Consider the following 117,830-nt stretch of genomic DNA (forward strand, 5'->3'; position numbering starts at 1 on the left):
CACCATCTCCACCATGAAGCATGGTGGTGGCAGCATCAGGTTTTGTGAATGCATATCAGCAGCAGGCCCTGGAAGGCTTGTAAAGGTAGAGGGGAACATGAAGGAAGAAAAATATTGCCAAATCTGATTCAGTCAGCAAGAGAACTACAACTTGGGAGAAGATTTTTTGCAAGGAAGAATTGAGAAAAATTGCATTGTCAAGAGGTGCCAGTCTGATTGAGACATATCCACACAGACTCCAGGCTGTGATTGCAGCCAAAGGTGGATCTACCAAATACTGACCTGAAGGGGGTGAATATTTATGCAGTCATTTACTTTACCTTATATATTTTTAATTAATTGACATTATTTTGTAAATATCTGTTTTCACTTTGATATTAGAGAGGTTTCGTTTGCAAATTCTTGTCAAAAAAGCTAAATTATATTGACCTTGATTTCATATATAGAAGCAACAAAAATGAGAAACATCCAAGGGGAGTGGATACGTTTCATAGGCATTGTACTTCTGGTGACATATCGCTCTCAAGAAGTTGCTGCAAACTGACTGACAAAAAGAAAAACAACCTGAATGCTGGACTTCTGGAATCTCATCTAAAGTGTTTCTGACAAATGATTGCACTTTAATGAGGCAGCCCTACTTTAATATTTGATCACCATGTAATCACTGCTATGAAGTCAACTATGTTTGTAACCAATAAAAATCTTGAAAAACCAAACAAAAGTCTGAACGGCTCATGACTGGCCAGCAACATCACCTGATTTCAACACATGCTACAGCACATTTTTGGACCACCCCTTCTGCAGACACTGTCGTCTTTCTCACTTCTGACTAAACTGCTGCAGCGAACACTCCAGAGTCCCTCAGCTGTTCTTTGCATTTCTCATCATTCTCCTGCACACCTACAAAAGCTCCTGCGGTGAGTTCAGTCAGACTTCAGAACAGTGACTTCAAATGTCAAATTTTTTTGTTTATATTAATTTGTATTTGACACCATGTGCTGATTTTTGAGACGTACATGTGCAATTTATTGTTTGTATTGCGTGTTGTGAATTTCAGAGATCCAACACTACATATGACAATTCTTTTTCAAACTGCATACTCTTTTGCCCTAATGGAAAGGAATATTAAAGAAACAGCTACACTTTAAAAAACATTGTTCATTATAAATAACTATAAAGCATAAAATACACAAATTATGAGCAATTTAATGTTGAATGGAGAAGCTACGAGACAGTCTTATACTGTATAAGCAAATTGTGTCATGTCCAAAAATAAGTTTTCTGATATTCCATTCAGAATAAATAGATTTTCTGCAGCTGTGGATAATATCAGTGTATACACATTTGCAGTGTTGACGTTTATTTATTGAACTTAATTAGAAATTGAACACACTCATGTCAGTCTACACACAAACCCTAATGAACAGATACAGTGAGAGAAAATCTTTGGAAGACAATGAAGGGGAAGAGTTTAGAGAATATGAAGATCATGTTTCTGTCAATTCAGAGTCTGACAGTTAGAAGAGGATTAGATTGACCATTAGCCAGCTAAGTAAACATTTTCATTAAGAAAATCCTTCTGTATTGCACTAATTTGGAGGGACAGCATGTTTTCATAGAAAGCTAGAATGAAATGGACCAAACCCATTTATTTGCATACTTTGGGGTTATTATCCGTGCTGGAGTTTTCAAATCCAAAGGGGAATCAACAGAATCCATGTGGGATGCAGTAACTGGCAGAGAACTTTTACTTAAATGTGCAGGAATGTGGAAGCAGAGGTGATTGAAATATACAATTTAACACTTTATGTAGTCCCGGACATCACATATGTAATATAAATGTGTAGGAGGGGTGTAAAGTGAAAAGTCACTGAATATTGTTCCTTTATATGTTCATCACAGCAAATGAGCCAAGGCCAATGAGTCTCAGGTTGAAAAAAATATTTATCGCATCATTTGTCTTTTAGCAAACATTGAAAACGGGTCCCACAGACCCGAACACCATACAAGGGTTAAAGGGCATCGTCAAAAGAAAATCATCAACTAACTACGCATTTTAATTTTACTATTTAAAAAATTTTGTTTGAAAAGATGGAGTTTCAACATTAAAGTCACATTGATAATACAAACCCACAGTTAAAAACATGATAAATACTTATGATGATGCAAAGTCGTGGGACAGGAAACAAGCCTCTGCGCTGCTTTTATGAACTTCACTGTGAGAAATGACTTAGAATGAATCTGTACAAAAGCAGATTAAATATAAGATCAGGTTTGGCAAAAAAAATTACAGAAAAAGACTGGGACAAGAATAAATCCAACACATAAAATGTTAGCAGAAGGTTAGCATGTTTCAGTGTCAATCTATGTCTTGTTTTTGTGAGAAATAACAGCTTTATAGACAATTTGGGAAACTATAAAAACTTGAGCAACTGCTACAAGCTCCCACAAACTCACTGGAAGATGTTTTACTCTCTGGAGGTGGCTTTAGTGATGGTAGGGGTGATAGAGCAGAATGGCTATTAATTGCAGGCGTTATGGTTTAATATTCCCAAATTACTACTCCCCACAAAGGATCCCCTTTCATTGCGGAGATAAAAAGTATAAAACTCAAGTCACAGTACCTGACAGTGAATCATTTCTGGGAAACAACAAGAAATGAGTCATGTGTTGCACACTAGTTGAGAGAGACTTTTTCAGCTGCGCCAAGCACTTTCTGTTCTCTGTTTTGAGTGGCAAAAAATAGGAACCTAAGTTGATGGAACCCACAAGAATCAGTCACTTAATTATTGACACTTCTTTGTATTTTATTTTGTACTCTCAATTGTTTTTTGCCGTTTTGTAGCTCAGTTGTTGTGATCAGGACCAGTTGTTTAATGCTCTTTAACATCTCTATGCTACAGGATAGACTCCAGCCATGAACGACGAAGACCAATATGAGCTCTTCCTGGAACTGTTCAATGACAGTAACACGACCGACCTGAGCTATGTGGGCTCCAAAACAGTTAAGATCTGCTCGAAGGAGAGTGTCAACTACTTTGGGGCAAGATTCATCCCGGTTTTCTACTATGTCATCTTCATCCTGAGTTACTTTGGCAACGGGCTTGTACTCTTCATCATCTACCAGTATGAAAAACTTAACACAGTGACAAATGTCTTCCTCCTAAATTTGGTCCTTTCCAACATTCTCTTTGCCACCAGTCTCCCCTTCTGGGCGACATACCATCAGTCAGAGTGGATTTTTGGCTCGTTTCTGTGTAAGATGGTCAGCAGTGCCTACTTTATTGGCTTCTACAGCTCCATTCTCTTCCTCACACTCATGACATTTGACCGATACCTTGCAGTGGTGCATGCAGTGGCAGCTGCCAAGAGCAGGAAAAAGGCATATGCCATTGTTGGGTCAGTAGCAGTTTGGTGTATTAGTGTTGTAGCAAGCATAAAAGAGCTGGTTCTCCAGAATGTGTCGAAAAATCCGTTCAGTGGACTCATGTGTGAGGAGTCGGGATTTCCTGATAGCACAATGGAGCGCTGGCGTCTGGTCAGTTATTACCAACAATTCCTCCTGTTTTTCCTTCTCCCTCTGTTCATGGTGATGTACTGTTACATCAGCATCACTGTCCGTATCCTGTCTATCCGCATGAAGGAGAAGTGCCGCGCCATCAAGCTCATATTTGTTATCATTCTCACTTTCTTCGCCTGCTGGACACCCTACAACATCGTCATTCTCCTTCAAGCTATACAGATTTCCAGCACCAAAGAGGATGATGACCTGTGTAGTGAATCTGATGGTTTGGACTATGCCTTGTATGTCACCCGGAACATAGCATTTCTGTATTGTTGTATCAGTCCTGTGTTTTATACGTTTGTTGGAAAGAAGTTCCAGAGACACTTCAGAAGGCTAGTGGCAAAGAAGATCCCCTGTCTGAAGAGACATATCAGCCTCAGCAGCCAGAGCACCAAAACCACATCACATCGGACACCACACTCTGCTTATGATTACCACCCCGCCCCCCGGCCCCACACATACTCACACACACACACCAAATGAATGTCAGTGTAATGATATTTGTTTCCTGGGGACTAAGTGCTTAAGGTAACCTTTTTATTGTAACCCTAACAGCTACTGATCGAACCCTAAGCATTATCCAATGTTAGCCAATGCCAAACATTACTCTAAACTTAAAACATGTGTTCACCTTTAAATTGAAATATTAACCTTATGGGTACTTGTTCATTTTCCTCATTAGGAAGACAAGTCCCCATTTGATGGTCTATAAAAATGTAGGTCTTCACAACATAAGTCATCATTGGTTCGATTCCTAGCTCCTCTAATCCACATGACAAAGTGTCCTTGGGCAGGATACTGAACCCTAAATTGCCCCTGATGAATGTTCCAGCTGATGGTGATAGAAAACTCGGAACTTATAGTAGCTGCATGAATTTGAGTGTGAATGCGTGACTGTGGCTTGTACTGTAAAGTGAGTAAATCTCATACTTAATTAGAAAGAATCAAATTGTCTTTATCATTAACTGTTTTAGATCATTTTGTCAGTGTTTAGATATTGTTTATTCTATATAAAGTTAACTCTGTTTGAAAGGATTACATGATTTTGACTTTTTTGGTCTTTTTTTCACTGTCTTCAATTGTACAAACCATAGCTACTGTATGCAACTACGAAATGCTTCTGCCTTTGATCACATTTTATGTAGATACACTATGACTTTTGATTATGTCATTATTGCCACATGTGCAAAGCTGGTAATTCATTGAGAATGAAAAGGCAAACATATTTTGTTTATGTCAACATATCCAACGAAAAGATCACAACCAATATATTGGTCCTCCCCTCAATACTTTCAAGTCCCATTTCCCAACAGTGGCTCTCAGCCAATACATGTTTCCAAACGGTTCAGAAATAGATGGTTTTACACTTTAGAAAGGCTTGGGCCAACAGTGCATAATTGTTATCGGATAGAGATAATACTGCACATAAACATGTGAGTGAATGGATGAATTCAACTTGTGCTGTAAATACAGTCCATTTGTCATAAACCATTATTTTAACTCCTGCACTCTGGCATGTTCAGCATCACATTGAAGGACAGACAGGACTTTGTGGAACTGTATTGTTTTAGTTCTTTGAATTGTCTGCTGAAGATTTCATGCATGTGCTCCGAACGTGGGCCGGAATTCCAGTCTTTTTGATTTTGTGTATACTTGTAGAAATTTGATGTATTGGACTCATCTTGTACCGTTGCTTTGAAATTATTTGTGTATTACCTTTCCAATAAATATGAAATACACACTGTTCCCCTGTGACACCTGTCCTTTTAATGGGAACTGTTCTCTCCTAAACAAAAAATTGTTGTTCAACCATTTCCCCTTTTCTGACAGAACATCTGGAGCCGTTTCCTGTCAGCTAAGTAGATTTCTCTGGTGATTCATTTCTGGGGAAACAACATTAAATACGCATGTGGCCAGTAATATGTTGAAACAACGTGAAGAATAAAGGGGTATTTTATGTTGCAAAACTCTTGTTTCTTCTTGTAAAACTAAATATTTTGCGATTCATTGTTATCACGGGATTATTCGATTTATTCCATCAAATAGCATTGCTATTAACCCCAAAACTGTAAGCTCTGCATTAGCAATCATGTACCTGTGCTTTTAAGGACTGTAGCAAGAGTCTCCCTTTCTTTTTTTTATGACATCACCAATGCTAACATCATCCCTTCCTCTACCCTATTTTCTGCTTAACGAAATCAGCCAACAATGTTGGATAATTTCTCCCCTTATTTCCTGGTGCCCTTATCAGGTACCATTTCTTTGAAAATTGCCAAATAATAGTGGTAATGAATACTTCCCCCAGCCCTAATATGACTAAATTATTGATCACTTTGTCTGCGAATTTATATTTAAAATCACCCCTTTTAACGTGGGAATTTTGTCACATCTTTACTATAGCCGTGATTTAGAAATAAAGTTTGTTTCTAGTTTTATTAATTACATTATTACTGCCCATATATGCACTGTATGCATGTGTATGTGAATGAGTGACTGTACTGTAAAGTGCTTTGTGTGGTTATCACGCAAAACTGGGATTTTTTCAGCAACTCAAAACTACTGTCTAGGGGTCAGGAGGAAACATACAAAGAAATGTTGAAAAAAAATTGCTCTATTCCTGTAACTTTGATGAAATATTAGATCATTTTGTATTACACTAATTAAAATGAAAACATTGTAGTATTTTTAGAGTGACAAAACTCTGTATTTGTTGGAGTCTTTACCAGCTCTTAAAAGTCTAAAGTGACCCCTGACCTCACAATACTGTTTGTAAGAGCATGTTACATTATTAATTCTGTCTTCATCTGACAAGCAGTGAAAATATAGAGATAAAAGATAAAAAAATAATTAAAACACTCAAAGAAAGTATAGGTGACTCAAAATTACCAAAGAAAATGTATCGACTGCAGTCAACACAAGTCTGTTCATAATACCAGTAATAATAAATGTCATAACTGAATTCAGTAATGGTTTGAACATCTGTAAGAATGTAAAGGTTATGAATAAACTGAAGTTTATTTCAGCAAAGTGTTTCAAATTCAGTTACGTTTTGGAATTAAATATACACATAAAGAGAGTCAGGGAATTTAACCAATGCAATGGTTTAATCTGAATTTAAGTCAGTTTCATGTTTTCTAACGTACAGTGAAATATTATTCTTACATATTTGTTTTTTGCGTCAATCACCAAAGCAATACAAATGAACATAAATGCAATACAAGCAACCGATTTAACTCTGTAGACCCTGCCCTGGAGGCTAATTATGCACTATTATAATTCTGCAGTAAATTAATAAATAAATAGCTTAAAAAACATTGCAAATATAAGGATTATTATTTCCATGTTATTTTCAAGCTTTCCAAATAGGAAATTGACCATTGAAAGTTATAATTAGCTGGTCATGTTTATAGACTATGAGGAAACAAGGGGGACTTCTTCTGGTAACTTTCAGCCATACTGTCACTATTTGGGAAGTAGGGCACAGACTATGTATTTCAACTTATTTATAAAAGTAGGCTACTCGTGTTTTTTAACATACATGCCATTTATCAATGTTGGAATTGTGTAGATTTATTCACACATTACTTAATTTACTTATTTTTTGTCAATATATGTAACACTACCTTTCTATTCTATTTTGTGATTCTATGACATACAAATAATGAAATTATCAAAATGATCAGCGATTCTGACCCACGGTTTGACCCACTAACTGACCAATGCTGTGGTTTTTGTGAGCACATAGAAGAAGACATTTTAAACTCGGTTCCTGCCCCAACCCCAGCTCTTGGATTGGAATAGGGTCCAATAGTATATCAGGTGTATCATATTGCCAATATGTGAAGAATGGAAAAGAAAGAATGCGCTGTATCAAAGTAAAATTTGGTATCAAATGCAAAGTGAGCAATATTGCGATTTAAATTGTCAACTAATTTTCATTCTTTTTTCGTGGTGATGTAAAATGACTGCAGCAATCAGTTTGATAGTCAGCACTTGCTGGTATAGCAGCAGGTTCCTGGAATCTTCACACTAGCTCTTCAGCTACAAAACATTTTTTTGTGACCAAGTTTTTCCAAAGAAACATTGAATAGTTTTCCCATGCTGTGTCTGTGAAAATAGTGATTTTCTCGAGTACATGTATACAGCACAATTTTTTTCTATTTTTGATGTATTGTATGCTAGCAAATGTGGGAGAGTACAATATTATTCTAGTGTGTGACTCGTTGATATACAGATAATCATCATTTTGACAAAATATTGACAAGGGACATTCCAAAGCAATAGACCTCAAACAGACTTTTACTATGCAGCTAAAACCCAAAGTTTCGGGAAATATTTGATTTTAAGACGCAAGATGTAATAACTGTACAATTTGAACTATTACGTTGCAGTAGACCTGCCCACCTGTGTTAATGTAACAGCAAAGTGCTGGGAGTGTAGTGACTCTTTATACTATAAAACGGACTACCTGGTTGGTTAGGAACAGTGAATTCAGTAGTCCTTGCATGTGAAAAAGGACAGAATGCAGCAATGACTAGTACAATGCAATTCAACAAAATATTCATAGAAACTACACATCCTAATGGCAGATCATTGACACGAACTGGGATTGAGGCATTTAACTTGGGGGCACTTATCTATGCATGCTGCTGGATGATTACCAATCCATCTTGCATGTAGGTTCCTCGTTGACTGCCTGCTGTCTTTGCTGGAGCTTGGAAAATATTACTGGTAAACAAAACTGGGTAGCATTTTTGTTTTCATTTGGTGGAGACTAAAATATGTGAACAAAAATGTTGTCACTTGCTCACAGTGTTTGTGCCAGAGGATTTCTTCTGTATTCTCACATGAACTCCGGAGAGTCCGGAGCGTCTCACTCGGACATTAGCATTGTTACATATCTGTTTATGAAAACCGATCTGCTGAATTGGTCGGATCTACAGTCATATTTGTACAATTATATTAGCAGTTCATGTGTAGCCTCTGTAAACCGAAATCCCTGTCTGAATCCACCCAGGTCTATTCACTCATAGAGACATCTGCTGCCCGTGTAGCGGAGAACACTGATCTTTGTCGTCATATTGTCCTCACACCTTCCTCTGGCGTTCCCCTTCTGCCCAACCCCCCTCAACCCCCTCCGAATTTCAAGGAGCCCTGCATTGTTGTGCGTATCGGACCGTACCAACTCCAGCAGAGATCGGGGGTGTATTGATGAGTCCGGCAGTTCAGCGCAGTAGCATCCGCTGTCTGTCTGTCTGACCATGCACCTGAGGTCCGGCCCGCAGCACACCCGCGTTCTGTCCACAAGCTTCTTCTGGAGGTTGTTGGTTGAACCCCGTTAGAGTGCCGCTGGGCAGGTTGAAAATAGATAGGAGAGAGGAGACAATACGAGCAGGTCAGACATTGCTCTTTGCTTCAGCTGCTGATAAAGAAAGCAGCGTCTCGCCTGCGTGTGCCTAGAACAACAGACCGTCTCTGTCCGCCCCGTCGACCCTGAGCTTAATCTCTGAAGATGTCTCATGTGACCGCGCTGTGGCTGCTGCCTGTGGTGTGGAGCATCATCAGTACCGCCAGTGCTACATCTTCAGTGTCCCGTAAGTAGGCTTACACACACACACACATACAGACAAGACACACACACACACACACACACACACACACACACAGACACACACACACACACACACACAAACAAACAAACAAACAAACAAACAAACAAACAAACAAACAAACAAACAAACAAACACACAAACACACAGACAAGACACACACACACAATCAAACACTCACTCACACACAGGAACACAGAAGGATGGAGTCAGTTTATAGTCAGTGTTGACAGGTCGGTTTACACCTTTATCGAATAAAATACATAATATCTGTACAACAGCCGTTATAGCGTCTCCTTCATCATTGCTATGAGGTCTTTTAGGGGAGAGCGGGGTAATGTGAGACATGTTTTACATTTGCTCCCCTCTAGGGGAGCTAAGATGATATATCAGTAAAATGTACATTAATTCAGGATGTTTCCTAGCAATGGAAATGGGTAGTGATTGTTTTAATAAAAGTGGTGTTGTGTCTCACTTTACCCCAGCTACGGGGTAAAGTGAGACAGACCAGAGAAATCAAGGGGGTAAAGTGATCCACTTACTTTTTCCACTTTAAAACTACCATAACAACACTTGTTTTAATAGTTAAAATCCTGACAGCTAGATTGACAACCACACATTCCAAAACTAATATCAGACTATTAACAGAATCATGGGGATTGGTCAATTAAGCACATTTATGATTATTATGATTCATGTGATCTCTTGCACACCCTAGCTTACCTGCAAATTGTTTCTCTGTCCAATTGGCAGGGACAGGGATATTGTTTTCTCTGCGTATTCAAATGCCAGTTTACGGCACTTAACTGGAGCAAGGCCATGGAACTGGTCAGCTAGTTGTTTCAAGTGTTTGGTAAGCTCCTCCTCCATCTCATCTGTAAATATTCTCTTTACCTCAGCTACTGCAACCCAGGCTACTGATTTTACTTTCCCTTTCTCTTTTTTCTTTCTGAATCTTTTGAGGGTTGTCTTATCAATATTTCTATCCCTTCCAGCTTTTCTTAAGGACTTCTTTCCTTGCATGACCTCAGCGGCTGCACTCTCCATCTCTGCGAGGGGTGTTTTGCCCCAGGTTGTCTTCCTGGTGTGTAGTTTCTTGGCATGATGGCTTTTCTACAATGTTTATGACATTTAAAATAAAACATACATAATGTAATATAACACTAAAATATGTTTAAGACTAAACTTAACTTTTTCTTCATGGTGAAGCATTTCTCTCACTTTACCCCACAGCCACTGTTTAGATAGAACAACATCTCTTAGCAATTCAGGCTAATCTTCAGCTAGCATCAATCACATGGTTTTATATGTTGGAAGTTCAACAACATCCATGATATAAGTTTTTCTACCTGAATCAATTTCTTTTGACACAGCAGTTGATTAAGTTCAAAGCAAGAAAATTTACTTTTACATGCAAAAAACATATTTTTGTGAAAAAACATACTTTCCAAAGAACCAGCACTAACTTCTCCTTCATGGCAATGGTGGATTGGGAGGGTCTTGAAAACATAATAGTCAAATTACCACAAATGTGTTCCGTTGCCTAGATACAGGGGGTGTCTCACATTACCCGATGTCCCACATTACCCCGCTGTCACCTACTTTGTAAATGGTTGATACCCAGTGTTGGGAGTAACGGCGTTTAAGTATAACGGCGTTACTAACGGAGTTCTTTTTCAGTAACGGAGTAATCTAATTAATTACTTTTGTCATCGTTACAATGCCGTTATCGTTATTGATAATGTAAAGTGGCACGTTACTACAATTTGGTTGAATGAAGCGTGCGGTTGTAACAAATCACCCTGTTCAAACCCTAGGGGAAATGCTCTACGCTTTTAATTTTAAGGACACGGGCGGACTCGACCCGCTGTGTACCTTGCATGCTGCCCTACCAAGTTATTATAAACGAAAGATCCCTGGTTGGACCGATGACCTTGTTATCGGTCTAACCCCTAATTAAATAAATATAAATATAAACGAATTCGACACAAAAAGGTTGCGTATTATAAGTGTATTTAAACAAAACCCACATCAATCCCACATATCCCCGTGCTCGAGCCCTCAAACCATGGCGGCCCCGTAAACATAAACACGCTATTTACACACATTCAACACATCAATATTTGTTTTTATATGTTTTAATTCTATGCATCATATGGCAGGCTGCAATCTATTGAGTTCAAATAAATACCAAATGTTCTAAAATACTGTATATAGTGTTTTTATTCTTCAATCAGTTAATATAAACATCTTTGACGTTAAAGATGTTACAGAATGTAACAGCGTTATAAAACATGAAAAATAACGCCACAGTTACTTTGCTGAGTAACTAATTACTCTAACAATGTGGTAACTGAGTTACTAACTCATTAACTTTTTGGGAGAAGTAATTTGTAACTGTAACTAATTACTTTTTAGAAGTAACTTGACCAACACTGTTGGCACCACTGCAGTTCAATTGTAGATATATGTGTTACCCTAACCCTGATTAGACAATCATTGCAGCAGGGCATGTGAGAAGTGGTGTGTTGAAGTACCTTGGGTCCTACTATAGACGATCAATGGTGAGGCTTGTCATCTTTGTACCATGCAACTGCCTTATAACAAATCTGTGGGCTCACTTATAAGCAGCGACTGAGGAGGCACCACACATAGATATATATATTTATAAAGGCTAGATGTCTCATCCGTGTTTCCGGTCAACGGAGTCGAACGTCCGCATATGGCGGCCATCTTGCCACAGGCAGCTCGTCCACCCATAACATTGTGTTGGTAGTGCTACATGTACTTTTTAAATAAAAAATCTTGATGTATATTTGTAAAGGGAAATCATGTACCTGTAACTTGTAACATTATTCTATTTTTTAGAAAATAACATTATTATTCATAAGTATGCAGTGTCATAACTACATCTCAGACGTTTGTAACAAACCGAACCGTTTAAAAATCGGCTGAGAATTTAGCAAGTTATGGTTATTTAAAAAGTACGTACCACTACAACACAATGTTATGGGTGGACGAGCTGCCTTTGGCAAGATGGCCGCCATGTGCGGACATGCGACTCCATTGGCCGAGACATCTAGACTTTATATATATATCTATGGCACCACAGACAAGCAGAGCAATGTCACGTGGTCCAGCTCGTCTAATTGAAACAATTTTAACAAATTTTAAACATTTGAATACAATAAAATACAATACAATAGAATAAAATAAAAAATATTGAGGTAGAAAGAATAAAAAAACAGAAACAGAAGATAAATAGGTAGATAAGGTGCAGTGGCAGATGATGGTAATAGTACTGATGATATGATGGTAATGTTATTGTTAGACAGTATATAAAAAATAGTACAGTATATATTGTATATAATATAACATAATATATATTTATATATGATCATAATTATACCAATATAATATCAGTATATAGTAATAATGGCAGCAACAGTATATATAATAATAATAGTAATAATAATAATAACATGCACACATGTATAAATATGTGTATATAGACGTATATAAACATATTTATACATGTGTGCATGTTATTATTATTAGTATGATATCATATATAGTATGGGTATAAACATAGGTATTTGACGATACAATAGATAGTTTAATATACTATGAGTGTAAAAATAAGTAGACAGAGTGTGCAAAAGACAGTATTATTGTACAAAATGATATATAGTATCAATATGGTTTATATTAACGCATATCACATATGATGTGAAGTAAGTGTTCCAGTATATGGAGCGGAGTGTTGTACAGGGCACACAGTGCGAGGAGATAGGTATATTTAGTGCAGTTCTTTGATGGTGGCTCTGACAGAGGTAGATGAGTTGTACAGTCTTATTGCGGTTGGGAAGAACGATTTCCTGTATCGTTCCTTAGAGCAGCGGGGTTGAATGAGTCTGTGGCTGAAGCTGCTCCTTAGCTTGTCCAGTGTTTTGTGGAGGGGGTGAGAGGGATTGTCCATGATTGCCAACAGTTTTGCCAGCATCCGATCCTCCACCACCTCCTCCAGGGTGACAAGCTTAGAGCCAACCACAGACTCTGCCTTCCTAATGAGTTTTTTCAGTTTGTTGGCGTCCTTAGCCTTGATGCTCGCACCCCAGGACACCACAGCAAAGAAGATGGTGCTCACCACAACAGACTTATAGAACATCTGCAGCATCTTTTTGCAGACATTGAATGACCTGAGCCTCCTCAGAAATAAAGCCGGCTCAGGCCCTTCTTGTAGACGGCCTCTGTGTTGGTGGACCAGTCCAGTTTATTGTCCAGTGTGACACCCAGGTACTTGTATGCAGGGACCACCTCCACAGCCGTCCCACCGATGCAGACAGGAGAGGGCAGGGGCTTGTTCCTCCTGAAATCCACCACCATCTCCTTCGTCTTCGCCACGTTGAGCTGCATGCGGTTCTCCCCACACCTCTGTAATCTCACAAACTGCGGTCTGCCCATCAGATAGTCATCGACCCAAGCGATGAGGGGAACACTCACCTGTGTGCGCTCCAGTTTGGCTTTCAGCAGTCCGGGCTGGATGGTGTTGAAGGCACTGGAGAAGTCGAAAAACATGATCCGGACTGAGGTGTTCGGACTGTCCAGGGAGGAGTGAAGCCTGAAACATGCTTCTGCGACTGCGTCTGCGTCTTTTCACGCCGCTGTGGCGCAAGACTCATTTTCATTCATGCTTCCCCAACCGTTGCGCGTCTTACAAAGCAATTCCGCGCCAGAACACTAGGCGGAGTAATGCTTTTTGTCGAAGACGACCTTAGGGACGCCTTCTTTCTTCTTCGTCGATTGTTTATTTACATAGCCACTGCGGCTCCTCGTACTTTTTCTGGCGGACAAATCCGCCAGTCAGTGACAGGTTATACAAGTGATCATACTATCGGATCTCTTCTGCCAAGTGCTCTTCTATTCTGTCCATATTCGTTCTTCTAAATCTTCCGTGATTTCTGCCGGTATTATGGGGCATGAAACCGGAAATGCAGCACCAGAAGGGATGTAGAGCAGACCAATCACAGCCTTGCGGGCTGTGTGACCTTGCAGAGCTTTGCCGTAAATTTTAGAAAAGGGGGTCGACACCCGTCAGCACGTAAGGAGGGATACAGAAGCACGTAAAGGACCCGGAAGGGCTCTTGCGCTTACGGGCCCGTGAAAACGCAGAAGCATGTTTCAGGCTTAAGCCTTCTGCAGCAGGTAGATGATTGCATCATCAACCCCTACATGGGGCTGATATGCAAACTGCAGGGGGTCTTGTGATGGGCACACCAGCGGTCTGAGGTGGGCCAGGACCAGTCTTTCCATGACCTTCATGATTTGAGAGGTCAGTGCCACTGGCCTGTAGTCCTCCAGTGCAGCACGACGTCCTTTTTTGGGCCCTGGGACCAGGCAGGATGTTTTCCAGAGCACTGGCACTCTCTGAAGGTGTAGGCTCAGGTTGAAAAGGTGCTGGAGAACTCCACAGAGCTGGCTGGAACATGCCTTCAGCACACAAGGGCTGATGCGGTCCGGCCCCCCAGCTTTCCTTGGTTTGAGCCTCTCCAGCTCTCTCCTCACCTGGCTGGCTGTGATGTGGAGTCCAGACTGGGGGATGGGGGATGTCAGTGGTGGGTTTGAGGGTGGTACAGAGATGTGTGTGTTGCAGGAGATGGTGGGGGGCTGTGGGTGATGTGAGGATGTCCTGGGTGTGGGAGGTGTGAAAAGGGCTGTGGTAAAAGCCAGCGGGGGGGTGGGGGGAGATGGTGACAGGGTAGTAGGGGTCAGGGGGTGATGGGGGGAGGTGGGGGGCTGTTGTTCGGAGAAGCAGTAGAGGCAGTCGTAGAGGTAGTGGAGGGTCCGCTGGGGGTGGGGGGGTTGGAGTTGAACCTATTGAAGAACGTGTTCAGCTTGTTCGCACGTCGTTCATTCCCAGCTGCACCCCCACCTCTCCTCTGGAAGACAGTGATCTCCTTCATCCCACTCCAGACGTCCCTGGTGTTGTTTTCCTCCAGTTTGTGCTCCAGTTTTTTTCTGACGTTGTCCTTGCTCTCCCTGATGCTGCGCTTGAGCTCCCTTTGTACCCGTTTGAGTTCTGCTCTGTCCCGTGATCTAAAGGCCCTCTTCTTCTTGTTGAGAAGGGCCTTCAGGTTGCTTATAACCCACAGCTTGTTATTTGGGTAACAGCGGACCTCTTTAGTGGGGATGGTGTTATCTATGCAGAACCCAATGTTCTCAGAGACACAGTCAGTCAGACCATCAATGTCCTTACCATGTGGCTCATACAGAGCATCCCAGTTGGTGGCGTCCAGCGCTCCACGCAGTGTTTCCATGGCCTCATGAGACCATTTCCTCACTGTCCTCACTGTGACTGGGTGCTGCTGAACCACAGGCTTGTATGATGGTGAGAGCAGGACTAGGTTGTGGTCTGACCTGCCCAGTGGTGGCAGGGCAGTGGAGCCGTATGCATACAGCAGGTCCAAAGTCTTATTTTCACGGGTGGCACATTTTGATGATGATGAAGGCCCCGGGGTGTTGTGTCTGTAATCCTGCAGTCACAGTGTGGATGACGTCACACGCTGCTTCTGCGTTCCCAGATGGAGGAATGTAAACATTGATGGCGAAAACACTGGTAAACTCCCTCGGCAAATAATATGGACGAAGTCCGACGGCGACGAGCTCGATGCCCGGGCTGCAGACACGCTGTTTAACGGTGACGTGCCCGGGGTGACACCACCTGTTGTTCTCGAGCACAAGCCCTTCCTTTGGGCTGTTTGTTTTGTATTAGTTAACCATAAGTAGCACAACTATTGAAATGATCAACAGCATTGTCAGATTGATCAAGGCGCCATGTCATAAAGTCTTTCTGGTATTGTTAGGAATTTAAATTCTAGATGGTATTTGGGTCTGACTGAAACTATTTGCAACTAAAGGGGGGGGAAGCATGATCAGTTTGAACCAAATATAAGGCCGTTATTCAAATGATTTATAAATAACCCTTGCTGCATATTGTTTATAATGAATCTTATAATTGTTCTGAATTCTAACTTTTGGTATTAAACCATTATTCCCTTAGAGTCATTCACAAATATATTTCAAGCAGCTGTCTGATAAGTTCTGGAGGTCGGACATGGTGACTTTGTTGACATTGTTTTGTCTCGTTGTTTTGGTTTCGAGGATCCTAATGTTTACATCAACAGGACATTGTTTGAATATAGCAGGAACATCATATTCCTTTCTCCAATGGCCCACATGGCATCAGCTGTGTCAAGGCCTTTTATGAAGAGAACATTTTGCTTAGCAACTATCAGAGTAGTCGAAGCATCACAGAGAGCGGCTTCTTGTCACTTCGTAAATTTCTGTGCCAAGAGGCATGGACATGCCTGTGCACCAACAAGGGAGAACCAAATTGATTTGCGGTGACTCCCCTTCAATCTTTCATATCCAATCATATTAAATCTACTGTTATAACTATATCAAACCCCTTTTGTTCGGGGCCATTATTAAGTACCTATTGCTAACTTAATTAGCCTAGGCTGTGATAATTGTCCATAGCTATGTTGTTCAACTTTCATTGCATCTCAATAAATATTTAAATTGGACCAGTCCGGCTCTTCTCATATTTAGGATAAATAACCATTGAACTGATCCCGTTTAACTGCCACAAGCGTTGTTCATCTTGTAATAAATACTTCAATGAGGATACACACAGTTTTTTCTAATTTCATTGCATTTTAATATAGCCTATAAATAGTGAATTTTAATATAAAAATATTTATGATTAATCACGATCGTTAATTCTCCAGACGATTGATTAAGACAATTTAATCGAATGCCCATCCATGTTCATTTACGCTGAGTTTTAAATAAATCATATGCTTTTAAAGAAATATGCTCAAAATATAAGCAGGCATACTTGGGTTTGTCATTTAAGGTATAATGTATGCCTTGGATTTCTCGTCGGTACTTTGAATGCTACATTTTGTCACTTTTCGCGTATGCACCGAAATTTCACAAAAATAAATTCATGGAAAAGTGGAAAGAAAAATGGAAATCCATTGGTCAAAATGTGTGTGAACCCTGAATTTCTCTCATAACAGCGGCAGACTTTAATTCAGGCAGGAATTTTACTCCTTTCCAGGTCCCCCTTTTCTCTCAAAGCACCAGACCTCTAATTTTGCAGGCTAACCCATTTGTTGTAAACAAGTAAGTAGCAGAGTAACTAATTGCCATCTGCCATCCTTTTAATAACATCATTATTGTCAAGTGCCATGAGGATCTCCTTGTCTATTGCCATAATTGGTCAGCAATCGGTCCGATTGCACTAAATAGATAAATACTGTAGTGATACTCGTGCTTAATGCTGCTTGGTTGATGCACTGATAGAGGAGTACGTGGATAGAAGGATGAGCAGAAATGTAGAGTTCAGCAACTATGAAGATTCCCTGTCCCATGATGATGACTGACTCATCAGCTGATATAGATTCTTTAGATCTGTGATCTTGGATCTTTGTGCTGAACCAAGTCCAGTATTACACAGATTGATTCAACGGAAAAAAACATCACAGTACAAACAAAAGTACCCACCTCTCTGGGTTCATTAGCCGACGATATGATTAACACTGTAGATATTTCGACATTCTGCTTAAAGCCCCCTTTGGGAATAAAATATTTCTGTTATTTAATAGATTTAGAACATTGCATTTGTCTGTGAATTTAATAATCCTGCAGTTATGGTTGTTTTATAATATGCACAAGAGATTCTGACGACGAGAAGCATTTGTTTTTTTGCCTCCACCTTTAAATTGGACAACTTTTTTTATTTCAGGTGCCGTCCTCTCTGTCGTACTCATGCACTGTATTAACAGCAGCAGCAATGTGTTGCCATTCAGTCTATTTTCTTTATTAATGATATCATTGCTTTTGCCACTAAAGAATCTTTCTTTCTTCCCCTCCACCTCACTAACAACCTTGATGTCGGTAATAGTAACTAGTCTGTGCTCATGGTTGTGGCCCCCAAGGCTCTGCTCTGGACGGTTGGAGATCTCGTCCGCAACATTTAGGTTGAAGCGGCTCCATCTTCCCATCCCCCGATATCCGCAACCTGGGTGTTATTCTTGACTCCACCCTCTCCTTCCAATCGCACATCAAATCTGTCACCAAATCTGCCTCATTCACCTCAAAAACATCTTAAGACTCCGGCCTTCACTCTCCCACCCTCGGCTTCAAAAAACTCCTCAAACACAACCTGTTCATTCAGGCATTTTGCCTCAGTTAAAGGAAAAGCAGCCGAATCCAATACAACTGAAGATATTAGTCGTTTATCTTCACACGTAAAAAATCTACAGAAAAAAACATTACATGCCTCCATACTGCTCCTGTTGTGTCATTCAAGTCTCCTCAAGCCCTGATATTCATAATCAACTCGAAACTAGATCATTTTTAGTCTAATATAAATGTCGGGGCTTGCAGATACTTGGATGACACCAGAGAAGCCTTGTCTGAATGAGGCTGATACAAGTATGCATGTTTCCAGATGGGCTTTATAAAGGGAAAATTGCCCTCATTTGTGCGAGTGCATGGTTTTATAAATATAAATCTTTTTTGCATGTGAGCAATAGTTATGGATCCTCTGTACTGTTTTATAAATGAGGACCAGTATTTGGGGCAAGAGCTTTTCTCTTCTTAATTCACTCCCTCTCTGCTTTACCTTTCCTTTTCTTCTGACCAGGACCTTCTATTTCACCAGCGACTTGTTATAACACTATCTGAAGCAGGTGCACAGGTGTTGCATTGATTTCTGATGGCGGAGCTTTAAAGGGGACATATTATGCCCATTTTACCAAAGTTGATATGGTTCCTTGGGGTCTTAATGAAATGTCTATAACATTGTTTGGTCAAAATACCACAAGGATCATTTAAAACAGCACCCTTTTTACCCTGTCTAAAGCAGCCCTCCTCAGATTGACCTGTTTTGAGGGCCCTCTCGCCCCGCCCCCATCTTACCCCTTCTCACCCCTCCCCCCTCTCATGGAGGTGTTGCACATAACGTTTTTACCTCCATTAATTAGCCTGTGTGTTTGAACGTGATCTCACAACAGAATGCATTCAACATCTATAGGGCAGATTATGGGCCTTTACGTCTAAGAGGAGTAGACTAGTAAGTAAATACCTATAAGTATAATCAAAACTATACTTTGTGTAAACAAAGGAACACTTTATATTTGTGTGTCACCTTTTATTCTCTAAATAGGTATTTGGCGTACAGAAGCTTTGTTAGCTTGTCTTGGGGCTATCTGGGCCGGAGAATCAGGGTGGTCCTGCCCTCCTCCGTGGTGCTCCAGATACGCGGTGTTCCCTGATGCTCACATAGCTGGCTATAACTTCCTGCTTGTCAGGTTTCTCATACTTGGCAGAGAGATCCTCGGGTATTGAGATCTTCAGCACCTCATTCACATATGGGGCCGGGTCCTGAAAAACCTGGTGAAAGATGAGGTCCAACAAGTTATCCGCTTAATCTGTAATACAAATCGGGAAAAAGTTGGACATTTTGCACTATTTTGTATTTATTATTTTCTTTTTATAATTATTTTGTAATTATATTATTCTATTTATCGTGAAGACGATAAATAAATGGTCTTTAAATGGTGAAGACCATTTAAAAACAGCAATTAATTGATATGTTATTTATGTTACAATATGATGCTCCTGCCACCATACTTCACTGTTGGGATGATGTTTTCATGTCCACAAAATGTTTTCCAAGTAACATTGCTGAGTCAAGTCATGGTGCTCTTGGGAAAACGTCAGGCTGAAAGCAATGTTTTTTTTTGATAGCAAAAGCTTTCTCCTTGGTGTTCTGCCATGGTCACCCTGCTTGTTCAATGTTTTGCATATTGTTGACTTATGAACAGAGATGCTAGCCTCTTCCAATGATTTCTTTAAACCTTTAGTTGTAACTTTAGGGTCCTTCTGTACCTCATTGAGGATTCTGTGTTCATTCTGTGTTCTGTGGAGTCATCTTGCCTGGGTGCCCACCTCTAGGTGGACTTGCCAAAGTAGCAAATAGTCTCTATTTATTGACAAATAAATGTATCTTAATTATGCAAATCGGGCTGCTCTTGATCGTATCAGCAGATACTTCCTCAGCATACTCAAAATGTTTGAGTGTTTTTTAAAAGTCAAAGTTGCTCATACCCACACCTCCAAATTGGTTTTATTTATGAGACTCCAGGTTTGCTAACTTCTGAAAACAATAAGCTTTTGCTCAAGTTAATCTATGGTTTCACATACTTTTTCATAAGCTATGCTGTAAATGTTTGAATAATGTTTTCAAAAAGAACAATACAATTATTTGTTTAATTAGTTAAAACTAATAGACAATTATCAGACCATGACCAGATAGTTTTATTCCCAAAAAATATACATAAATGCATGTTATTCCAAAGGGTAAACATAATGTTTCTTTTCACTATAGATCACTTTATATCCAGATAACGTATCATCACGAAAAACACATATCTTATATAAATTACATGCTTGTGTTGCATTGATGCAAATTTCCTGCCTACATATGTGCTGTGCGGAAGAGGGCAAGCGCTGTTCAAGTAACACAAATTAGTGACACAATGAAATAAACGATAGAGACTGTTTTGCATGTTCACACAATATATGTCATCAAATATCATGCAGCCCTAGCTAATAATAGCAAAAGGAGGCACAGGAGGGAAAATAGAGTTTATATTAATATCATATAAATGAAGAACTTGTATTCTTCTCAAAGAGTTGAGCTGTTGTTGAGGTTGTTTTCCAGGTTCTTTGTTGGGATGATTATCACTTTCCTGTTTTTTTTTTAACTGTTTAATACATGCTTGGCTTGTTGTTTTGTGATGCATATGAGGAAGCTCATTACCATGCCCTGCACCTGTCATACACACACACACACACACACACACACACACACACACACACACACACACACAGAGCTTTGATCCCTCCCCCATCAAAGACTCAATGCAAGAACAAAGAATCAAGGACCAGCATACACACACAAGCTGTCTGCCTTCTGGACCTGAGTCAGGACATGAGCATCAATATTGTAGCAGTGTGTGTTAAGGTTCTTTTAAAGAATATTTTGAAAGTATCAGCCTTTTACTGCTAGCAGAAATTAACTATTCATAATTGCTCAGCAGCAGTGACCTAATCATAGACACCAACAACATAAAAAAGTTAAAATTACATTTAACATGATACAGACATTTAATGGCTGTAGATTTTCTCTGCCTGGATCCCTCGTATAAAGTCTGAGGAAATCAGGATAATCTGTTGTGAGTGCACAGCTGTATAGTGTTATTGTAAAAGCAAACATGAATTGGAATTATAAGGACTATCAATTCCGACACAAAGACACTCTTCCTGGGCACATTATAGATGTTTTGATATTTATAGATGAAGACAAAAGTCTCTTGAAACATAGTTTCACTCATTTGAAACTATGTTTCTATGTCATTTGTTACTATGTCATTTTGTTTCAATATCATATTCAATAAACACAGACAGAAGATACAATGTGATGTATATATAATACTACGGATACTAATAACTGATAATGTGTCTAATGGAAAATAAAGATTGATCAGAATATGTTGGCTTGCTTAATCAAACACTCTTAAGACAATTTATCAATAATCAAAGATGGGAGCGAACCAAGTTCACCTTCAACCGTTGCAAACTGATCCGTTTAGTTTACCATTCACCAAAAATATGAGCATGTTCAATGAATGGGGCTCTTTTAGCTCTTTCATACACAGCACTGAGCATTTTCATAAATCCCCCTATATCATTGCTTACATGGTGATGTTTATAAGGGTGCTGTGTGTTCACAATGTTGACCATCCCGAGATTTGTAACTTCATACATTTGCTAACAATTGCTTATCAGCACTTCAAAAGATACAACCGTTGATTTGTCTTTAGTTGATATTACGAAAACCTTCTTTACTTATCGGAAAACTAATCACTTTGTCTGTTTTTCATCTCTCTGGTACAGGGAAGTGTGAGGACAGTTTGGCCACTCCTCTTCCCTACAGCTCCCTCAGCAGTTCGTCTGTATATGCCAGAGGATATGGAGCTGGTTATGCCAAACTCAATCGAAAACAAGGTATTCCTTTGCAAGAAGTATTGTGTTGTCCCTACTATTGTGTATGTACATTCTAAAAGTTATTGGTTGATATTCAGATAAAGCACAGTCAAATGTTTTAGAACACTCCTATTTTTCCAGTTTATTATTTATTTACATTTTTGCAGTTCAAGCCCAGTGAATATATATGTAGATGAGCTGAAAATGTCTAAGGTAAAGAAAAAAGTTTAGCTCACCAATAACTGACAAATCAAGTAAATGAAGCCAGGAATTTGAATGAAAACTATTCACACAGCATGATTTACCCATTTATTGCCCGAATACGAATACAGTTATGCTTGCCGTGGATGGCTCCAGTGTTTGTACGTCCCCTGGATCAGCCAAGCAGAATGCTAAGATAAAACAGGGAACATGTTCAGAACCCCCCCCAGGGGGCATAGCAGGCAGGGTACATTTGTTCATGATCCTTTAAACCACTCTGATGCCAGAGTTAGCCAGTAACAGTGATATGATCTCATTACATTTGGCCTGACCATTGTGGACAAATATTGTTTGTGCACCTTCTGGGTGCAGGATTCCTGGAGTGTCAGTAGGTGACGCTTCAGGTTATGGGTAAGTAAAAGTGCTGAGCTACGGTAATATAGTCCAGGAACCAGATGCTCTAGGGCACAGGGTCACTGTTCATTATTTGGCCAGTGTGGTGACTGTCTGCATCGTGGCAGCAGCACCCAGGCCCAGCATGCTGCTACTTCTTAAAGAGTGACCGTTGTGATAATCAGCTAACCTGGTGATACTTACATCTCTCCTGCAGCTGGATGCCACCATGCCCACCCTCACAAATGGGATGTCATTATACAACATGTTTGGTTTGACAAATGTGCTTTCTGATCTTTGTAAAGCTATTCTTCTCTCTGACAGGTTTAGTAACCAAAAATGACTATCATCTGGAATTTCCTTATGGTCTTAAAATAATTTGCATAAAATGCTAACTGAAAACTTCTAGGCCTGTGTTAGGATGTCTACAGTTTATGTAGTTAGGAAGTAGAGTTGACTATTGTAATCCCCTTGACACCTGGACTAGAGAATCGCGGGGCTGCAAAACACTTTTCGAGTTTCATGGGTAATCGGCGCCACAGCCAAACCACTTCAATCATAAAAAACTACAGAAAAACATAAACCTTTCGATGAAAAACGACTCCTGTTGTATCATCCAAGTGTCCGTTAACCCTGACATTCAAATCTGACTCGAAACAGCGTCATTTACACCATGTTTTAATTCTCCTCTCGAAAAGGATTACAGCAGGGATTTAGTCTAAAAACATGGTGTATATGTACTTGTTTCAGGTCGAATTTGAATTTTAGGGCTTGCAGACACTTGGATGACACCAAACGAACATTACTCCAATTGTATTGGATTCCGCTCTAACACTGTTCACCCCTGAGACTCCAAAAGTGTTTTGCAGACTCAAACAACTCACCCACCCATCCATCGACATAGTGGTGAGTAGACAATTTCTGGGTGAACTATCCCTTTAAGGAGGTTTTAGCTTACAACTAGCCTAAAACAGCATACATATCATTGCATAGTAAAAACATTAAGTGTTGTTATTATTTGTTATTTAATCATATTGAGATCGAGATCTCTTTTCCAAAAGATTCCTGAGAACCAGAAACATTCACAATCAGCAGCAAACAACAAAACATGAGCAAAAACATAACAACACAATTCAAATAAAGAAATTATATAGTCACAAGTTTCATAAAACACTTCATATCATAAACAACACAAGACTGTAGTTGGAGGGAAGTTTGTAAATCATTCCATTTAAAGCGTACATAGTAACTGAAACTGTACTGGTTTTAGATGAGAGAAGCCAAACTAAAAAAAAATCATTTCGCAAAGATTGCAGATTTCTAATAAAGTCACTGACAATGCACAAAGGCAAACAAACTCACAAGCTATACTGCATAGATGGACTCTTAAATCAATTACAGAAATAGTTTTGGACTCTTAAAGAAACAGTACATACACAGCTCTGTTCCAAGCTTAAGACCTGACACCCCAGTTTCAAATGACACCCTTTTCTGCTCTTCTTCCTTGTCATGTTCTCTCATCTTTCACCTAGGTGCTGGAGGCTGGTCACCTCTGGATACAGACCATTACCAGTGGTTACAAGTGGACCTGGGATCTAGGAAGCAGGTGGTTGCCATAGCGACTCAGGGTCGCTACGGTAGCTCGGATTGGACCAGCAAGTATCGGCTGCTTTACAGTGACACTCAGAAAAACTGGAGGCCTTATTTACAATATGGTAACATGTGGGTAAGGAAGAACCTTATTGATGTTGTGTAGTGTCAGATCAACTCATCTGATCTTAACTTTACTAGAACCCTTTGAAAACCATTATTTACAATTTCTTTCAAATTAAATCAGTGCAGCAACGTTTTACTAGGGACACTGGTAGGTTCTGAGAGGTCTTTATTTATGGCAATCTTATTTATTGCCATAAATAAGATTGGAAACTTTTCCAACAGTTGCCAAATTGTTGCAGCTACTGCATTTGCAAAGCATGGTATACTAGTAATAACGTAGAGTATAATATAAAACAACTCTTTCTGCAAATACTAACCAGTTTATTGTTGGATCATCTGGATAAATCCAAGGGTGCATTTCCCTCAAGTTATTTTCACAACTCTCCCATTGTACATATATCCCTTTTCACTTCTTAGGGTCAGTTCAGTAGCAGTTTCAGTAGCTTAGAAAACAATGTTGAATATGAAACTCCTGGAAATAAAAAAATAGGATAGTTAATTGTTCATGGTCATGTAGTTGCTTGTCTTGGGACTGTAGAACAGACAATTTATTTAAAATGTAATGCTAGATTGACCTGGATCAAATTAGGGATGAACTGAAACTGAAGTGCATAGAAACTCACAAATGTTTTGGTAAAGTGCACTATTTATGCTTTTATTCTAAATGATTTACAAATTCTTAATCTTTCCAAACTCAAAAAGCAAGACATTCGAAGAAAATGGTTTCATCCCAGTGGAGGCCACCTCATTCTCTTAACATTAAAACTTTGTCCTTCTACTTCTTAGATGTTATTTATATGGAGCTCGCTCCGGCTTGTATCAATGTCATCTAGACTAAGTGCCTGATGCAATATTGCAGAGGCTCAGTGCGTTGATCCTAACGTTCTGTCATCTCAGATAGTTAGGTCCCTGTGTGTGTGTGTGTAGCTGTCCTAGTGTGTTTTGTTTTGTTTGTTTGTCTGTTTATTTTAATTTTAGGGTCTTGAGCTTAATGTCAAAAGCTTTCTATAATGTATAACTGGTTTTGAGTTCCCCGTGACACGTTCTTTTGTCTTGGGCCTGCTGGAAATATGCTCCCTGACTGGAAATACCAATAGATTTTTTATCCTCTCTAATCTGATATTTTACAGAGTTACAGCATGTTTCTGCTTTGTCTGAACATGTTGAAAGATACTTTTTTCGTATTTTATCGTATCAATAATTTAATGAAGGAATTTGAACATTTTAATAAAAAATTTAAATTCATATCAATTATCTTTTCAATAGAAAATGTAAGTATTACATGAACATGCCGGTAAAGCGTTTGTTTTCTTTGTGTTTCAGATATTTGAGGGAAATATGAACAGTGAGAGCGTGGTTCACCATGAACTGCAGCACACCATTTTGGCTCGCTACATTCGCTTCATCCCAGTTGACTGGAGCAAGGAGGGACGCATTGGCGTACGTCTGGAGCTCTACGGCTGCTCATACTGTGAGTAAAAATACAATAAATGTCAGTCTATAATTGTGAACTAGATTAGATTTTACCAGCATTTTTTTTTTTCAGTACATGTAGATGAAGATACAGATGAGATGTTACAGTAGTAATTACATTTTATTTAAACAAACTATATGATAAATCATTTTACATTTAACTCTTCCTAGCTCTAAATATACTAATTTAAAAGCTCCTATACTGCACTTCTGTCGGATGGTTGGCATTGCATACATATTAATTTTAATTATTAATAAAAGACTATTTAACTTCCAACAAGGACTTTCATAAAAGTAAACCTGTTAACAAATGTTGGCCACCTAATAAAAATGTATGAAATCTGTGAACGATAAGTATAAGACGGCAGTGGCTGTTAGATACCAGTGCCATGCTATGAGTTTTGAATAACACATTTTTTGTCTTTGTTTTTGTCTGTGAAATGTTTTATGTTTGTTAGTCTAACTGTTAACAGCCTTTTTTTGTAAAGTCTTTTAATATTGTCAGATCCACTACAAATTGAAAATAAGATGATGCATGCCATATGTTATCATGACTTGAATAGCAATGTTGGTTTGCAGAATATAAAATGGATGAAGGAATGTTAAAGGCCGACAAACAGTCCATAGTTTCTTGCACAACTGTGACACACATGAAAACAGTGTAACATGGACATTATGGATCCAAGGTCTGTTATATTGGCAGAATACAGAATTTCCTTTTTTCCCTGTCTTCCAGGGTCAGATGTGATCAGTTTTGATGGCCAGGGTGTCATCTCATACCGCTTCAGGAATAAGAAAATGAAGATTGTGAAGGATGTCATCTCACTGAAGTTTCGAACCACAGCTAGAGATGGGGTCTTGCTCCATGGAGAAGGACAGCAGGGAGACTACCTTTCCCTCGAGCTCCGCAGGGCTCGACTGCAGCTTAGCATCAATTTAGGTAAACTCAACAACCCCTAACAACCTTACTGTTTAAATAACTACTCCCAGCAGTTAGTTAGAACTAAAGAAGCCTCTGAAATGGTGAAACATCTTCAAGAAACTCAACCAAGTCCAGTTGACCTGTTTTCTAGCACTTGGATATACCATGATCTGGATGACTGAGAATCTTCGTAGACAACTTAAGTGGCATTGCTGTAAATAATGTGTGGTTTCATTGACAGCAAAAGCATGACATATGTCTGGTGTTTGCCACAGACAGCCTGTTATGTTCTATCCAACTCTTTTACCATCTAGTGTTTTCAAACATGATAAACCAAACCTGTTCATGTTTGTGTGATTTGCAGGCAGTAACCAGTACGGTTCCATCCAGGGTCACACCTCTGTGATCAGTGGGAGCTTACTGGATGATGACCACTGGCATTCAGTTGTCGTAGAGCGTTATCGGAGGAATGTCAACTTCACTCTGGACCATCACACTCAGCAGTTCAGGACCAATGGAGACTTTGACCACCTTGATCTGGACTATGAGGTAAAGGCTCACTAAATATCTAAATATCAAAAAATACAGAGACAATGATGTGTTTTGAAATTGTTGCGTCCTCGACTTTATTGTGTTTACTTATCCAAACTTAACTTATCTTCTTCTTCATGGACAAACTCTCACTGTTAGGCCTGGATTTGTAATAGAAGAGTTTGGTTTAGTTGGGGTCACATTATTTTATTGAATATTTTTTTGACAATAAACTCTTGAAACTTGAAACCATTTTGGTACTTTCATGATAGCTTTTTAATACTGCTGATAATGTGTGTGAGGAAGATGATGGAGATGCTCTGTCGCTGTGTTCTTTGCTACTGCTTGTCATTACCAATTCACTCCCATCAGCCCAGAAAGAAAACTCTCATGATTTTAGGGAAATCAAATTAATAAAAAACAATTACATCTTTATGTAACATAATTTTCACGTTAGAGTCACATGAGTCCCCCTTATCACCAACCAGTGAACCTTTGCTTAATGTTGAATTTCTATGTATGACAATGTCCCAGCAGATATATTTATTTGTCAGGCTTTATTCTTATATTACAAACAGCCGACCAGCTGGACTTTGTATATGACTTAAAAACGTATATACGAATAAAATCAACATAAAAGACAGAAATGCAATGCTTTTAAGTAAGTAAAAGCATTTTTTCTGTCAACTAAAAACAAATTAATTGATTATATATGGAGAGGTTATAGGGGTCACAGTTTTACAGTGAATATCACAGATGGATCTTTATCACTTAGTCCATGTTGTCCATGTCATTGTGCCCTCAGATCAGTTTTGGAGGTGTGGCTGTGTCAGCAAAGCCAAGCTCAGGAGGCAGACATAACTTTGTGGGCTGCATGGAGGGAATCACCTACAATGGAGACAACATCACAAACCTTGTTCGCAGGAAGAAGGTGGACACGTCCAGCTTCGTAAGACAACTCCCTATGACTCAGTGTGTGTGTTAGCCTGCATGTGTGGGTGTGAGTAGAATGACACTTTTAACAACTTTGAAATGAAATTTCTGAGAATCTCATATTTCTTTGAAAGAGAGGGGTTTTATTGCACTAAGAATGATCTGTTCAGGGAAAGTCCTCATCTTGATTGTAACTTTTTCTTAAAGGAGAATATTTCACAACACATGTCATAACTCTGTAACAAACAGGCTGGAACGCAAAGCCAGTTCTTGGAGACCAGGGCGATGAAATAGAAGGTTCAACCTCACTCTTGTTTAAAAACATTTAATGGTAAGAAAAATGCAGTTAGAGAGAAACACACTTCTTCAAAAGCAGATCAGGAGTCCAAGGAGAAATGTAAAATGTCGAAACGCACATTTTGCCAGGAGGGGAGTATGGCTGGAAGGGAAGGAAGGTAAGATAAGTTCAAACATTGGGAACATTAGAGATACCGCTGGGCAGGTAGGGGTGGGTTGATCTGATATAAGAGGACAGTTGCAAAGTGCATCGCAGAAGAAAAGAAAGAAAATACTAATGTAGCGTAGATCCTTGAGTTTCACAGTTGCTCAAACCTGCTCCTCAGCATGTCCAGGTTTTTTAATGAAATGGTACAGTTGTGTGGATCGACAGCAGCTGTGGTTCCAGCACCGACTCAGCAACTAGTGCAGTAGTCTGTGTCTGCTGATCTAGAAATTGTAAAAGAATGTCTAATGTCCTTCCCTGCTCTAACATTTCTTATCATCCATATCAATGTAATCTATGTTTGGTGAGGTCACTACTATTTTTAGAATACATCGAAATTGAAAACTGAACAGTCAAAAATTAAGTCAATCTACGACTACATTCCACAATTCCTCTCTCCTTCTCTCCCACTATAGCGAAACCTGACTTTTTCCTGCATCGAGTCTAATTCCTTCCCCGTCTTCTTCAACTCAACTTCATTCCTGCGGCTGCCAGGTCAGAGTGACAGTGACACTCTGTCAGTAAGTCTGTCTTTCAGGACATGGAACCCAAATGGGCTGCTAATGTTTACGGCATTGGCTGACGGCTGGGTGGAGGTGGGGCTGACGGAGGGCAAGGTCTCCGTCTACATGAATGTGACACAGAGGAAGAACACACGCATTGACATTTCATCGGGTGAGCTCAGCTCATTGTTCATCAGATTGGAAGTTCAGGAACCTTCAGTTAGTTGAATCAGTTGTCACCTTGTTGCCTGCTTCAATTTGGCTGTTCTCCCAACTGAAGTGTGTTTTTGTTTTCAGGCTCAGGTCTGAATGATGGCCAGTGGCACAGTGTCCATCTGAATGCCCTGGAGAACTATGCAATGCTGACCGTGGATGGAGATGAAGCATCTACAGTCAGAACAGCCATCCCCATACAAATCCAGACTGCAGGAACTTACTACTTTGGAGGTGACTAATCATAGATTTAAATTTTCTGGAAGTGGCAGTGCAAACTGTATTGTCAAGTAGTGAACCACACAGTTACTTAAGTTTCTTTTAGCCAAATGAGAGTTGTTTAAATTAAGTACCACAACACAGTGCCACTTTTCATTTCAATTCAATTTCGTTTGTGTGGCATCGAATCATAACAGACGTTATCTCAAGGCACTTTACACAGTAATGTCGAGACCATACACTATTATAGAAGGAACCCAACATCTCCCACAACTAGCATCACTGCTGACTTTGGAGGGGAAATAATCTTTTAACGGGAACAAACCTCTATAATCAGACTCAATGTGGGTGGCCATCATCAACCGGTTGTGGTGACCATCTGCCTCGACCCTTAGTGGGTGGGAGAAAAAGCGGTAGCTCGAAAAGAGAGGGGAGAGAGAGACAAGTTATGTGAAAATTATTATTATTATTATTATTATTACAAATAAAGCTGGGCATTCAACTCAAACTAACACATTTTAGTTTGGAAAATTAATCACTTTTGTCTGGCCTCCACACTATTCCAGAGTTAACCAGGCCCTCAGACATTTTTAAATGCTGCTGGTCCCATTTTTGTTTGAAAACTCTGGGGTTGCATTTTAGATCGGATGGACAGAAACTAGAGTCATTTGGAAATTACGAAGCAGGTGCCCATGTTCTATTCCTGGCTTTTCATATTATTTTGTTTCCAATGTTTGAAAATGAGAAAAATTTAAATACGGATTGGTCATTACCCCACCTGAATTTCTGATGTGTCTGTTGAGAAAGCTTTAAAGGGGACATATTATGCCCATTTCAACACAGTTGATATGGTTCCTTGGGATCTTAATGAAATGTCTGTAACATTTTTTGGTAAAAATACCACATGGATCATTTAAAACACCACCCTTTCTATCTAAAACAGACCTCCTCAGATCGACCTGTTTTGAGGGCCCCGCCCCCCTCTCACCCCGCCCCCATCTTACCCCACCCCCTTTCACCCCTCTCATCCCTCCCCCTTCTCACCCCTCCCCCCTCTCATGGAGGTGTAGGACATAACGTTTTTACCTCCATTAATTAGCCTGTGTGTTTGAATGTGTTCGCACAACAGAATGCATTCAACATCTATAGGGCAGATTATGGGCATTTATGTCTAAGAAGAATAGAGCAGTAAGTTTTTTTTTTTGCATGAGATATCAGTCATTTCTGCAATACAAATATGACTGAGGAATAAAATACATAAATCACTCTTCCCTCTGTTTTACTTTGCTAACTGCTCATCTTACACGTGTCAATTGTTGACATGTTACATATCAAACACTAAAAGCACACAACTGTTTCTATAAACTTTCATTGTCAGAAAGATTGCTAGAAAGAAGGCCACAGAGCTTTTTAAACATAGTTATTAAATGTACTGGCTTTGTTAGCTGGTGTTGAGGCCACCTGGGCCGGAGAATCAGGGTGGTCCACATATGGGGCCGGGTCCTGAAAAACCTTGTGAAAGATGAGGTCCAACAGGTTATCCACGTAATCTGTAATACAAATTGGGAAAAAAAGTTGGACATTGTGCACTTTTTGTATTTATTTTTTTCTTTTTATAATTATTTTGTAATTATTTTATTCTATTTATCGTGAAGGCGATAAATAAATGGTCTTTAAATCATGAAGACCATTTAGAGACAGCAGTTAATTTATTTTATTTATCTTTCACATACTGTATGTACATTGTTTGGATTTTAAATAGAGCCTGTGAGAATCACGGAAGGTTGCATCTGCTTTCACCGGTTTTGCTGTGCACTCGCCCTTCTTATATATTGCATCTGTCCCCCGCCGACACACAGGACACACCTCAAACAGCTCCAGGGGGCAGTTTTCATAGGCAATATATGTGGGTGTCTTATGAACCGGGTTGGAAGATTCCATTCTATTAGAACGACAAAGATTTCACCAAAAGGCTGCAAAGGCTAAAAAAGTGTAGGATGGTAATCCATCTGATTATTGAAATGTTTAGATTAAATATTAAGTCACTCACGTCACATCTGCTGACTCAGTCAAGACTGTGATCGAGTCATCAGGATCATAGGTAGCATCCTGTGGCTCTCCGAAGTCCATACTTGAACAAATTGAACTATTTGGTGGGTCCGTCTGGCATGCTACGTGATGTAGCCTAGCACCATGAACAGATGTGCTTGCCTGAACACCAAAAGCAGCAATGATATTCATGTTTGTACTACTGTCATGCATACAAGGATATAAGGAAACATTTCCCCCAACTAGGGCCGGTAATGAATAATTGTTCTAGTCCCGCACATTATGACAACAACACAGAGCTGCCAACTCTCACGCTTCCACCGTGAGACACACGCTTTTACATGTTTTCACACGTACTCACGCCACACATCCAATTTCTCACGCCAAAAAAAACCCGGATCTTTGAAAATAAAAACTATGACTATTTTAACTTGTTGACAAGATAGATCAGAGCAGAAGCTGCAGTCAGGGGCGGTTCTGGCTAATTGGAGGACCTGGGCAAAGAATAATTTTGAGGCCCCCCCCCTCAAAAAAAAAAAACAGTCCCACCAACCATAACACCAATCCACTCCAACCACACACACTTAATGAGCCATGTTATGTGAAACTGACATTTATTGTGAATAGAAACAACTAAACAATAATTTACTTCATAATGATTAACTTTACAGCAAAACGGCTGGTTCTTAACATCTATTTTGACTATGTGTATGTGTGAGAGAAAGAGAGAAAGAGAGAGAGAAAGTGAGTAAATGAGTGTGTGTGAAATGGAGACGTGTGTGTGAGAGAGAAGAAAGAGAGAGAGAGAGAATGAGTGAGTGTTTCAGTGAGTGTGTGAGTGAGTGAGAGAAAGGGAGACATGTGAGTGAGTGAGTTAGTGTTTGCGTCACACTAACCCAGTCAAGCTTTACTATCGATAGAGCCATTTTCCCCCCTCTTCCCCAAAATTCTGTAAGTCTGGAGCCGCAAACATATTTGATAACACAGGTTATAAAGTTATATATATAGTTATACAATATATATAAAAACTATAATTTGTTGCATTTATCAAATTATAGAACGACAATAAAAAAAGATACCGGAGAATGTTGTCAACATCCTCCGGTATCTTGAACGAGCGCCCGTAGCAGCAGCTGTGGCTGGAAGCTAGGTGCGTGAGTGTTGTGCTCTCCACGCTCTTACCCCCCCCTCCGCTCGCGTGTCCTCCCTTGAGTACTGTGCCGCAGATTTTTTCCCACGGCAGCACTGGGCTGGAAGTTAGCTATAGGCGCCCGTAGCAGCTGCTACGATCGCCGGCCGTAGCTGCAACGAGCGCAGGCTGTAGCTAACTTCCAGCCCAGTACTGCCGTGGGAAAAAATCAGCGGCTGCCAGCGCTCGTAGCAGCTGCTACCGGGGCTCGTAGTAGCTGCTACGGGCCACGGTAGTTGCAGCTACGGGCGCTGTAGCTAACTTCAAGCTACAGCAGCTACTGCCAGCGCTCGTAGCAGCTGCTACCGGGCGCGTAATAGCTGCTACGGGCCTCGGTAGTAGCTACGGGCGCTGTAGCCAACTTCCAGCCCAGTGCTGCGGTGGAAAAAAATCAGCGGCACAGTACTCAAGGGAGGACACGCGCGTGGAGGGGGGGAAAAGAGCGTGGAGAGCACAACACTCACAAACCTGCCGTGCGAACACCGTTCACCGTGGACTCCGTCTTCTCGCTAAGACTCGCCAGCCGTCCTCGATTAATTGTTCAATAACATTATTAATAATCGAACATGAAAACTCCTGTAAAGTCTCTCCCTATCCCCCACCACTACATACTAGCCCCCCACCCCACGGCACAACATACTAATGGCACTAGCCTCCACACAAAATGTCTAAAAGAAGAAAATACCAGAATTATTTTTAACAAAATTACATTTACCTCGTCTTCAGTGTTGCAACGGAAAGATGGCACTGACCCCTCTTTCAATAACAACCTTTTTGAGAATCCGGTGTTATATTGGCCCAGGTTAATAAAACAATCCGATTCATAGTGGTGGCATGAACGTTGCCATCATATATGAACTCAATTAATCTCAATCTTGTGTCTTCTGAAGCTGGAGTCACATGAAGACAATTGTGCAGCCGACCACTGAGCATCTTGGTTGTAGCATTTGATTCATGCTGCTAGTTAGCTTATCCAAGTGTTTCCAAGGCTTACAAGAATGAAATGGCGGCCGGACACTGATGGACCGACCATCTATAAAGTGGGAGGGTCCATCTAGGGGTGGGTCGAGTGGTAGTGGGGGAGTGCATAGAGCTATGGGGGAATGTACTAAATGGGCATGTTGCGACTATGACGTCTATTTCGGTCGTAATTCCATTGGACGCACTCTAGCACCTAGTTTCTGAAATAGAGGAACCACAACAAATCGCGGGAGTTGTTTTTTTCAAGAGTTTTTGGGACGGTAGACATGCCAGATACCCAAAATAATGTGTGGAAGCACTACAAATGTGGAATTTTCATAGTATGTCCCCTTTGAACAGTTTAAACAATTGAGAACTTTTTGTGATGTGTAGTGACTAAGACAGACATATTTTTTCAACAATTCCACTGGTTTTAACAATGACTTTTCACCTCCTCTGTCTGTGTCCAGGCTACTTCATGCACACTAACACCAGATCAGCACAGCGCTCCTTCCAGGGCTGTATGCAGATGATCCATATAGACGACCATCTAGCTGACCTCAGGGCTGTGGAGCAGGGCCACATGGGAACTTTTGAAAATGTCAGCCTGGATATGTGTGCCATCATTGACAGGTACAAAGCTGTAGAATTATAAACTGGTTGATATAAAATAAGAAGAAGCACAAGGAAGTTACAAAGTGGGTAGTTCTGCTGATCCACTAGCAAGGGTGGGTTGGAAACTGATTCCTGTTGCTACTTTGAGAACATGAACCTTTTTCCCAATGGGGAAAAGGTCAAAACAGCTCCACCCACACACACACACACACCATTTGGGTGTTTGTATACACATTGATTAAAGCAGTTGACGGTAACTGATTCGTTTTACATGAATTAGTTTGATTACAAAATATAAAAGTGTGACTGAACAGATCAAAGAAATAATTTGTAATCCTGAAGGCTTCAAATATCTAAATACAAATTTATTTTTTGAGTCCATATTCACAGATCAAAATTAGCCTAATAGGGCTTAACAAGTCTAACATCCTCTGCCCCTAACCCTCGACCAAAAAAAGCACAGGTGTGAACGTAACCAAATGTGTCCTCAATGCGTCCAGAGATCTGATCACTAAAATCCGATTGGAGGTGGCCCATGTGGCAACATTATTTGTGCCATGTGAACGCAAATGCATCCTGGGCCTCATATTAAGGACTGCCCTAATTAGCTCACATTTTCTAACCTGCCACAGTTTCACAATGAATATAACCTATTTTTATGCTTCTCACTGACAGTACGTTGATATTTTGTGACCACTGCCACAATACCAAAACAAACCAACCAACTTAAAATTAATGATACTTTATACAAATGGGCAAAATCTTTCTTCACAGCAAAGTTGCATGAGAGCCATTTGGCCCTTGACCTGACCTCTTTCACTCACTCGTGACATTGAACACACTGATTTGAACTCAGACTGGGTAACGAGAACATAATGTGGTCTTTGTGAAGACAAATTACATTTTTGTTATTTGTCTCTTCATCTCAACACACTGAGTGAGTAAGGGAGTATATGTCACAAGTGGTCACAGGAGATGCATTTTAATGCCAGGTTGTGAACATCTATACTTAAAGCTGTCCACTTAAAGCTGTGTTTCTCAAACTGTGATAAATCCCATTCAATCTGTATTTTAATTATCATATGTAGGTGTTTGACGTAGTCTTCTAGAAATCCTTATCATTAATTTACACCTCGTTTAGCATATGATTCCTCTAACATGTAGCACAATCAGTATGTGATAGTGTCTAGAGGGGATCTGGTGGTGTATTCTCAGTCAAAAGTTTGAATGATTTTTTACCCTTCCCCTATTTATCTGTGTCATAAAAGGTGTGTTCCCAACCACTGTGAGCATGGCAGTCGCTGTTCTCAGACGTGGGACACGTTCAGCTGCAATTGTAGTGGCACTGGATACACTGGAGCCACCTGCCATACCTGTAGGTTCTCTCTCTCATACAAACACAAAGAAAAACACACTGTATATTGTATGCAAACCATCTAAAGTTGTGTGTTGTGTCTCCTCCAATAGCGATGTATCAGCAGTCCTGCGAGGAGTATAGGCACCTGGGGAAGAGTTCAGGGAGCTACTTGATCGACCCAGACGGCAGTGGCTCTATTGCCCCCTTCAGAGTCAGCTGTGACATGACAGGTGAGATGTTCAAGTAGCACCATCTTTGGATATGACAGAAAAAGGGCTTTTTCCTGGAGTATCTCTTGTTTCTGCTTGTGACACAAACATGAGTTCATCTTTCAACACTTTTCTTCAACAGCAGAACATCATCAATATACTGCATAGTGCAAGTTGATCTTTCCTGAAGAAGGTGTGAAGGCATTGATGGCTTTTTTTGTTTTGTTTTTTAGAGGAAAAAGTCTGGACCACAGTAAAGAACAACCTGTCTCCTCAGACTTCAGTCACCAATCCAGACCAGGAAGGGAAAGCAGGGCTGCAAATTACTTACAATGTGACCGATGAACAGGTACACAATGACCATACACTTACTTTGACCTACTTCAACTAATGCATATGTGTCTGTGGTGGTACAGACCATTAATATACATAATAATCTATAGATTGCTTTTTAAAATCCTCTCAAAATATAGATATTGAGGCTATTAAAAAAACTATTTAAAAATCGACAGTGCAAGCTGGGGGAATAAAGGGGGGGTTCTGCCATGGTTCTCACATGGCTGAATGCCCGCCGTTGTTCGCCTCTAAGTCTCTCTCTGGTTCCCTGCTGTATTTGCATGCCTGCCATCGGTCCCTCTCTGTCTCGCTCTGGTTCCCTTGTCAGGGATGTTCAGGGGCAGTAGCATTTCATGCAATAAAAAAATCTGTAAAGCTCAACAGTTGGCTTCTTAACTTAAAAATAAGTTAAGACGCCTATAACACAGATACTTTGGTTTGTTGTGGTTGAGCAGTTGCAGTTCGTATCACAGATGGTTACCATGGAGTCTTACCTCAGCATTAAGCACACAGGAGACGGAGCATTGATTCCAGCTATTTTATGGCTGCTCACAGTATAAAACACAAAAAGTCCACGCCACCGTTACTTCTAGTGATAGGATACAACCACACAACAGAATATGTAAATACGAGTCAGTCATCCATCCATCCACTTATTCATTTATTTTCCAGTGCTCTAATGGTGTCGGGTCGAGGTGGCAGCAATGCTTTCCAGCTCCTGCGTGAGGGCTTGAAATGTTATCTGCCCAGATGAGAATTATATTGTCTCCAGTGGATTCTGGGTGTACCGTGGGGTCTTCTCCCAGTTGAATGACAGGAAACTTCCAATAGAACACACCCAAGATTTATCCTGCTTAGATGCTCTCTTGATACGTCTGTCTGTCTGTAAGGATAAGGTCATCCAACGTAAAGGCAGAGTTGGGCAGTATTTCTATTACTTGTATTTGAAATACGTATTTCAATTACTTTGAGTATTTTGTAATTTGTATTTGATAGGGCCGATAAAAAATCAAGCGTAATTTGTAACAAAATACTTTAGAGTGGAGTCATTTTTTATTTAAAATACTCAAAATACTTTCTGTACAAATCAAAAAACAGTTCACGAGTATCCATTAATTAACAAAATGAAGTGAATGAACAGAAGTGAAATCTAAAATATCTAAATGGTGTGACCCCCCTTTGCCTTAAAAACAGCATCAATTCATCTAGGTAGACTTGCACACAGTTTTTGAAGGAACTCGGTTGGTAGGTTGTTCCAAACATCTTGGAGAACTAACCAAAGATGTTCAGTGGATGTAGGCTTCCTCAAATCCTTCTGTCTCTTCATGTAATCCCAGGCAAACTCGATGATGATGAGATCAGGGCTCTGTGGGGGCCATACCATCACTTCTAGGACTTCTTGTTCTTCTTTACGCTGAAGATAGTTATTAATGACATTGGCTTTATGTTTGGGGTCGTTGTCCTGCTGCAGAATAAATTTGGTGCCAATCATACGCCTCCCTGCATGATGGATAAGTATCTGCCTATATTTCACAGCTTTGAGGATACCATTAGTCCTGACCAAATCTCCAACTCCATTTGCAGAAATGCAGCCCCAAACTTGCAAGGAACCTCCACCATGCTTCACTGTTGCCTGAAGACACTCATTATTGTACCGCTCTCCAGCCCTTTGGCGAACAAACTGCCTTCTGGTACAGCCAAATATTTCACTTTTGACTCATCAGTCCAGAGCACCTGCTGCCATTTGTCTGAACCCCAGTGTCTATGTTTTTGCGCATAGTTGAGTCGCTGGGCCTTATTTCCATGTCGGAGGTATGGAGTTTTGGCTGCAATTCTTCCATGAAGACCACTTCTAATCAGACTTCTCTGGAGAGTAGATGGGTGAACATGGGTCCCGCTGGTCTATGCCAGTTCTGAGCTGATGGCACTGCTGGACATCTTCAGATTTCGAAGGGAAATAAGCTTGATGTATTTTTCATCTGCTGCACTAAGTTTCCTTGGCCGACCACTGCGTCTATGATCCTAAATGTTGCCCGTTTCTTTGTGCTTCTTCAAAAGAGCTTGAACAGCACATCTGGAAACCCCAGTCTGCTTTCAAAGTCTTTGTCTGGTAGAGACCTTGCTGATGCAGTAGAACTACCTTGTGTCTTGTTGCTGTGCTCAGTCTTGCCATTTTGTATGACCTGTGACATCAAACTGTCTTTCACAACCTCACATTGGTAGCAGAGTTTGGCTGTTCCTCACCCAGTTTGAAGCCCCCTACACAGCTGTTTCTGTTTCAGTTAATGACAATGTTTCAACCTACATGTGAAATTGATGACCATTAGCACCTGTTAGGTATAATTGGATGATCATACACCTGACTATAATCCTACAAAATCTCTGACTTTGTGCAAGTCTACCTATAAAAATTGATGCTGGTTTGAAGGCAAAGGGTAGTAACACCAAATTTTGTAAATTGATAAAAATAAACAATAATTATTTATATTTTTCAAAGCATTCTTAGTTTACAGCATTTTTTCACACCTGCCTAAAACTTTTGCACAATACTGTATATATACATAATCAATCAAATTGTTGTTACACTGAATTTCTGTGACTGTTCTTCCTTTTTGTGGGGTTCACCAGAGCTTTGTGTACATTATACAGCCCAAACCTGAATGCTCTGCTATACCAAACTGTGAGAAAACGGAAAAATCCAGAAAAAGTATTTTCTATATTTTAAATACAAAATACATTTTCTGGCACCAGTATTTTGTATTTTATTTTGATACATTTATTTGAGGGGTATTTTCTATTTTGTATCACAATACATTTTGATGTATTTTTGCCCATCCCTGCGTTAAGGAGGAAACCCATTTTGTCTGACTCTGATTCCAGGTGCTTTACATAATCACAGATATTATCTTAATCGTGGGCCATATCGTGTATTGCATCATTAAACTGCGATTGCAAACCCTACTTAACACTCAAACTTCACACTGCTGAGGGAGACGGACTGAGGCCAATATAATCTGTTTGTCTGCAAAAAGCAGTGAGTCGAATCTCCCATCCTTGAAGAGGTTTGGCTCCCTCCCAGGAATATCAACACAACTCTCACTGTGGTTGCTGAGTTAATGGTTCATCTTAGCCATCACTCCCACTGTTGCCCAACAAGACCCCCCACTGACACAGTTAAAAGCCTGTAACACGGAGCATGAAGATTGAACTCCCATGATATAGTATCTATAGTATAAAACATATTTAGTATTACTGGGTATCGTCTGAATTACGGTGGAAATGTACAGTGTTTCTTGATAATGTTGCTTAGTGAATGCATATATATATATATATATATATCGTACATTTTATTGGGCTAGGTATTGTATAATTAATGTTGCCTAAACTAGAAATGTTATCACCACAGCGCAATTTAATATTTATTTAAAGAACACATGTAAAGATTCTATGTCTGCTGTTCTGTGTGTGTCCAGATGTTGTCAGTCACTGGCAATTCAAAGTACTGTGAACAGTATGTAGCGTACGCCTGCCGGATGTCCCGTCTGCTCAACTCTCCAGGTAAGATGATTTATCAACCGCAGACAAGTCCCAGCTTCATCTGTTTTTCTGTGTATCAGTGTACTATTAATAATACAGTATAACAGGTTAAAAGCCTTTCATAGGAGCAGGACATTTTCAAGTTAAGCGTGTAGTATGAAAAATCAGTACAGTAAAAGCTAAAGTAAAGGGACATTATGTTACTTGTTTGACTCACAGATGGCACCCCGTTAACCTGGTGGGTAGGAAGAGCCAATGAGAGGCATTCCTACTGGGGGGGTTCTGGACCAGGGATACAGAAGTGTTCCTGTGGTATCGAACACAATTGTACTGACCCCAAATACTATTGCAACTGTGACGCTGACCTTCGCTCCTGGTAAGTGGACCAGTGCTCTGCAGCTCAGCTGACTTAGTGAAGGTCACAGAGTTTGTATGCTACTGTACCTTCATTAAAGTAGCTGTACAGTTGCTAAGAGCCAGCAACAATCATCTTATTAGTGCGTTATTATGGATTCTGTCCCCCTTTTTATCTATATTGATTGTTTTTTAGTTCACTATATTTCATGGTGTACAAGGGGTTATTTGAAAGTAAAAGCTAGACAAAAATCTAAATTATGTCTTGGTAAGATTGGACATGTTAATACTTATATGATTTATTTTAATTTAATATACATATTGTCCCACACACTGGAAATGGATGTATCTTTGCACTGTGAATCTATGTAGGAGGGAGGATGCAGGCCTGTTGGTGTATAAAGACCATTTGCCAGTCAGTCAGGTTGTGGTTGGTGATAGGAGCCGAGCTGGATCTGAGGCCAAACTCACAATCGGGCCACTCAAATGTCATGGGGACCGTAAGTGTCTGTCACTCACACACACACACAGACACAGACACACACACAGACACACACACACACACACACACACACACACACACACACACACACACACACACACACACACACACACACACACACACACACACACACACACACACACACACACACACACACACACACACACACACACACACACACAAAATATAATAGTGATCTATAATTATTATGACCATTATTGTCTGATTGATGCAGTCCATAGCCATGTGAGGTCAATCTAACATATACAATTGGTACTCGTTGCTATAGAAGGAAATGTACACACAGAGACCATGAGCTATTTTCTTTGATCAGTATTTGAGCAATATTGTGTCCTGCTGTTTTTTTGTGAAGGAAACTACTGGAATGCTGCATCCTTCACCAGCCCTGCCTCCTTTCTTCATTTCCTGTCCTTCAGAGGGGAAACCAGCACTGATATCTCCTTCTACTTTAAGACTTCCTCCACTCATGGAGTCTTTCTAGAGAACCTTGGAACCACCGACTTCTTGCGCATTGAACTAAAAGGTGTGTCTAAGTGCACACTGCACAAGATTTTAAAACCTTTTTGAAGTAAAAAACTCAGTCAGATCAATATGTGCTCGCTGCAGTTATTGCAGTTGTGGGATTTGAAGCACATGAAAAGTATATATTTTTCCTTAAGCAGGAACAGAGATGAATCAGATATCATCACTTTACTTTGTGATTTAAACCATAACCAAGTTAGCTCCCTCAGAATCGTGTTTTATCTGGTCAGGATTTGTATTATACAGTTTAAAGGCTGTTGAAGGGATTGATGCTGACTGAGGAAAGTAGAGATGTAAGTAAAATAAATGTGTTTTTCAATTTAATTTATTAGCAACAATATACGCTATAATAACAAAATGATTAATGAGATATGACAGGGACGTACTAAAGAACAAGACAACACAGTAAAGCTTAAATATTGCTATTGTCTGCTTTTCACTCTGGTGTTGTCAGGAGCCTCGGTGGTCTTCTTCTCTTTTGACGTGGGCAGTGAGCGGATGGAGCTCAGTGTGTGCTCACCGGTTCCTCTCAACAATGATCAATGGCAACGTGTTGAGGCTGAGAAGAACATCAAGGAGGCAGCACTGCAACTCAATGGACATTACAGAGAGGTCAGACCTACCCCCTCACAGGGAAACAAAAAGCTGGAGTTCTACAGCGAACTCTATGTTGGTAAGAGACACACAAAAACACACCTAAACAGGGTGGAGGGACAGAGCAGACAGAGCTGGACCAGCGTCAGCGGGGGGTCATCAGCAGTGCTGAATAATGGAGGCCTTAGACCTTCAAGTTGGAAAACGCTTCATCCGTTGTATTTTGTTTTTTTTAAAGTCATATAGACAACATATATGATTTAGTAGATATGCAAAGCACTGCACTCTATGAAGCTCCCTTAGCTGTTGTTGTTCTTACTGTGCAACTAAACCTGTAAATCCATATGACATCTAGATTATACCCCATGAGTCCACAATTCCATTCAGCTTGTGTAGAACACTGCAGTTCTAAATAATAACATTGCAATTAAAGCTATATCTGGATTGCATGACACAAATGTGCATCCTCACAGGAACAAATTTCCAAGTTCACCTACATGAACATGATTTATACTAGGGTTGAGTCTTTGAATGTGAAGCATGAGTGGATAGCTATACTTCATCGCTCTAACTGTACTAATGTGCTTTGTATCTTATTTCGCAGGTGCCTCAAGTGGTCAGAGGGGTTTCTTGGGCTGCATGCGGGCTCTTAAGATAAATGGCGTGACTATTGACCTGGAAGGGAGAGCAAAATTGACTCCAGGGGTGAGTCAAGGCTGCCAGGGCCACTGCAACAGCTATGGGATGCAGTGCAGGAACGGAGGGAAGTGTCTGGAGCAGTACAACAGTTACTCTTGTGACTGCTCACTCACTGCTTACGATGGACCCTTCTGCACAGACGGTACAGCCTCAAACACTGAATTAGATTACATTGGATCAGATTAGATTCATTGATTAGATTCGACGCAACAGTTGTACACTGTTATTTAAGAATTAACCTTGAGGCTTCTGCTGGTGTGTGTGTATGTGTGTGTGTTTGTGTGTGTGTGTGTGTGTGTGTCTGCATGCATGTGTTTACTATAGATGTTGGTGGCTACTTTGAAACAGGGACCTTGGTGCGTTATGACTTCTTGCCAGAGGTGGGACAACTTGCATTGAGAGAAGGGAAGAGCCTATCTGGTGTTAGTGTCCCTAGTGAGGCCAACCTGACACAGGAGGAGCTGGTGTTTAGCTTCAGTACCTCCAGCACTCCCAGCATCCTGGTCTACATCAGTTCCAGGACTCAAGACTACCTGGCTGTGGTGCTAAGGCACAATGGTCGGTTTATCAATATACTTTTAATTAATTTCTTCATTAAAGACTATAGAGATATATTGAACTGCTGTTACACTCACCCTATTAAAACATTATTTCCAGGCACTCTCCAGATCCGCTACAGTCTTGGGGGGCTAACAGAACCTCACACCATTGACGTTGATCATCGTAACCTGGCCAATGGACAGCCACACTCTGTCAACATAACCAGGAACTTAAGAGAAATACGACTCCAGGTTTGTACTTTCTGCCACTGTATCATGTATGGTGCAGATTTGTACAAAACAGTGTATTGGTTAATTTATGAATATCAGTCTCATGTTTGTATGTCCAGTACATAACTGGATCAAGATGTGTAAGCTACCAGTGTTCGCTTAGCCACTGAAACCTCTAAATCTCCCTGATAAGCATCATGTGCAACAGATCTTCATGTTTACATGAAGGCTACAGTATTTTCTCATGTCAGTCTCTTAAACGCTAATAAATGTATTTCCCAAGATGTTAGTAAATTATGTGATGAGTGGTTCTTGGTGTCACTGGTCCATTCCGTTTTCCATATTCCCCAGCTGGACCACTACCCAGTGTACACATACACTCTGCCTGAGGCCTCGGACACCAAGTTCAACTTGATAAAAAGTATCTTTCTCGGAAAGGTCTTTGGTAAGTGTGTAAATAATTTGAAGAATCACCTCAGGGTCACGTGGCGATGACAGTGATGACATGTTTTATATTTGCATGGTTTTGTTTAAATTACAATTTAACAGGTCACTGTGGCTCAGGGGGTAGAGTCATCCTCTAACCAGAGGGTCAATCCCAGTCAAGCCCATTCTGCATGCCATTCTCATAGGAAAAAGTACAGTCCATAGTTGCACTGTATTAAAGGGGTGAATGGCCAACAACTGAACTGTAAAGTGGTTTGAATTGTCATCAAATCTAGAAAGCTCTGTGTTAATACAGACTACTTATCAATTATATAATTTTTTACTGATCATTGGTAAATCCATTATTATTTCTGGAAATCATCTCGCCATCACCCTAATTTGGAAACCAATGCCATAAAGAATAAAGTCTGATGTGTCAGCATGTCCACACACAATGACAGACAGTACAAGGTCTAATCCAGAAGTGTAATTCACAGTGATTCTGAGTGAATTCCATGTTAATCGTGATTCTGTAATTAGTGTGCATTGGGCACCTTCTCTTGTTATATAGATCAATATGTTCCCTCCTATGGCTTAATTTCATTGTAAATTGTTTTGCATGCAATAACACTAAATAATAATTCTAATAATGCAAACAATATGTAATAGTTTTATGTATTGTAAGGATTGACAACATTCTCCACCTTCTGAGACTTTTTTTGATCTGCTGTCTTTCTTGTAGAAACTGGACAGATTGACCCTATCCTAATCGAGCGCTACAACACGCCAGGCTTTGTGGGCTGTCTGTCAAGGGTTCAGTTCAACAGTGTGGCACCTCTGAAAGCTGCGCTACGCTTGGGCCAAGCAGCACCTGTCAGCACCCATGGGATTTTGGTCCCATCCAATTGTGGAGCCTCACCCTTGACCATCTCCCCCATGGCCTCAGCTGGTGACCCCTGGCACATAGAAGCAGGTTGAGACAAAGACAGATTTTCAAGCAAAATTTGGAAATTCCCAAAAGATAGTTTCTACATAATAATTGTTTGTCCACAGCTGGAGCTGTTTCCCCTTTCTATGAGGACAAAGCCAGTGGTGATGGAGTGGATCGCAACTTTGTCATAATTGGAGGTAAATCCTACACAATTTTGTCTCCAGCAGAAGATGATGACTAGTGCCCCCAGTTATCGTAAAGCAATTTTCAACCTATCTGCATGACAATATGTCCTTGGGCAATGTATGAATGTGTGTGTGAATAGGTAAATGGCAAAATGTAGGGGAGAGCGGGGTAATGTGAGACATTTTTTACATTTGCTCCCCTCTAGGTGAGCTAAGATGATATATCAGTAAAATTTACACATTTCCCATTAATTCAGGATGTTCCCTAGCAATGAAAATTATCAGAATGTCTTCAGGAGAAAGGGCAGTGAAAATATGATTGTTTGAAGTGTTCTTGGGTCACACTTTACCCCAGCTATGGGGTAAAGTTAGATAGACCAGAGAAATCAAAGGGGTAAAGTGATCCACTTCATTTTTCCACTTTAAAACTACCATAACAACACATGTTGTAATAGTTAATGTTGACAGCCTGATTGACAACCACACATTCCAAAACTAATATCGGACTAGTAACAGAATCATTGGGATTGGTCAATTAAGCACATTTATGATTATTATGATTCATGTGATCTCTTGCACACACTAGCTTACCTGCACATTGTTTCTCTGTCCAATTGGCAGGGACAGGGATATTGTTTTTCTCTGCGTATTCAAATGCCAGTTCACGGCACTTAACTGGAGCAAGGCCATGGAACTGGTCAGCTAGTTGTTTCAAGTGTTTTGCAATCTCCTCCTCCATCTCATCTTTGAATATTCTCTTCGCCTCAACTACTGCACACCAGGCTACTGATTTTACTTCCCCTTTCTCTTTTTTTGTTATGAATCTTTTGAGGGTTGTCTTATCAATATTTCTTCCAGCTTTTCTAAAGGACTTCTTTCCTTGCATGACCTCAGCGGCTGCACTCTCCATCTCTGCGAGGGGTGTTTGGCCCAAGGTTGTCTTCCTGGTGTAGTTTCCCTTTTTCTACAGTGTTTGACATAAAAAATAAAACATATGTAATGTAATATTACACTAAAATATGTTTAGGACTAAACTTAACTTGTGCTTCATGTCTCACTTTACCCCACAGCATTTGTCTCACCTTCCTGGCTAGGGGGGAATGGGAGGGGCTTGAAAACATAATGGTCACATGACCACAAATGTGTACCGTTGCCTATATAGGTGGTGTCTCACATTACCCAATGCTCACATTACCCCACTCTCCCCTACTGTAAAGCGCTTTGAGTGGAAAAAGACTGCAAAAGCGCATTAAAAATACAAACCATTTGCCAATATTTTAAAGAATGATCCGAAAATATACATTGTAAGTACTAAAAGACACTTTGCTATGTTACTTGAAATTTTGCTCAGGATCCTCCTATATCTCTTCTTCGTGAGTGGTTATTACAATTTGGTTTGAGTTAATTTGTTAATCATATCCTATTCTATTGATTTGACGTTATTTGGAAAGATACCATCTATACTGTCTATATAAGGTCTCACAACTGACAAAGCCATGAGATTAAAGGAGCTGCAAATATACAGGATTAAAGAATCCTAAGAGCCACAGTGGCCTCCATAATTCATAAAAGAAGAAGTCTGGAACAAAATGGACTCAAATAGAGGCGGCTCTTGATAACAGGTGACCAAGAATCAGATGGTTCTTCTGGCTGGTCTATTCAAGCTGTTTTTTTATATTATACAAATCGATTGGGTGGGATATCAGATAGGGTTGAGATTATTGGACTTAGAAGTCCTTTACTACATTTCTTAGGAACATATACTGTGATCTGTGATTGGACACAACTCATAATGCTTATCAATTGCAAAGAGACCTAACAGACAAAATAGAAATACAATTGTGCCTAATCAAAACCGATCTAGTAATGGATGTTAAGAAAATGTTAAACAGGCAATCACTAAGGTCAGATAATTTGTGATGAGAAGAACTACTCAGCTAGTGACAAGTTTTAGTCCTGTATAAACTCTTTGAAGTTATATTAAGGGGTTGGTGATCTTTTTAGCATTGACCCTCAGTGTTTTTTAGACTAAAGGTCAGGATATGCACCACTCTTAAATCCATTTGTCTCTTGAGAGCACAGATTTAAGAAAAACTAATTGTAAGATTTATATTCTGGATCTGTCATTATAAATTGCTTGATTGCTTTGTTTCCAGGCATCATCTCCATGGTGATCTTCATTGTCCTTTGCATCATGGTGTTTATGATCCGTCATCTGTTCCGCCATAAAGGCTCCTACCACACTAATGAGGCCAAGGGAGCAGAGTCAGCAGACTGTGCTGATGCTGCGATCATCGTCAATGACCCGGCTTTTACTGAAACCATCGATGAGAGCAAGAAGGAGTGGTTCATCTGAACCCCTCAAAACAACATGGACACATGACATTAGGATGTATGTAGTTTTCTAAGCATAGGCAGTTGTAGTGAGTTGAACACCTGTGGAACCTTGAGGAAGTACCGAATGGTTTATTCAAAACTTTATGGACAATGGTATTTAAAATGGAAATGAAAGCACAGGGGAATGCACTACCTGGCAGAGCCGATGATGAAATGTTGAACGGTTTATATAAACTTTATTTACAGTGGACAGGATGACAGCCTTCATGGTTCAGAGAACAGTGCCATTAAGTTACAGGCCCTGGATAAGGGAATGTTTTAGTTTTCCTTATATTTTTTATCAATAATAATTTAATTTCAATTGAACTTTTGTTATTTATTAATATTTAAGTGATATATATTTTATTTCTTTAGCTTGATATCTTTAGACCTTTGTGCAGTGTGCTAAAATATCAGATTAGAAGATGATGGCATTAATAGTAATAATACAACTTATTCATCTATTAATGCCATAACCATTCATATCTTTAGCAATGCTTATTAATTGTAGGGGGAGTTTACATTATGTTGAATAATTTGCATTACTTTGTATTAATTCCAGTATTGTTGAATTTGAGCCTTAAGACTGAAACAGTTGGGATGTGTGTGTGTGTGTGTGCGTGTGCGCGCGCGCGCACGAGGGCGTTAGTGCACACAGACTGGCCTTCTTGCCTGTAGAGGAGATGTACAAATGACATGACAAATGACTACATCATTTAGACTAAGACCTGAGGGAAAAAGGAAACGCCACGCTTGTATTTATTTTTGCATCTACATGAATGACAGTGTCTCTTAATGTCTTTTCATCATTGATTGTGGAAACTTACTGATGCATCTTTTATTTGACTGTTTTTGGTGCCAAATGAGTTGCGGCTTTTGAACAAGGAATGATGTCCTGTCAGTCCACAAGAGGTAAACTTGGTGTTTTGGTTTGGTTAGACAAGATGTAAATATTAGTATCATAACTATGTTCGTACATCGAGACTGGCGGGGAATAAGTTAAGCTTAATGCTTACTGCTAGCCTAACTCCATCACAAGTAATCGTTTCCAACAACTTCTTTATTGTCTGTTGTTTTGATATCAAACTCCATCCAAGAACGAGCATTGCTAACAATAGAGATAAAACAGGGCTCCAACCTGACAACCCCACTGTGAGGACAAGACTGTTTTGTTTTGGTTGGTCAAAAGATATTTACAAACATGATGTCTCCTTTCTATTTCTACATAATATATTGTGTTAAACATGGCTTTGAGTAGTTAGCAGGCACATTATCTGGGCCATTTGCATCAGCCCCGAGACAAGTCAAACAGAGACCCAACCCCTTGGGTTAATTGAGGAAAAAAGAGAGCCACGTGCAAGTCTGTACTCTCAGACCAATCTTGGGCACACAGCTTAGGCATAGATTTGTGAGCACCAAATTGCAAGCTGAGTACTGAGTAGATTCACACATGGCACTTTTCTTTCTCAACATACTTAAGTTAGCTCCGGATTTGAGAAAGAATGGGGTCAAAATGACAAAAAGGGTATTTTTGTACATAAGTCGATATAAATTCATTCAATTAAGTCTTATATATGTGTTAAGTGTGTCTGAAGTTTGTATTATGTATCATTATGGGATATTATCAATCCCTACCGCTGTGAATAACAGCTTAAAAGAGGAAATGTGATACTAAAGAAAACATTTTACAAGCAATTGAGCAGTGTAGAGTCTGGATAGAACAACTCTGCCATGCTGGTGGTAAAAAGCTCCTCAATTTCACATATTGACTACACAGAGTCGAGACATTTAAAAGGTTTGAACCTTGTGTTGTTTCACTTGTGACGGAGTAAGGCCAGCAGCTTCACCATGCTCCAAGTCTCTGTGGTATTCTGGAGTAAACACATCCTGAACATTTTGGTCCTGGATGAGAGTTGATAAAATTTGCCTGTCCACCTCAAACAACTGACTAGGGAAGTGTTCAGTGTTCATTATGTTGATTTGTCCTACGTCTTCTTTAGTCTCTGAGCTTCAGGCTTACTGACCATGGGGCTAGGATAGTATGGCATGAGACTGAGACCAGCTTCGTTGTGATACATAGCAGCTTCATGAAGACTTGGCTGACTCAGTTCAGGATACTTCTTTTAAAAACTTGAGCTACGTATCTGATTTTGAAGTAGCAAGATGAGCTTTCTTAAAAAGAATGTTTGTTACACACATAAAACTATGGCTTACATCCTGACATTTGATTGTATTGCATTTGTATACTATTGACTGCACTGCTGTGTAATGGCATGTTGTTTGACACTGAATGACTCACATTTCTGATTTGATATGCTACTCTAGAATCACATAGCTTTGTCTTCATGTTATATGTATAAAACTTTGCCTAACTGTTCTTCTTTTTATATCTGATTTCTCATTATTTGTGCTTTTCTCATTGTCTTGAAGTTTCTCCTTGAAAGACCAGTAAAACATACAGTACAAATCTTACACTGGATGCTATGCAATTTTTTACCTCGCAAAACTGGATCCAGTTGATTGACATTTGGGAGGGATGGTAGAGTGGGAGTTGGGGGTTGTCGGTCTGTGAAGAAAAGTTATCAAAGATAAAAAAGACAAATATAATCATAATCCTAATTGTTTTACATGTCCATATCGCCAGCCTGGGACCGTTAATTAACCAATAAAGATTGATTGTTTTGATTTAGCATTTGTTATTCATCACAATTAGGATGCAACTTTAGGTCATATCCCCAGACACAGAGTCATTGTTCTTGGCCCCACATGTTTTGTGTCTGATAAAAAGGAATCTTTGTAATCCTTAAGTCTTGGCTGCATCTCTTTAGCACACTCATATGCCATTTTGTGCTATCACATTAAAATGTCATGCAAAAGCCTACGTAATAGCCAATTATCAGCTGCTTAAGCAGGGCCTGCACCTTGAAGCAGGATTTCTAATCGAGGTAACTTCACATTAAACTCTGGGTTTGTAGTGTTTGAAAGCTAGGTCATTTCTTACAAGGAAAATCTTATTTTATACTTATCCTTAAAGTCTCCAAAAGTAGAAAAAACCTTCAGCTATCAAGCTCCTCTATTGTGGAAAAATCTACCATTTTGGGTTTGGGAGTCAGACACCCTCTAGTTCAAGAGAAGACTTAAAACCTTACTATACTATACTTGCTACTATAGGTCAACATTTTCCAGGGACACATGAAACAAGTAAAATCCCTTTCCTCCTTCTTCATCACATTAATGTCTCATCAATAATGTCTAATCAAGTCAAATGTTATTGACTTGATATTTTCCTGGGAGTCCTTGCTTTTTATTGTTGCAGATCCAAAAAAGCAGCTCATTGTAGAATATAATTTAGTAAATTATAGATTGCTTGGAAATACAATATGCCTATACTCGCAAATTTCAGGCAGACAAATCAAATTCAAATGTTTATTGCAACAGTAGAACAGGTTAGTGTTTGGCGTTAAGGCTCTGACTTAGTCACTCCCCCCAATATGATTACATAGATATGATGGGAGATATGAGCAAATGGAATTATTGAGAGTTTATGTTAGACACTGTCTTTGCGCACAAACCACTGGCGGCTCCTGCCAAATTTCGGTCAAGCCAGCCGACACTCCCATCTCTTTGATCAAATCAGCCGACACAGATCTTCTACTGCACCCATATATTGACATTTATGTTCAAATGCCCCACAAAAGGAATCAAGCAACGGAGTACGTTAGTAATAATTTCTGGATATTTGAGACCCTATAAATATAAACATTTTCTCAATAATTTCAGAGAGTGGCTGATATATATCAAACAGGATATCAAAAATGTATACTGTATAATTTAAGAAATATTACAATGTAAGTCCCAGCAGCAGGATTAGCACCTTGGAGAGTGCTGCAGTGCACTCCTCACACACTCAAGCTCATGATCGTATGATTGGACCCAAATCACTAAAAAAAACTTGAATTTACAGCTTTAAGGAGATACCATTTGGTGTTATAATAATAATACCTTTATTTGTATAGCACTTATCTAAACAAGGTTATAAAGCGCCTCTCACAAAACTCCATGGCAAAATGAAGAATCAATTGTAATAAAATATATTCTGCTCAGTCCAGTTTCAGAGCCAAATCATAACATAAAAAGGTCCAGACATTAAGTTTTGGAGAAAACCCAACAGTTCCCATAATAAGCAGCACTTTGGAGACTGTGGAGAGAAAAAACGCCCTAATGAACTGGGAGAAGCCTCTGGCAGAACCAGACAGTTTGGGCGGCCATCTGCCTCCGCTAGTTGGGGTGAGCAGAGGAAATAGGGAAGGGAGGAGGCGGGTGGGATAGAGGGAGTAGAAAAGAGAGAGATATGAGGTTGGGGGGTTAAAGAGAGGGAGAGAAAGATCAGGAAATCACACTTGAACTCTGTAAGACTGATTGTTGTAATGAAAATAATTACAAGTCGCATGTTAGAAATGCTTTCCTTTAACAATCCGTTTTTAGAAGTGATTTAATGATCTGTAATGAGTTGGACGAGCCTAATCTCATCAGGCAGGGAGTTCCAGAGCCTCGGAGCCCTGACTGAGAAAGACCGGTCAGCTTGAGTAGCCAGCCTTTAACTAAGGAAAGCCAACAGGGACAGGTGTTCCAATATTACTCAATCAATCAAATTGTATTTGTATAGCCCATATTCACAAATTACAATTCGTCTAATAGGGCTTTAACAGGGTATGACATCCTCTGTCCTTAACCCTCAGCAAGAGTAAGGAGAAACTACTAAAAACCCTTTTAACTAAATACGTAGAAACCTCAGAGAGAGCCACATGTGAGGGCTCCCTCTCCCAGGACGGACAGAAGTGCAATAGATGCCACGTGTAGGAAAACATCATCCAGATTAAAGTTTTTAGCAGCATTGATGAGGGTAAACATCCCGAAGGACAACCCCAACATGACATGCCAAGCAGTCCCGCTGCAATCACAGTCCATGGTCAGCAACCAGCAGGATCACGATCCACCATCCAGACCAGACGCCACTCCAGTCCTCAGTCACCGTCCACCGCCGCCCACCAGGACCCACCACCGCGGTCCTGGTCCACCGCCCGTACCAAATGCCAACGCGACACAGGGTCCGCAACCAGCACCACGATCAGCCCATACGACACAGAATCCGCCACACTGGATCCACCACCGCGACCCCGATGCACGATCCAAAAGCTGCAATCCATGGTGCGGCCACAGAGGCCCTGGCTCTGCGGGTGATAAAGCAAAGGGATTCCGGCGAAGGGGGATAGGAATGGAGAAGAGGAAGGAAAAGCTGGAATCAATCAATCAATCAATCAATCAATCAATCAATCAAATTTTATTTGTATAGCCCATATTCACAAATTACAATTCATCTCATAGGGCTTAAACAGGGTGTGACATCCTCTGTCCTTAACCCTCAGCAAGAGTAAGGAAAAACTACAAAAAAACCTTTTAGCAGGGTCAAAATATGTAGAAACCTCAGAGAGAGCCACATGTGAGGGATCCCTCTCCCAGGACGGACAGAAGTGCAATAGATGCCACGTGCAGGAGAACATCATCAATAATCAAAGTCTCTAGCAGCATTGATGAAGCACAGTCCATGCTCAGCAACCATCTAGACCACGATCCACCATCCAGACCAGACGCCACTTCAGTCCTCAGTCACCGTCCACCGCCGCCCACCAGGAGGACCCATCACAAGCCACCACTGCGGTCCTGGTCCACCGCCCGTGCCCAATGCCAACGCGACACAGGGTCCGCCACCAGCACCACGATCAGCCCACATGACTCAGAATCCGCCACACTGGATCCAACACCGCGACCCCCGGTGCGCGACCCACAAACCGTAATCCATGGTGCGGCCACAGAGGCCCTGGATCTGCGGGTGATAAAGCAAAGGGATTCCGGGGAAGGGGGATAGGGATGGAGAAGAGGAAGGAGAAGCTGGAAAGAGAAGCTCCGTGTCTCATGTGTCATAAAATAGAACAAGTAATGTTCTGGCGCACTAATTAGCTCTAACTATAAGCTTTATCAAAAAGGACGGTTTTAAGCCTACTCTTAAACGAACAGATGGTGTCTGCCTCCCGAACTGAAAGTGGTCGATTATTCCACAGCAGAGGGGCTTGATGGCTAAAAGCTCTGGCTCCTACTCTACTTTTAGAGACTTTAGGGACGACAAGTAAGCCTGAATTCTGGGAGCGGAGGGATCTAGTGGGTTGATAAGGTACTAACAGCTCTTAAGGTAAAAAGGTGCAATATTATTAATAGCCTTGATGGTGAGGAGGAGAATTTTAAAATCTTTTCTAGATTTAACTGGAAGCCGGTGTAGCGATGCTAATACTGGAGAAATGTGCTCTCTTCTCTTTGTTCTCGTCAGGACACGTGCTGCGGCATTTTGGACAAGCTGTAGAGTCTTTAACGACTTACTGCTGGAGCCTGATAATAATGAATTACAATAGTCCAGTCTCGATGTAACAAAGGCGTGGACTAGTTTTTCTGCATCTTTTTGCGAAAGGACATGTCTAATTTTTGAGATATTACGCAATTGGAAAAAGGCTGTCCTAGGAATTTGTTGTGGGTGTGAATAAAAGGACAAATCAGGATCAAAGATCACTCCCAACTTCCTGACTGTTTCATTGGAAGCAAGGGCAATGTCGTCTAGTGCAGCTATATCATGAGATAATGTATCTTTAAGGTGTTTAGGGCCAAGTATTATAACCTCTGTTTTATCTGAGTTTAATAAGAGACAATTGCGGGTCATCCAGGTTTTTATATCCTTGAGACATGCTCGAAGTTTAGTTAATTGATTACTTTGTTCAGGTTTTATTGACAAGTATAACTGGGTGTCATCCGCATAGTAGTGGAAATTTACAGAGTGTGTCCTGATAATGTTTCCTAGTGGAAGCATATATAATGAGAATAAAATTGGGCCAAGCACAGAGCCCTGTGGAACACCATGGTTAACTTTGGTACTGCAACAACCAGTTCCTGTAGATACTGTACATGCTGCACAACATCAGAAGGCGATGCAGGTTCTGGTCCAGGCTCTGGTCATCTCACACCTAGACTAGTGCAACCCCCTCCTGGCTTGTCTACCTGCTAGTGCCATCCGATCCCTGCAGCTCATCCACAATGGAGCAGCTCGACTGGTCTTCAACCAACCTAAGTTTACTCACACTACTCTGCTCCTCTGCTCCCTTCACTGGTTACCAGTGTCTTCAGCATTTTAAAACACTAGTACTTGTGTACCGTGCTGTGAATGGATCTGGTCCAGTCTACATCCAGGACATGGTTAAACCTTGCACCTCAGCATCTGCCAATCAGATTGCTGCTCCTCACTGCGAATCACGAATCTTTGCTGTCCTGGCTCCAAAATGGTGGAACAAGCTCCCCATTGACATCAGGTCAGCAGAACCTACGTCACTTTTTCATCTATGCATTTATAAGGCACATACATGTAGCACTTGTAGTTTGGCTTTTTTGAAGCAAATTGTACTTACTTGATTCTTGCTACTCTGGGTTTCTGGTTTAATGCAATAATTGTAAGCTGCTTTGGATAAAAACTTCTCAGTCCTGTGAGAAGGAATCCTCACATGCAGATCTTCCTGAGGTTTCTGGATTTCTTGTTCTTGCTGGGGATTAAGGTCAGTCAGTGCATGCTTCACCTAAAGCCAAATAAGGCAAATAGTGATTTGTAAAAATGGACTATACTAATGATATTTGATTGATTGATTAAAATCAATTCTATGCCTGTGATTCTTGGGCTACAGGCAAACATTTTTTCTATGAGGTGACATGACATTGAATTTGGATTCTCCAAATCTAATCAGTTTATCATTAAGATCAACTAGAACAGCATTGGAATATATTTATGTCAATACCAATTTTATTTGTATAGCACATATAAAACAACTTGGTTGACCAAAGTGCTTTACAGGTGTAATGGTACAACAACAGGACAGTAAAACTGAATACATCATATAAGCTACAACATGGTACTGATAGCATTCAATGAGAATAATTAATTTCCTTTTTTTCCGTCAAACAATAAAACCACTTGTGGTTTCTGTACATGGTGTGAGGTTGTTTGCTTTTGAAGTGGCAACAAAGTTTTGAATCCTGAAGATCACACAAGTTGATCAATTTAATCCAGATTGAGCATTACTGCATCTGAGGCTATACAGTGCTTTTAAGGTCTTGTCATGTGATCCAGTGTTACCTCTTTATTATTTGTTTTAAACTGAACCATAAGCAGTGCGATGACATGTTGCATTAATAATGAAGATGAGAACACAGATTATGAAAATGTTTTTATTGATTCTAACATACAATAAAAAAGATAACATTTTAATTGAGTAAAACTGGACCTGTCAATCACAAGATTCAGTTTGCTCTTTACAAAAATCTGTATAAAAAACTTCAACAACACAAGTCAAACTGAGGAATAGATCCCTGGAGTAAATCAAATGTGACAGGCCCAAGTAGAAAGAGAGATCCAGGGTGAGAACAGATTATTGTTTGTTGGAGGAAATGCTTCACTGGCTCTCTGATGTGATCAAACTACCAAAGTAAGCAGTCACTGTCTTCAGCTTGTTGTTGAGATAGTTCTGCTCTACCTCCATCTTTCCTCCTGGACCAGCCAGAGAGGCTATCTGTGGAGACAGATAGACAGAGGTCATGTGTTACCTCACAAGAGAGCACACAGTGTTCTGGTTGCAGATCTGTTCAATCCCTACAAGCAATGCAATGAATCTGAATTTTTTTAATCTGTTACAAGGAAAAAGCAGCTGAGGGATAGGTCATGATTGTCTTTGCTCGTATTAGAGAATTTAAAAAGAAGATGTTTAAAGCCCGACTGTCAATTAATCTTTAAATATGATGTTATGACACAGGACTGTGTAAGCACGGTAAGCGTGCTGCGTCATTTCCTGTTTTCTTGCCACTGGTGGTGGTCGCTCTGCGAATTAGCTCCGCTGCTAAACACAACTGTTTCCCTGTAGCACTACGGCTAAAATCACCGGTCTGTAGTTAAACACTCGCACATACCAACGCTTATTCTATCGTGCTTAGTGATTCTGTGTTCTGTCTGAGCTCACCTTCGTAGCTATATAGCAGCGATGTCTTCTCTCTCTCCCTGTTGCTCTACTGCTCTCTCTTGCTCCGAGTGTCTAATGTTTACCTACTCCTCTGCCTCCCTTAACAGTAGTGGTACATGTAATAAATGTAGTGTGTTGATAGCGATGGAGGCGAGGCTTAGCGACTTAGAAGCTCGGCTCAGCAGCTTAGAAACTCCGTTAGCTGTAGTTAGCCGGCTCCCGCTAGCCGCGGAGCCACCTAGCTTAGCACGTAGCTTAGCCTTAACGAGCAGTCCCCAGACTAGTCCCGTGCAGCCGGGAGCCCAGGGCAGATGGGTGACGTTCCAGAGGGGGCATAGTGCTAGACTTAGAAAGCCCACGATTAAAGAGCCACCAGCTCACGTTTCAAATAGATTCTCTCCACTCAGCGAGGCACCCGCTGATAAACAAACTCTGATTATTGGCGACTCGGTTCTGAGAAACGTCAGGTTAGCGACACCAGCGACCATAGTTAATTGTATCCCAGGGGCCAGAGCCGGCGACATCGAATCTAAACTTAAGTTAATGGCTAAATCTAAAAAAGGTAAATACAATAAAATCGTAATTCACGTCGGCAGCAACGACTCCCGGCTTCGTATGTCGGAGGTCACTAAATTGAATGTTGAGTCGGTGTGTGCTTTTGCTAAAACGATGTCGGACACAGTAGTTTTCTCTGGCCCGCTCCCTAATACAACAAGTGATGACATGTTTAGCCGCATGTTGTCTTTTAACCGCTGGCTGTCGAGGTGGTGTCCTGTAAACGGCGTGGGCTAACCCTAACCCTAACTTTTTTGAGAAAACCTGGTCTTGTTAGGAGAGACGGCGTTCATCCCACTTGGGATGGAGCAGCTCTCTTATCTAGGAATATTACTAAGTCTATAACATGACAACCCATAGTTGGGACCAGGAAGCAGAGCTGCAGTGCTAAACACTTCTCTGCGCTCCCTCTGGATCAGTCACAAAACCCCATAGAGATTGTGTCTGTTCACCGTCCGATTAAATTATTGAAATTAAACAATAATAGAACGAGAACTCCACACAAAAATTTAATACAAATTAAAACAACCTCTGAAACAATACAGGAAACCCAGACTTTTAAATGTGGTCTTTTAAACATTAGATCACTGGAAAAAAAGGCTCTTTTAGTTAATGAAATAATCTCTGATTACAACATAGATTTATTGTCCCTCACTGAGACGTGGCTGCATCCTGATGATTATGTCAGTCTAAATGAATCTACTCCCCCCAGTCATATCAATTCACAGGTTCCTAGAGAAATTGGGCGAGGAGGTGGAGTTGCTGCTATTTTTAACTCCAGTCTATCAATTAATCCTAAACCTAAACTCAGCTACAAGTCATTTGAATGTCTGGTTCTTAGTCTTCCACGCCAATCAAGGAACCACCAACAGCCAATCATATTTGCCGTAGTTTACCGTGCTCCCAGGGCTTATACTGAATTTTTAAAGGAATTCCCTGAGTTTTTATCAAACTTAGTCCTAAAGACCGATAAAATTATTATTGTTGGTGACTTTAATATTCATGTTGATAATAATAAAGATTGCCTTAGCGTAGCATTTATTTCAATACTAGACTCTATTGGTTTCAGTCAGTGTGTGCACAAACCTACTCATTGTGGTAACCACACACTTGACCTTGTATTATCGTACGGTGTCGCAATTGAAAATTTAACAGTACTTCCGCGCAATCCAGTTCTATCAGACCATAATTTAATAACCTTTGATTTTTCAATAACTGAATATATGCCACTAATAAAAAATTCATTTTCTAGATGTCTACCTGATAGTGCTGTAGCTAAATTTAAGGAAATAATCCCAATTACATTTAAACCCGTATTAGCAGTAGATATAAACAACAAATTCTTTAAAACCCTGAGCTCCATTGAGATCGACCACCTCGTCGATAGCTCTGCAGACTCATTACGATTAACATTAGACTCAATAGCGCCTCTAAAAAAGAAAAATGTCAAACATAGTAAATTAGCTCCGTGGTATAATTCCCAGACAAATGAGTTAAAACAATTATCAAGAAAACTAGAAAGGAAGTGGCGCTCCAGCAACAATGTTGAAAACCTCATAGACTGGAAGAATAGTGTTAAAGAATATAAAAAGGCTCTCCACAAAGTAAGAGCCGCCTACTATTCAAAACTAATAGAAGAGAATAAAAATAACCCCAGGTTTCTCTTCTGCACTGTAGCCAGGCTGACAGAGAGTCACACCTCCACCGAACCCAGTATTCCTCCATCCCTAAATAGCAATATCTTTATGACCTTTTTTAATGATAAAATTCAAACTATTAGAAATAAAATCAACCATCTCCTGCCCTCAATTGGCACTAATACCCTCCCAACAACAGAGATCTCAGAAACGGCTGAGAATCCTACCCATTACTTAGACAGCTTCTCTCTGATCACCCGTGATCAGTTTACCAAATTAATCTCAGGTTCTAAACCAACAACCTGTATCTTAGATCCCATTCCTACCAACTTACTTAAAGACATTCTGCCCCTAATTGATAGTTCGTTACTTAACATTATCAATCTGTCATTATCATCAGGTTATGTACCACAGTCTTTTAAAATAGCTGTCATCAAACCCCTACTCAAAAAACCCACCCTAGACCCAGAGGTTTTAGCCAATTACAGACCAATATCTAACCTCTCCTTCATTTCTAAAATCTTAGAAAAAGTGGTAGCCAATCAGCTGTGTGAGTTTCTCCAGGAAAATAATATATATGAAGACTTTCAATCGGGGTTTAGAGCCAATCACAGTACAGAGACAGCCTTGGCAAAAGTCACTAATGACCTTTTAATAGCCTCAGATCAGGGACTTGTGTCTGTCCTCGTTCTGTTAGATCTCAGTGCAGCATTCGACACAATTGACCATCAAATTTTATTACAAAGACTAAAACAGTTAATTAACATTAATGGAACCGCCCTTAACTGGTTTAAATCGTATTTTTCTGATCGCTCCCAATTTGTGCAAATTAATGATGAGTCATCTGTGCGCACCAAAGTTAATCATGGTGTTCCACAGGGCTCTGTGCTCGGCCCAATTTTATTCTCATTATATATGCTTCCACTAGGAAACATTATCAGGACACACTCGGTAAATTTCCACTGCTATGCGGATGACACCCAGTTATATTTGTCAATAAAACCTGAACAAAGTAATCAATTAACTAAACTTCGAACATGTCTCAAGGACATAAAAACCTGGATGACCCGCAATTTTCTCTTATTAAACTCAGACAAAACAGAGGTTATAATACTTGGCCCCAAACACCTTAGAGATGCATTATCTAATGATATAGCTGCGCTAGACGACATTGCCCTTGCTTCCAATGAAACAGTCAGGAACTTGGGAGTGATCTTCGATCCTGATTTATCCTTTAATAGTCACTTAAAACAAATTTCTAGGACCGCTTTTTTCCACTTGCGTAATATTTCAAAAATTAGACATGTCCTTTCACAAAAAGATGCAGAAAAACTAGTCCACGCCTTTGTTACATCGAGACTGGACTATTGTAATTCATTATTATCAGGCTCCAGCAGGAAGTCGTTAAAGACTCTACAGCTTGTCCAAAATGCTGCAGCACGTGTCCTGACGAGAACAAAGAGAAGAGAGCACATTTCTCCAATATTAGCATCGCTACACTGGCTTCCAGTTAAATCTAGAATAGAATTTAAAATTCTCCTCCTCACCTTCAAGGCCCTTAATAATATAGCGCCTTTATACCTTAAAGAGCTGTTAATACCTTATAAACCCACTAGAGCACTCCGCTCCCAGAATTCAAGCCTACTTGTCGTCCCTAAATTCTCTAAAAGTAGAGTAGGAGCCAGAGCTTTTAGCCATCAAGCCCCTCGGCTGTGGAATAATCTACCACTTTCAGTTCGGGAGGCAGTCACCATCTGTTCGTTTAAAAGTAGGCTCAAAACCTTTCTTTTTGATAAAGCTTATAGTTAGAGCTAATTAGTGCGCCAGAACGTTACTTGTTCTATTTTATGACACATGACACACGGAGCTTCTCTTTCCAGCTTCTCCTTCCTCTTCTCCATCCCTATCCCCCTTCCCCGGAATCCCTTTGCTTTATCACCCGCAGATCCAGGGCCTCTGTGGCCGCACCATGGATTACGGTTTGTGGATCGCGCACCGGGGGTCGCGGTGTTGGATCCAGTGTGGCGGATTCTGAGTCATGTGGGCTGATCGTGGTGCTGGTGGCGGACCCTGTGTCGCGTTGGCATTGGGCACGGGCGGTGGACCAGGACCGCAGTGGTGGCTTGTGATGGGTCCTCCTGGTGGGCGGCGGTGGACGGTGACTGAGGACTGAAGTGGCGTCTGGTCTGGATGGTGGATCGTGGTCTAGATGGTTGCTGAGCATGGACTGTGCTTCATCAATGCTGCTAGAGACTTTGATTATTGATGATGTTCTCCTGCACGTGGCATCTATTGCACTTCTGTCCGTCCTGGGAGAGGGATCCCTCACATGTGGCTCTCTCTGAGGTTTCTACATATTTTTACCCTGTTAAAAGGGTTTTTTGTAGTTTTTCCTTACTCTTGCTGAGGGTTAAGGACAGAGGATGTCACACCCTGTTAAAGCCCTATGAGATGAATTGTAATTTGTGAATATGGGCTATACAAATAAAATTTGATTGATTGATTGATTGACTGCTTGATATACAATATGTTAACTCAGACGTATTACCGAAAATAATCCATAAATTCCTTTACTACAAACAGGTTTCTATTTTCTTTTTACCCAGTTGAAAGTTTCCTAATATTGTTGAGGGTTAAGGGCAGAGGATGTCACGCCTTGTTAAAGCACTATGACACTGTAATTTGTGAATATGGGCAATACAAATAAAATTTTATTGAACCTTCTCTAGCAAGCATGTTTATGTGACAGAGGAAACAAAGCCAGTATTCTTTTAGCATAAAAGACATACATACCTGATCCATATCAGCATTTCGAGGCAGGAAGTATACTATGTTGTCTGATATCAGTTTGGCCAGGCGGAAAATCTCAAATGTGACTTAAGTTAAGGATGAAAATCGTATTTGTAGATGAACACCTTTTCAAAACATTTGACTGACAAAAAGGTACAATCTCAGTAATATTGTCTGCTCTTCCCACTTTGATATAACGTGTGTATAATGGAATTTTGTCTAAATGAACTTACAAAGAGGAAAGCTGAGGGGTTCCGACAAACATTTGATTAATCCTCTGAAGACTCATAATAACATCATATTTCAACCAATTGAAATGACTGCGACAATTGACTGACATGTGATGATGATTACCTTAACTTCACAGATAATACTGACAACCTTTAGAGCAGTGGTGTTTACATAATTTCTTGTCGCACGCCCTTTCAGCCGCAACAACAATAATAATAATAATAACAGTGTTAATAATACTTATCATCATAATAATAATAATTTATTTATTATAATTATTATTATAATCAGAGGTTATGGTAAAGATGAAAAAAATAAAGTATTATTTGCTCATATCTAATATAACATTCTGAGATCATGACATCCCTGGTGTAATTCAAAGGATATCCATCAGGCTGCATCATGGTCCCGATGTCAAACACATCAGCAGTTAGGTAGTTTGGTCCTCCCCACGGTGGTGACAGGAAGACCACATCGCCGCATAGATGGGATGCTAGCTGGAGGAAGTCCCCTTGGAGGAAGTCAATTTGGTTTTCCACGCCATAAACTGTAGCATTGTGGTGAGCCAAGCTTAAGCGCACAGGGTCAATATCTATAGCCAGGACTGAAAGAAAGAGGGAGCAGTGATTGCTCAGTCTATCATAATGTTTTGTTATCTGTACAGGACTGTAATATCCCTTCTGTTAGGAGTTACTGAACAGCCAGGGTTGAAACAGAAACGGCATTCTTCATAAATGCCCCATTTTGGACCAATTATGTGAACATTTATGTCAAGTACCTTGGTTGTTCAGATAAAACACAACTCTTTCTCCAGATAAACACAGTTGTTTGAATGATGACTGACTTTAAACTAACATTGATCCTCCATCACCCTATCCAACCATCCCACTTATCCTTTTAGGGTTGCAGAAGAGCACCCTGCCCAACAACCTTCCTGGCGACAGTGCTAACAATCCACACTATGCCGTCCTTCTGAGATAATTAGGATGAAGATTAAAATTGATTCCGAATGTTGCTGGCAACATTGTATCTACAGTGCCTTGCATAAGTATTCACCCCCTTTGGACTTTTCTACATTTTGTCATGGTATAACCAAAGATTAAAATTTATTTCATCGTGAGTTTATTTAATGGACCAACACAAAATACTGCATCATTTGGAAGTGGGGGGAAATATTACATGGATTTCACAATTATTTACAAATAAAAATCTGAAAAGTGTTGAGTGCATATGTATTCACCCCCTTTACTGTGAAACCCCTAACAAAGATCTGGTGCGACCAATTGCATTCACAAGTCACATTTGCAAGTCACATAATTAGTAAATAGGGTCCACCTGTCTGCAATTTAATCTCAGTATAAATACACCTGTTCTGTGACGGACTCAGAGTTTGTTGGAGATCATTACTGAACAAACAGCATCATGAAGACCAAGGAGCTCACCAAACAGGTCAGGGATAAAGTTGTGGAGAAATATGAAGCAGGGTTAGGTTATAAAAAAATATCCAGAGCTTTGAACATCTCTCTGAGCACCATAAAATCCATCATAAGAAAATGGAAAGAATATGGTACAACCGCAAACTTACCAAGAGGAGGCCGTCCACCCAAACTGAAGAGTCGGACAAGGAGAAAATGAATGGTTACTCTGGAGGAGTTGCAGAGATCCACAGCTGAGGTGGGAGAATCTGTCCACAGGACAACTATTAGTCGTCTACTCCACAAATCTGGCCTTTATGGAAGAGTGGCAAGAAGAAAGCCATTGTTGAAAGGGATCCATAAAAAATCCCGTTTGGAGTTTGCCAGAAGCCATGTGGGAGACACAGCAAACATGTGGAATAAGGTTCTCTGGTCAGATGAGACCAAAATTGAACTTTTTGGCCTCAATGCAAAACACTATGTGTGGCGAAAACCCAACACTGCCCATCACCCTGAGCACACCATCCCAACAGTGAAACATGGCGGTGGTAGCATCATGCTGTGGGGATGCTTCTCTTCAGCAGGTACAGGGAAACTGGTCAGAATAGAGGGAAAGATGGATGGAGCCAAATACAGGGAAATCCTTGAAGAAAATCTGATGCAGTCTGCAAAAGACTTGAGACTGGGGCGGAGGTTCATCTTCCAGCAGGACAATGACCCTAAACATACAGCCAGAGCTACAAAGGAATGGTTTGGATTAAAGAATGTTAATGTCTTAAAATGGCCCAGTCAAAGCCCAGAATCCAATAGAGAAACTATGGCAAGACTTGAAGATTGCGGTTCACAGACGGTCTCCATCCAATCTGACTGAGCTTCATCTTTTTTGCCAAGAAGAATGGACAAACCTTTCCATCTCTAGATGTGCAAAGCTGGTAGAGACATACCCCAAAACACTTGCAGCTGTAATTGCAGCGAAAGGGGGTTCTACCAAGTATTGACACAGGGGGATGAATACTTATGCACCCAACAGATGTCAACTTTTTTGTTCTCATTATTGTTTGTGTCACAATAACATTTATTTTGCACCTCCAAAGTACTATGCATGTTTTGTTGATCAAACGGGAAAAAGTTTATTTAAGTCTATTTGTCCAAGGGGGGTGAATACTTATGCAAGGCACTGTATCACAGAAACAAAAGTCAGGGCATGCTCCAGTGGCTCATCTGGGGAAAGCCTGGGTGCCAATCAAGTCAAGGTTTTGTTTTGTGGGTCATATGTATTATATTTGAACTAGGGTTTTTAAATTTTAAAAGTAAGTAAGCGTCCATCCATCCACAAGTTCTCTTGGACTCAAACCCCTCAAATCTATTTACTAAACTTTTCTGACCGGTCTGAACAGCCAGGCGGGAGTGCGCTTGAGAATAGCGGTGAGTGGCGCGGCTGCTACATGGTCTGCTGCTGCCCTCCCTGCTTTTTACTCCATTTATAGTGGTCTTACTCAGAAATCACTCCACTATCTACAGTTAGGCCAGAAGGCTGCCATTCGCCCTCTGACACAATCCCAAAAATGTATCCATATGGCCCTATTTTGAGCCTCCTTCCACTGGCTGCCTGTTTGTTTTTGGATTGAATTAAAAATTCTTTCAATACCTTGTAACTGAGGCATGGACTGGGTTGAGTCTCCGAGGTGGATATCAGAGGTCTTAAAACCCGGTGTAAATTACCTTGTTTTGAGCCTAATGTGTGCTGCTAATAGATGCACTGTATGAATGTGTGTGTGATTGGGTGAATGTAAAACTGTACTGTAAAGCGCTTTGAGTGGTCATCAAGACTAGAAAAGCGCTATATAAATACAAAACCATTTTTCCATTTACAAGCATTATGAAGACATTTTTAGTTCTGTTGTCTTATTTAAATTGGATTGGATTTGGCTGAAACACTGTTAACTCCTGAAACTTCAAAAGTGTTTTGTGGACTCAAACGGTAATGAGTGAATTTTCATTTTAGATGACCTATTCATTTAACACGCATCTTTATAAAAAAAGCTATCATCATGTTATTACTGGTTTTATCATTTGTATCTGTATAATCATAATCATCATTATTCTGATAGTTTATGGGTTTCATATTGTTTGCTTTATGGCACTTCATTACATGTATTGAAAAGTGCTATACAAATAGAGTTATTCTTACTATTGTAAAAAAAAAAAAGAGAAAGCTCTTATTAGAGGTGGTAGGTGGAGGTGTGTGTGGGTTTACCTCTCTTTCCAGTGAGCGCAAATTGAATGGCGTTTCCTCCCACACCACAAAAGGCATCTATAATCAGCTGAGAGTCACAGAAGCTCTGCTGTACCCTGAGGGCGATATGCTCAGCGATCCTCTCTGGTGTCACAGAGAACCAGCCCTCTGCAACACACAACAAAATTAATAGGTAAGTATGTTAGTGTGATCACTTGAACAAATATGTTTGTGTAGAGTAAACAGTGTGTGTAGGTTTACCAAAACACATTAACTGTAAATGCCATGTTTCCAAATTATAGTGATGGCTATGAATTTAATTCTATTAGTCTAAAGACGCACACAGACTGACCTCGGTCCAGTCTGATCCCTTCATCAAAGCGAGAGAAAAGTCTGTAGCGTTGAGCCCAGTATTTCGCCAGCTCAGGTTCAGTTACCATGTCTGCTGGGACCTGCTGCTTCTTCCTACGCTTCCTCTTCTTCTTCTTCTGTTTCTTTTTACTCAACTCTACACACACATGCAAATGAGTTATAATTAGACTGCACCAGTCTTCACGTTTCCTGCAAAGCATTACTGTATGTGTGTCCCCACAATCATCTGACACAAACTCTTACCCCTGTTATCTTCAGACGCCTTAGACAGGAGAAAGTCTGGGACTTTTGGATATACTAACTGTCTCCCAGGCTCCTCCTCCTCACTATCCACTGTGTCCTTCCTCCTGTCTGCATCCGAACTGGATACAGAACAAGAACTCTCCTTTTCCAACTCCTCCTTATTTTCTTCGTCGGTACTTTTCATCTCTTTCTTCATCCTCTTCTTCTCTTCTCCCAGAGATTGATGATTGTCCTCAGGTTCTTGTGAACTTCCTTCTCCCATCTCACACTGTGTCTCTCTCTGGTGTTTAAGGAAGTTTTGGACCTGTCAAGTAAATTAATACAATTAGTCTTCCATGCAACATTCATGATGATACATCTACAGTCCATTCTCCTACTTTACTTTTCTGTCATTGCTGATCTATAATTTGTTTAATCTATTCCCACCTGCCAGCAGCTTATAATCAGATGCAAATTTCAATGCTTAAATGTGGCAATGCATCAACACATATGTAGACATCTTGTTCTTGTTTCAAAGAGTGTCGTACGGCTTTGTCGTCAAGCTAGGGCTTAAAATAGTGTTTGCAAGTATTGACAGAATTAACATTGTAAGGCATTGCAATAATAAACCCTGGTGAAACATTGCAAAAAAACTGATTTAAGTCTGCAGATTAATCATCATGAGTGTCCTGCTGTGTTCATATGACTGTATGGATTAAATGGTGTGAAGAAAGGCCTGCCATACAGTAAGAACAGCTCGATAGATTAATGCTGACTACTATTACTTCTTTAAACAAAATGTATTCCTTATTTTATTGCTCTAAGTTTTAAATAATATGCTCTGCCTAACAGATGCATAATTTGTCTTTGTGTGTGTGTGGGCGCGTTTGTATCAACAAACTCTGACCTGCACGTCACTACAGCCTATTGTTGCATTTGTACTACACGAGATGTTTCATCATAGTGTTTCCACAAAGCTAAGCCTCCGTTAGCCTTTTATTTACTACAAAATCCATAATATTACTGTCAATATTCAATGTCTACCAAAACATCTCACACGAGAAGATCACACATGAACCAGTACAGTCATTTTATTAGCTATAATTTGAACATGTTTGAAAGAGAGAGATTACTCTTGGTTGTCTTTGAGATCATCAGAAAGTAAAATGTTCACTTCAACCGCAGATAAACACCAATGAGGCTGAAAATAGGCACAGAGACCTTATTAGATCATATTCTGAATCAACTGGATGAGTCTGACCACACTTTATTCATTACACTCTTGAAAACAGAAGAATTTGGGAATCAAATGGCAGCTAATATGGATCTGCACATATTACCATCCATCAATTTAAGTAGTTTAATCAGGATGTACTTCTGTCCCCAGTCTTACCTTGAAGAGGGCGGAGCAGATTGGTGGACTTGTGTTGTCTCTTCCTGTTTCTGAGAACTTGGTGTGTTTGTTGACACTGCAAACCTCTTTCTTAGTCCACCTCTGAGGCTTCTGACCAGCGCCGCCTTTATAGCTAAACACACTGTTGAACCTGGGCAGGCACAAATACAATCACTCACAGAGACACAACTGTGCAAAGACCGCCACAAAAACACTCTGAATATTTTAAATGATCTGTATGTATAAAGCGCTTTTCTAGTCTTGACCACAACTCAGAAGCAATTTAGACTATAGCCAATCGCCCCTTCATTCATGCAACAATTTTCTCTATGAATTTAGCCATGCAGAATGGGGAAGAAGGGGATCGAACAGAAAACCTTCTGGTTAGAGGGCAACCGCTCTAACCACTGACCCCTAATGAAAGCCACAGTTTGACTGATTAATAAGAAATGTATGCCCTTGTGTTTTTGAGCAAAATATAAACCTCATTTTAAGTCTTATTTATAATAACCAGGCTACCACTAGGGCTACATCAATAAAACGAATGCTGTCCAGTCAGCCTCAAGCTGGTGCAACTTCCTCTTTCCAGTTCTTATGTTCAGTTTGTTTGAGGTGATTTGAATAGACTTTAATTGTATTGATCAGCTGGGCGGATGTAGTGTGTGCTGCTGTTGGACAAACATAGAATGGTTGAACAGGTCAGACTTACTGGGGCGCCAAACTGTTTTTGAGTCCCAGTTTACACCAAGCCTCCTTGGGTGTCAGGTCAGGGTTCTCCTCAACATCCAGCTCATGACTGTAGGGAAACACAAAATACTGTGTTCAAACTGGTTTTTAACATTTATTTTCACACTAACATCTAATTATTGTGTAGTAGCTGAAGCCTAATTTTCTCAAATAACTTATCAAGCTCATAGAATTCTCAGTTGTCAGTGAGATGATATTCACAGAAAACTTCAAACTTAACTTCTGTGTCAGAAAAGGTTTAAGCTAACACCTGCGTTTGACTTTGGCATGTCCTTCTTCAGGGGGTTTGTCGTCATCGTCGCCATCTTCTCTATTTGACATCTTATTCCTTGAGCCATGCTGTTGGTCAGGGCTGCTAACAACTTGCTTGGAATCTGAGCCAAAACATAAAAGATATTTACCAGCAAACTCACAATGTTAAACAATGTGCAAATGTTATAATACAACCAAAGTTTGCTATGTCAAATATAATCAACTTTGAGTGGTTATATAATGATGTGGAATCAAAGTTCAACAAAGATGCAATTTTACATATGAATTTGCTAAACTGGTGTTAATAAGCTGACAGGGATCCAGAGTGCAACCATTTTGGTCGCGTGTGCGAACTGGCAGTTAAGTCCTGGTCCTTCATCCTGAGGAAGGGAGGAACGGTCAGCCAGGACACAGCTCCTCATTGGAAGCTGTTAAGATTCTATACTTGGCGAAGAATACAAATAAGAGCCTTCACAAAACCATTTATAAAACCCTGAAGTCCACTGCAGCAAATGTCAAGCTATGGTCTACTTGCTGAGAGCTATATGCTTTTTGCGTGAACAGGTAGCCTGGATGCCAGGCGCAGCGCCAAGCCTTAAATAACAGCTGGCTCCCATCCACTCCCATGTTAAACCTTTGTGCGGGTCACACCGGACGCTGAAGCGCAGCGCCAAGGCTGCGCCAAGGCTGCCTAGCACCTTGCAGCGATCGTTTCGGCGTCGAGTCTATTTTTTGTGCTTGAGTTCTTCAACATGGATGACATTAGATTAATAATTGAAGTGGAGAAGTACACGCGCTGTTGCTTAATGTTGGAGCAACAACTAAGTATATGCTTGAATACTACTGGATCAACGGGTGATATTATTAGCGCTGCCCGGCGGTTCAGCGACAGTGTGAACAGCCCAGCGCCGGCACGCTAGGGATAAGCGCAGCGTTTTGGTGTCCCCTCCACGTCCGGTGTGAACCCGGCGTTACTCTTTCTCTCAAAAATGCTGATCGTGTTGGTAAGTTCTCCGTGTATCCTTAAATTATTTTTACAACACCAGCAAAAATCGTTTTTACTGATCTTCTTCTTCTTCTTCCAGCATGCATGCAGTTGAGTTCTGTTGACAACAACTATGCGTCGCTTAACATACGTCACATACTTAGGTATGTGACGTTTTGGTTGTAGGTCTATCCAATTGATCAAAGAGGCATTTTTTTTTCCTGGTTCGGTTGAAACACGCCCCATGGAGCAGTATCAGACTCACATTCTGACTAGAATTATGAGTATGACAACGTCAGGCTAGTGAACAGGTACAATGAAAGCAATATCTACAGAGTTAACACTGAATCTGATGAGATGCCTCATCACCTGACTAAAGAGTGGAAAAAGTCCTTTACACACCATCAGATTTTTCCTGAGTGTGGCTGAGGACTGGAACTAGCCATTATAAATAAACCCAACATAAAGAGCAATTCAGATGGTGGATGTGATGTGCTATGAATTTTTAAGAGATACACACACGCACTATTACCTGTCTGTTTGGCTGTGTTCTGCTGAGAGGATGCAGCAGGTCTTTTACGTTGATTCCCACCATCAGAAGGATTGTCAGAGCCACAGAGCTGATCTTCTGACTGCTCTCTGGTATCAGACACATTCATAAAGTCTCTGTGTATCTCGGAGTCCCTCACTGAGCTCCCATTTGTCTCTAATGTGCATTTCTGGTCAAGCAGGTATTTCAAAACCTCAACATCATCATGAAGGGCTTTCACTTCTTCTCTACGTTGGCTCTCATCTCCAGTCTGTCTCTCCTTCCACTCTGCTGAGTGTATCTCTAAACCTGTGTCCATCACCTCTGCCGTTGCTTCTCCACCAGTGTTCCCATTACAGACGGATTGGTCAGTGGTCCAGCCCTGCCCCGCCCAGTAGGAATACTGCACCCAGTAGGAGGAGTGGGTGTCTGCAGCATGTTCGTCCCACACAGCTTTTGTTTCTGGGTTGTCCCAAGGAGCAGTCACTGTTCCTTGGTCTTCTGTAGAGAGCAGCTCACTCTCTGGATGTTTCTCTAGCCAGCTGCTCCACAGCAGAGCTTCACCCTGTTGAGCTTCAAGAGGTAAAGAGGAGGTGGAGAACATGAAGAAGCAGTATTGAATCTAGGCCACATTATGACATTGAGCAAACTCTGTCTTCTGATTAAGACTGAAAGATGCTCTCCATGTGATATTTATTGAAGCATCACCACGTCTTCTTGTTTTACTTGCTCCGGTGAGGGACACATTTCATTAGGTTCAGTGAACAGCTACACAACATTTGACTTTGTAATAATCTTCATGTTAACCTTCTTACCCCAGTAAGTTGCCCAGCCAGCATCTTGGATCCCTCCTGCTCCTTCCTCATGTGAATCGCACACTTGTCTCTCATTAACTGGGCCATTAAAAGAAGCAAAGCACAATCTCTGAAGTCAGTTTTAAGATTGGATTTCAATGATGCTTCTATTAAGTCTCTGGCAGTAACTCTGTAAATCTGTGTGGTATCTTTGCACAGTTTACAGGTGCAAAAAACCCTGTGCAATGCTATCACTACACAATTTCATAACCTAATTAGGAGGAATCAGATTAAGCCACTTGCTCCAACATTCTTTCACATTTGGATAATACTTCTGTCCTATACATGTATGTAAATAATATTAATAAATGAATTGGATTACCTTTGTTTTCAACCTGTAGCTCTACTTCCTCTTCCTCAGCTTGTTCTACCATGTATGTGGCAGGTTTCCTGTCAGACCTCCTCACCTGTCACATGATCACATTCAGCAGCAGCAACAGCCCAAAACATTTGTGTTCAATTCATTCTTTCATGAATTTCAGTGACACCGAGCTAACCGGACTGTCAAGCAGTTAGTCTGACTTACTGCTCTCCTCTGGTCAGAGGAGCTGCTGAAGGCCAGAGGCAGACCCATGCTGGCCATTAGTTGCTCCTCTTCATCCAGAACCTCCTCCTCTTCCTCTTCTTCCTGGTCATCATCGTCTGCCTCTGTGAGGATTTCAGACACAATCATCTTTGTTACTTGTTATCATCTGAGCTCACCCTCCTTGTTAGGATTCTTAATTTTCACCCAGAGTTTTCAACAACACCGACACTATGCAATGATTTTGAAGTCAAGCAACAATTAGCGCTGGCGAGATGCTGCCACACACCTTGCACAGCAGTCTCCGCTAGTTCAAAGCTCAGCAGTCTGTTATCAGAGCGGTAAAGGTCTCGGTCCCTGCACAGATGAAGACAAACAGACAGTAAGACAGAGCTGAAGACCAACAACAATTCGTGTTCCCACGCCACAGCCCTGCTCGTTATCAAACGCTCATGTCAGTGAGTGACAGTGGACATAAGAGAGGCTCACTGTACGAAGGCTCTGGAACAGAGACAGTGGATCGTCTCCTCCTCAGGCCAATGTCTCCTGCGGAAGAAGAGATCTGCCACCACGGTCACCAGACTGCTCCTCTCCAGCATCATGACCGACAGTTCACTCACTCTACCCCCGCGTGAGCCGGAACTAGCATGGTGGAACTTCAACAACATCAACCGCAACTTCCGCCCACCTCCTTTCACAATAAGGTGTCTCTGTTTGTTCATTGAAACCATAGATATATATAAAGACCTTTATATATATATATATATATATGATTGAAACCCCTAAAACCCAGTCATAGTTCTGTACTGTCTTAAAATAAGATGTGGTTAGCTATGCTGCATTGCATTTGCATTTAGCTTAGCATATATATTATTAGTATATATTGCTGCTAGAGGGTGCTGTTCAAAAAGGAGATAAATAATGTTACGATGCCAGGCAGGAATTCACCAATACCACTTTTTTTCAGACCAAGTACAAATATGAATACTTGAATCTTGGTAGTTGAATATACTGAGTACCGATACCGATCAGCTGAGAGCCTGTTTCTGTTAAATCATATTGTTCTGAGAACGATGTACCACACAATGTACAGTACTTCTTAAATTGCTGCCACACAAATACTGAAAAGACAAGCAACGACCGAAAGAACATTTTCATGTTCTGTTTTGTTTTGTGGATATTTTATGAACGTCTCCGGTAAGTGGAACCTTTATCCACAGAGTTGTCGCGGACACTAAAATACCCTAACACTTGAGTGTGTCACATTTATAGTGTTCCGGTGTTGTTTTAGATCGGTGATTGAATGATTCTGTGAGTGTGGACTTCCTGGTCCGTTCATTAGAACGCAGTTATCCCACTCTGTTTCCGCGGAGCCTCGCTCTCATTCTCGGTGTTATCGCCTCTTCAATCCAGACACTGAAGCTACGTTCTATGAAATCACAAGCGGCAGATCTGTCATTTGACTGAGCGGAACACACCGGGTTGGATGGCGTGACCCGTGAGTGCCACTGAAATTCAACGTTTGCAATACAATAACACCTATAAATACTGAGTGACGTTTTCCTGTCCCTGTCCACGGCAGCAGGTGCTCTCTCCTGAGGCTGACAACAGAGCAGGATGTCAGACAGTGGGAACCAGTCCTGTCTGATGGAAGCAGAGGACACTGTCTCCTTCCTGGTATGAACTCTGTTCCTGTACTACTGACAGTTACCGACTGACAGGAGGTGCTTGAAACTATAGTGTATTTGATCACATTCGAGTTTGTGGCTGCAGTCTTGTTATGAGGCTACTGGAGTGTGTATCTGTAGCTATTTATCCACACGATAAAGAGTTTGAGCAAGACACTGAACCCCCAACTGCTTTTGATGTGTCAAACTGGAAACAATTCTCTGTCAAATGAATATAATGTTTTTTCAGCTTTTGAAAAGGAGAAATACACCAAGCCTATACTAAAACAAAGAGTGGTTCAAAGAGTTTACTTTACAGAAGGTATCAGCTGGGAGGGGAAACAGAAAGGGTTCAGTGTATCAGTTAAACTATAGTCAAGTCTCCAATATATCTTGTACTTATAATGGAGACAATCTGATTAATTAACTAGTAGAGTCATTAGTTCACTAGATTTCATCACTGACTGCCACTTTTTTATGCCCATATTAGGTCTGGTATGGTTCATGATTGGCAGTGTTTGCTTAGACGATAAAATGCTTATTGTTTTCTCATTACTTCCAGTCGGCTATGTGATTCCATGGATGAGTTATAAACGGTGAACTGCTTTGTATGTATAAAGCCCTTGATGACCCCTAAGTTCCGCTTTTGCCATTCAACAATTCACACATAATCAACACTTTCTTTACTGTATATCACTCACACACACACAGCCGTCAGGGCCAATTTGGGGTTCAGTGTCTTACCGTAGGACACTACAGAATTGAGAAGCCTCAAATCCAACTACGAACCTTCAGATTAGTGGACAAACCACTCTCCCTGAAGTGCCGCAGCTGCACAGTGAGTCCTCTAGCACAGCTTCATATATTTACACTGGACCCTTGGATAGTCTACTATGAACTGCACCCCAAGCTTGTATGTGAACACTTGGTGTTCAGCACCTGGTAACAATTATCTGTAAACCGTTTCTCATGTTGTAATATCTGTTACGACAGCACCTCTGTGTTTGTCCTTATGACGGTGTGTTGGCTCAAACTACCACTAACCTCACCCTTTTTTAAATTGACCCTAGAAATAATATTACATTTGGGCAATGCACCAAAAACATAGTTTTTAGATGTTGATGTTTTTTTTTTAGATATTCACCTGTTGTTCACTTTTTCTGTCAATCCACTATAGAAATCAGTTTGTACTGCTCAAGCCATATGTCAACAGGATTAACTGTGCACAACTATCCAGCCAGTAGATGTGGAGATGTTTTTCATATGGTGTTGTCTTGGTTCACAGGTGTGTGTGTTCCATGCTTTGGAGGAATGGGCTGGCCTTGGTCAGGTGGAGGACTACCTGAGCGTTTTGGAGTACCTGCTGTGGGTCTTCACCCCTCTGGCTATCGTCTTCATTCTGCCCTTCCTCATCGTCATACTCCTCTACCTGTCGATACTCTTTCTTCAAGTCTATAAGGTACGCAGACACTCTTCTGGCACTGCACGAACAGTGAACCACACTTCATGTCATTTTGTGAAGTTTACAACCACTCAAAATCCCATCTAGTAATTTAAGGTACAAATAATATTTTTAAGTGAAAACCTGCCTGCTTGAGTTGACTGGCAGTTTCACATGACGATCTCTCTTCTGAAGGAGCTCCTGTGGTACTCTGATGAAGTCGGCCTATAACATTTCTGCAACATGGCACCAGATTGGAATAGAAAGTTGATAGAATGCAGCAGCTTGGTGTTTTTCACAGAGATTAAAACTGCTTGGGCTGATCGTGGATAGTTGTGGTCGATTGTGGATCGTGATGGTGGAGACTATCTTACTTTACTTCATTGCTATTAGACAGTTGGTGAATAGGCTATCTTATTTATCTTATCTTATTAAGGTAGCAGAATTCTTTATTCTCTCTGACAGTTAAAATTGGTAACCATGTTTATGATGATTGGTCAAACTATGAGAATGAGGCTTCAGCATCAAGTGTAAAACCATGTCTATCTATCGATCACTTTATCTATAGACATATTATAATCCATAATCAGTCAAAATATAAAATGGGACAGAATGCTTTACCGTAACACATGATGTCATTATCTGTGGTACCTTCAAGTTAAGATTAAAGAGTTCTCTTCTCTTAAAGGTTGGTAATTAATTCGTCATTAGAAATAAAGGTCTAATGTCCATCTATTTGGATAGGTATTTTCAAGAAATCTATCAGAAGGAAACTGAGGGCGATACAAGTGACTTTAACTAGTTTCAGACCAAAACGGGTGTGGACTGCTTGCTGTGTATGAATGATGAGTAATATAAAAAGTGCTGCTCAATGAAGCATTGTATGTGTGTGAATGACTGAATGCTTGAATTGCTTAAGTGGTCAAAAAGTCTAGAAAAGTGCTGTAAAGATACAGTCCATTCACATTTGTCCTTTTCCTGTCCAGTGTCCAAATTGATTGGAAAATAATTGTAACTGTTATGTTAAATATTGAGTCTACAAAACACTTCTGGAGTCTCAGGGGTTAACTTTGTTGCAGCCGAAACCAATTCATCTGCACCGACAGGTGACCTCCAAGTTTTTAGGATCAAATTTAAGTGGAAACAGGACACGGACACAAAATCTTAAAGGAATCATGATGTTCATGTGTTTCTTTTAATGACTGAGAGTTGCCTTCTTCACCAACCCGGGAGCGGATATTTTTATCTGCTTTTCAAGTGGTTGATGCGACATGTTTTCCAATTGATGCTCTCTGTCCGTTGGTTTGAGTGTTCTCACCTGTGTGTGCGCGCATATATATATAATTAGAGAGGAAATGGAAGTAGGGCAGGAGGTAAGGTGCCTACATTTTCCTGAATCTCTCAGCTCCTCTTCTCACTAGTGGTAGAGAGCCACTGACAAATACCTCAGTATTCAGACAGCTCACTGTGTTCAACAGATAAATAAAATATTGCTTTTTTAGACTGAGATGTGCAGCAACAATGCCTGATTTATTCTGTCATGTCAAAATCTTTGTGAAAACAAAGTATTTTGGTATTATTAGTGCAAATGTTTCTCATATTTTCACAGCAAATCGCCCACCATCAGCCCATCTTGTCACAAATCTCAGGCTGTGTCTCTTCCCCCCATCCTCCAGGGAAATAATGTACTCTTAGGCTTTGCACCCAGTTCCAGGGGGTCTGCCAATTTTTTATTTCTTATCTGGTACATAGCCCTCCTGATTTTTTGGCACAGTTGTTGGTGCTAGTGAGCTGTGTGTTAACATGCCCCTGCCCACTGGTTAAGTAGAGGCAATTCCACACAATCCATTTACTTTCACATTCAATTCTAACTGGTGAATTCTGGTTTCCTGCACTGGCAATTCTGTAGAAGTTTGAGGTAGTCGCCTGAAGAGAAAGATGTGTCTTGCTGCTAATAAGCTTTGGCTAAGTACAACATATCCAGTTACTTCAGTGCGAGCTTGTTCTTGTGCCAGACTCGCGCAATACTGAACAAGAGGTGTGTAATGGGAAAGATAAGAATAAAGATAGAGGTCCCCTATTACAACATATTCATGTTGGTGGCATTACGAAGCACTAACATAAGTCAATCTATTTTTCAGAATTGGAACCAGGGTCCTGGAAATCTGTTGCTGATTCAACCAGAACCTAACCTGTCCTGATGTTTTCTTCTTACAGAGGAAGAATCAACTGAGGGAAGCTTACTCCAACAACCTGTGGGATGGGGCCAGGAAGACTCTGGCTACTCTGTGGGACGGACATGGAGCCATATGGCATGGTTAATACACCAATCATCACATCCTCCTTTTAAAATGCTGCCCATACAAACAGCACTAATAAAAGAAAAAGAAAAAAGATAGATTATGTTCTCTCTGCCAGTGCTGATAGTGGCCATGGAGTACATATGCATTTGAAGTATGCCATGCGTCTTGTTGAATTTTATGTGTTGATCAGTGTGGTCTTATATGGTTTTGGTTTTGTATTTATATAGCGCTTTTCTAGTCTTGATGACCACTCAAAGCGCTTTATTACAGTACAGTTTTACATTCACCCATTCACACACACATTCATACAGTGAATCTATTCGCAGCACTTTGTTATTCTATGGGGGGACATTCAGGGTTCAGCATCTTGCCCAAGGACACTTCAGCATGCAGATGGGTCAGACTGGGGATCGAACTGCCGACCTTCAGGTTGGAGGACGACCACTCTACCCCTCAGCCACAGCCGCACTTATAAAGTGTCTTACAGGCGCTAACCTTTTAAAATCAACTTGTAATGTGTATTTATTGGTGGATAATTCCTCCTCTGTCCCCAGTTTATTCATCAGTTAGTGTGGTAAATTTACAAGGCTAGAAATAAAATCAAACTTTCCTCGAAGCGGGTAGGGTTTGTTGTCTGATGGTCCATTCCCTAGCAACTGACTTACGACCGCCCAGTTCATATCATGAGCCGTTTTCAGACATGAACCCCAGAAAATGTCTGGAAAATTGGTTGTGGACAGTTTCTGGAGATTGTCTTTTATATGTGTTAAACAAAGTGAGGAGATTGTCTGTGTCAGCTGCATTTACAACAAGGAAAATGCTCAGTTAGATCAGGCAAGTGTCGTCACCTGAGAAGAGAATGCAGGAGGAAGCTATGCAATCTAAATTTCAGCACAGCACTTAGACTTTATAAGATTACATATATATCAACAGAAAGATATGTACGTGTGTGTATATAGATAAGAAATAACTTTTGTTTGTTTTTCAAAGATGCTTAGTATACACCACACTATGAAAGATAACTGTTAATGTTGTGGCTGTTGTATCCAACTGAGCAACGAGAAACATACACGGCGGCCTGAAAGTAAAGGCTACAAGGAAGTCTGTATTTCTTTAGCCACTGCAGCTCTCAAAGGATATGTGGTATAGATAATGGATGGAACATGTTCACGCTTTGTTGCTATTCTTTGACACTTGTGGTTGTCCATGTGACATCAATCATTACATTATCATCAATAGACTTAGACGTTGCCCATGGATGGATCAAGTCTTATCACTTAGACAGATTATTTTTTGTTTCCATTGGAAACCATGTCTCATCCTTGGCTCCACTGATGCCCCCCCCCACAGGGATGAAGTTCTGCTATCTCCATTGTCTTCTCAGAAAGATTAATCTAATTTACCTTTACTTTTACCTATGAAACGTCCAATCAGTGTCAGGCTTCGGGTTGGGTATCTCATCAACCACACGTATATACTTGGAGGTCTGTAATCAGCCTTATGAACGAGTGGGATTAAACATTGGAGCATGCATCAAACTCAGCATTTTCGAACTGTAAATACTGCCCATCCCTGCATACTGTGACCTGTGTACCAGGCTATGAGATCCATGGGCTGGAGAAAATCCCTGATAAAGGACCAGCACTGATCGTGTACTATCATGGAGCGATTCCTATCGACTACTACTACTTCCTGGCCAGTGTTATCCTCCAGAAAGGACGGACCTGTCACTCTGTGGCTGACCACTTACTCTTCAAAATCCCAGGTATTCACACTGTTTCTCCCACAAACGCATATGGATACACTCTGCTCACTTCACGATGTCACAAATCTTTATGTAGGTGATATTTTCTAATTTCTTTTTTAGACCTGACTTAATCTTATTTTTCATCCTTGTCTTATCCCGTCCCCATCCTGTTCCTCCAGGTTTCAAATTACTATTGGAAGTGTTCAGTGTGATCCATGGCCCTCAGGAAGAGTGTGTGCGAGCTCTGAAGAATGGTCACCTGTTGGGTATTTCCCCTGGAGGAGTGCGGGAAGCTCTGCTCAGTGATGAGACTTACCATCTTCTATGGGGCAAACGCAAAGGCTTTGCTCAAGTCGCCATCGACTCTCAAGTGGTGCGTTGTTATCCCTGAAAGTGATCGACCTCTAATTGTTCTACCTTTTAATCCTATAATAAACACCACAGGTGTCATAATGCACTGTCCCTTTGCAGCATCTTCTCACCTAGTATTCTCCATTCTAAGGAGTAGAACATCTTCCTCTCTAATCTTCTATTTCTTCTGCTTTTTGTTTTTCAGCCAGTAATTCCAATGTTTACTCAGAATCTGCGAGAGGGCTTCAGGTCTTTGGGAACTCTCAGTAAGTGTAGAGGGAGGTTACATCACAATAATTAGATCACCAAGATAATTAACTACATGCTGATCGCTCTCGCTCTCTTCTCTCTCTCTCTTGCTCACGGACACAAACACACAGAGAGAGAGAGAGGAAAAAATAGCATAGGTCACATCTGTTGTGACTGAGTCAAATAAAAGAGTGTTTAGCTCTGTGGCACAGAGGGATAATATCTATCAGGCCTTGATACAATAGCAAACATTCACTGTTGGTTTGAATATGCATACGTGAATCAGATTTATGGACTTCTGCAGTCTTATTTCCTCTCTTTATGGGATGCCAATTATGACCCCCTGTGTCTGTCTCTGTCCAGGATTATTCCGCTGGATGTATGAGAGGTTCCGTCTACCTGTAGCACCTGTTTATGGTGGATTTCCTGTGAAATTCCGGACCTTCCTTGGGGATCCCATCCAATATGATCCAAACATGAATGCTGCAGAGCTTGCGGAGAAAGTAAGAGTTGAGAACTACATTTCTCTTTAGCTCCTCTCTTGTGTTTGTTATTCCTCCAGATGGTGACAGCCAGTGGACGTGGTCAAAGATCAAGGTCACTTTGACCTTACAAAGCAAATATTTTTCTTTGTTAACGCAACACCTTGAGTCCATCCATCCACATTTAGCGTAAACATTAGCTTCACATGTGAATGAATCAGGTTTATGTTTTTCTTGAACGTGAAATCTTATATCCCAGATGAGACCACAAATGTTATGCCCTGGGATTGAGTCCTCAGTCCTGCGACTGATTGTGTAATTAGTCACTCCCCTCAAACCTATTACAGGCTTCACTCCAGTGGTGTCAAACAAGAGTAGGGTTGTCTAATAGACATCAGCTGTGTAACCAAGTCAGATAGGGCTATTAAAAGGGGGATAACAGTAAGAAAGGTCAAGAACCCTGTGACCTTGCAAAAAACTTTTTTGCCTAGTGAACAGAATAGCCCATGAAAACCTTGAGGAAACCTTCAAATTTGGAAGGAACATTCACATCAACTCTAGGACGACCATAGCATCTGGCTGTGCCAATCCTACAAACCCGCAAAGCAATCGTAGACTAGACTTTCTCTCATTTGAGGTTCTTCGATGGTGGAATGAGCTGCAAAATGTTATCAGAGCACGATACTTTTCTTCCTTAGCAAATCTCATAAAGATTCTGCTTTCCTGAAAGCACCATGACATGTCTAGCTAGCACTCACTGTGTAATTCAATATTTCATCTCCTACACTTTGTCTTTTGAAAACATTTTGTATGCTCCCATTAATATTGAAGCTTTAGCGTGGTCCACAAGTTGTAAGTCGCTTTGGATAAAAGCAACTGACAAAATTGGTAAATGTAAATGCCAATTGTTGCTGCATTCATGCTGATATAAAGAGCTGCTGTCAGAATAAACGGGTATAAACAGTTGCAGTCACAAACTGAACATGTCAAGCTGGATGAATGCAGAATTATAATTTTTTTCACAAAACATTGCATGCTCATATCTAATGTTGCTAACCAGTTGTTTTGCTCTGCAGGTTCAGCAGGCTGTCCAGTCTCTGATAGACCAGCACCAGCAGATCCCAGGGAATATCCTGAGAGCCTTGATAGAGAGATTCTACACCAAACACAAAGATCATTAACATCAGCAGCAAAACAGAGACATACTGTTACGTCTCTGATTTCTTCAGTGTGCACATTTTTTTAGTATTTTCACGACTTCCTTCTCTTCCCTTAAACATGTTTAATTAGAAATTGGTTGGTATGTCTGTTTCGAACTTGGTTAGGGACTATCAGAATCAGTAGTTTTCCGGCAATTTATTTTTGGGACTTTTTCAGGAGCTACTCCCAAAATATTGAAATTTTATTTCTAATTGAGCAGAGCTTTAGTTCAGGCAAGTCATGAGTTAAGTTCAGACAGAATCCAGTATGTCAGCTGAGGGTAGCAGAACTCTATGCCAGCCCACATCAGCTGATGGCTCAGCTGATCCCCTCCAGACATTTAATTGGTCAAGCTTATATTGCACACTCTATTAAAAGTCAAGTGTGTCAGATTTAGGTGAAAGTTGTTTTCTTTTTTTACCCCTGAATGGGTTCTGTATATTTACTTCAGGAGCAGTTCCTCTCTACGGAGGCTGCCATGATTTGATGAGGTGATGGGTATTCAGCTGCAACATGCAACTTCACCACTAGATTTCACTACACACTGAACCTTTAAAGGTACTTTACTCTGCCCACTCTTTCTGCTTCCAATACAAGCCACTTTGCCAACCATGTCTCAATTATGTTTTTCTGAATTGACCAGGTAAAGCTTAAATCCTGAAGTAAAATACCTTTGTCCAATAAGGGCCATTTAAATGTTTATAACAGCCTTCATCAGTAAACTAGCAAAGTGTTTGATGTCAGATGGTAGTGATGATGATGAAGATGATGCTACCTAGATCTGGTTTTTAGCTAAGTTAAGCTAGTCTGTTGTTTGATCGCAGACTATTTAAAAACACTGGAACTTTCTTTCAGTATCCTTCAGTATTTTACAACTATCTTGTGCCATATCAGTTATCTGTAATGCAACCGTTCTTTGAGAAAAACTGACCCGTTGGAAAAAAAAGCTTTGTCTAGTTAAAGCAGCACTGCTAACAAGGCTTCTTCATAAATTCTCCCTCTGAATGACATTTTAGCTTTCCAGTTTTCACTTGGCCACCAAATGTCACTTTTCTTGACAGCCTCCATTGTTATAGATGAAACGAAACAGCTGTCTGTTTCTTTCACCCTGATGATGACCTGCCAGATGGCATATTCCTAAAGGACACATTAGTACATTTAAAGTTACTTTCTTTTATTGCAAAAAAAAAGTAATGGGTCTCAAGAGATTTGTTTTCAATGGGGTGTATAGGGTCTGGAGCAACAAGGTTCTCCACCCCTGGTCTACAGTCTATAAGGACTCTTGAGTTCCTTTGTTGTCGTGTTAGAAAATCCCATGATGCTTACTTCCATATATATTTACCAATAATATTTAGAGTTTGTATTGTCCCTGTTGCCAGTTGTGTTAAACAAGAGCAACCCGCTTGTCCTGAGAAAATTAGTTCATCAGCACAAAAATGATCAAGTGCAGTGACTTTGGCTTAGCTACATCATCGTATAAAAACTGCAGATGAAGTTTAGACATGTTGTCTTCAGATATTCATGTCTCTTAAGATAGGGCCAATACACTTGACAATGTGTGAAGGAGGCTCGAGATGAAGGTTGTACAAAAGTATTGTCTGTGTGTGAGCTTGCGCGCATGTGCTATACTGCGAGATTACCCCTCATAAAACCATAAGTGTCCCTTCACAAAATTGAAATATCTTCTGTCTATAATATTTATCATATCAGTAAAGATAAGGAAGTGTTTGTTTAATTCCCAGACCCCCGGAGCTTCATAAGAACTGCTGTAAACTGAACATTTTACATTTTGCATAGTAATATTGTTGAAATATATTTGCATGCCTGAGCACATATTAAGTTTCAGTGATTTTGCACATATTGTCTTCAAAGTGTTGCTGCCAACTGACATTTTCGAAAGAAGCCTTTTTGTCTCTTTGTGAGAGATGATTAACCAGATGCTTTACTTCTGTCAACTTGCCCTTTTCCATATTTGTTGTTCATCTAATTTGTGTTTTTAAATTATGTCAATAGAATATTTAAATATTGCACTTTTAAATATTGAGATTCAGATGAACCTGTTAATAAATCTATTTTTAGTATTTTTAGTTTTATGTGAAGTCCTTTCTGCTGTTTGATGGCTTAAAACTGAAAATAGTTGGGAATGACACAAAGGTGGGTATTGTATGTGCTTCTCCCACCCAATTTGCCAGTTGTGAAATTTCCATCACATCCCATTTATGTGTCCGGGGACACTTGATGTCACATTTTCATACAGTTTGATTTAATTTCTTCTTTCACGTCAGTCCTGTCTGCCCCTGCCGACGGAGATCTGATCTGATTATTCTTTCTCAGGTTTTTGTCTATGTAGAGACTATATGCACTGCTCAAAAATATTAAGGCAACACATAATCATCACAGTATAACTCCAGTCAGTTAAAATTCAGGTATATCAATATGTCCATTCAGGAAGCACAAGTGATTGTATTTCACCTGCTTTGGGGCAAATGAAAGTGTCATCCAGGAAGACACATCTTGTGGTCACAAGAAGGTTTGCTGTATCAAGAGAATGGAGGAGATACCAGGAGGCCGGCTGTACATCGAAGGTCATGCTCTTTTCATAAACAGTCTATGGTCAAGACCTTAAAAGAGATGGAGACGCCGTGGTGAACATTATGCTGCCTTTATCATCATCCAGCATGACAAAGGCATAATGCTAATGACTGTCCCTCAGTAATTTCAATGAATGTCATAAAATTTGAAAAAAATTTAAACCTGAACTGTAGAATATGCTGTCATTTGCCGTATTTATGATCACGCTCATTGCTGTGAACGCCCTGTTGTTGTGATTAACAACATCACTCAAGTCGATAAGTCCCATGGCCACCACTGCTACAGAGGGCTGGTGGTATTCAAATTTTAAGAATATTTAACGTATTGCATGTCAAAATATCAAATATGAAAGGAGACGACCTCATATTACTCTTGTCTACTGTCATATTAGTAGAGGAAATATGGGGAACAATCGTTCATTTTGTGATACAAGTATGAAATTTGGCATAAACATTCTTCTGGGTCATCTCTTTAACTTTAGAATGGGGGCCATCCAAAAATCCAATATGGTGATCATTTTTCAAGATGGCCGCCAAATCATCAAGTCATAACTATAGATTTGCATATTTGGGGAAATATTTCACCAATTGCGATAGATAGATAAAAACTTTTTTGTTATTTGTAATTTTATGTTTTCTTTTTTAGTCAAAAGAACTTTTTTGGGCCTCAAACGTCTCAGTGACATTCACAGCTGCACAAGGCTGTACAAGACAGAATCAGACGAAAACATTTGCACCTGCCATTAGTACAGTTGTTTTTGCATGAGCATTTTGCCAATTCCTGGCAACTTGCAGCAATTGGTGGAAGTGTTGTCCAGATCACCAACCACCTTTTCCTTGCAGTTTCCATCCTCATTATGCAGGACTTGGTAAAACTGGTTGAGTGACAGTTGTTTGGCCCCAGACATCTCCTGCTTGGTAGGCTGCACGTTTAATGTGTTCCTTGAGGGAGGGGGGGGAAAAGATGCAGTCGTGCATCATTCACAGATGTGGCTGCACTTGATCTGTCATACATTATGACCACAAATCTCTCCAGCATTTGGAGGTTATCATCATCAACTGGCCTCACTGGTTGTGGGCCAGTGACTGAGCTTGGTAAATGTCCCTGACACTTCATCACACACATTCCATGTTTGCCATACAGATTTCTTAGCCTTGCCACGGAATCCAGACACAACGTCACAACCACTAAATGCATGGAAAAATGGTAGGCCACTGGATCTTTCTGGCCCAATTGTTGAAACAATGTCATGGCTTGGAATCAATCGTGAATGGGCTCCCTGACCAAAAGCAATCCACAGTTTCTCCAGACCTATTGCTTTGAAGGATTGGAAGCAGGATATTGCTATAATAACAACATCAGTGTCGTTTGCTTTGATTGTCACTGTGCTAGTTCCAGGGGTTGACTGGGACAAAAATTCAGCCCTGGCATTGTCTGTCCAGACCAGCCCACTACATTATCAGCGGACACCACATAGAAGTCCACAAATCTTGCGACGTCTTCTCTCATGCATACTATTGTTACCACCTAGCTCAAAGATGGCAACAAGAAGGGAGGCCACACACAAACCTCTCAAGCCAAAAGTAAATGTATTTAACTCCAAATCAAGATAGCTCAAACTACGTAGTGGGATGTGTAAAATATGTTACGCGTCAGTGGTGTTAACAGTGTTTGGATGCCCCTGGAAGCAGCCTTTAGATCATGCCTCAAAAATGTAGCCTAGCCAGCCCCAGGCCAATGTTACTTACCATGTCTGCCTCCACTCGCTCATCATTGTCGAGTCCTCCTCGCTCGTCTCCCGGCGCACCTGCTGCTGCTGGGCTGGTGAACCCGGCACCAAATAGGTCCGTCAGTTTGGCACATTTAGCAGCCTCCACCTCCAGACACTTCAGCTTTTTTTCCGATGCTTCTCAGCGCCACCCGGGCGTTTTTTACTCTTATTATCCATTTTAAGTTTCTGTCTCAGCAGCAGCCCGTCCTGCGACTCCCCCCGCCAATGCCATGAGGTCCCGCCCCACCCTGGTTTGTGATTGACAGCACTGTCAGGGCTCTCTGAGCCTGTCAGCCCATGATTGATTGACAATGACAAACAATGGACCAATAATATGTGTCGATGCTGGCAACACAATGCTAGCCCTCTTAAGCCAATTGGCCGGCCCAATTGGAGGGAATTTAGAGAGGAAGAAGAGAAAAAAAAAAGAAAAAAAACGGACCAGACCGGCCCACATTGGGTCAACGGCCCACCGGGACGATGCCCGGTATGCCAGATGGCCAGTCCACCCCTGGCTACTTCCATTTACTGTTGCATGGACGAAATATCTGTCGCTTCTTGGGAGCATGGGGCCAGGTCTGAAGATTCTGTGATTTCACTCTTGTTGCTGACTATCTCTTCTCCGTTTGTCACCACAATAGTGCTTTCTGCTACGACTTGCATTTTTTGCTTGCCAGAAAGCTAAAGAGTTCGGTCTGGTTGTCCTCATCTCGTAGGAAGTTTTTCCAGATTGATGGAGCCTTTCTAGATTATGTTACCCTTCTTCTAATGGCCTTCACACATTGTGCTCTGGTTTCTGACTTCAAGCTGGACTTCTTGTAAACGTCAAAGACTATGTCAACAGTCGCTTGCACTTCGAACAATATTCCTGTACCTTAGGAAGGATGTCTTCTGCAACAAAGTCCCTAAACGTTTTTGATCCACGTGGAGGGTTTGCATTGATGAAGGCTGACCCATCAATAATGATAGCGTAAGCCTGTGGCTCTACATCAGGCTTGGCGATTTCAGATTCCAGTATGTGCAGAAGTTCTGACTTCTGGGATGAGTGAAGCGTTCCATTATCACTCAGGGAAGCAGGAGCTGACTGGTTTTCGTGCATGAAGAAAACCCTCCAAGTCACACTGCCTTGTCTGGCAAGAGATGAAAAGTCGTGAAAACAACTGACAATCTGATTTCAGGGCATTCTCCTTGGAAAAAATGGTAGGAGCTTTAGGCTTGAAGAAAGCAACTGGATTCCTCTTGATTGCTTTGTAAAATGCTGATTCATTGTGATTTTTCAGTCCTTCCATAAAGGTCTTGTTCCTTTCCATTTGTGTGGTGAGCAATGATCATTGTTGCATTAGAGGGTAGTGCTACTCCTATATAGTACCAGACAGCCAATCAAATTGTTCGTTCATTCTAGTCTTTTTCGATTTCTGAAAAACCGACTAGCGAACAAATCTAGCTACTATTTTTACTGTTCTCCTATACTGTATATCCCCAAAATACCTCCATCCCTCTAATTAACCCTAAACTTCACGTAGTTTTCCTGTGAAGTATAACACAGTTAGCCTATGACATATTTTAGAAATGTTTCAGATGGTTATAACTGGTAACTCCTGTTTGATAATGTTCAAAAACATACTATGGGAGTCCGATATTATTGACATCTACAAAGTATAGGCAAATACTATGCTGAAATGCAAAATCAGTCTAACCATGGTGGCCATCTTGAAATAAATGGCGGCCATTTTTGATTTTCGAGTGGCCCCGATTCCTAAATCGAAGAGCGACCTTCAAAGATGATTTGTACCAAATTTCACGCTTGTATCACCATTTGAAGGATTTCCCCAAAATATCGCTGTTATTTCCTGCACTTTATGACTCCTGTCATAAAGTGCAGGAGTCATAATGGTCAGGTTTGAAGTCTTTCCCCTAAAGGTACAGCCTTTGGCTCCTCTATTGAGGAACCAGCTCCCACCTTGGGTTCAGAAGGGAGACACCATCTCTACATTGAAGGTTAGACTTAAAAAGTTCCTTTTTGATAAAGCTTGTATGTGTGTAGGTTTGGGTGCTTGCTTGAGCTCAGGAGGAATAAGCAAGACCCAGAGAGGAAGTTGTAATGGCACATTTTATTACATTTCACAGCAAAGACAATTATCAATTCTGGTTCATACAATTCTACCTAGCTGCAGCTAGGGACCAGAGCACCCTGTCACTTAGTCAGACTGGGGTCAATGGCACAGAACAATGGAATCACATTTGATTTATACTAAATAAGTCCCTCCTTTCAAAGAGGTAGAATGTTTATCCAATCAGCTCTCTGCGTGTTGTCTTCAGGCTTAGATTTGGTCACCTCCAATCTGAATGAAGGACCCCTTCGAAGGTCTCACTACACATCAACATCAGGCATCTGCTTAGACTCCAAGTGTTAAAACCTGTTTTCCCAGAGACCCCTGTCTCTGACTGTAACACCTATGCACTCTATCGCAGACAGTAGGATGGACCCTGCTGTTAAGACCTTTTGTTTCATCAGAGGCACAAAGGAATCTCCAACGAATACACATCTGAGTCTTCCAAGCTGACCCCACATGTTTTCAGTCTTAAACACACAGAAATACATATCAGAATAACATTCCCATCTATAACAGTCATTCCTTGCATGAAACATAACTAAATATAAAATCTGCCATCACAATCCTCCCTTTTGAGACTATTGTCTCAAACATCTCCATAACATCTTATCATTATATTTAGAAAGAGTCCAGGATACATGAGTTTCAAGAAATCGAACATTTTGTCCAATCATGGACTTGGTTAAGGAAGTAACCACAGTCTTAACAAAAAAACAATATAACAGTTTGTAACACTTGTAAAAATCAGAATCTGTCTCAACAAATCAATAACATATTTAGCAATTATTAAAAAGAAACCATGACCCTTAACTCCCACCCATCAGGAATATGTCCTTGTTCTCTCTCTGGACAATAGATCATTTTACCTTACATTTAACAATATGCACCATATTATCGAATTGTTCATTGTGCCACACTTCATATGTGTCGAAGTTCTCCTTCAGCTGACGAACATCTTGTTTCCGAGCTTCCTGTAGATGCAAAGTTTAATTTCCTAATGTCCTTGAACTAACTCTTAGAGCCAGCTCATCTGTGTGTGTGCTCTTCACAGTGCCCCCCCATGGGACAAGCTCTCCAAACCATTCATTGTGGAGACTCCCACACTGTGGAATGCTTATCTCGCACACAATGAGTTGAATCTTGTCTGTTATCATCATGGTCGCCTACCATGAAGCTCTCCAGGCTCTATCAGTTCATCAGGAAAGTTAAACATAAGCTCTATTTGCTCTGACCATAGATGCTCAGGAATATGTATTATTCCTCCTGCCAAAGTAACACATTTAACATGTTGGTGGCAAGATGATGATAAAAGCATCCGTAGTAGGGAAACCATTTTTCCCTGAACTGCTCCTCAGTCGTCCAAATCATCTGTCGTTGTTCCCCTGTCTGTGCGGTTGTGACAGCAGTGACCCTCTTCAATGTGTTTTCCTCACATTGCAACACCCATCAATTGAAGGCTCACACACTGGCACAAAGCACTATCCGTCCTGTAGAATCCACCCGTGGCTATCGAAATCCTCCTGCGTTGGCCCGCATGTCTCCAGGTTGCCCTCTCAGCAACCTTCACTTGTCATCCGTCTGGTGAGAGGCATTTGGCTTGCACTCGTTCCATCGACGCCCTCTTCCAATCTTTTCTCCTCACGTCCTTCAGTACAATCCAGTCTCCTGGTTCCTTCGCATGCAGCTCCCTTTCCATGGATTTCCAATAGATGCTCCTTCATCTGCCTGTGGATTTTTAAGAGTACAGGGAACAAGTTCACAACATATCTATCAGTTCGTTTTTCAATGTACTGTTAAGTTTTAATTTTACTGCCATCTCTCTCTCCTGTACCATCCCTGGCGGGATGTGGCACGATTTTGCCTTGTGTTGATACCCCGATACTCACCAGCATCCTTAATGCTGCGCTTACAAATTGGGTACAATTATCAGTGGACATCCTTTTAGACTCTCCCATCATGGATAAGTTCTCCCGAGCAGTGACTCCTTCACTGCTGAAGAATCCTGTTTAGATGTTGGGAAACTTCTGCTTGCATAGAAAACATTTCAATGAAAATAAAAAAGTATTTATTCATTTCCCTAACTTACTTAATTTTTATCTTTATCAAATCTCTTTATGAATGATCAAGTTGTTTATTTGGAGGTGGATGTTCACCTTGTGGAATCCAGATTGTTTTACCTTTTCATTTTGTAACTCAAGTCACACAACTCTTCTAAAAAGTTAAAAAGTTTTAGTGAATATTATTAAGTGTGTATTGTCTGTACAGTCAATATACCTATATCTAATTTCATTTCATATGTAACTCCTCCCTTTTGACACTTAGACACCAGTCTTGTGTCAATCCAACCTAATGAAGAAACATATTCAAAATGAAACTATCAAAATCATCTTTATGACCCACATTTAAACTAATCAACAACCAAATAAACTCCCGTTAATCAAAACTACTTAATTCCTAAATGTATTAAGTCTAAATTCTAAAAAATTTAAGTTCCTATGTAACTTTGCTTACAGCTCCTATAAGCCATATTAAATGTCAATATTCAAATCTTCAAACCGTAATTCATGTTCTCGGCCAACTGCATACTGCTTGCAAAACACAAATACCACAGTCAAGCAAAAACAATGGTGTTAAAGTTAAGTTCATGAATGTCTATTCCGCCCCCCATCACATGCAAAACCCCATGCAACCCTGCAACCAGTGTAAATCTTGACACTCTCGTCTCTAGCATATTTGCATCTCTTTGGTCAATGCATATAATGTGAAGGGGGTTGATTTTCCTCTGTGTCCCACAGTCGTAACCCACTTTGTTATCACACTGCGGAAACCTTTGAAGCTGAAACAGTCACAAAACACTTCACGTTTACATTTATCAGCTTGATTACCATTTAAATCCTAATTCAGGAGAAAAGCTTTAGTTTAGTCTAAAACCTCTTCTACTGATGTAGCTAAGAGTTTCCTAGTTAAACACTTTCTATCTATAATAGTAATGTCTATCATCTAAAAAACAATACTGTATCCTAGCTGAACCACCTAGCTGTTGAAAAGTGATCATTTTTTCTCAAGCAATAACATTGTTACAGCATATGACACTAGTAAAGTCTTATTTCAAAGTAACACATATACTCACCTTGTTCCAGTGTTGAGAATTTCAAGAACTCCTCTCACTCCTCTCTTTTTCTTTGTCAGCTGTAAATTCTCAGACTGGTCTCATCAAATTTTACAGGTTACTTGTACAGACACTCGTAATCAAACCAGCAACACTTGTGTAACGTTTATTGTAACCTTATACCTTCAACCAATCTAAAAAAAAAAAAAAAAAACACTCCCCTAAGAGACAATGAGAAAAAATACCCTTAGTGCATCCTAATACCTTTAGAGAAATATCATTCAAATCTCTACACACACACTTCTCTTCAGTTATACGCCTCCAGGTACTAAATACTTGAGAATGCTATTACTATTTTATGAAAATAGTTATAATTATCATGAAACTCGACGTCAGAGCTCAATCTTAAAGTTGTGTTTAAATTAATAAACACTCCATATATCTATATCCATTTCGTTTGACTCAGTTGAGCTTTGTTTTTTTTTTGCAGTGGTTCCAAACCCTGACTTTGTTAAACCCAGTTAACTTGTTGTTTTTTTTTTTTTTTGCAGTGGTTCCAAACCCTGACTTTGTTAAACCCAGTTAACTTGTTTTTTTTGCAGTGGTTCCAAACCCTGACTTTGTTAACCCAGTTAACTTTTATTGGTTCCAAACCTTGAAGCTTCTTGGATTCTACACCGGTTTCCAAAACCTTGCCATGTAAGCACGTCTGCTCCTCACTTTGACAAATGAGTGAATCTCTTAACCCTTATAAACCCAGTTTATTTTTCGAAATCAGAATTTTACTCACCAGAAAGAAACTGTTTGCTTGTCGTGCTCGGTCCGCATAGATCACTTCAGTGAGAGGGCATCCCTTCTCTTCAGCATCCAGTCCTCACGTCTCCAAACTGTTTAGGGAGGTTGAGGTAAGAGTCTTTTAGACTCTTTTGTGCACTATTTACCTTCAGCTTTGAGATCCAGAACGTCCTCTCACATGAGTGATCCTGCCGACAACGCCAAATGTAATGGCACATTTTATTACATTTCACAGCAAAGACAATTATCAATTCTGGTTCATACAATTCTACCTAGCTGCAGCTAGGGACCAGAGCACCCTGTCACTTAGTCAGACTGGGGTCAATGGCACAGAACAATGGAATCACATTTGATTTATACTAAATAAGTCCCTCCTTTCAAAGAGGTAGAATGTTTATCCAATCAGCTCTCTGCGTGTTGTCTTCAGGCTTAGATTTGGTCACCTCCAATCTGAATGAAGGACCCCTTCGAAGGTCTCACTACACATCAACATCAGGCATCTGCTTAGACTCCAAGTGTTAAAACCTGTTTTCCCAGAGACCCCTGTCTCTGACTGTAACACCTATGCACTCTATCGCAGACAGTAGGATGGACCCTGCTGTTAAGACCTTTTGTTTCATCAGAGGCACAAAGGAATCTCCAACGAATACACATCTGAGTCTTCCAAGCTGACCCCACATGTTTTCAGTCTTAAACACACAGAAATACATATCAGAATAACATTCCCATCTATAACAGTCATTCCTTGCATGAAACATAACTAAATATAAAATCTGCCATCACAAAGTCTAGACCCAGAAGTAGGGGTTCCTGAGAGAATCACTGATCCATCCTGCCTAGTTTAGCTGGTGTCCTTCCTGGATCTTTGCTGTGGCAGTCATCCCATTTTGAGTATACATTTAATGAATGCACTGAATGCACTTCTGCCGCTTTTCTTGATCCCCTAAAATTTGATTGTGTCCACACTCAGATCTTTTGGGGCAGATTTAGAGACATTCTTTCTGTTGAGACACATTGTTGGATTACATAAAGAACAAATGAACAAACTGGAGGCCAGAAAAATGACCACAGTGTACTTTATTAAATGAATTTTGGTAGCTTGTGTTGCATTAGATTCAAATAAAAATTTAAAAAAATCCCATATATACAAAAAAAAATATTTTGATCAGGTTTATCACTCTTGATTTATTTTTACATTAAAATGTACTTTTTCTCTATTGAACTCATCACACAATGCAACTCACTTTAAAGACCATTATTTGTTTTGAACATTTGTATCTTTTTTAATACACCACGTACACCACATTTATGATTTTTTTTATAGTCATAGTTACAGCCATTGTGGTGGCATGAAACTTCTAAAACCCTTCACAGTCAGAACTCAAAAGGAGAGGAATGTTCTTTTTTTAACATGTAAATTTTGCATAAATTTATTTACAGGTGAGCTTTTATGTTGATCAGTTCATTATCTGTGGTGCTCCATGTTCAACCAACTCTCTAAACAGACATCTGTACAGAATGATTATACAAGTGTGACTGGAATCTTGCTATTATTCACCTGCTGGATACTGTGCTTGTACTAAGGCTGAATGGTATCATCGAAACTGTGGCTGCTGCACACATCTCCACCATCCACAGGAAATACAATCCTTCTCTCTTGATCGACAGCAGTAGCAGAGCTTTCCAGTCTTCTCTTTGTGATTAACTAGGCCCAGACCCACATCAGAGCTTTGATCCATTACAGCTGGTGAAAACAGATAGAGTCCTAGGGCTCACATAGAGCAAGCACATGACTGCTGCGTGACAAAAAAACAACCATTCCATAAATGATCCATATGATGGTTTTCTGATCTTCTTAAACTTGGGCCATTAAAAATGTTTGGCTGAGGTAGGCTGAAAACTGTGATTGGGGGGATATAAGTTAAATTTTCATTAGAGAAGAAGAGGTGCAGCATTTAGTAAATTATCCCTAACTTGCTTCCCAGTTTCACTCAGTTGTTTTGGATGTGGCACTGACTTTGGATCATGACGGCAATTCAAATCTTGATTAAGACCATGTGTATGGCTTTTACAATATTAACATATATTATCATATACCTAATGTTTGTAGAATATATCTGGTGTTGGGCTAACTTCCTACATTAACTTAATTTCAGTACAATGATCCAAAACATTTTTTTAAGGTGTGAATTTGTGGATGACTTTTAATATGACTGCAGTACGAAGAAATATAAGTTGGTTAAAAACATAAAGTAAGGTGGGAAATGTAGTTGTTTTCCTACTGTGAGTGGTAAACAGAGGGAACAGCAGGATGGGAGATATTCTGAGAGAGTTGTATGCTGGTAGGATGGACAATGACTGAGTCCTAGTACAAGCACAGAAACAGCTGTTGACACGTTATGCTATTGAATAGTTAAAGAAGAAAAACACACACGCACACTCTCTCTCTCTCTCTCGCTCTCTCTCTCTTACTCGCTTCCTCTCTGATAACCAAGCTGTGCTTTCAGTACAGCCTAAACTGTTTTTGTGATGAGGCCGAAAAAATGATAAAAATAGAAATATACTCTCTTTAAGGCAAACAAAACCTAGAAAGCAGCTTACAAGAGTTATGACCAGAGTTAGGATAGGATTCAGAACAGTACCAAATTTTTTAGCTTATGAGTGCCTGGTATAAAGAAGCTGAAGACAGACCAAACTCCTCTTTCCGCTGTGGTTCTTTCAGTAAGTAATACGTTTGTAACAAATATTAAATCCAATGGCCAGATGCATTAAAAATATGTATGGAAGTATACTGCTGCCATGGTTGGGTAGGATGTATAATGTACTAATATTTTCAAAAATATAAAAATGACTGCCATAATGAAAATAAATAGATGATTTAAGACTAATTAATGGGATGGAAATTACCCTTGTCATGATCATCTGCAGATTATTAAAAAAGTGTTTTACTCAACTACAAATAAAAATGGGAGTTGCATGTTGAATCTGGTGAAATTGAATATAAGCTGTCCATTTCTAAATAAATGACAGTTATCTTTGTGTGTCAATGCTGTGTTCTGGGGTATGGTCGATGTAATTTAATGGAATTTTCCATTTAATTTTGGGGATTTAGTCTTATTGAGTTTTCTTGGGTCAATAGTGTCATCTGTGTTACCGGAGAAAATATATTGCTGATGAAAGGGAGGAGGGTTCTGTCCATTAAAGCAAACTGAGGTAGCTTTATGTTCAGTATCAGTTCACAATATGGTGATGAATTAACAAAGGCTACAATGGATTTGGGAGACACTGTAAATAAACTTTCATAAAAGGCATTGATGTCCATTTAAATAATATAAGGCTGCATCTACACAGATCAGGTTATAGACAAGAGGTTTTAATATTCCCATCTTCCCATAGACTGTGATGATTTTATCCAGTTACTCCTGCATTTTAGCCCATCTTTAAAAAACATTGATCAAGTGAAATTCTGTGATTGGTTAAAATACTGCTTATAACTAAATGGATATGAGAACCTCTGCGCTTATTCCATGGCCGACCTCTAATATACCCTGGTATTAGTCTTGGGTTCTAGGCCTCCTGTCATTTCAAGGATAAACAGAAAATCAGGTCAACTGTAATTGTATATTAAATTAATTCAAAATGAGCATAAGAGAAATGTACATGCGGAAAAAGTTGGGGGGAAATAAGGCAGAAGGTAAGTAGTAGGGTTGAACATGAGCTCCTGCAGTAGTGTTCAAAATGCAGTCTCACGCAATTCTAACAGTATTGTGCCATCCTGAAACCTGTGCTTTTCCTACTACAGCAAAACAAAGCAGACAAAAACCCATGTATCCACAATGCAACCTGACCACTAACAGTTCATTCAAATGTGGAAATTTGAAGTTTGCCTTCAAGTAAACCAAAAAGTTAAACTTAAGTAAAAGGCATGAATAGTGCTGTTGTTAATTCAGCCATCAACCACAAAGTCCTTAAATATGTTAAGCCCATGTACACTTATACAAACAACCAATTCAACATTTGGGTGGTGGCAGCACGTAAAATAAATAAGCCTGAACGTAATTTGCTCAAGTTTTGTGACTCATGATTCCATATCAAAACTGTTTAAACTGAAAGAATAAGACACTCAAACGCATGATAATATAAACTGAGACGTTGAGCAGCTTAATGAACCATATAATGTGCTGCCTACGCTTCATTTTTAGGCTTACATGATATCTTTGTGACCATTTTCTGATCCATGTTGTCCTTGAGTTTTGGATGTACTTTACTAACAGACCCCATTGGTTTCCAATCATTTTGATACAGTATGAAACAGGAAGCAATGCAGTTTAGGAGAAGACTAAAAAAGGTCTGCTCTGCATTAACAATAATTATGCTATTTTCACAATAATGAATTTCTATTTTATTTTTTTGAGATGGAGTTGCAAAAGTACACTAGAATGTTATTAATACAAAGCAGCAAGGTTTGCAAAATGATTGGATGTAAAGTAATTGTGACATAGATAGGTTTAAGTGATGTGCACACACAGGTAGGAGGTAGAATGACCCAAAATTAGTGAGAGCTTTTCACAGCTCTGTTTTTGATGAAGTCTTTGGATAGTTCTACACTGAAACTACAGGAATAAACAGAAAGTTTAAGGTCCAACAGCTCCACTGTGACTGTGTCTTTGAGGCTGATTAATGAATATTCTTTGTTGACATGTTTTTACAGTTTCATTTCTCAGACAAAAACGGTCTAACTCTGAAAGGGCCGTTTATCATTGAATCATCAAGAGTTAAGAAAACATTTGTAGAAAAATCTACGACCATGACAATAATTGATAATAACCTTCTGACCTGCTATCAGAGCAGTTTTGTCCCTCACACAGTAATAATGGAAAACTCAAAATCTCATGAATACTAAATCAACTGAAACATACAAATGTGCTGGTGTGGTCTTTAAAAGTATATCTGGTAGAAAACAACCGATTTGCTCTTCAGTACAAAAATCTCCAAATCATTTAAGATACTCCATTTTTCCTTATGCCAGCACCAACGCAACATATTTATTATAAAAACTACATTTCTATTTGATGGATGAACCACAACTAAAACCTGGAATATGCTTATCCTTTTTAGGGCACTGGATCATTAGAGCACATCCTACCTCTTCTCCCTGTGGTCTGTGTGCTACATAAGGTATATTTTAAATTGCCTGTTTTTTGGAACCAAAATATTAAATGATGAATTTATTTAATATAATTTCAATCACATAGACAGAAATATAAGACCGTGTGTTAAGATGAGAGCTGTAAGCCTGAGGCTGTTTGGTGAAGCAGGATGAGAAGGTTGACAGTCTTGTGACATGATTCTCCCACTGACTTGTTTTGTGCTTTTCTCTCCTCTTGCCATCCTTAGAAAAAAGAGCATTGCACTTGTGACATAACAAAAAACAAAAGACATATCTGGGACTTTAATTTGTGCAGACATTTCAAATTCTAAAACACACTGTTACCATCTGAATTGCATTGCCTTGATGATATAGTCACGGATTGCCTCTGGCTTCCCAGCATTCCCTGAAATCGAGCAGTTAGGTGTGAAAGTAGGGAATAGGGTGTATGGTGCAGTTCTCGATTCAGAATCAGATACTCTGATTTAGATCACCTAGGATGTTCAAGGGTTTGGTTTTCATACATGCACAGCGTGCACCAGGTCAATATGACTAGTAGCATCAGTGGGCCCTGGGCTTGGACATTAAGGACAGTAAAGTATGGGCATCCTCCTCAGAGAAATGATTTTGGCAACTCCCGGATCCTTGCTTGAATGCCACCAGTCATTCGGAAATGTTCCAATATTTTCTGAACCATGAAAATGTATCTTTCAAAACTAATGGGGAGGACCCAATCTTTGGTCCCACACAATCACCAAACAAATACTTACATTTTCAGCACCACCACTGATTCAATGGGCTGTAAACAAATGTCAGTATGTCATAATTTAATTCCACCACTTTGTCTCATGGCGTCACTTGCAGGGCATCTGGCTTTTAGTGTTGTGTCATCATCAAGTGTCACATGCCATGATGTGATCAATACTTCCATACCATGGGTGTTCTGATGTAGCCCAGACATTACGTTCACTAAAGTGTTCATTGACTTTGTAAACATTATGGGAAGAATGTTGAAGCCAGAATCAAACTTAGAGGGACAGCTGATTAAGACAAGTTGATTAATATTCCTATTGTAATGACACTCATTAAGAGTACTTTATAAATACTTGCCCTCATCTCTCTTTCCAATATTGGTATCCAAATCTAGTGTTATAATGTCATGGCTCCTACAAAGAATTAGCTTGAAAGGCTCTTTGTGAGAAAAAGAAGAAAAGTGACAAAAAACAGAAAGAGGTGTGCTGTGTGATTTACATATCTTCTGGCTACCAGTTACAGCCTCACTACGAAACTGTCTAGAGTTCATCCCTCACCCCTCCAGGACCATAAGATATGGTATGACGGTCCAGAGTTAAGCTTTCATGGCACCACTTTACTAGCTATTGTCTCTCTAGCCAGTGGACACTACCAGCACCTTGCTGTGTGACGTTCTGTGGCTTAGTGTGTATGTTAAAATCTGAATCAACTGTGGAAAAAAGAGGAGCCACTTCCCCAGAAGGTGACGTGTTAATCAAAGAAACAAAAACAACCCTCACAAACCACATGTCAGGGTGAACCTTCACTGATCAGCCACAGGTCCCCCTGATCTGAGGCTCTTTCAACTAGACACACATTAAATACAGAATCACATTGGTTTCAGTACCATTTACACCATCTCGATAAATGTTGCATGTTGTATCGCTGCTGTAAAGCCTGGTGGTTGATTTAGTTTGGCTGGGATGGTTTCTTGTCTTTGATCTCGTTTCTCCTCAATTGTTGACTCTTTTCCAGTTCATTCCCTCTTGTCATCTCTTTTTCATTGCTCCCTGGCACTTTGCTCATTTCTTCTGCAGTATATCTGGATTATCCACAGACAAGTAAAAATCAGTTTCATCGCACAGCCAGGATTATGTGGCTCCACTTATGCAGTAACTGAGTTAAGCTGCCAGGAAGATTTTTTTTCTTGGCATTGTGTGAGAAAACCCACGAGCCTGTGTCTGTCCAACTTTCACTTATTCTTTCTCACTCCCTGTCCTTCTGACCGACCAGCTCTGGTGGATGTTATCCAGACAGACCACACTGACTATAGTATAAGTGCTACTTCGACCACCATCTTCCAGCTGTTCGCTTTCCATCTGACCTGCTTCCAGTGTAGATCAAACCTATCCAAGAGGAATGAAATATCAGGGCCAGAGGGACACATTTTGGAATACCCAGCCAGCTCTAAGATGTTCCAGATCCTCAGAAGCTGGAAGACATTTCCAATGAATCTTTTTGGCACTAGGACAGGAGTAGTAAGCATAACTGTGTAGATACTGATGGAAATACCTACGCAGATGCAGCCGCTATGGGAGCACACAATCACAACTTCCAGAGAGGACACCAACATGTTAAGACAGATATGACAGTTTTCTACTGATGATGAATGAGGGACTGATCCTTTCCTCATTGCATTAGAGACACTGATGTGTAATTCAGATGCCATTAACAGGAATATGTGATGACTTCAAGCCCATGTGGATGGACATGAACACATGTTTATTTTATCCCTAACTTTTCCAAACTTAACTAAACAGTGCATTTGCGTCTTGTAGGTTTTTCACAAAGTGAAATACTCCAGGTTGGGTGCTGATGCCGAAGAATGGGGAAATCGGGGATGAAAAGTGACATTGTTGGTAGTAACAAAGATTTATTGCCACATTTTCTGCTGCTCTAAATGTGATATGTGATGCTGCACCCCTGTACGGGTTCTCAGAGCAGGATTCAGCTATAAAGTGGTCTCGTATTCCAACCTCTCCTGCACCAGAGCATCATCTTTGTACTGCAGCCGTGGAGGAGTCAGGGAGCAGTTTATGGCCAGGATTGCCTTTCGTATACTGCGGTCAAGGACATGACGCTCCCAAGCTGGGTAATGGTTTCTACAAAGGTCGATCTTAATGACGGTCTCGTCAAGGCGTGGAGCACGTGATGATGGAGTGGATGGCACTCTGGGTCGGACCTGAAACACCGGCATGCAGCCATCCCGCTCAGAATGCTTCCCCATGTCACGCTCCAAAGTTGTGGCAGCAGCTCTGTTGGAGCGCAATGAGTTGGTGGCACCTTCTGATGGTATTGTGGAGAATTGAGCAGTGGGGTCCAGGTCAAGGCCCTGGCCACTTGGCGAACGTCCAAAATGTGGCCCATTTGGATGGAAAAAGGCATAGTACATGAGCATAAAAACCACTCCAGTGAGGAAACTGCTGAAGATGACGCATAATGCTGGCACTGCAAAGGCGTCAGTGTTGTAAGGAGACCGGTACAGATACCACAGTGCACTTAGAGCAGCATTCTCCACCAAGATCACCAGGTAATAGATGAAAAGACGATACCTGCACAAAGACAAGATAAAAAGAAATTCAATCAAACTGTTGTATAGGTAAGTGTGTGGTTGGAGAAGCATTTGTTTTATTTTGACATCTGGCCGTAGACATGGCTGTTGTGGTCAGATGGTTCATGAGTCAGACACCAGCCAAATTCGTATAGTAGGGGATGATTGTGCATGTCCTTGGTAATCTCTTGATTTGTCTATTGGGGTATTTATCAAAATATTTAAAATATACCATCCAAGAGTCAAAATATGTACCCTTTCCATTTTGGACAGTCCATGAAAACAACGTGAAAGTGAAAAAGTATGGTGATGTCCCCAGAGGTTTGAACAAAATGGTTACATTGACAACACATTTATCAAAACATCTATGCTCCCACAGGAACACATCCACAACCTGTTATTCACCCACTCTGAAGTCAAGAGGTCCATCAGCAGGTCTGTTTTTTTGTTGTGGGCTATGATGAACATTTTGCAACATATTGCATCCGATACTTTGCAATCTCAAAATCTTACCCTAATTCAAAGCTAGAATTTAAAACCCTTTTTTAGCACATTTTCACAACCCAAAATAAATTATACGATTGCTTCTTGGGCAGGGCAGTCGGAAGAGGGATTTTGGCTGGTCGAACTCGAGCAGAGCAGACCGTGGCTTTCCGATGTTTTGTCTCAGTTGATGTGACGTTGGAAAATTCTAGGATGATCACATCCTTCTCTGAGTACTCCGGTTTCAGATCAGTGATGCTCAAGGTTTTATATTTTCAGTAAAAACATTTAAAGTAGCTTTGCGAAAAGTATAAGACAGTAAACTCATAGCAAAACAGTTGAATAAGTGGCATCCAGCTGACTAGACGAATATAAATTGCTTAATATATTAAAGGGATAGTGCACCAAAAACTGAAAATGTTGGAGTTTCAGGAGTAAACGGTGTAGCAGCCGAGTCCAAAATGATTGAAGACATTAGTGACTTGTCCTCATACGAGTGTCCGCCAGCCCAAATTCGACTCAAAACAAGGTCATATCAACTATGTTTTAAGGCTGAAAGTCCACCAGAACTGGCTATAGCAGACTTAGCATTCCCGACGGTCCCTAAAAGCACCTTGTCCGAAGATATCAGTGTACATTTAAGCTTAGAATCTGGTGTAAACGACCTTGTTTCGAGTCGCATATGGACGTCAGTGCTTGAGGACACTTGGTTGACACCACACAAGCATTATGGCTTTATGTTGTGTTTTTTTCTATTGTTTTATAATGTCTGAATTAGAAGTTTACGCCTAAGAGGAGTGGGTGAAGTGTTTTGTGGACTCAACCACTTCACCCACTCCTCCATCAGCATAGTGCAGAGTAGATAATGAGTGAAATGTCATCTTATCAGCTGCCCTTGATACATTGCAGAGTAGCAAAGACCGTTAATGAAATGAAAGAATATAGTTTTGAACATGAAGGCACTAAAACAGATTTTTCTTCAGGACTAAATCACATTGAATGCTTACCTTGTCCTTCCCTCCTTCACGTTAAACCAAGAGAAGATGTAGATTATGCCCACCACCATGTCAAACACAATCTCCTCCCACTTGCTGATGCAGAAGTCTGTCTCACAGTGGACAATCCAGAAGGTCATGATGCACCAGTGCAGGACAATAAAGATGCCAAAGTAGAGTTGAAACACGGATGCAAACAGGGCAAAGGTGATGACCCTGGCTGCAATGGTGAAAAAGTGCCAGCAGAACTGGATGATGACAGCCAGGTAGCTGATTGGCTTCTTGTCATCGCGAGAATCTCGCAGAGCCTTCTGGTAGGAGGCAAGGGCCCAGGCCAGTGAGACAAGGGATGCTGCTGCTGTCATACCTGCAAAAGACAGACACACAGACACACAACTTAGAGACAATACAGGGACACTATGGGCCTGATCTACTGAAGGTTTGTGCATTTAAAAACGTGTGCAAACTTGATTTCACCAGCTAAAAATGATGCAGGCTGATCTACTAATAGTGCGCACTGAGGTATGAGTACAGAATAACATGCGCTCTTCATTTAGTATGTTTGCCTCAATGAATATGCATTAATGGGCGTTTCTACCCGAAAGCGTAAAGATATTGGGAGGAGTAGATGAAAATACTTTAAAAAGCCTGAGAATAATTGCCGTGATTGGGACTACGTCTGTATTCAATATGTTTGAAAGGTAGGTCTAATCGTCCCAGCGTTAGATGGCTGCAGTTATTGTGGTGAGGAGATGGCATGAAGACAGAGAGAACAGTTTTTTTAGAAAGTAAACAGCACCTGCTGCTGAATATTGGTCAGAGGCATTTCTTCCAACGACCCCCACCTGTTTATTTGCCGAGGTTTTATAATTAGCTATTTATTCTTTTGTTCTTCTTCCTAAATCCTACCATTTTCTCTTATTTTCATCGGCTTTTCTTTATGTTTTACCCACAGTATTTACTTTCTCGCAGAAACTCTCCCATATAGCGTTTCTTTGAGTTATATTATATTATTTGCTGTAGCTCAACAACATGTTTGTTTGCCTCTTCCACAAACACTTTTAATTCCATGGCATTAGATTTCGCTTTGCGCTTGCGGGCACTCTACTCAACTTAAATGCTCTATGGCGGAAACCAGTAACACACAAACACACTCATATAAATACTACTGCCTCTACCATATTTGCACTTTTTATCACTTATTTAATTATTTTTAGTAGATCACCCACAAAACGCCCACCAACCAAACTTGCAATCTGAAATAATGCAAACACAATTAAGGACTTTCTTTGGGATCTTAGTAGATCAGGCCCTATGTATTTATATGCAGGACACAGGCAAATGAGAAGATGAACATTTCTGTGTGTGTGTATTACACAGACTGGTAAAGAATGTTATAACCCTAGACTATCACCAACACTAGAGGAAATATGTTGGGCAAGAGCATTTTTGAACAGTTGGGATGTGAATTTTCCTTCACTAAATAGGTAGCTTTTCACCTCAGTGAGCCGTTGAATCGTAGATTAAAAGTCTTTAATAGGCCCCAAACTCACTACAGCAGAACAAGGCCCCTATATTTTTATCTAAGTCAGATTTTTTTCTTAAATGTAGAGAGATTTTGACCCATTTTAGAGGACTATGTCAGTGTTTCTTATCAGAGTTGGAGAAGTGCAACATGTTTTTTTAACATGCTTGCATACATCCCCACTGAAAGTTGAAAACCCAATCTGTTAATAACATTCAATTTTTCTCGAAAGTAGTAAAATACCTCTGATTACAGACATTTGCAGATGGGGTCAGATGTTTTCAATTCAACTCAAAGTAAGAATCACTCTCTTTTTATTAATGAAGAATGTGCCATTTATATTTACATAGAGGTTTTACATGATCAAGTTTCCATAGTAGCTCAGAATGGACAAATCAAACACATCATGAGATGACCTCTCATGATTTTATGTTATTTCCTTTACATCCTTGAAATGGCAATGTTGAGAGTGTGAGGAGGATTTAGTTGGTTGCAACCTTACTTTACCCAAGATTCCACCTAATCCTACACACGTTCCTGTGAATTCACAAGTGGTTTAAGTGCCAAATAGACTCTTTTATATCACATCACTTTCTGCTCTTGTTGTAAACAGCAATAAAGTTTGGTTCACTTTTTCAAGTGAAGTCTCTCCTTATTGAAATATTTGTAAGTGCAATATCACTACTGACTAAGAATTATTTTAAGTTGATCAGGAGGTCATGGACCAATATAAAAAGTAAAAATACAGATCAAATAAATGTTTCCCAAAGATGCTTTCATCCTTTCAGTTTTTTTAGATCATACTGATAAATGTGTCAGATTTTTCGATATGTTTGAGTTTAATAAAGGGTTTTAGTTCTGTAATGTTTTAAAAAAGGGATGAAATGTAATGATTGACAGCTGAGAATGCATGTATTGGCATGACCTTGAGTTCGCGGCTCCAGTCCCAATCAAAAAATGCACAGACTAAAAGAGCAAGATGGTGGTGCCCATGTGGAGAATAATTTGGTGTGTGTTTGTTTATGTGTGTGTGTTAGTGTGTGTGGTATTAATTACCTTGCACAGCCTGGAGCTTGTGTGTCTGTATGATAATGCACAGCTGCAGCACCAATTGTGGAGCACTCTCCAGGAAGGTGGCCAGTAGGTGCAGCATGCTCACATCTGCAAACTCGTAGACCATCCTCCAATAGTAACGCCAGCGCTCTGTCTCAGCACTCTGACGACTTCGAACACCCAGGTAGATGGTGTGGAGATACCTGAAAGGGTGACAAACTACCATGCTTCAACCAGAACTGAAAAAGCATTGCCTTTCACACACTCACACACACAAACCAACACACTTTTGTACTTCTATCTTAGTGAGCACATTTATAGGCGTTATGCCTTTGGCAGCCCCTTACATAATGCTTAAACCTAACCCTTACCCTAAATCCAACCTTAACCTAATTTTGACACTAACCCTAAAACCAAGTCTTAACCCTCAAACAAAGCTGAGTGAGGACCAGCCAAATAACCTATGGTCTATACACAGGCATACCGAGCATCTATATGCAGCACTTCCTCTATGAGAAGGGGCAATTCTAGGGCTCAGTATCTTGCCCAAGGAAACTTTGGCATGCAGAATGGGGCAGACTGGGATCAAATTTCAAGTAGAGAGGAGGACCACTGTTGGGGTAGACTCCCCAGTGGGTTGTAAATACTTGGGCCCTGCTAGGCCAAGCTGAAACCAGTTTGGCCAGTTTACAGTCTTAATTCACACCTTCCTCAAACAGCCTGGAGCCAACGGTGAGGACAAAGGATTAAAACTTTTGGAGGGAAAACATTCTCCAGCAGGCCTGAGAATCTCCCCCTGGTGATTGGAAAATATCCTGAAGAGCCTTCAGGACCCCCGCTGAGTTCCAAGCCCCGCCCACTAAGGTCGGTATCCTGACATTCTCATTGGCTGAGAGCCAACTGAACCCTGTGACCAGTTCCGGAGGAAGCAGGACCTCTCAGGTAGAACAACACCACTGAGACATCAATAATCGCTGCCATTTTCCCTGCTCTGAAGACGTCAACAGACCCCTCCGGGTCTTTCCAGATGATTTAGTTGCTAAAGGGGGCAACCAGAGTTATTTTCTTTCATTTCTTTCATTTTCTTTTATCTTAAGTTTGATCTTACTTTGATAGAGACTATTTTTGTTTTAACTTGAAAAGGCCGTGTACAGGAACTTGCTCGCTGGCCGAGCTCAGAGACTTTCTTTTCCAAATCCACAGCGGCGTTACCGCTGCTCATCCCTGCAGAAGAGACGAAGCCGAATTCCGTTCCAAGAGCAAGAGAATTCGCTCTATTCGGCCCAGCGCTGACCTCCGTTGCAACCACGAGACCCACCGGAGCACCGCTTAAGAGGCCAGGACACTGATTTGTTTTCCAGGAATCCGCCCGTTCGCACGCATCCTGAGGTTTAACGACAGATTCACTGGACTTCCGGGAAATCCGCGCCCCACGCGCAAGCAACACCGCGGAGGTCACAGTAAGAGGCTTTATTGTCTGGGCAGAGACTAGTTTAAATACTTAGCGTGTCATTTGTTTGATTGTATGTTTGTTGGTAGATCGCTTATCTATTTTTAGCCGTGCTACACGGCGGGCCGAGACGTCACATCCGGTTCCTTTGTTTACTGTGTTTTTGATAAGCACGCGGTACAGAGCCGGCGCTTCCTTTTTGCGTGTTACCGTCAGAGATATTGTGCGGAGATTTACATCTGTTAAAAGATAAATCTCACGTAACTGGACTGCCTGCTTTGCTAGTAGTTGTCTCTGACGATGTTTCCTGATCTCTCTCTATCTCTCCCTCTCTCTCTCTCTTTTCTCCTAAACCTGTTTATACACACATCCGATCTGTATTTAGAATACAGTTCAGGTAACATAGTTAAATCTATATTCAGAGAGGCTGAACACATCTGCAAGCCATGCGGCCGAATGCCAAAGCAAAGACAAAGAATTCTCTTTGTCTGAAAATCCCTTTGTGTAATTCATGTGACAACCACCAGTGTGAGCTCCGGCCACATGGTGTCATTAACATAGACTCCATTTTGAATAACGCAAGTTAAACCACCATTTTGAGTCTATTATTGCCACGCCTCCTCTCTCACTCTCCTCCCATTCTGGCTCTAAATTCATAACGGCTCTGCCATCTTGTTTTGTAGTCAATTCGCCATTTTGAGAGTTTTTAGGCCTTGATTCCACGAATCATGATCGGCCGCCATCTTAGATGTGACGTGACTGCGTCATCGCCACGCCCCCCTTCTTTTTCTCTCTCTCTCTCTCTCACACACACTCACACACACACCCACACAGACACAGAGACACATTGATAGACATGGACAGATACACACACACAGATACACATAGATGAATACATGTGTTTTCTAAATTGTGATAAGCTGCTGCTGTTATCTTTGAAATATGGGAGTTTGTTAAAATGATGAATCATTAAATAACACTAACTGTATTTCACATGCACACACATAGACACACACACACACAGAGAGACCCTTTGACACAGACACACACACCGGTTTTACATGTATTTTCTGAATTGTGATAAGTGCTGCGGCTGTGTTTATCTTTGAAATATCGGAGCTTGTTAAAATGATGAATCATTGAATAACATTCAATAACTTTATTTCCCCTTTTTAATAAATGCTTTTGTAATTAAAGTATCTGTAGTCTGTGATTATTTGTGCATATGTATGTGATTGCAGCTGGATTATGATTGCCTGTGCTCGAACTTAAAACCCTTCCTTGTTTATTATATAATCATTAATACTAAATATTGAGATTATTAATATAACTTATATCATTGAGACTGATATTTTATAGATTGACTCGTTGGTTCCTGTAACCAGGGTGGTGCCCCGCGACAATAAGCAATGATTACAGATTTGTATTATTCTTAATTGACAATTTTATTGTTTTCATTAATTATTTTAACTATTATTAATGGATAACCGTATCATTTCTAATTAAATGTGTTACTGTTCTTAATTAATAGCTTTATCATTTTTGATTATTTTTAATAAATAATTGTTATTTTAATAATCATATTTCATGATTATTAATAATTAGCCAACAACAATTCTACTCCTACTATTGCACAACACCTCTCTACTGCCTCAGCCAGAGTTTTGTCTAAAAACACTGAGGACAGTCCCAAAAATACAACTTCATAGTCGAAGTTAGTGTTTCGGCCCAGCCCTGTTTGGTGGGCACAGGTTGTCTCTGAGAGGCTGTGAGCTAAGATGGCGCCAACATTTACTAAGCTTGGTTTCGGATAACTCAAGATTTAGATGTCCGACAACTAAAATCTTTCAACTGGTTGGTTAAAAACGATCAAAAATGTGTCTTAGAAAGTGGATAAAAACTCAACTTGACTTCTCTGATGGACAAACACAATACATGACACTTGCACAAAGGGGATCTGAAGCCTTGTTGTTTTCAGAAATTTTAAAATGGTAACGTTACATACTTGTACCTTTATTTACAGTTTTTTTGCTTGCAAGCTAACTTCAAATGAGAGTAGAGCAAACTCAAAGATTTTGGATAGACCATGAGTTGCAGTTTACCTTCCCAACCCTCCCAAGTTTAAAAAATCATTTAACAACAAGTGAGATCAGAAGTGTGCTCTGTTGTACCCAAGGATGTCAAAGTGTACTGACATATCCTGAATTGAACTTCTACATCACTACAGCAAAGTGATAAGTTAAGGCACAGGAGGCTTGAAACATTTTCAGCCTAACGCTGAAGCTACCATTAACCACCACATCTAACGACACTGAGAACATTTTCAAACTGAGTTCACACAAAATCTGGACAATCATCAAACTTGTTCAATGCGTACACGTCTCTCAAATCCTGACATGCAGATCTAGAATAGCTCAAAATCGTTTCCTGCTTACAAAACTGCAAAAATAGGACACGTAACTATCAAGGGCGAGAAAATATTTTCTTTTTTTGCAGAGACACAAAAATAGAATCAATCAATCAATCAAATTGAATTTGTGAATATGGGCTATACAAATTAAATTTGATTGATTGATTGATTCTATTTTCGTGTGACAAATTCAATTTGATTGATTCATCTCATAGGGCTTTAACAGGGTGTGACATCCTCTGTCCTTAACCCTCAGCAAGAGTAAGGAAAAACTACTAAAACCCTTTTAACAGGGTAAAAATACGTAGAAACCTCAGAGAGAGCCACATGTAAGGGATCCCTCTCCCAGGACGGACAGAAGTGCAATAGATGCCACGTGCAGGAAAACATCATCAAGATTAAAGTCTTCAAGATTAAAGATTAAAGTCTCTAGCAGCATTTGATGAGGGTAAGCATCCCGAAGGACAACCCCAACATGACATGCCAAGCAGTCCCGCTGCAATCACAGTCCATGGTCAGCAACCAGCAGGACCACGATCCAGCAACCAGACCAGAACGCCACTCCTCTCTGCTCTGTATAAATTCTATACACCAGTTTCACCATTCAGTTTCATCAGAAAAGGCTGGATTGCAACATGGACATTGCTTGAGCAGCACATACACCCAGCCCCTGGCAATCAAGCTCCAACTGCACCTTTACAGACCTCAGGCAAGAGCTCATTTAATTAGGCAAATTCATTTTTACTTTTCTGTGGCCTACATTTGATTTGCACGTCTCATTTCCATTCTCTTTCCTCTCTATCTGTGAAAGATCACCAACACAGGGTAGTCATTTAGCAGCATTCTAATGGACCATGAAATGAAGTTCATTTTGAAAATTAAATCTGGGCTTAAAGCATTAACGCTGGAGCCTTTTCGTGGTCATATTGACCTGACATATCTCTCCCTGTGTGTGTGTGTGTGTGTGTGTGTTGGCGAAGATCTTTCTAAGTCTACCATCTAAGACTCATTCATGCTCATATCCACAAAAAACTGAAGTCAGGTCTTTCAAATTCATTTTCTGAGAGATAAATTTCTAAATCTATGTCTCAGATTTAGGCCCATGTAATGTTGGTGATAGTGAAAGAACATCAGCCATTGCAGCGATGTGGCTAAAATATATACGTATATATATATATATATATATGTATACTGTATATAGTTATATGTGTGTACATGAATGAGCTAAGTGAAAACATTATAATGTCTAACTAGCGTTATGAATCAGTGACATGTAAATATAATCTGTATAATAAAATGTTGACATATTAAATGGTTTTGTATTTATATAGCGCTTTTCTCGTCTTTATGACCACTCAAAGCGCTTTCCAGTACAGTTTTACATTCACCCATTCATACAGTGCATCTATTCGCTGCACTTTGTTATTCTATGGGGGGCAATTCAGGGTTCAGCATCTTGCCCAAGGACACTTCGGCATGCAGATGGGTCAGAGTGGGGATCGAACTGCCGACCTTCTGGTTGGAGGACAACCACTCTACCCCTCACATATTAGCTGTATCAATATCTGTGTGTAGACAACAACTGACTGAAATCAAAGAAAGTATAATGCAATCATTTTTAAACAATATGTACTGAGGGATTATAAATAAGTTCTTTCATAAAAAACAAATGCTTTTTTCAAATGCCAAATGTTAAATACATAAAAGAAAGCTTTTTTTAATATGGATCTTTTAAAAAGAGTTTAGAATTTTTTTAAAGGTTTCCATTTCTTATGTTATCGTTTGTTGTTTCACACACCTATCATCTCTACCTGCCTAGTTTGCCTAGTTCATAAAACATGATTTTACATCACATGTTTTGGAAGACGCAGACAAAAGCCCAAGATCGGAGGCTAATCAGCATTCAATTATTAGAAGCCAATTACTATATGTGAACTCTTCAAAGACTTGACTAGAGGGCGTCATTGACACGTCAAGAATTCAAGTGGATTTCTAGCTGGCTAGAAATCAAGATGAGTCTCCAATAACTACAACCAATCAGAATGCAGACTGGGATGAGAGTGATGAAATCTAGGGGTGAGGTGCCTCCTAATTTTTTGACACTACATAAGTTTGTACTTGGTAAATATACAAGCAATAACCATGCTTGTGAGGGACATGATAAAACAAATTCAGTGTAGCTTACAATTAGGGTATTGGGCTCACGTTGGGTTTGGACAGAAAAAGCAGAATGCCTATTATGTCCGAAAAAAATTCGGTCTTCAGTCTTTGACTTCCACTGAACTTTGTCACCTCTCATCAAGCTTGTCATAGAAGAGCAGGAGGATCACTTCAACTGTTCTGTGTTTTTGTGATCAGACATAGTTTAACTAGGCATACTAATCGGGGGTTTCTCCGGGTGAAATACTGTTGGGTTTTTATCAGTCAGTCGTGTAGTATGACCTCAAACCCTCAAGACTCCTGATGAGAGCTTGGCTTTACACATACAGTCATACACCGACTCCGGTTAAAAACGGGTTGAAATTCTCTCTCTCTCTCTCTCTCTCTCTCTCTCTCTCTCTCTCACACACACACACACACACACACACACAAGAGGTTGTGGGGAAATTAATGGAGAAGGCTAGAGGAGAACATTTTGACACAAAGTTCTGCAATTGGGCTGCGACCCAGTCCAGTTATTTGAAATTGCCTCATTAATTCCTCTGATGGTTATTCTTTTTCACTGACCCCCCCCCAGTCCCCCTCCTCCTCCCTCCCTTCTACCAAGCCACTTTGTCAACTACTTTACAAAAAAGTTAGATGACATACGCTCCTCATTTTCTAATCCTCCTTCTATAACTACAATTCCATCAATTTCATCGTCTTCACCTTTGCTTTCCTCTTTCACCCCCCTGTCTCCCAATCAAGTTCTGACCTTGATAACCTATGCCGGCCCTACCACCTGCCCCCTTGACCCCATCCCTTCTCACATTCTCCAGTAAATTATCTCCTGAAGAAACCCACCCTTGACCTGTGTGAAGTAAATAACTACAGACCTGTCTCTCCTCTTCCCTTTGTTTAGAAAAAACTCTCGAGCGCTATCTTTAATCAACTCTCCTCCCATCTTATCCACAATGAGCTTCTTGACCCTCACCAGTCTGGCACTAGACTGCCCTCCTTGCTGTCTCTGAGCAGCATCACGCTGCTAGAGCAGCCTCTCTCTCCTCTGTCCTTATCCTTCTAGACCTCTCTGCTGCATTTGACAAAGTGAACCACCAGATCCTTATTTCCTCCCTTCAGGACCTGGGTTTGTCAGGCTCAGCTCTCTCCCTGCTCTCTTCCTACCTCAATGAACGCACTTATCGGGAAACTTGGAGAGGATCTGTGTCTAAACCTTGTCCTCTCACTACTGGGGTCCTTCAGGGTTCTGTCCTGGGTCCTCTCCTCTTCTCTCTGTACAACAACTGTCTCTCGGCTCTGTCATTCACTCACATGGTTTTTCCTACCATTGCTATGCTGATGACACCCTACTGATCCTGTCTTTTCCCTGATTTGAAACACAGGTGGCACCATGAATCTCTGCCTGTCTGACTGACTCTCAGCAGATGTCTGCACACCACCTAAAAATTAACCTTGACAAGACTGAACTACTTTTCTTTCCAGGGAAAGACTCTCCCACCCAAACATGACTATTAACTTTGACAACTCTGTGTTAACCCCGACTCAGACGGATAGGAACCTGGGTGTGACACTCGATAGCCAACTCTCCCTTACTGCCAACATTACTATAACAACACGTTCCTGTAGATTCATGATGTACAACATCCGGAGAATACGCCCCCTTTTCACTCAGAAGGCGGTGCAGGTTCTGGTCCAGGCTCTGGTCATCTCACGCCTAGACTACTTTGTAGTTTTGCTTTATTTTTAAGAAATTGTACTTTCTTGATTCTTGTTGTCCTGGGTCTGTAATCTTGGGGTTGAATGCACTTGTTGTAAGTGGCTTTGGATAAAAGCGTCAGGTAAATGAAATTAAATGGATTTGGACTGTTCAATGAAACATTGAATAATCCAAATCCCACAAATATTCATTTAACAATGATATTAAAGACAGGAAAGCAAAAAATCCTTACACTGTAGGAGCTACCACTAGTTTGAAATGACCTATACGATTAGTCAATAATCAACAAATATTGGTGAATAATTTTCTACACTAATCAGTTATTTTTTTAATGAAACAATAATGTAGGTTTGCACCATCAACAATCTTGCCCATAAGGAATAATTTCTGATGAATGTCACAAACAATACATTGTAATCTTAAAATGAACAGTAATCTACTCTCACAAAAGAGAACCTCATGTGTTCTGATCTCACATTTCTGCCCCATGGTAGAGCCATCTCATCATGCATTATCTCAGATCCACAAATGTGGTTAAACTTTTGAATCCTGAAATAAGCACAAACTAGAATGAATAAGCTGAAAGACAGCTATTACACACTACACTGACTTGAGGTCCCAGTATAGGACTACAGTATATGCAGTATATGCAATCCAGGACAGGTCAAGCAGAGAGTGATACTTTGTCCAGGCATAAAGCTCAAATGAGGACTGTTAGATTATTTGCTCTGGGTTCATGGTATACTAAAGTAAAGAAACAGGGGATATCTTCGACCACTGGTGCAACTCAGGATAGGTCAACAATAGTATGACTGCAGGCTTCAACTTTGACTCTGGGCAAGTGTTTGTTTAACTGCCCTTATTAAGATATGTTTATTCATACCAAACACATGCACAGACATGCACAACACACCCATGCAATGGCAGGCAAATTCAACCTCTGCATTTAACCCATCTGTGTGCAGGACACACAGAGCAGTGAGCGACCATGTACGGCGCTCGGGGAGCAGATTTTGGGGGAGTAAGGCGCCTTGCTCAGGGGCACTAGACAGGGTAGGGAGACTCTTGGATTTTTGGACAGATCAATCCAGGTTCGTCTTTTGTTGTCTCTCCGTGGAGTTGAACCAGAGAGGAACCAGAGACCTTCTCTGCCCATAGTCCAAGTTTCTGCCACTAGACCACCACCAGTCATCATCAGTTACTGATGATTCCCATCCATGACTTCATCCAGACGAGGTGGACAGTGATACTTCACAACAGATTTTAGTTGTGTTCTTTCACAACAGAATAGAAGTGACTCGAAAGTCCCCCACAATAACATATGTATTGGCCCTGTGTGTTAATGGGGAACACGCTAAAGATGGGAGCTGGGAGCCATGCTGTAGGACTTGGCATCATTCAGAGGCCATGCTGGTACCAACAGCTATCAGAGCAGTCCTCTTCACATCCATTCATTTACTTATTACACTTACAAACCCGCACACGCACACGCACAAACAAACACCAAGACACACACCATCATCGTTACATCATCGTTACCCCTATCGAGGCCTCCATCCTACCTCCATATCTGGCCCAGCTGGAGGATGTGGATGAGAGACTGGCCGAACCAGACGCAGAAGGAGTAGTATGCCGACCGTTTCCTGCTCCTGCTGCCCGCCGCCGTGCTCGCGGTGCTGTTGGTCATGGTGTTCTTGCTGACGGTCGACGCCTGTCTCTGCGGTGTGGCCGGGTGGTGTGGAGCAGTTATGTCGCCGTGTGAGGCCGAGCCACTCAGCAGCTTGTTCCCGTCCATGAGGGAGCAATCGCCGGCGGATTCTGAGCCGTCCTCGGTGCTGAAATCGTGGATAAACCATCTGAAGCTAAAGAGCTGCACCGAGAAAGAGCCCAGCACAACGAAGAAGAGCGTCAGGCCGAACCACCAGTACTCGCGGCGGAGGTAGTAGTCGACCGACAGCCACACGTCAGTGCCCACATCGGCCAGATACACAGCCACTGCGGCTACGATCCATAAGCAATCCCACACCGTGTACTTCTGCTGTTCCTTGCCCAGGCGAGGGAACGTCGAGTTTGTGCCTCCGCCACCGCAGCACCGCGACTCCCCGTTGGCGAATTCATCGTAACCGGTGCCTGCAGGGACGGACTGGCCTCCCGGGTGGAGTCCCTGCACCGAGCCGGAATGCTCCGAATTCTGCAGGGGGGTGAAGGCCACGTCACTCTTCTTCATCCTCAGGACCCCGTCCGATTTAGCCGCCATTATTGGAAGCTTATACTATTACTGTATTATTTTGACTCTGGTCCTCCCCTCCTGTATTCGATACCCCTGCCTCTCGCCGTCGACACCCTTCTGCGCGTCTCTCCTCCTCCTCTCTGGGCAGGACTAGCTCCTCTACACTGCCGACTGCTCATAATACAACATACAGACAAAAAGGAAGCCCATGTCATATCACGTCTTCATTGGACTTCTTCGGTTGATGATCCACTCACATGCAGCTAACGCGTTGTTTCCTCCGGTCAATCTAATAAGCTTCTGCTTCTGCGTTCTGTCACAATTTGCCCTTGAAGAGTCCTGATGCTGAGGCTGATGCTGGTATTCGAGCTGGAAACAGGAACGAAGGAAAAGGTGGAAGGCTGCAGCCATCTGCCTCTTCCATGGCACAGACTGGAAACTATGACATCATCCTCCCATCTCTATCTGCCTTCCTCTCTCCCCTCTCTGCCTGTTTGCATCATGTTAGACACCCCCTCTAACAATCTTCTAACGAAGAAAAGATTTTGCTGTCAGTGTGCATGTTAATATCCAGCTTCCCATTTGAATCAAATAGATGAGATGAAGTGAAGCACCACACTTTTCAGCACCATGGACAGATCCTGTTACCACTTCATTTATTCCTCACAGTTGTGTTGAAACACTATGAGCATAAAACCACATTATCTTATGCATATGTGACCACATTGTTGGAAGAAAATATTTCTAAATTAACATTGTATATTGCATTAAAAAAGAAAAACAACACACCAATACCTAAAGTACACAAAAGTTTGTGCACATAGCTGATCTGGAACAGGGGATTGACTCGTCCTTAATGTTATCTGTTTTATTCTCTCCTCTCCACATGACTAAAAGTATACTCAGCTTTTAGTCTGTTGTCTAGAAATACAGTTATTTGATGATGGAGAATTTTTTCGTCAGAGTAACTGATGAAAAATTATTCAACATTTGACCCAAAAAAGTCTCCCTCTAATGCAAAATACAAGCACATACAGTTGGTTTCATAAAAAAACAAAGAAAATGTTGTTCTACTTACTGTAAACCTTATCTTCTTGTTGCTTTGTAAGGTACATTGCAGGAATTTATACTAAAAGAAAAGGGGGAAAAAACAGTTTCGGTTCAGCTATGGCTGAGGGGTACAGCTGTTGTCCTCCAACCAGAAGATCAGCAGTTCAGTCCAGAATCTCCCCAATCTCCTTACAGAAGTGTCCTTGGACAAGATGCTGAATAACCCTTCATAGAGATAAAAAGTGCTGCTAATAGATGCTTTGTATGAATATGTGTGTGAATGGCAAAACTGTACTGTAAGCACTTTGAGTGGTCATCAAGACTAGAAAAGTGCTATATAAATAAAAAACATTTTACCATTTAGAAAAATAATCAGAAACTCACACATAACAGGGTTCGAGAGCGAGGACATCAGTTACATGAGAAATGAAGGCTTTGTAAACTGAGGTCAAATGTTTTAAAGTATTTAAAGCTTCAAAATATTCGTATCAATTAAAGATGCATAAAATATCAACTGATTCGTCAGTAAAAACAATCTTCAAACAATATTAGAACTGATTTTAAATAACCATTGAGTATGAAATAAGGGATATGATAATCATCGCAGTATAACACCAAGCCAGTTAAACTTCAGTTATATCAATCTGTCAATTCAGGAAACACAAGTGATTGTGAATCAATTTACCCTGCTCTGGTTCAAATGAAAGTGTTAATAGGTGAAATGAAGAGGCAAGAGCAAGACAACCCAAACAAAGTAAAGGTTTTACTTGTGGTGGCTACAGACAATTGCTCTCTCCTTATCCGGCCAATCCGCAGAGATTGGGCGGCTGTGGTTTAGGGGAGTGGTTGTCCTCCAACCTGAAGGTCGGCAGTGCGATCCCCAGTCTGACCCATCTGCATGCTGAAGTGTTCTTGGGCAAGATAATGAACCCCGAATGCCCACCCATAGAATAACAAAGTGCTGCGAATAGATGCACTGTATGAATGTGTGTGTGAATGGGTGAAGTAAAACTGTACTGTTGAGCGCTTTGAGTGGTCATCAAGACTAGAAAAGCGCTATATAAATACAAAACCATTTACCATTTACCATCCTTCCTGACTGATGCTTCACTGGTTTTGTGTTTTGCTAGTGTCCTTGTCACTACTGGTAGCTTTAGATGGTATGTGTGGGTCTCTCTCTCTCTCTCTATCTTTTAAGTTTAGAAGTTTGTTTGACACCACATTATCAACACTGATCATCACATAATGATAGATTATTTTATTAATGAGTTCAAGCTTTATTCAGAGCAGCTCAGTCATCAGCCCCTCGCTCGCTCCCTCCCTCTTTTCCTTGCTCTCTCACACACATAGTGCAATCGGACACTTGTGTAAACTCAGTCTGGGTAAAACTTATAAACTTAATAAAAGTATGGAGCTAGAAAAGATGGTGTCGCTCCGTTTGGTTTGACGCAGTCAGCGCAGCGCACGATACGAATGACAGAGAAACAGAGGAGCATTAAATTGCAGACAGAGCCACTAAAAACTACAGAAAAAATAAGTTTTCACCGACCAAAATTCTATGAAAAGACCCAAATTAATACTATAAGTAGACTTAGCTGAGCTGTGGCTCCCTCTGCCTGCCCCCGACTCGGTGTCGCAAATCATATCGTCACGGCGATATCGTTACGCCGATATTAAACAGCGTTATTGGACATGCATGCATGCAGCCCTAGTAGGCAGTTCCTTGATGATGAAGGCATTGATGCCAATGAGTGACCCTTACGTTCACCTGACCTAAATCCAATCAAGCACCTATACTACAAAATATTTGCAGTGACATTTACTTAACAGAAGCTCGGTAACAATTTCTCTCCGAAATTCTTTCTAATTTTTACTTGGGGAATCCTCACGTAAAGTTTACCTACTAGTAAGAATTGGTAGATTCAGATTACTTAAGTATATTTTACTGTCAATTTTACCCTTAGGTATAAAATATACTCATATTTGGCTAGTAAATTATGTTTAAATTAAGTTGGTGTATCTAATTTCGAATTTTGAAAATATTTAAATTAACTATCAATCAATCAATCAAATTTTATTTGTATAGCCCATATTCACAAATTACAATTCATCTCATAGGGCTTTAACAGGGTGTGACATCCTCTGTCCTTAACACTCAGCAAGAGTAAGGAAAAACTACTAAAAACCCTTTTAACAGGGTAAAAATACGTAGAAACCTCAGAGAGAGCCACATGTGAGGGATCCCTCTCCCAGGACGGACAGTAGTGCAATAGATGCCACTAGGTTTTATTTACTTTATATCCAAACATTTCTAAGTAATAATGATATATTATTTGATGTACTTTACAGCACTATTATAACATGGATTTGTTGCATTTTTAACATGAGCTACTTTTGTCAATACTATGGTTTTAACCAAAGACTTCTATAAAACATGAAATAACTGATGATTTTATAGAAACAGCACCTTTTATTCCCCCTTCAATACTGATGTAAGAAGTTGCTTTTTACACATACAATCTGGTGGGCATTAAAAGATATCTAAATCAGTACTAGCAGCAGTGCTGCAAACTTTCATTGGAAACAGTTAGTCAGACTAAAACCTTTTCAAATAGGACATGTGACCTTTCCTATGCATTTTACCTCTTAACAACAAACAAGCCACGTAAACATTACAGGGCCCAAAAATATATATATTTCTCAGTGTATGGGACGTTATATGTCTGTGCATTCGACACTGCTAAGTACCACCACAGACTGTACAGGAACTCACTACCCAGATGTTGTCAAGGGTGCATACAGGCTGTTGGTGAAGTTTCCGTGAGGGAATCTATGCAAATTAGATCAGCCTGTGATTTAAATGTTTTACTTTTTTAATCTAGTCCTCAATGGGTTGATGATTCTGGTTTCCATTGACCATTGTTACGTCATTTTGTTCTCAACAAATTATACAATGTACATCAGTAAATTTTTTCAACTTGAATAATTCGTTTTTTACGATCTGAAATGTGATTTAAGTGTTCCCTTAAATTTTTTGATTTAAATCCTGTAAACAGCTGTTTGCAGGA

The 117,830-nt window shown here is 40.5% G+C and overlaps 5 protein-coding genes and 1 long non-coding RNA gene across 14 annotated transcripts; 3 read left to right on the forward strand and 3 right to left on the reverse strand.

Annotated features, from left to right (window-relative positions):
• Positions 1-817: 817 nt before the first annotated feature.
• Positions 818-5,311, forward strand: ccr12a (chemokine (C-C motif) receptor 12a). The gene is made up of 2 exons (XM_062404934.1): positions 818-917; positions 2,904-5,311. The coding sequence occupies exon 2, from the start codon at positions 2,918-2,920 to the stop codon at positions 4,046-4,048; it is 1,131 nt and encodes a 376-aa protein (XP_062260918.1). The 5' UTR covers positions 818-917; positions 2,904-2,917; the 3' UTR covers positions 4,049-5,311.
• Positions 5,312-8,824: 3,513 nt separating this feature from the next.
• On the forward strand, positions 8,825-47,856 carry cntnap2b (contactin associated protein 2b). The gene is made up of 25 exons (XM_062404940.1): positions 8,825-9,159; positions 22,207-22,317; positions 24,423-24,616; positions 25,930-26,077; positions 26,816-27,019; positions 27,366-27,550; positions 28,338-28,481; positions 29,384-29,642; positions 29,768-29,917; positions 34,571-34,733; positions 35,984-36,090; positions 36,183-36,302; positions 36,515-36,630; positions 40,091-40,175; positions 40,374-40,530; positions 40,881-41,008; positions 41,384-41,554; positions 42,008-42,226; positions 42,752-42,988; positions 43,171-43,404; positions 43,504-43,637; positions 43,968-44,061; positions 44,785-45,015; positions 45,096-45,170; positions 47,315-47,856. The coding sequence occupies exons 1-25, from the start codon at positions 9,078-9,080 to the stop codon at positions 47,512-47,514; spliced, it is 3,948 nt and encodes a 1,315-aa protein (XP_062260924.1). The 5' UTR covers positions 8,825-9,077; the 3' UTR covers positions 47,515-47,856.
• On the reverse strand, positions 28,777-30,851 carry LOC133968758 (uncharacterized). The gene is made up of 2 exons (XR_009924141.1): positions 30,228-30,851; positions 28,777-28,904 (listed from the first exon to the last, which is right to left on the reverse strand). It is a non-coding gene; the product is annotated as an uncharacterized LOC133968758 (long non-coding RNA).
• tgs1 (trimethylguanosine synthase 1) lies at positions 31,010-72,024 on the reverse strand. Of its 8 annotated transcripts, none has more exons than XM_062404922.1 (16): positions 71,866-72,024; positions 71,666-71,733; positions 71,380-71,501; positions 71,176-71,260; positions 70,815-70,892; positions 70,003-70,572; positions 68,484-68,607; positions 68,196-68,282; positions 67,487-67,637; positions 66,115-66,418; positions 65,852-66,007; positions 65,521-65,667; positions 62,234-62,452; positions 61,621-61,697; positions 50,032-50,100; positions 31,010-31,452 (listed from the first exon to the last, which is right to left on the reverse strand). In XM_062404922.1, the coding sequence occupies exons 1-16, from the start codon at positions 71,976-71,978 to the stop codon at positions 31,261-31,263; spliced, it is 2,562 nt and encodes an 853-aa protein (XP_062260906.1). In that variant the 5' UTR covers positions 71,979-72,024; the 3' UTR covers positions 31,010-31,260. The 8 variants fall into 8 exon arrangements, 7 of the variants coding, with proteins under 7 accessions (XP_062260906.1, XP_062260909.1, XP_062260908.1 ...); XM_062404925.1 differs by lacking the exon at positions 31,010-31,452 and adding an exon at positions 37,141-37,500; XR_009924140.1 differs by lacking the exons at positions 31,010-31,452; positions 50,032-50,100 and adding exons at positions 52,630-52,765; positions 53,018-55,204.
• Positions 72,025-72,643: 619 nt separating this feature from the next.
• Positions 72,644-82,897, forward strand: tmem68 (transmembrane protein 68). Of its 2 annotated transcripts, none has more exons than XM_062404935.1 (9): positions 72,644-72,874; positions 72,959-73,053; positions 74,329-74,502; positions 76,702-76,801; positions 78,385-78,552; positions 78,714-78,907; positions 79,091-79,151; positions 79,498-79,637; positions 80,693-82,897. In XM_062404935.1, exons 2-9 carry the CDS (start codon positions 72,994-72,996, stop codon positions 80,795-80,797), a joined length of 1,002 nt encoding a protein of 333 aa, XP_062260919.1. In that variant the 5' UTR covers positions 72,644-72,874; positions 72,959-72,993; the 3' UTR covers positions 80,798-82,897. The 2 variants fall into 2 exon arrangements, with proteins under 2 accessions (XP_062260919.1, XP_062260920.1); XM_062404936.1 differs by having other exon boundaries at positions 72,962-73,053.
• Positions 82,898-90,371: 7,474 nt separating this feature from the next.
• On the reverse strand, positions 90,372-115,070 carry xkr4 (XK related 4). The gene is made up of 4 exons (XM_062404933.1): positions 113,045-115,070; positions 103,749-103,948; positions 101,180-101,534; positions 90,372-99,690 (listed from the first exon to the last, which is right to left on the reverse strand). The coding sequence occupies exons 1-4, from the start codon at positions 113,737-113,739 to the stop codon at positions 99,090-99,092; spliced, it is 1,851 nt and encodes a 616-aa protein (XP_062260917.1). The 5' UTR covers positions 113,740-115,070; the 3' UTR covers positions 90,372-99,089.
• Between the last annotated feature and the right edge of the window lie 2,760 nt (positions 115,071-117,830).

Source organism: Platichthys flesus, chromosome 14 (assembly GCF_949316205.1).
Source record: "Platichthys flesus chromosome 14, fPlaFle2.1, whole genome shotgun sequence".
Classification (NCBI taxonomy): Eukaryota; Metazoa; Chordata; class Actinopteri; order Pleuronectiformes; family Pleuronectidae; genus Platichthys; species Platichthys flesus.

Excerpts from the sequence above, each read along its gene's own strand:
- xkr4 (XM_062404933.1), bottom strand. The coding sequence starts at position 113,739 with ATGGCGGCTAAATCGGACGGGGTCCTGAGGATGAAGAAGAGTGACGTG. Across the intron at positions 103,949-113,044 it reads CAGCTGGGCCAGATATGGAG|GTATCTCCACACCATCTACC; the intron begins GTAGGATGGAGG and ends TCACCCTTTCAG. Across the intron at positions 101,535-103,748 it reads CAAGCTCCAGGCTGTGCAAG|GTATGACAGCAGCAGCATCC; the intron begins GTAATTAATACC and ends TGTCTTTTGCAG.
- tmem68 (XM_062404935.1), top strand. The coding sequence starts at position 72,994 with ATGTCAGACAGTGGGAACCAGTCCTGTCTGATGGAAGCAGAGGACACT. Across the intron at positions 78,908-79,090 it reads TCGCCATCGACTCTCAAGTG|CCAGTAATTCCAATGTTTAC; the intron begins GTGCGTTGTTAT and ends TTTGTTTTTCAG. Across the intron at positions 79,638-80,692 it reads CTGCAGAGCTTGCGGAGAAA|GTTCAGCAGGCTGTCCAGTC; the intron begins GTAAGAGTTGAG and ends TTTGCTCTGCAG.
- cntnap2b (XM_062404940.1), top strand. The coding sequence starts at position 9,078 with ATGTCTCATGTGACCGCGCTGTGGCTGCTGCCTGTGGTGTGGAGCATC. Across the intron at positions 24,617-25,929 it reads TACAATATGGTAACATGTGG|ATATTTGAGGGAAATATGAA; the intron begins GTAAGGAAGAAC and ends TTTGTGTTTCAG. Across the intron at positions 45,016-45,095 it reads CCCCTGGCACATAGAAGCAG|CTGGAGCTGTTTCCCCTTTC; the intron begins GTTGAGACAAAG and ends GTTTGTCCACAG.
- ccr12a (XM_062404934.1), top strand. The coding sequence starts at position 2,918 with ATGAACGACGAAGACCAATATGAGCTCTTCCTGGAACTGTTCAATGAC.
- tgs1 (XM_062404922.1), bottom strand. The coding sequence starts at position 71,978 with ATGATGCTGGAGAGGAGCAGTCTGGTGACCGTGGTGGCAGATCTCTTC. Across the intron at positions 71,261-71,379 it reads CCTCTGACCAGAGGAGAGCA|GTGAGGAGGTCTGACAGGAA; the intron begins GTAAGTCAGACT and ends ATCATGTGACAG. Across the intron at positions 67,638-68,195 it reads AAAAACAGTTTGGCGCCCCA|GTTCAACAGTGTGTTTAGCT; the intron begins GTAAGTCTGACC and ends GTGCCTGCCCAG.